The sequence below is a fragment of the Diadema antillarum genome, unplaced genomic scaffold, assembly GCF_040938485.1.
Source record: "Diadema antillarum isolate AM-2024a unplaced genomic scaffold, OU_Dant_1.0 seq00000442_RagTag, whole genome shotgun sequence".
Lineage (NCBI taxonomy): Eukaryota > Metazoa > Echinodermata > Echinoidea > Diadematoida > Diadematidae > Diadema > Diadema antillarum.
In genome coordinates, this window is record NW_027271417.1 from 215,390 (window position 1) to 359,568 (window position 144,179).

Genomic DNA, 144,179 nt, shown 5'->3' on the forward strand with positions numbered 1-144,179 from the left:
CACCCAAAAAAAAAAAAAAATGTCTAGCCACGAAATTTCCGAAAAGCCTATTTTTTGATGGCCCGATTGATGTTTCCTATTATTTCGGGCCACTGCAATTTTCTTTGTTTGTTTGTTTGTTTAATTGTGTGTGGTTTTTTTTTTTGGGGGGGGGCACGAAATTTTTAGATTGAAAGATTTTAATGGCCCCAAAAGTCCACCAAAGAGAGAGGGAAAATAAAGATGGTGTGTGACCAAAGTGCGCACAGTGATTATGTATGATGTTTATAATACTTGCCCTTTTACCATCTAGATCTACACCAATTTTACCAGATGCCAGTTGATGTTGATGAAGCAGAACAAAATTCATCGACTTGAGAGTCACTAGCTAGAATACACATTATGACCTATAAGATGAAATTGCTATGAATACATATATGAAAAAACGCTGTTCATGGACCTTAGACTCCGGGACATGAATATATTATTTCTTTAACTCTGCCCCCACCCCCCTCCCCTTATACAAAGGTTCGTATATAATTGTATGTTTGTACATGGAAATGGCTGTGTATATTTGTGCGTATTGTGTATACCTGTATATCATGTATTGTATACACACACCTACTTATTCCTATCTTTATCTCTCCTTCTCCCTCTATCCCTCTCGTATCTCTACTCCGCATCTCTTCCGTATTGATACTTACCTTGAGAATCATTCTCATAATGTTATTTTTCCTTATATTTCTGCAATTCTGAATGGAGAAATATGATTTTCTAATGTATATTTTTGGACAGTTAGAGGAACTATTCTGTGAATTTGATGTTGTTATTTGGATGATGTTTAAAGAAGAATGTGGGTCACGGGGTTTTGTAGGGGTCGGGTGAGAGTGCTAGGGTATATGTTTCATGTGATAGTCATTAGAATGAAATTTGGGTTATGAAATATAAAAACAGTTGATATAATTATATTGGGGGTTGTGCAATCATATTTCTAAATATCTTATTTTTGGTTATTATAAGTCATGCAAACCTGACGTCTTGTGTATGATGTTTTGTAGTTTTATTGGAGTAGAGGAAAACCAGTCGTCACAGTATTTTTTTATATGGTTCTGCTTGTTTTGACAAATGTGGAATATGTTTTTATCTTGCATGATATATATCGGATAATGCTCAACTTATTAATTTGTGTAAATACGATATTTTTCCACTCATTTCTATCACACGTGTAAACGTTTTATTCTGTAACTGTCTGAATGTTTGAATTTGTATGTATATATTTTATGTAATATTATACGCAATTTTTTGTAGCCCGTGGGCTACGAGATGTGATATGAACAAATAAACCTTTCAATAAAATTCTAGCACGGTATACAGTCTGCTAGCATGCGATGATGACAGAGAAAGCTCCCGGTTCAGAAATAGGAGAGCACAATCTGGTCAGCCCAGCCAGGCCACTGATCTGCAAAGAGAATGATTATTTCCTATAGTACAGAGAGATAGGGCCTACTATACAGAGATCAGTGAGCTAGGCATGCTTCTCGCTTCAATAGTGAGACCACTCAGTCGCCACACGAGGGCGCTCTGCCCAACACAGATTCTCGATATTGCAAACACCATGCAGAACCATAATTATATTTGTTATTCCTTAATTCTTAGGCAAGAATTATTCATAATGAACACCACTAAACAAGAATGATAATTTCTGTTTTCCTCAGACATAATACCATCTTGTCTCCAAAAATGACAGGAATGTGCAATAATGTTAGTTTTAAAATGTTTCAGGCTCAGCTGGAAGTGTCTGTTAGAGCTATAAATATAATTATGCAGTATGTATGTATGTATATAATATTATATTATCTATATATCTATATCTATCTATCTATATAAGTATAAAACATCGGGGTGCCTATGGATCCACTAGAATTGCCTGTGTCATTCTACCGATTATGTAGGCCTTATATATTGGTTAAAGACACACCATTATTTACTACGTATAGTGTCCTATAAAGTATTGGGTAAATATACGAACACATCTTAAGCTGTAGCCGGAGTGTCGATCATTCATGACTGTCTTATAAGATTCTGCGATTGCTCGCACGATAGTGGCGCGCTAGGAAATTGTTGACACTACTCAGTTACTATGGTACTATGATAATGCAAATAATGGATATTCATTAAAACATTTTGCAACTCAATCATGCTGGGCCTATAACATTCTCATATCTCAACAATTAGAAATAATGTATTATAGGACTTTTTTCTCAAAATTGTGTTTAGTGAACCTCGGTCTTTCTTATACGCAGGTATTCAATTATGTTTGATTGATATTTATGCAATTAAAAAGACACCTCAACCATGATCTCCTTGTACTGATTATTATGTTACTCTTCTACTACTACGACCTCGGGCAGTCCTATCTGCGTGTATGGGCAGGGCTCGACATTAGCCCTATAGCCTGCATTGCCCGACACCACCCAAAAAAAAAAAAAAAAAATGTCTAGCCACGAAATTTCCGAAAAGCCTATTTTTTGATGGCCCGATTGATGTTTCCTATTATTTCGGGCCACTGCAATTTTCTTTGTTTGTTTGTTTGTTTAATTGTGTGTGGGTTTTTTTTTTTTTGGGGGGGGGGCACGAAATTTTTAGATTGAAAGATTTTAATGGCCCCAAAAGTCCACCAAAGAGAGAGGGAAAATAAAGATGGTGTGTGACCAAAGTGCGCACAGTGATTATGTATGATGTTTATAATACTTGCCCTTTTACCATCTAGATCTACACCAATTTTACCAGATGCCAGTTGATGTTGATGAAGCAGAACAAAATTCATCGACTTGAGAGTCACTAGCTAGAATACACATTATGACCTATAAGATGAAATTGCTATGAATACATATATGAAAAAACGCTGTTCATGGACCTTAGACTCCGGGACATGAATATATTATTTCTTTAACTCTGCCCCCACCCCCCTCCCCTTATACAAAGGTTCGTATATAATTGTATGTTTGTACATGGAAATGGCTGTGTATATTTGTGCGTATTGTGTATACCTGTATATCATGTATTGTATACACACACCTACTTATTCCTATCTTTATCTCTCCTTCTCCCTCTATCCCTCTCGTATCTCTACTCCGCATCTCTTCCGTATTGATACTTACCTTGAGAATCATTCTCATAATGTTATTTTTCCTTATATTTCTGCAATTCTGAATGGAGAAATATGATTTTCTAATGTATATTTTTGGACAGTTAGAGGAACTATTCTGTGAATTTGATGTTGTTATTTGGATGATGTTTAAAGAAGAATGTGGGTCACGGGGTTTTGTAGGGGTCGGGTGAGAGTGCTATTTATAGGGTATATGTTTCATGTGATAGTCATTAGAATGAAATTTGGGTTATGAAATATAAAAACAGTTGATATAATTATATTGGGGGTTGTGCAATCATATTTCTAAATATCTTATTTTTGGTTATTATAAGTCATGCAAACCTGATGTCTTGTGTATGATGTTTTGTAGTTTTATTGGAGTAGAGGAAAACCAGTCGTCACAGTATTTTTTATATGGTTCTGCTTGTTTTGACAAATGTGGAATATGTTTTTATCTTGCATGATATATATCGGATAATGCTCAACTTATTAATTTGTGTAAATACGATATTTTTCCACTCATTTCTATCACACGTGTAAATGTTTTACTCTGTAACTGTCTGAATGTTTGAATTTGTATGTATATATTTTATGTAATATTATACGCAATTTTTTTATAGCCCGTGGGCTACGAGATGTGATATGAACAAATAAACCTTTCGATAAAATTCTAGCACGGTATACAGTCTGCTAGCATGCGATGATGACAGAGAAAGCTCCCGGTTCAGAAATAGGAGAGCACAATCTGGTCAGCCCAGCCAGGCCACTGATCTGCAAAGAGAATGATTGTTTCCTATAGTACAGAGAGATAGGGCCTACTATACAGAGATCAGTGAGCTAGGCATGCTTCTCGCTTCAATAGTGAGACCACTCAGTCGCCACACGAGGGCGCTCTGCCCAACACAGATTCTCGATATTGCAAACACCATGCAGAACCATAATTATATTTGTTATTCCTTAATTCTTAGGCAAGAATTATTCATAATGAACACCACTAAACAAGAATGATAATTTCTGTTTTCCTCAGACATAATACCATCTTGTCTCCAAAAATGACAGGAATGTGCAATAATGTTAGTTTTAAAATGTTTCAGGCTCAGCTGGAAGTGTCTGTTAGAGCTATAAATATAATTATGCAGTATGTATGTATGTATATAATATTATATTATCTATATATCTATATCTATCTATCTATATAAGTATAAAACATCGGGGTGCCTATGGATCTACTAGAATTGCCTGTGTCATTCTACCGATTATGTAGGCCCTATATATTGGTTAAAGACACACCATTATTTACTACGTATAGTGTCCTATAAAGTATTGGGTAAATATACGAACACATCTTAAGCTGTAGCCGGAGTGTCGATCATTCATGACTGTCTTATAAGATTCTGCGATTGCTCGCACGATAGTGGCGCGCTAGGAAATTGTTGACACTACTCGGTTACTATGGTAACAAAAAGACATTGTCGTAGGCCTATGTCACTGATTGACATCATGACATTGTCGTAACTTCTCCTCGACAAACAGGTGTTAACGTGCCAAAACTGGCGAACTTAATATCCTGTCAATGCACGTACTAAGCAGGGCCTTAATCGAAAAAAAAAAGATCAAAGTCCTAGTATCAGCACCCCCCCCCCCCAACTTACAATGCAACATCTGACATTGGACTATAACATAGGGCTATTATTATTAGGTCTATAGGCCCTATTAGCGGTACAGCAATCAGCAGGTCATACTTCACACTGTTGTCACTCTGCTACAGGTCTCATCAAGGAGGGCTCATACCTCCTTGGTCTCATACCTGACCTAGTTTTTTGTACAGCAGACAAAATAACTGTCCACAACAAAGCCCCTTAGGCCACAGGGTAAAAGCTAATCATCTAGTACGTCTGACAGCCCTTTGTCATCAATCGTGATACTACCTATCGATCCACTGGAAGACAATCAAGCGGCCTTGGTATTTCACAGAGGAGGCCTCCACAGGCGCGTTTCCTTTACAGGTTGCGGTGCAGAAAAAACATGGTGTATACAGCAGGTGACAACATTGGTTACGACTTCTTTTTGAGTATTCACGTACAAGCCACCAATACTTTTGTACTTTTGTACGAGGGATAACGAGGCATCGATCTCCATGTAAATGACCGAGACGGTCAAGGAAAACAGCATAACGAATGTTTTTATTTGTTAGTTTTTGTTGTTTGTTTTTTTAATCAATAATTTTGATATATTATTATGCACTCAGATTCATGCAGGTCACTAACTTGTTAACAATGTAGGCTATATGGAATGCGTTCTTCATAAACACCATCAACCCTTATGCCGTGAAAAGAGATCGTCGGGCACCTATTAATACATAGATAGCTTGTATTTGTTTTCACAAACAACGCGGATGTACTACATTCTAAATAAGAAAAAAAAAACTTATTGTATTCATATAAAGGTTGAAGTGTGACTAACCAGAGTGTCACAGTGGGGGCATCTTTACAGGTGCAGCATGATGCTTTGCACCTTTCACGTGTCACATGGGGAGCGCCCACATTAAATTTAAAGGTGCACCCAGGGTGATGAAAAGGTGCATGAGTTGAACTACCTATTTTCTCAAAGTGCATTAATTGTAGAGAGTTCTTCAACAACCAAATAGCACCTTAATGTGCCTGAATGATTAGAATGAGACCTTTTTTTTTCCTTTCAATATTTCAAAGTAGGGCCTACTGAGAAAAATTCCTGATCGACCTAAAGATCCTCCTGCATGCGACCCGAGCACAATTTCGAAGACATCACACTACGATGTGAAGGCTAGACCCATAATTATTTATTCGATGTTCCTTGTACCGCCCCAAAAGGAAACAACGTAACAATGATGACTTCTACGGTATAGTTTCCAACATTCGCAGTCCATTATAGCTACACAGTGAATACAATCGTGTCTATTTATACAGTAAGGGAGCTTTTGTATTGTTGGACACGCGTGATTACACCTCCCCTCAATAGATTCCAAACAATATGCCTATAATCCCACCGTATTAAAAAAAAAAGACTGAGATGAGTAGACAAACAAGAAAAAGACCCTTATCGCAAATACATGAGACACATAGCCTCCAAACGCACTGGCTTCTCAAACTGTGTATACAGCAACTAAGACTCGACAGGAATTTCCGTATAATCCCTTTTTGATATCAGTTAGTTTCGGGATATATCCGTTTTGATTATACAACTTATTGGAAAGGACACAAAGGAAGCTGATGATCACTTGACAGCACTGCCCATCCATATAAAGTGTATGAAACGCGGCTGATAATGAACAGGAAGATGAAGCTATCCTCGATCCTGATAATGTCTATCGTCTGATTATTCGCTCATGTTTGTAAAACAACACGAACAATAACGATAACAATTTAATGTTACTCTCGAAAGAGATAATTCCACCCTCTATACCTGGTGCATTTCTTCCTTGCATGTAGGGCCTGATCGAGGAATTTGTATATTGGGCCGTGATAGGCCTGTAAGAATTATAATAGGGCATCTATCATGTATCACAGAGGCGATTAAAATAAAATTTGCTCGATCTCCAGTATCTTTCTGTTGCCATGCAGGGTCGCGGAACTCTCTAAAAAAGTCGAGTGAAAAATGTTCACTCTTGAAGGAGTGAATAACAGAAAAGAGTGAATTTTGAGTGAAATTTGAATGGATTTTGAGTGAACTAAGAGTGACCTCAGGGATCACTCGAAAATTTGAGTGATCCCTGAGGTCACTCTAAAATGAGTGAAAATGAACATTTTCACTCAAAATTCACTCCAATTTCACTCTAAACGAGTGATCCCTGAGGTCACTCTCAAAATTCACTCCAATTCACTCTAAATTCACTCCTTTCTGCTCTTCACTCCTTCAAGAGTGAATACGTTTTCACTCGATTTTTTTTTTTAGAGAGAACCGTCTCCACCCCCGTCCCCCTGCCCGAAGTCCCTAGTTTGTGAAGCGTTACAAAATATACGATACTTCAATCCTTTTATATTGCATGCCTTGCAATTCAATTAGGCCCTACTTATTGTCATATCAGGGGAATAGATGTGCGCTGCATAGCAATGATACTAATAATGATGAAAAACTTTATTCTATAAACATTGTACATGTATATAGAACTTATTCTTGTCTCACGATCATCATCAAGATCTGTATACTGTAAACATGGTCGAAGTCTGCCCAAAAGTCAATTGCAATTGATTGAAAAGATGGAACTATAAACAAAGGCCTTGTACGCCTTTCCTTCAGATAAGGTATTAATAAAAGTGTTATTGTTGCAGTCTATTTAATGATAGACGAAAAAAGAATTTAATTGAACCATTTATTCTTTATTTGAATAAGTTTTGTTCACCTTATTATAATAGTACCGGCGGCGGTCTCTCTCAGACCTGCTCAGACTCCCTGTCTGAGCTGTGTATAGCGATCATACGTTTTCACTTGTTACCAAATAGGCCTATACTAATAAGCACATGAACATTCTACGCCTAATAGTAATACTTGGGTGATTTATATATTGCTTCCTTGGTTTGTGTTGCAGGGTGGGACTGCAAGTTCAACTGCATGTTCCATTGCTATTAGGTCCACAGTACATGTATTACTACTACGGCCCCCATCCCACCACCACCCCCACCCTCACCCCCTCCACTTTTTTTTTTCTTGTTGCATCATACAAAGGAATACAAGGAAGGTGTCACCACTTTGAAACCCGGAAGTGGCACCAGGGGTGGTATTCTGAGGTCGTAATTAAAACGCTTGTTGCTATGGTAGTTAATATACCCCCTACTTAATCATGCTCTCAGAATACCAATTCGGTAATTAAGTGCTAGCTAATCAGACACTTAATTACCCCTCAGAATACGGCCCCAGAAGTCTGAAGTGCCCCCCCCCCCCCCACACACACACACACACACTTTTGGCGCCTTCCATGCGATCAGAATACTGTGCAAGGTGTAATCTATCTCTTTCTTCTTTTTCAACCTTCTTATGTACAACTATGACTATAATGTATGTTATTCTTTTGACCCTCTGCTCCTCAGAATAGGCTACTAGATCGAAGGCGCATTACAAATACTGTACTATTATTATCATTAACCTCACTATAGAAAGAATCCAAGTAAGAGCTATTTCTGCTTCTGTTTTTGTGAATAAAAATCTTTGTTGGGACGAGATTTAATTGAAAATGGGAGTATCTTTCTAATGACTATAGCTTGTGTGTTTTTATGTTATACGTTTCCGATTACTAGTACATTCTGCAGTCACTCTCTCTGATGAATATACGCCATAATATTTAGCAAGTCTAAATTTTCGCGAATTGGAAGTTCCCGACGATTTCGCGAGTGGTAAATTCGCGATCGTGTAGTCTGGTACCTGTCACATTCATAGCGTGATCAGAGTTAATATTTTCGCGTGTCTTTAATTTCGGGAATAGCTGCGCCTGACTCGCGAAATTCGCGAGAGAAAAAAAAAAAAAAAAAATGTGCTCGCAAAATATTCGGGGGAAACATGACCCGACCATCTGAATTGACGTCATAATGTGCCTGTAACCAGATTTTGATATAGTCTAAGTCAGGACACAATATATTTCTAAATATTCCTGGTGAACTTAGATGTATTCACATAATTATTGAAACATGAAAGAGGCCAATGAAAAAAAAAAAGTTCTTCAATTTCATGGTATCGACTTATCTTTGACATTGTAATGTTGTTAGGATAAAAGCAGAGTGCGTGACCTATTTACCGATATGTGTCTGATCTTTTGAGACTACGAAGGCTGCTGCTGTGCATGTGAACGGCATGTGAATAGGGAATCCACACAAGCCTGCTGTCAACAGGAGAGAACTACAGCTGATTGTGCTGCCCATGGAGCTAACATGCCGGCGAGTTTGGCTCTCCAGCGAGTGTTCATGTTCGTAACCGCGGAAGCACCGGCCCGCGGCGCTGTGATAACCATACGTGCAACATCACATTACGCATTCTCACTAATCTCAGTACAGCTGTGCGGACAGACACTACCTCACATTCCCGTTTCAGAAGTGCAGTTTCATCGGAACATCGAGTTGATGTGTGCTTTGCCTCAAGTTTCTTGCAGCCGAAGTCTACCTCTGAGTTAATTGTCTTCTCTTGAATTCCGTTTGTTTTGTGTATACCATCACCTGTCTAAGTAAAGTTTACCGCTACACGGTAACCATCGCCCTTGAAGGCATCGGCCATCATCATCTACCGCACGTTGACTACACAAGGCCGTAACTGCCAGTAAAACAGTGAGAATTCATCTTTAATGACATCTGATCAGCTGTCAGTTGTGTAAGTATATCTACTTGTTTGCTTGTTTTTCGTGTCTCATTCAATTCATCGAACTTGTCGAGTGACAGTGCAAGTGACAGTGTTTTTCTCACATGCCCACTCGTGTACCTGCTCTGTGTACCTGTGTGGCCTAGTCCGGGAAGCCGCGTCCGGGAAACCAGCTCATGAGGGCCGCTCCCGCGTACGAGGACTGCCTCGCCTCATGAGGACCGCCCCCACGCCTCATGAGGACCGCCCCCACGCCTCATGAGGACCGCCCCCATGCCTCATGAGGCCAGGGGGGAACGCCTCATGAGGCCCCCTATTCATTTCTATTCATCTCACATCTGACGTATAAATTGTCGCAACTTTGCGCGGTGATTTTTTTGTTACACACACTTGTCCACTATCCATGATGAAAAGAAGAAAAAATCCTATCTGTTTTTTTTTTTAAATCGAGTTTTAATCAACCGATGCAGAGCGCCCATTAAAACACTGTTTTGTTTTGTTTTCGCAAAAATCGAGTTTTAATCAACCGATGCAGAGCGCCCATTAAAACAGATAGGATTTTTTCTTCTTTTCATCATGGATAGTGGACATGTGTGTGTAACAAAAAATCACCGTGCAAACAGGGAAGTGGAAGAACTTCCACCTCCCTGGTGCAAAGTTGCAACAATTTATATGTCAGATGTGAGATGAATAGAAGTGAATAGGGGGCCCCATGAGGCGTTCCCCCCCCCCCCCCCCCCCCCCGATTTGATCTGCTGTTGACGTGTTAAACAATGGAAAAACCTAAGGTTAGTTGGACCTACAACTCTATTTATTTTTATAATTGACGGCAGGACTATCTTAATAATAAGAATAAGATTCCTCAGTTTCACCTTAATCAGCCAAATTTTCTTTTGTACATCAATAGAAATCTGACAACTGTTTGAATAATTACAGCCAGTACTTGGAACTCCATGTATAAAACCTCCTTGGAAGGACTGGAGCTGTGTCTGTTGATTGCATATTGTGGATTACATGTAGTTTGGAAGTTTGGAACAAAAAACTATAAATGATACAAAATACTGTATTTTAAGCTGTTATTTTCGCGTACAGATATTTTTGCAAATTAGAGGGTTACAGACATTTTCGCGAGATGTTGTATTTGCGAATTGACACCAACGGTATCTTACATGCATTGTTACCCTAGTGCATGGCGACATTTTTGCGTGTTGTTAAATTCGCGATCCGACTGTGATTCGCGAAGTTCGCAAAAATAACTGCTTATAAAGTAGGATGGGATAGAACTCTTTGTGAATAAATCAAGAAATTCTGCTTGTATATACCCTAAATTAATAATTAAGCCCACTTCTCATCTCTCTTCAGATGCCTGAAGTACAAACTTGTAGCCATACGCACACTCTAAAGCCTGGGAAATGGACTGTAAAAACATCATGAACATCTACAACTGCAACTACAACAACAACGATGTCTCCCTTCATGAGGGTCCGGAAGGTGGCCATATTTGACAAGGATGGAACGTTAACCTGCATGCATTCATTATGGGGGCCCTGGCTTAGTCAGGTGGCTGAAAGGTAACACAAGAGTTTCTTTCTTTCTTTCTTTCTTTAATTCTAATCTCTCACAATAGTTAGCATATCATATGAAAATCAGATGTGCACCAAGTCATAAAATGAAATCAATTATATGTAGATGGTTACGTAATATAGACATGAATAGTATAGATCAGCCAATTTTTTTTTTTGTTTTCTTGAAAATATCTTGCATTTTGATAACTTTTCGCATTCATGATTTTCCAATTGTAGTGGCAGCTTTGATTCTCCCATCGTCGTAAGCAAAGAACGCGCTAGCGCTGAGCCAGCACGCGCCGTCCGCATGCGCGGAATGGCAGTCGTAAATTACACAACATCCATAGCGACTCCCGCGGCAGCAAACGCGGCAGCAACCCACGTACAGGAAGGCAAAAGTAGTTCAGGTTTGTGATTTGAACACGTTGTTTGCCATGCAGCCATATTACTTTTGAAAAGAATGATATCAATGCACCCCTGTCATAACTGATACAGCTAGCGATCATCGCGAATGGGCTCAGAAGTGTAGCACTGCGTGCGTAGAAAATGATGTACATGCGCGAGAGCACAAATCTAGTGCTGAATGACAAACGCTACAACAGCGCATCTTCTGGACTAAAGATAAAAAAGAAATAAGTGTGTAACATGCTTTGAAGTTCTTCACCGTAGCTAGGGAATGACTTTTCATTCAACTGAATGTAGAATTGGCAAAACTTATAAGCTGTCCAGATGATTCATAAGTTCTTCATAGTCACACAACAGAAAAATTATTTTAAGATTGTTGTCATAGATACAGAGTACTTATCATATAACATGATACACTGAACATAGAAAACTCACAATTGTCCTTTTTGCACTTGATTGCCTATGAAATGTTTTATCTGTTGTGATGTGGTAAAGCTTAGGCCTATGTTGTGATAGTTATCACTCCATGTCATTAAGCCAGATTCTGAGGCTGAAATGCCCAAGAAATTATTGATTGATACCAGGTAACGTAAGTAATCATGTTAAATTCAAATCTGTGCTAATGGATATTACTTTCAGATAAAATCTTGTCACTGGAGGCTTTCATCATATCGTTACGATGCTTTAACGTTGATGGAAGATGTGACCTGGTTTAATTCTCCTGATGTTTTTTGCAACAGACTGGAAAATGTTACTGGCACGAGGCTTCAGGAGGAGATCTTCAAGGCCATGGGATTTGACAGCGCCTCCAAGACCTTCGGGCCAGGCATCCTCATGGAACAGCCCAACCGCGCCTGCTTTGAGTATCTTCATGCTCTTCTCCAGAAGAAAGGGGTCCCAAAGGATCGCGCCCATCGCATCGTGACGAGTTGCTATGACAATGCAAATGCTCTGCTCTCTGGGGAGCTTGTGGAGTTTGGGGACGTGCAAGGCATCTTCACAAGACTTAAAGGTACTGTTTCTAGGGATTTTGTACTAGCTTGAAGTGTGAATGAATGTCTCACATTTTCTTTCCTCAGCGGATCAGGGAAAGAGTGTGCTCATCTTGCCTGTTGAAGACTAGTCCCGAATGTATTCAGGCAGATGTCTTTAGGAAATGTATGTTACAGCAAAATCAGCTTGTCCTCAACGGGCTAACGTATGTAATGTAATATGATAGTAAAATACACATGTGATGTGATGTAGAAAGAGGACTCCTTTGCATTAAAAAAATATTTTAAAAAAGTTTTCTTTTTTTCTAGATATCATAACTTTTTTTTTGATAACTTGTAAAATGTAGTATATGTGACCAATGTACAATTTTGAATTTTTTTTTTTTTGCAACACTAAGATTTACTGTAGGAGAGTATGGATTACTGCAAATTGCTTTCCTCGAGACTGAGCATCATATCCTAAAAATGCTTAGATAACAGTTATACAGACACAATAATTATATGTCACCTTTGCAACATCATTCCAAATTTTGTTCCAACATTTTTGTCTTGTCTGTCTGATTAGATGAGGGATATTACATCGCTGTGGACACAGCCGACTCCCGCATCGTAACAGAGGGGACACTGGACCGCCTTGGTGTGGCCCACCTGGTCGACGTCATTGTCTGCGGCAATGATCCGGGGGTGGTGCCCAAACCCCACGCCTTCACCGCTCTCAAGATCTGCGCCAAGCTCGGGGTGGAGCCAAAGAATGCGGTCTTCATCGGGGACACACCCACAGACGCTATGTGTGGCAGGAATTCAAATTGTGGACTCGTCATCAGTAAGTGAATGGTCATTTTTCAATCCAATCCTCTTTTTCATTTTTGTCATTATCCACTTGACATTGTGGCACACAGGGAGTTTACACCATGGCACATAAAGAGTTAAAATTATGTGAGAGCTTGCTTTTATCTGTGCTGCAAACCATTCGTAAGGAGAGTTGAAAGTGTGCATAAGTAAAACGGGGGAAACTCATTGAAATGAGAACCTAAAAATGATAACAATTACCCTGCTACATCAGGTTTTTCACTATATCAGGGTACAACAAAAAAAAGAAGCACAAACGTTATGAATAGGGATGTGCCAAATCACCTTGTTGTATGAGGGCTTTGCTATATTATCCAACCTTTTTATGACAAGGTTCCCCTATATTTGACCAAAACCATCTTTCACCTGACACTACCATGGGCTTGCATCCTTCCAGTGTACTTGACTACTTCCTGTCATTCGTCCCAACAATGGCAGGAAAGATGACATTAGGCAAATTACCATTCCTTTTCTTCTTTACTTTCTCTCTCCATTAATATTGCGACATTGTACTTGAATAGCAAAATATTATGAATGTTTACTTCCTTTGTACCTGTAGCTAATAGATACCTGTGCCTTGATGGTTTGGTAAAAACAATACATAGTTAGTCCTCAGGGGAAGAATTTATGGGAAATAAGGTGGAAAGACAACAGTCTCATATGAGGCTCATATGCCAGTCACATGTCACTTGTTTTCCTTCAACTTTTCTTTTCTTTTTTTTTCGGGGGGGGGGGGGGGGGGGGGGGTGGGGGAGGGAGGAGTGCTGAGGAAGACATCATAAAATAAAATGAGGTTTACTTAAAAAGACTGTTTGCCCCAAAAGAGGATCTTGTCCAGGCATTGTTTAAATAGAATGGCAACTAGGCATATAACAGTAGGTATTTGTTTATGATTACACAGGAACATCATCACTGTACAAAGTGATTTGATGCTTCTGACGTGTGTGGCTTTTTTCTGTTTGTTGTTGTTGTTGTTGTTGTTGTTTTTTTGCAATTGGTTCCCAGATTTCAAAGCATTTTGTCTGATGCGGCACTGGCATCTCAGAAGTTTGCCCAGACCATGCTGGACTCGCATAATTGACAACTTATTATTTCTTTTCTTTTCTTCTTCTTCTTCTTCTGCCCCCAGGTGTCCTGACCGGTGGTGTTGATAGGAGACTGCTGGAGGACAAAGCTGACTTTGTGGTTGAAAGCATTGAAGAGGCTGCCGATCTCATCCTCAGCAGGGTATGCTGATTGCTCAGGCAGACAGCATCCTCCTTATGTATTCTGATTTCTGTGAAATCAATGATTCCGAGTGCTTTCATCATATCTGCAAGTCGGACATTGCGTCACCATTTCAGTCCATGATTTCATTCTGCAAGTGGAGGTCTGATTTTTCACAGACTTCAGTATTACCTGCGATCAGGTGTAAGATTGAATGTCCTTTTGACCTGAAGAAAAAGAGAAAAAGATATTTTGTCCTATTTGAATTTCAAATCATGAAAAGGTAAAAGTGGTTTATGCAGGTGTGTAAATTTTAAGTGATACATTGTATATTCAGGTGCTATTTGACTCGGTTATAAACTGTAGAGATTATGGATATACAACATGGGTACTTCACATGGCATTTACAAGTAATGTGTTCAATGTCAAACCTAGACATGAAGTATGTGTGTTTGTGTGTATGTTCGTTAGTTTGTGAATGTGCACTATGTGCATGCTTTTGTATACTATGAGTGTGTGCTTTTAGATGAGGCATGTATATATGATAGATTATTTATACTTGTGCAATTAGCCCAGTAAAGTGTAGGTGCATTTGAGAATGCATTGTTTTTTATCCATGTGTGAGAAAGAAAAGAAAAGAAAAAAAGAATCAAATGGATTTTTCCAATATAATCGAGCCTCAATATGCTTAATTCAGATTGAGATTTCCAGAAGTATATTAAAGCATTAGTCATTATCAGAAATAGAGAAAGAAAGATCAGCTATTCAACAGTGGTCAGTGCTGAATTTGTAATACTTGCTATCATGTAAATGTAATTTGTCTGTCAGTTGACAAAGTCTTTTAAAACTCTTCTTGTTCAGAAAACATACAAATTATTCCCAGAATTCAAAGCAAACCTGTTATGGTTTTTGGTCAATTCGGTTTTCAGTGAAAATGACTAGTTTTCACCAGGAAGTTGCATTTGGAAAATGGTGCATTCTAGGTTGATAGCAGTATTGATAAATTTTATGTGTACCTTATCAAGATATGATATAAAAGTGGTAAAGCTATGTATCAACGCAAATCAACATATCAATTTGTGGACTTAAGAATCAACTGGCAGATGTACTTTAATATTTCAGTTAGTGTCTGTGTTTGTAGTTTGTGTAACCATATGTGTGTGTTTCTGTCTGTCTGTATCTGTGTTGGAGAGGGGTGTGGTATTACATTTATAGCTTGTGCTTTTGATATTTTATACACTAAGATCTTCAGCAGTTTACAGTTTCCTTTTTACACTGCTGTGTCACAGGAGGTAGAAAGCAAAGAATTATTTAAAAAGTCACATTGAGAACAAATCTAGGCAGTAGCTGTTCAAATGATACTGTAAGAATGGATCATGGAAATGGGAATCATTGGCAGAGTGACTTCATTCAGTCAAGACAACACAACTTGAACACTGCTATTCCTCTAAGTTGTCCTTTCCATGCTTTGTGACATAGGTTGGCTGACAGCCAACAGCATAAACAGTGATGAAACAAGTGCACAAGACAAGTTATAAGCTATGCAGGGAGATGTTACTATTGGATGTACTGCTAAGTATTGGTTAATGAATCAAGAGTAATGAAAAAGAGAGATATCTTTATACTGCTGTATCAGCATTTGTAAAAGCGTATTCATTATGTATCACAGATGATCTATAATGATTTATATAAGACTGTAAAATCTAGCCATGATAAGTGTTTTATAAACCCATTGCAGACGGGCTGATTTTGCTACAACGCCCATTTCCCATAGACCCCTGCCCGAGTATACTTGTGACTCGTCTTCAACAGGTTAACAATTCCCTTCTGCACCTCGTCTTCAACAGGTTAACAATTCCCTTCTGCACTTTATGTACACACAAGAGTGTACAGTACTTGTCAGATTTTGTCTGTCTTATTAACCCCTGATGAATTTCTGTGAAATTTTATCAGTTGATTTTCAACTGAGCACAAAATACATCTTAAAATTTAAACTAGCATCCTTGTGTTCTGTACATTACCTCCCTTTCCCATGAGGGCTTAGACAATTTCCATTTTCATAATCCAGATTTTACAATTTTCCCCCAAACATGCTGTGCACACTGAGTCCGACTTGTGCAATTACTGCCATCAAGTGAATGGTCCGTCTGTATTGGTAGCATGGGGCTAGTTTTACAGGTGTAGACCCAGCTCCATAAATTGTGGGCCTTGGGTCAAAGAGCACAAATCTCCAGCACAAAATGTTCCTTAGTGCTGTCATTTTGTGTTTTCTTTTGTTTTAAAAGAACAGCCCAGATTTTTCTACATGTTGTGGATATGATGTACTATTTAAGTGAAGAATTTTCCTTAATACTGTGTATGTTTGTCTACTTATTTCCTTATTCTGTCTTTTGCTTGTCTGCTTGTATTTTTCTGTTCAGCAGTTGTGCGAGAACCATGGGGAAGTAATGACTAAATCAATAGAAGACAAATGCATTCTGGAATATATCAATTCTGTGCTATATACACCATTGTATGTCGTATGCATGGGTTTGGTTTTGCCAATTGCTAAGAAAAATGAATGGTAGGATGAAGAATACATTGTGCTGTATTATGTTGCTGGGTCATTGAGGCTGTATTTATTGTGTGTCCCCTTTTCATAAGTTTGTGAGCACTTTCAAACAAGTTTATGAAAATGCAGAGAAACTTTGAAATGCTGTGTTGTACATGTATACCTGTATACATGCTGTATAATATGCTTTCATTTTCGAAAGATATTTGTCCATGCTTGCAGTGATATGCTATCTGTGTTCATATTACAGAAGCAAGGACTTCCAGTAATTGTACATAATGAGATGATATTTTATATAGTGTACCGTTCTGTTCACTATGTTAGTGAACAGCCATTAAACTTACTGCAGAGACCAACAGATGTTGAGACAAACATGTTGATCTTTCTGAGTACAAGTACACTGTACCAGTAGTCTGTTCACACTGGAGCTTGATAGACAGTTCCATGTCACGTTTGTTTGCGTGCGTGTGTGTATGTGTTTCAGGGTTGCTCCTAGAATACAGCAGAAAATACAGCACAATGCAGTGGCCGCAGAATGTTTTTGTAGTGTGGGTGTGTGTGTGTGTGTGTGAGTTTGGGGGGGGGGGGGGGATGTGGCGGCTCCAGCCCTAGGGAGGGTAAAGTGTTTGTGGCTTCTTGGGTCAAGGGTTAACCCCCCCCCCCCACAAGTCTCTCTCTCTCTCTGGCTGGGTGCAAATCTCCAAAGTTATAAGATTTCTTAAAGTGTATACTGGTGGGAGAGGAGGGGTGCAAGATATTATTTCATTCAATTTAGAAAAATGCCTGATTATGGACAGACATTAATTAATGCGCACACGCTTTTCAGATAAGAGCACCAAACACTTACTAGTAAATACACTTGTATTTGAATGAAGCTAATTTACATATGCATAATTTCATGGAGAGAACATTCTTTAAGCGTTATGCAGAAATGCTGTGGGTTTCATTTTGAACACACACGCACACACCCACAAACACACGAAAACAAAATCTGGTCAGTTATTTTAAGTGATATTGATTTATTGTACAACATGTATGAATTCACATGTCTATAGAGGAATCACCCAGTTCAAAGAATGTTGATTGGCTGATGATGAATTTGCAATGTACCGCAAAGTTTCATACTGTGAGGAACGATAACACGACACACACAGGTTAAGTTTGTGGGCATGGTAGGAATATTATTTCCCTGTTGACGCCGAATGAATTATATCTCGTAACGTGTTATAGAATACAGACTGAAAAATTCCAAGCAACAATTTTCGTGCTTTCTTAATCTAAAGCAGGGGCTTTGTTAAATCGTATTCCTTGATCAATCAAGCAGGAACTTCGTCAAAGTTCGATGAGTTGCTGTTTCTCATTTAGCCATTCACGTATCAGGGGCGGATCCAGGAATTCTGTAAAGAGGGGGCGCGTTTACAAAATTAAAGGGGGGCGCACGCACCCCTCCCCCATTTTTTTCTTTTTATTTCTTTTGTTTCAACAAAAAATAAAGGGGGGGGGGGGCGTGCGCCGGTTGCGGTCCTCCCTGGATCTGCCCCTGCGTATGGCCACAGCATACAGATACATGTACGCTGTTCAAAGAGGTGTTCTCAGTAGGCATATAAGAAGTATATCATCCCCGAGGGGCACACAGTCAGTAACCAAGAAAAAGAAGGTTAAAAAACAGAAAGAAACAGTCACGCCCTCGTTCGATCCCCACAAAGGAAGAACTGCCAGTGTATTTATTCAGCACTCTGTCGTTATAATTCGTCGACTCAGTCATCATTGTGTTCGAAAGCAGTGGCCTTGGACATACATGTACAATGTATTATGTTTACCTTTTTTCCCCGTAAAATCCTGCAGCATAGCTCTAAACAGCAGCAATCATGATAGACAATACAGTCGATGCCGTTTTTATGGTTTTTCATACCTTTTCAAACAAACACAAACAAACAATATATGCATAATGTTGATTAGTACTGTTCAAAGTATTCACCCATGAATAACCTATACAATACTATAACCACGATATAGATCTATGAACATTGTAAAACAAAATACAACTAAGGTTTAGTATACTTTTTAGAAAATGAAAAGACCAGCTATAAATACATAATATAGCAGAGCTTGTGCATCGACATCGTAAAATACAGATCATAGAGTTGTCAGGTAGTTGGCCACGCTCTGTGATAGCATATCATAGAAAATGCTAGAAAGTAAATAAGTTCCTGAGTCATTTACGCCCTGTCTTGACCTTGTCTTCGATAGGATGATGCTTCAAACCACATTGACAATATTGATCGACTTGACAAAATGTCATTAGACTGTCATGAAGAGGGAATAGGGACAACGACGTGACGTATGTTATTGTCTGTAGATGTTATAGTCAGCTGAGGGTAATACGACATTTGCTCTGATCTTATTTTCTGTTCAGTTGTTCAGTTGCTCTGGTCTTTCTCCAATTAAAGGACAAGTTCACCTTCATAGACATGTGGGTTGAGTGAATGCAGCAATATTAGTAGAACACAATAAGTGAGAGTTTGAGGAAAATCGGACAATCCGTTCAAAAGTTATAATTTTTTGAAGTTTCTGCTCAGTCACGGCTGGATGAAAAGACTAAGTAAGCTTGTGATGTCACATGAGTACAACGATATAAAGAATGAATAAAGAAAATTCAAAATATTCCCATTTTTTTCGCATAAGAAAACGAACACGCGACTTCTCTCTTTCAGAAGGCAGGGGGAATAATACCCTTAACATACGTCAGTAGCAAGTCGAAGAAAATTAAAATGTGCACTTTATTCAAAAAGTAAAGTTTTTTGAAATTCTCTTTTTATTTTCCTTATATAGGGTACATGCAGGTAATATGAGACTATTAAGCTCATTTGCATAAATGGCATGAAGATGCATACAGAGAAACCCATCAAACTTTGTTTTTGGGAATTAGCAACTATTCATCCTTCCTTTTATATAGCATTTGCACCAATCAAATATTTTCGTTGACAATTAATATGCAAATTATGACATCATCGCAGAAGTCTCATATTACCTGCATGCGCAGGTAATATGAGACTGTGCATGGTAGACATTGTGTCAATGTTAAAATGACAATCTTATGTCTTAAATTCATGAGTTTTTTTCTGTTGGTGTTGTTTGACTATTTGATTTTAATAGATATCATATGAATATTATCTAAAACTGAGACAAATAACACAATTTTAAGCCAAAAATTGATTTTAAGCATGAAACGCCATTTTCCGTGTGTTTGTAAACAAATCTCAGAAATTCTCAAATTTGACGCCGACATGAGATTTCATTACCGACATGAGATTATTACGTAAAGGTCTTTTACTTTTATTTTTACAAAATAGGTATCAAATGTTGCACAAAAGTTCAAAGAAAAATAGATAATCCTGATGGGCATTTTATCATATTTTATTTTTTTTTTTTTTTGCAACTGAGCTAGGCCTGGCCTAGCTCAGTTGCAAAAAGAAAATTGATAAAAAATGATAAAAACCGCGGAAATATCATACAAAACGTTGAGACCCCAGTCTTTTATAGTTAAAACTATGAAAATTGTGAATTCAAATGTTTGAAGTAATCGTGTACAGTATCTAACACATATAAAATAACACTTAAACTGAAGATTATAGCACACCAAATTAATTGTGGCATTAATTTGGAAGCACCCTATCTAAAGTGCACAAATATTAATTTACATACATGTTCATATAGCTGTGTGTTGTACTTTGTGATACATTTTTTATATACTTTGAATATAAAAAACTGTCAGAGAAGAAAATGAGGTATTTTGATGTTGGCTTCTATCTAATTAGGCAAGTCACTTGAAATCAGAGATGTCAATAAAACCTGTCCGCCATATTGACGTCTCATATTACCTGCAGCTTGTTGGGTCTTGTTGGTCCCCTTTGAAGCCATATAACACATATTTAGTACAGTACATAGACCAAAACACACTTTCTTTGGTTAAACCAATCAATGAGCTTATGTAAAATGCAAAGAATTGATTTCATACACAATAACTTTACTTACACCAGTGTAATTGGTGAAATGTCAAATCTTATATCAAGGCTTAAAAATGCTGTAATTTTTACATATCTTTTCAGTATTTGGTGATATTCTCACCAAACTTTCAGTCAGCGAGCAGGAAAATCATCAAGAACTAAGCACAGTGATGATATAAAACTATAGATGGCGCTATATGCATTTTGGAAGTGGTTCAGGTGGAGTAATAAGGGTTTTTAAGTCACGCGTGCCATATTACCTGCAGTCTCACATTACCTGCATGTACCCTAGTTGTACACATGTGACATCATACACTGTAGTAGTCTTTTCATCCAGTAGTGACTGCGCAGATACTTAAAATATTCATAACTTTTGAACGGATTGTCCGATTTTCCTCAAACTTTCACTGATGTGTTCTACTGATATTGCTTCATTCTCTCAATCCTAATGTATATGAAGGTGGACTTGTCCTTTAAGGACTTAGGGTTAAACGGCTGTGATAGAATTTGAAGTCAAATTTGATGTGAGGATTAGGATAAGGGTTAGGGTTGTGGGTAGAATTCATGTTTGGCATATAGCGTGCAGATATTTCATTAGGAGCAACTGTTGCAGGAGCAAATTCAATGTCATGGAACCGAGTCAGATAACTACTATATAGTAGGCCTAATCCGGAAGGAAAACACCCACAGCAGAGCTCACTGTAAGGGTTTTGTCCTCTTCCCATCCCCAAATGCTTTACATATAAGCAAACATGATCATAATATAACGAAGCGATCATAATTATTCTTCAGAGACCTAAAGATGTGGCATCATATTCACTGAACCTCAATCACAAGCAAACATTTACTTTAACATTGATTTTAGAATATAGCATCAACAGATAGATAAGGTGCACGGATATCCACTGAATATCCTTCTCATGATTATACAGATATATTATACCTGTAAATAGCATGATATCGGTGTTTTTCATAGAGTGCAGTAATCACAGCACGCATCATATAAAGCGTGATTAAAAGATGTAATACAAAAATAAATCTGCATATAGTATGTGTAAACATTATACGTACTGTATATCAAATGGAGACGAAACAGCAACAGCATAAAAGCGACATTTTATACGAAAGAGATTAGACAAACATAATTATCTCGCAAAAACCTTCGGTATATAATTATTGTAAAACAGTTTAGGAATAAGCACAAACAAAGAGTACTAAATCACGGACATTGTATTATTTTATTTTGTGCTACCTATGCAAAGTATATACTCTCCAGTACATTATATAAAAATGCTTTGCAAGAGAATTATCAACGGTTTGATATATAACAGTTGAAAACTTGGACCGATTTGATGGAAGTACTGAATAAAGATCGATAACAATATTTTGGTTCATATACCAGAGAAAGACAAAAAGACAATTGGATTTGAGAAACATTCTTCTCAAATCCATTTGTCTAATTGTCTGATATGCTTTTACTGCTGATTGGCGTAGAAAACTCATCCAAAGCGTTATACACCAGGGGCGTCACCAGCTTTTTTTCAAGGGGGGGGGGGGGGGGGGGGTGCGTTTTTACAGTATAATGTAAACTGTGAGATTTTTTTTTAATTGATTTATTGGCTCCTGTGTCATCATGTACATTTACACATACTCTATATATTGTACATATCATACATGTGATTGTATACATACACGAATCTTTCGCTATGAAGGACTATACGGGGGTACATTACTGTATGTGACGGTGTGAGATCCTCGGCGATGATCCATTCCGCTCCTTCAGTGCGGAGGGTGTGGGAGGGGGATACCCCCTCCCACGGTAGGAACTTTTTGTAAAAACAAGAGTGTAAAAGTCGCGTTTACAGAGCATAGTGAAAATAAAAATACTATGAAGGACTATGTACATTATGTGACGGTGCGAGATCCTCGGCGAGGGAGCGAAGCAACCGAGCGGGAGAGGGTGTAGGAGGGGGATACCCCTCCCACGGAGGGACTTTTCGTTAAAAAAAAGGAGAATTGCATAACAATTAAATGCGAGCGAGCGGAGCGAGCGAGCTTGAAAATTTTGATATTTTACAATACCAAACTGCGGTTTGTAGCTATATATTTTCGCTTTGGAAATGAAGGGGGGCGCACCAGGCGCAACTGCTTACAATACTGGCAGCAACATGAGGATAATGGCATAAATGCGAGCAAGCGGAGCGAGCGAGATTGAAAATTTGACATTTTACAGTCCAAAAACTGCCGTTTTTAGCACTATCTTTTCGCTTTGGAGATTAAAGGAGGGGGGGGGGGGGGTGGCGCACCGGGCGCAACTGCTCGCAATTATTGGCAGCAACGTCAGGAGAATGGCACAACGATTAAATGCGAGCGAGCTCGAAAATTTTGGCATTTCACAGTTTAAAAAATGCCGTTTTTAGCTACATTTTTTCGCTTTGAAATTTTAAGGTGGGGGGGGGGCGCACCGGGCGCAACTGTTGGCAATTACTGGCAGTAACATCAGGAAAATGGCAAAGTGATTAAATGCGAGCGAGCTTGAAAATGTTGACATTTTACATTAAAAAAAAATTACCGTTTGTACCTATATTTTTTCGCTTTGGAAATTTAGCAGGGCGCACCGGGCACAACTGCTGGCAATTACTGGCAACAACATCAGGAGAATGGGATAAAGATTCAAATGCGAGCGAGCGGAGCGAGCGACCTTGAAAAATTTGACATTTTACAGTCAAAAAGACTTCCGTTTGTAGCTATATTTCTTCGCTTTGGAAATTAAGGGGGGCGCACAGGGCGCAACTGCTGGCAATTACTGGCAGTAACATGAGGAGAATGGCATAAAATTAAATGCGAGCGAGCAGAACGAGTGAGCTTGAAAATTTTGACACAGTCAAAAAACTGCCGTTTGTAGCTTTATTTTTTCGTTTTCGAAATTAAGGGGGGGGGGGGCGGCGCACCGGGCACCATGCTGGCAATTTATACTGGCAGCAACATCAGGAGAATGGCATAACGATTATATCGTCTGTATCACGTTCAGTCAATCAATTTTCCTTACAACGTTTTTGTTACCCCAAGATTCCGCAATTATGTTTTTTTCAATTTACTTTGTTTTGATTAAATGCAACCTTATTCTATGTTACCAAAGAAAGTGAAATGCTTATGTTCTTTTCGAAAAATGAAATAAAGTTTGAATCGAATTGAATTGATTAAAATGCGAGCGAGCAGAGTGAGCGAGCTTGAAAATGTTGACATTTTACAGTCTAAAAACTGCCGTTTGTAGCTATTCCTTTTCGCTTTGGAAATTAAGGAGGGGTGGCGCACCGGGCGCAACTTCTGGCAATTGAATACTGGCAGCAACAGTTGGGGCCCGCTGCATAAAACTCCAACCGGATTTTTTTTTCCGGTTGAAATCACAAAATTCCGATTGGAAGCTCCCAACCAGAGTTTTTATGCAACAGATTTTACATTCTTAGGTTAGCAACCTTAAAATATTCAGGTTGGGCAAATCCCAACCTGAATTTTTTAAGGTTGCTAAAAAAGTTTTATACAACGGTACCCAGGAGAATGGCATAGCGTTAAAATACGAGCGAGCGGAGCGAGCGAGCGTGAAAATTTTGACATTTCACAGTCCAAAAACTGCCGTTTGTAGCTATGTTTTTTTTTCGCTTTGGAAATTAAGGGGGGGGGGTGCGCCACTGGTAGTCAAAGATGTCGGTTTATGTTCATGATTGGGGGAGGTATGACCAGCGAGGGGGCGTCGAAGTGACCAAGCGGGGGAAGGATGTCCAAAATCTGCACTTTAGAGCATCCCCTAATTCTTTGTGTTTGTGTGTGTGTGTTTATACATGGAAAAGTTGGGAAATGGCCCAGGTCAAGTCTTATTATTGGCAATGCAGGCATTTTTGTATAGACTATAGTATGTAAAGCAACACTCATGTGATCTAGCTTTGATATAACAAAGTGTATAAGGTATACAGAGGTGTACATTCTACATCACATTGCGCAACATTGCAGTGACTCTTTGCCGTTCGGATGTTCTGAGTACACTGCTCCATCCTGCTTATCATTCAGAATGCCAACCAGGAATCACGCTTAATCACAATCTTTTTTTTTTTTTTTCGGCTCCGGGCTTTTTGAACAATGTTTCACACTAATGATGCCTCATTATGGTTAAAAGAAATCTTAGAGAAAAAAAATAATTCTTGCTCACCCTTTCATGTCAATTTCAAAAGCAGTTTACCAACCCTTGAATTACAATTTTGATTTGATTTGATGGTGACGCCCATGTACACACTGTCCAGAGCCCCTAACACACAAAGGGTTACAGGCCTCTGATGTAACTTTAGTATATCCCTGTGATGTATAATGTTTTGTAACAATAACCGAATTGCGGTTTCTGAACTGAAATATTTCCTTCATTCCGAAGTAAAAACAGTAAAACAGTCAACGTATTACAGATAAGAATCTAATAAATTGTATACTGTTGAGAGATTTATGCCTTGTTTCAATAAGATTGTTTTTGTATACGCAATGCAAGTTCATTTCACATCATGGGTGAATTTCTAAGGAATTAATAGCCATAGATGTGAAGACTGTGCCAGCACAAGGTCTTCACACTTTTCACCAACGCTATAACCACAATAACAACCCGTTCCAAACCAGTAACACAACAATACGTGTACTTGATGAAGACCTTGCATCCAAAAGGCGCTAAACCCGTTATTTTCAATGGATAAAGCGCCTTTTGGTTGAAAGCTCTACATTATATAAAACATGCTTATTATAATCATCCGATATGAAAATAAAGCGAGATAATGCGCATATATCGTGATAGAACAATGTTGTCGAAGGCCAGAGGTCTCGACTTGTCGAGACCAAAATAAACGAACAAAAGGCAAAACAAATACGAATAAGGCAATTTAAAAAGAAAGATATAAACAGACCAAACCACCAACTTGTTATGTTGTTGGTTTATCGTTCACACCGACGGGAAAAGAGTCTGCCTGAATACCCCGAGTGATTTTGTCAATTTCGCGCTTGCCCCTGCTATTGTGTGGCGGGACGTGCACGTGGCGTGAGGAATCCCTAAACAGTGAACGAAATTCCAAATACCTTGTAGTTAGCTTTGTTATAAACGAAGAAAAATGAAGTCTGCATGGGTTGCGAGTATGATAATCAGGATAAGCAAGTTTGATCGTAGTTCAAGCGACTTGTAACCTCAGTTCAAACTCTGATTGGTCAGGGGCCCGTTGCATAAAACTTACCATTGAATTCCAATGGTAACTACCGTCAAAATTAGGCGTCACGGCCAATCAGCATCAAGGATTACAAAATTTACCGCTAATTTGAAGACTTACTGCTAGAAAGGAGTGGTAAGTCCAGCGGTAAGGGTTTTATGCAACAGGGCCCTGATACGTAGGGTAAGTATAAATAAATTGATACAGGTATAAGGATCAACTGCACCTCTTCCAGCATGTCTAGTACTGTTCCATCTTTGTCTAACTTGGGTAATTTCATAGTAAGTTTTCATTGTAATCAACTTGTTTTACATACTATGAAATGGTCATAAAACGACGAAGGCGTGTAATTTCACCAATAATGACATCCACATCATCAATTCAAATCAGCACTCGTTAATCACATCCCAAATAATTCTTTCAATTTCTTTAGATGGAAGTATGCATTTAGCTAATATGAATTGGAGGAAATAAGAATGTGTACCATCAAAATTCAAAATCCTTCTAGCCAATGGGGGTATACCATGCAATGTCAAAGACCCGATATAGCGAGATAAGACAATTTTTGGATCCCGATTTGGGCTGAAACCGGAAATTTCCGTAAGCCGCTGGAAAATAATTCGCACCCAAAATACATAACACACGCGAGGTCGAACATCTACGATGTCTGTGAATCTTAGAAAAAAAATATAATAACATACTATTTATAACAGTATTCTTCGCTGACTCACTCCTCAGATTTATCACACAGGCAATAAACGTGCTTTACATAAACGATTGTGGTATATAGGCCTACAGCGGACAGGTATCGACTGTATCACCGAGCCACAATTTCTTACGTATGTGGCCGTCCTCAAACCTTTCTGTGCCAACGGGCCAAAATGCATAACAATTTCACACACAGACATTCTTGACAGGAAATGAACGTGACAAACAAAGGCTTAATGCTACAATATTCAGGGATAGATATTCTTCGGTCTCAACCAAGACTACCAGCTTCGCTCTGATGTCATCTCTTATCGAGTTCATCATCTTGATCGAAGTGTGCTCACACCGGACACCCTCTTTAGGAGGGGTGTGGCCGTCCCCCTCTGACTCGTCTCAAGATCATCATCTCGAAGTGTGCCCCTCCGCCACCGGTGACCGGACACCATCTTTGGGAGGAGTGTGGCCGTCACCCACTGGCTCCTCATTATCAAGATCATCATCTCGACATTCTCTTTGTAGTTCTGAGCATAGATTCTCCTGGATTTTCTCCGTTTCCCTCCTATTCAATGCATAGGAACAAATGATAACAAATCAAAGTGAAAGTGAAAGTGAAAGTGAAATTGAAATAAAAAATTCAATTTAATTCAGTTCAATTCAATTCAATTACACGTTATTTCCACCAATAAAAGGAAGTACATAATACAATATGACACATTATGTAAAACAAAATCAAACTGCAAAATAATTTAAAAAGACAAGTTATTAAGTATGATACAATATAAATGCAGGAATGATAATGTAACCAAAAAAAAAAAAACACTCCACATTTCGAAAAATTATAATTTTTCAAACTGAAATAAAAAATGAATTTAACAATAGACTTAATGATACTGACCACGGGGTGATCAAAGAGGAACTTACATAAAAGTCGTTATTCGTTCAGAGAACGCATCAAGTTGGTTTCTCATGCATTTTTCCTTGTTTTGGTGATTTTTCAGCTCCTCCTCCACGCAATCCTTGACTTGCCTTTGGTAGAACTCACTTGAATTGTTACAGAATCTGATTGCAATATGCGGGGAAAAAGGTCAAATATCTATTAAGAAATCAGTAGAACTGTGCTGTCTACCATTTATGTTTTGATTGTTTTGTATGTTGGGACGTTTATTAAAAAAAAATAAAAGAAATAACTGGAGATTCTGCTTTGTATCACCAGCACCGAAGAGTTGTGGTTCTATAATTGCACGGCCAGAAGTTGTCATCATTATCATCGCGTAGTCTGATGGACAAAGTTCCACTTTGCACTGTGTCCATCTCGAAGCAGGTGTGGTAACAATCATCGGTATATGAATTTGTTGATTTTCATGTTTTTTCACAGAACTGCAAACTTACGCCGCCACAGATTTAGAACAGCTCTTCCTGATCTTGTCAGGACAAATGAAAGCGTCCGTCTGGTTCTGTGTCATCCTTTGCAACTGACTCTCCACCGAAGAGCGCAGCCACTGCCGTACGTGGATAAAGAAGACGGCTGCTGCAGCTGCCAGCGTACGAACCAAGGCGTTCCTCTCCTCATCCGTCTCCACTGAAGTCAAAAATTTAGATTTCAAGATTTCACGATTCAAATTTATTTTCATTTCCATCAAATAAACAGAGAAATTAAAGCAGAAGATATTTGTAATAATGAAAAAAAAACCGTGATTTAACAAAGTACATGTGAAAATGAGTAACAGATAAAGGAAACACTTGTTTAAACATACACATATCCATATAATACAAGTTAATCAAGAATGGGGATGGGAATGGAGGGTCCCAAAAGAAGCAAAGCTTGTACGATATATGGGACCCTCAAAAAATACACAAGACAGCGAAACAAGACAGCGAAAAATTTAGAAATATCCCAATCTCATTTAGCCACTAATTCGGCTTATTTCCTCAAGTCGTGCAAAGACACTATCACTTCAAGTAGATTTGATGATCGACCCTCCGCTCTTATAGATTAATCAATATTCGGAAAGGCAACTGATCAGCAATGATTTCCAAATTACGTCCATCACCAGTTCTCTTTGTACAGTTTACCTAAGAACGACATTTCCTCATGAAGACATATGAAATATGGAACGTCTTAAAAACAATTATTTCTTCTGATAATGTTTGTTAATCGCTAAGAAATATGAAAAGAAAAAAAACAGTGCGCTGTCGAATACACTGTATATTATAAAGTCTTATGAAAATTAATGTTGGAATACCACCGTTGGGGCACTCACTACTACCACTGCTCTCCCAGACTGCAACTTATTCTCCATATCAGTCAGATTGAATACACCGACTATGAGCATAATGAGCAAATCAAATGAAGTACATAGCAGTTTCCCAAGTATTATTTCAAAACCAGAGGACTGTCTCATTCTTACAAATCTAAAGTACAAGAAATCTACTGAGGCATCTACAATGTCTGCTAATGTTCTTGAGAAGCAAAATGCGTTGAAAGCAATGAGGAAGCAACAGACAGGAGCGAAGAACAAAACAAAACAAAAACAAAAAACAACAACAATAGATAGACAAAAGCCAATCAGTGCAGTGAAGTTGTCGTATGACTAAAGAAATTACCCATATTCAGTCGTCGCCTTGTCGATGCAAATGAAGCCCAGAGTGAGCGTTCGCTGATACCAGTCATCAAACACCGAAGGGCGCTGTCTGGTAACGTGCTGCTGTATGACGGCTCTTGGATTTCAAATGGCAGTAAGTATGCCGACGGGATTTCATGCTTGAATGCCTTGAAGTGCTTCTTGTAAGAATCTTACGATTAATGCAAACAAAGGGAAATTGAGCAGAAATGTATAGAGTATACACAAACATAATGAGGAAAGGAAATGACATTCCATCGGGATTCGAACCCCAGACCTCTGGATTGCTGGACCGTGCTCTAGCCGACTGAGCTTTGAAAGACATCTTGCTCTTGCTGTAAAACTTTCCACGCTGTGGAGTTGGTATGACCACCGGTCTTTTTGAGCAATCCGGAGGTCTCTGGATCGAATCCAGTAAGAATCTTGTGAAAAGAGGGAAAACAGTAAAAAAACATTTTTCTTTTTTCATCGCATTTGAATTCCTCGTGGGGGGGGGGGGGGAGTGACATCAATGCTTTATATTTACAGTAAGTCATCCTGTAGCATTTGCCACATTCACACTTCGCATCTTAATTTAATACAATAGTGGTCAAACAGAATTAAAGAGACTTTCTTCTCCTTATTTGAGAATTTTGATAGATAATACATGTAAAAATATATTTTAAGAGCTCTTCCAAATAAAAAACTGTGTTCATGCCATGAGAAGGTGGTCAATAGTTTGTTAAAACGCATTCTCATTGTCGTAAAGGGTATAGACAGTGGTCATGTTTTCTCAAGACTCGTAACCTACCGAGGACGCTGAAAGAGTAGTTTTCGCAAACTTGCTGCGTGGCGCGGTTCAACTCTCCCAGTATCCTCTGATACCACTTTTTGATTGCTTTCTACAAGGAGATGAAGGAGATTGAGAGAGAAATTTGGATAAGTACTGGGCATCACTAATGTTTAAAAAACAAACAATATCTCTGTCAGCTGGAATCACACCCGTTTATGTTTAATCAAACATCATATGTACAGTGTACTCCCGTTAAAAGAAAGTCCTCGGGTCAGGCGGTCTTAAACTTTAATGTTATAACGAAATTTCGTTATGACCGAACAGTATAGTGTATAGGCACCTACATTATACAATGTCGGGCCTACATGGTAATTTGGGGAAGGTAATCAATTTTTGATCGCGATCGTTTGTAACAAAAATTTTATTATAACCGTGTTCGTCCTTACGGGAGTGCACTGTATTGACTTCAAAATAGATTTTGAATGAACATTTTTGTTTTGTATACTTGTTCTGTTCTAGTTGTCATTCTTATCGTATAGTGATTTGGCACTTTGTACAAACACGCGATGATTTTATCTAAACCTTGGGTATGATAGTCACAAGTCACTCGAATTTCCTAGCTCTTTGAACATCGCGCTGACCACAAAATATCTTTATGTCAGAATGAATAAATTTTCATGTAATACCTCTTGCCCGCTTTCCAGGGGACAAAATAAGCAACAGCAACAACGACGACAACAACAACACACTTTCGACATTACAATTTTGACATTACGTTATACATGTATAAACAATCACGGAGCCTATGTACTTCCTTCCTCAATTTTCGCAAGGAAGGGGTGAATATGCCTTCATTTTTGTTGCTATACGAGGCCTCATCTCGCTCTATTGTATGTCTGTTTGTTTGATCGTTTGTTCTCATTTTTCACCCGACAAAATGACTAGATAGCCCAGAGTCAGCTACACTGTTAGTAGCTGGTCTTCCACGCGGTCTAGTTGTGTATCCTTGTCATAAACCATTAATTCGCCGAGTTATGCACCCAGATCTGCGATGAATGAAATCAATGAAGTCTTTTACGTGTGTGGGTTGTGGCCTTTCACACACGGGACCTCCATTTTATGTGCTATCCGAGGGACGGAGTGTTCTGCCACTATGAAAAAAAAAAGATATAATAGACACAATTATATATCAACAGATGGCCCGGCATTGCTCGCCATAAGACTCTCTCGGGTTCGAAACAGCGCCCGAACCCGAGCCATTCGATTCACGTCGAAAGGCAGATACGCTGCCCAGTGAGCTTCCAGGCTCTAAGCCGTAACCCCATCCAATTAAGGAAGTGTTTAAATCTAATAAATTAATGCCCCTTCAATCGAGCATCTCACCTCTGCGAACATATGAATTCGATCTTCTTCAAAATCGTCAATCAGCGATGACCTTTTCAAAGTCCGGCCCATTGTATTACAGACCTCCTCCAAGCATCGACATACCTGCACCAGGGACGGAAAGATCATGTATCCGATGATTATAGTTATTTATGATACGATGCAATTGAATCTAAGTCAACATCTTAAATGCCTTAAACTACAATTGCACAAATTGTTCAAGTTGCTTGTTCGAGTAAAATGTAGAAGAACATGACTAAAAAGTGATGAACGTTTTGTCAAAATCGGACAAAGACTGTTGAAGCTCACGTAATTTTCACTGAATCTGTCAACACTGGTCAATAATTATTTAATGATATGATGTCGAAAATAAGTATACAAAATAGGGGCTTCGTTTTACACGATAATTCAAAGTTCTTGAAAGCGAATTTGAGCCAAGATAAAAAAGGTGAGGAGAATCGTTCGAAAGTGACAGCTTGTTTTAATTTATTTCTGTTACTTTTTATCAAATAGGCGGCAAAATTTTATAATATAAAGCGACGGGGTGGAGAGAGGTATTATCAACATCCGGGCACTAGCATTGGTATTCTATATTTTTTTCCCAACCAGTGTATCTCAAAATAGTTACATGTATATTGCTATAGAATAGTATATAATTTACTCATTATTTATCTAGCGATCCACGTCCGACAAGCTTTGCTTTTTAGTGGATCACTATTTTCCATAATCGAATATATTTTCCGCTCTCCCACGAAATATTTATATTTAAGTGTTTTTTCCTAAATATTGTACATGTTATATGTTGTTCTATAATTTGTCTCATATATAATATATTACATGAATCTTTTGCAAACGTTTGAACAGTATTTCATCACATGTATACTCTGTACTATGTTTTTTTGATTTTCGATGATTGGAAATAAACTATGATTGAATTGAATTGAACATCAACATGATGTCGATATAACAAGTCGGCAGAATGTGGACCTTCCAATAAAAAAAAAAAATGTGGAATTACCTCACGGTTTTTTTCTATTCTCTTGTGTATTCTTCTCCTATACAGTGACAGCACCTATTGTCATAGTCTTCTTATCATGCAGTGACGTCATAATATGGATTTAATATGTTTAACCGAAACAACACAATATAGCTTTTGAATGGATTACCTATAATTTTCTCAAACTCCGCTGAGTTGCACTGCTACATTTACTGGAAATAAATATGTCACATGCAAATGTGAATTCATCGTCACCTCTTTCTCGATGTCTTCGAATGCCTTGATCTTCAGCTTTTCACCCTCTTGGACAAACTCATTGTACTCCTGTGAAAAGGCAGACAGTTTTTCCTCCACGTCACATATGTTGTCCGTGGTCTGCTTCCTGCAATCAGGTTTATTGACAAATTTTAAAAAAAAATCAAGCAAATGAATTAAACAATTCAAAGCAACACCACCTACTCCCTGGGATAGTTTATATCAATTCATTTTGATTTCACTTGCTCTAATTGCTTATCACATTTATCGTACATGATTATATATAGACATGTCATGTTTACACGCAGATAGCTTACATAAAAACAAACGCGGACAGAGAAAAGTAAGTAGGGCCTACATGAGCTAAAAAAAAAAGATATATTCTTGGGGATGGCACAAGAGTTAAATATAGTATACACGGTACACTTAAGAATATGATAGTTATAATGTGTTGATATCCGATAAGTTTAATCGTATGTGTGATTGGGTTAATCTAAACTGATCCAAAGTGTTAACTTCGATAGGTGGAGGAGAAGTAAGATATAAATTTTTGTTCAAACAATAGGAGTTTTGAATCTCAATACTGCAGAAATAGATCGACTTTTCATATCTGGAAAATATCGTATTTAAAGGACAAGTCCACCTTCATATGCATGTGGATTGAGTGAATGCAGCAATATTTGTAGAACGCATCAGTGAAAGTTTGGGAAAAATCGGACAATCCGTTCAAAAGTTATGATTTTTTAAAGTATCTGCACAGTCACAGCTGGATGAGAAGACTACGAGAGTGTATGATGTCACATGCGTACAACGTTATAAGGAAAATATAAAGAGAATTTCATAAAATGTTACTTTTTGAAAAAAAAATGCACATTTCCTCGACTCGTCACATACGTATGTTAAGGGTAATATTATCCCCCTTGCCTTCTGAAAGAGGGAAGTCAAGTGTTCTTTTAAAAGTGAAAATATCTTGAATTTTCCTTATACTTTCTTTATATAGTTGTACACATGTGACATCACATGCTGTAGTAGTTTCCTCATCCAGCAGTGTTCGACTAAGCAGAAACTTCAAAAATTCATAACTTTTACACAAATTGTCCAATTTTCCTCAAACTCTTGCTGGTGTGTTATCAATATTGCTGCATTCACTCAATCCACATGTCTATGATGGTGAACTTGTCCTTTAATACAGAGCAGTGTGAAATGAATGGTCTATGTTAATTTTCATACAAACATATTGGGCATACTGTTGATTTGCATAATTATATAGACCATCTACAAAAAGGAAGAAGCAGTTCTTGATGGATTACTTGTATTGATAGTCAGGTTAGAAAAAAATAACAGCCAGAAAGCAAGGAACAGAGCCTGAAAGGAATATTTTACTGATAGTATTTTTTTTTTTTTTTTTGCGATCTTGGGATCAAAGATTCGAAGAAATCTGAATTGGATGGGGATGTTCTAATTGGACATTACAGAAACTTCACAAAAAGGATGTGAGATTATTTAAAGTTCAAGTGACCAGAAATGTTATGGTTCTATTGTGTCTGACTACAGAATCTAGTATTAATGGCAACACCACTTACGTCTTGTGCTTCACTTCTTCATCGAGACTGTGCAGGAGGCGTGCACATTCCGACAAAACCTCACCACACGTTCGGCGACCGTTCGCGAGCTTCGCCCGCATTCCTGTCAGTGTTACCTGCTCCTATGCGTCAAAGAGTAGGTTTAGAAGAGTGCATATTATATACAATATATAGATAGACGTCTAACTCCATCCCTCATTTTCAATCTTAAGTCTTTAAATTAATACGTTCTCGTGCCGTCAAAAACCGTACACTGCGATGAGGGCCCACTATCACATTGTCAAATGTCATGTACATATTAGCATTATATAATTTGCTGATCATACTTTATCATACATGGTGATTGTCATCGTCATATCAGTATTCATACAGTAAAAGTCTGATTGTCGTTCGTCATTGCATCTTTTCAATACTTCCTATATACTTATATCCATTCATTCTACTCATCAATATCTGTGAGTACCGGAAAAACCATGCCAGACTGCCTATACCCCTCTCTTACAAACAACATCACCACCACCATCACCAACAACAACAACAACAACAACAAACGAAGAATATGTTATTTCGTGATTGTTTCAAAAAATAAAGATTATAAGGAGATATAACAGATACTGCCCAAAATATATTTTATTCATCTCTGATAGACGTAGACTGAAATGATAATTTTTGCGTGCCCCCGCCCCACCCTTTAAAAAAAATCAGATAATCATATAGTCAAACCTATTGGTTGGTGATAAATGAGCTTCACAGACCTGCTCTTTGATGAGAATTTGAGATGTATACGTGATTCTTATACAGTTATTCATAATCTAAATACTACATTGGCAACTCATTCTGTAAACTGAAGCAGGTCGAAATTACATATAATATGATAGTGACCTTTTCCCAGATTCCATTTTAAGTTTCGAGGTTGTCATGCATGTAAACGTTTCAAGATGGAATTGTCAAACTCATAAACTCATAAGCTCAAAGCTCCTTAAATATGTACTCATGTAAGCTTTATGTATATAACTTTGTATTACTTTATATGGAAATAAAGTCATTTTGAATTGAATTGAATTATCTCTATACGTTTACCTTGATTTTGAATACGAAGTTCTGGAACGCAGCATGTCTACCTTCCCATCCTCTCAGAAGATAATCTAAGTATGACAATCACAAGGATATTATCACGAATTCAGGACAATAACAATGGAAATAATGATGAGGGCAGGCATGCGAATTGGATTCATCTCATAATTGAAGAGCTTGCTTCCAAAAGGTGCTAAACCCATCATTTTTCAATGGATTTAGCGCCTTTTGGAAGCAAGCTCTTCAATTATCTAATGAGCAAGTGATAAGGGCGGTGAGTTGGCTCAGTCGGTAGCGCGTCTGCCTCACGATCCTATAAGGGCCCGGGTTCGAACCCGAGTCTGGACTGAGCAATGTTGTGTGTAATCATACCGTCCCCTCTAGCAAGAGGTAAAACACTCTGTCCCTCAGATAGGGCATAAAATGGAGGTACCGTTTATGAGAGAGTCAAAACTCATGCATGTAAAAGATCCCGCTTCATTCATTCATCGCAAAGAGCAGGGTATTTAACCCGGTGAAGTGTTCCCACCTCACATCCAATTGGACCCCATGGAAGACCTGCTTAGCGTAGGTGAATATGGGCTATCCAGCCATCTTGGAAATGAACAAACAAACAAAATAAACAAACAATAAATTGATTTGTCTGGCTATGATATCGACACATTGTTGTACAATAATTATGGACAATTAACATGTTCAGGTGCGAGTTTCTTCAAATTGCAAGTTAATCTGTAAATTTACAAATTGAAGAAACTCACACCGTCCAGAACCTTCATCCCTCTGAATGATATCTTTCTTCCAATAGTCCAATACTTATTAACATAGTAATTTATCGTACAGAATGACAATGTGTTATTAAACAAAAAGAAAAGTAGTTGTACATCCGAACATTGGAAATTCGCTAATTCGCAGGGATAAACTTATTTGAAATATAACTCTCTGAAAAAAAATCGAGTGAAAATTTTCACTCTAAAAAGAGTGAATACAAAAAAGAGTGAATTTCGAGTGAAATTGGAGTGAATTTTGAGTGAAAATGCTCATTTTCACTCATTTTGGAGTGACGTCAGGGATCACTCGAAGATTTTGGAGTGATCCATGACGTCACTCCAAAATGAGTGAAAATGAGCATTATCACTCAAAATTCACTCCAATTTCACTCGAAATTCACTCTTTTTTGTATTCACTCTTTTTAGAGTGAAAATTTTCACTCGATTTTTTTTAGAGAGTACATTCCAACAGTTCCGTAAAACTATCTGTATCAAGTGCCATCTAACAGAAACGTTTTCAATTATTAATGTAAAAATGCTTATGACGGTAAAGATAACACAGTCAATAAAACTTTAGTTTCACGAACACCACGGCAAAATACTACCAATGAATGCGCTTGATGTCACGCATGAATCTAATAAACAAGGCAATAGCTGACATTGTTAATATTAATAGTACTAAAACATAATAAAAAGAAACAACCATCATCGCTGTGTCCCACCTCTCTCTCCCGATGCGATATCCAGGGCTTCTGAACCAGAGAAAAAGAAACATCTTTCCTCCGCCTCCTCTCGTGTCGTGACCGTGCCCAAGTCGACCAGGAGTCCGTATACGGCATCGATGTGGCGTGCTTTCACCTGTCTCAGATATTATGATAGAAAGCAGTAGATTCGATGATACTAGTATTCGATGATAGCAAAGTACACTCCTTTCCTACTCGTCATTGCAATGGTACTTATCTAAATAACCCGAAGCTACTTGTCGCTCATAGATCTATCCGACACCATGGACCGGATATGTGGAATTCTCTGCCCGAACAAATTAAAGCATGCACATCACTTTTTCCTTTTAAAGCAACATGAAAAAGTACATTATATCAAGTTATGGGAATTAGTTGATATCTGACCTTTGTAAACAAAAACTAAATAGATAAATTTTTAATGCTTTGATACCTTCCCCCCTGTCTCCTCTAACAGCAAACTATTCAATAAATATTTTAAAGATTTCCTATCTTAAAAGTCACCTAGTATCACACGCCTGCTGGGCTCTTTCACTTGCACCAGCACTCACCTCACTCACCTCATTCTCTGTATATATAGTGTCTATGCAATTTTTGTTGTCGCAATGTGATGGCAGAATGTCTCTGTTTGTTTTCTTTCTTTTTCTTTTCTTGTCGATAAGTATACAAGATGTATTGCCCATTTTTTTCTTCTCTTTCAAGGCTGTTGTATCTTCAAGCTATAGACTTTATGCTTATTTTGACGACAGTCTTCTGCATTCACACTCTCACTACATGTGCCATAATCAAGTCAGATCATTATTGATTCACTTTATCAGTATACCCTGAGTGGTTCCCAATTGACGTGTTCTCTTATTCTTTTCTTTAATCTATACACGTATATCTCAGTTTTATATTTGGATGTACACACTGTATGTTCCATTGTCTTGAAAACAAAAAGAAATGACTATTCGATGTAGAAAATTCCTAATAAATTCATTTGAATTGTATATTGTGGCTCATTGACAATTCATGAATAACGATATATACTTTCTTTCTGTCTGTGGTTTTTTTCTTTTGCCATCCTTTATATTCTTCTTATAAGTTTTTATGTCGAATAAGATGTATGACGTCATCCTATTACCCTTTCTGGGTGTCTTTCTCGAGCTGATAAATCCCATTGGCTGAAACCAACGATGACGTCAGGTCGGGGTAGGCGTCGCCCAACCTCAAGAAAGTGGTACTTCTCCTATGCAACACATTAAAAAAGAAAAGAAAATGAAAACCCCCAATGCATAGGCCTACGGGACGTAAAAAGCACTAGATCTGCCTGTTGAGACTGTTGTCGAAAGGAGCATGTAATTTACACGAAAGAATTCTTACAACAGGAGGTACTATTTTTATTCTAATATAATTGTTGTTCACATTTTCTATATTTAACAATGCTTAACATTGATTATGCTGATTGGCAATTTGACATTGGTTTTTCTATCCCTAACTCACACTTTAGAATCATTTTGAAGCCCTAAAGCTGAGTTTTTTTGTTTCATCTGCAAATGGTAAATATTGCCTTTGAATACCCTAATTCATAGTGTCCATGAATCATTTGTATTTTTCATCCTTCAGTGTGATAATAGCCCCTTCGATAAACGTGTATTCCTCATCGTCGCAGCAAGGACAAAGGAAAAATAATTTGAACCGCCCAGCAGGTATCAGGGTACGGCTATGCGGACTCAATACTAAACAGAACAAAGTACAATGCTTTACCATGAGTTGAAATGATTTACTGGAGGGGTTAGAAACTTTTTTTTTTTAATGTAGTCATACCTCCGGAGAAATGATGGTCTTCGGATTGATGATGAACACGTGGACATCTGAATCTTCACAAAAGCTGCTAACTTGTTCCTTCAGTTCTCGGCACTTCGTTATTCCTGGGCTGAGGATGTAACAAAAAAAAAAAGAGAAAAATATCAACAACAACAACAACAGCAACCGCACACACACACACACTCACACTTTATATATCTAATTACTATTTCAAGCACAGACGCCGCAGTTGCTCTTATTATAGTAATACAGATCAAAAGAATTACTCTTGATAGAGATGAGGGACCAAGAGGTTTTTTGTTTGTTTGTTTTATTTTCAGGTTTGCTTCCAAGCAATGCCAAGACGAACGCCAGGATACAAAATAAATTCGTCAGGTGCGCTTGCTAAGATTTGAAGTAACAGGTAGGTTGTACTGACAGAAAACGACCTCTGCATGTTAACAAAATACAGTTGTTGTTGTTGTTGTTGTCGTTGTTGTTGTTGTTGTTGTTGTTGTTGTTGTTGATGATGTTGTTGTTCAGCTTCGCGATGAAACAAACTGTCCTTTATTTGACTATACAGTAAAATCAATCGTTCATAGGTACAAACTGGCAAACCATTCATCGAGTACAGTACATTATACATACACGTGTACATAATTTTTGTTCATCCGAAAGCAACAACAAACATGCAACAGGTTACATTATTATGTAACTCAGTTATTTTTGCTTTTTTGTGTGTGAATACAAAGTGGAAATAAATTCAAATCAGCCAACCAATCAATTAATCAACTAATCAATAATCATGCATTCATTCAGTGCCTTTTGGAACAGTACAGCGCCATCAAGAAATCTACAACAGGACCATTTATGATGTAACTGCAAAAAATTTTGTGTTCTACACGGTTTTGTACAGTGTTTTCGACAATCTCTTTCTTAGTATACCAATGAATCGCTCAAGAGTCATAATTTTGGCCAGCTTTGCAATGAGTGCTGCATAGAATTTTTGAAGCAAGACAATCGAAAATCGATTAGGATTGATTGATTTAATACCTGATTGATTGATTGATTGATTGATTGAGTGATTGATTGATTGATTATTGATGGATTGACTGATTTTGACTGATTTCTACTTTGTGTTCTATAAAACAAAGGAACTAACGACAACTGAATTGCAATGATTATTACAATACATTAATGAATAAAATTATGTTTTTCAGGAGGTCAAAGGTTATGTTGTCAAGAGGAGAAAAGAAACTGACCAGTCCATGAGTTGCAGGTCATGCTGGAGTAGAGTACAGGTGGTTTCATTATCATGGAGGTAGATCTTTAGGATGTAACTGGGATCCAGAGATGTTCTTGAGCTCACATCTACCAACCTGTTCAAGCTCTGAAGAGCGATAGATAGGGAGAGAATAAGGAAGGAAACACAGAATGACAATTTTCATCAGTCACTATCTATTTCTTTCGAGTGCCACTTACGCACTTCCGGAGTAAAAAAAAAAAGTGGAGTGGGGGGGGGGGGGCAAAGTGGTGACACCTTATGTATTCCTTTGTATGTTGCAAAAAGAGTGGGGGCCCCGAGGGCCCCCCCCCCCCCCGAGTATACATCTATATCTAAGAATAATCAACGAAGCTACGAATTCACGGTTACTGCAAAATAATGTCGTTTAAAATTTAAATTGCATGATCGCTCCCTCTTTTAAGTAAAAGGATAAAATGATTGGGCATATGAATCATCGACATGTCTGGGAATAATTCCAGATTTATGATAGTCATAGACACCTTTTTATTTACTCTTTTTTATTTAAAAGGTAGAAGAAATACATGATTATAGTCGTTATATCTCGATGTTATATCAATGCAACATGCAGGTAGAACAGCAAAGTGAAAGTTAAGAAAAAAAAGCATTGCAAATTCGTCATCAATATCACCAACCTCCTCATCTAAAGGTTGCTTCTGGTCCTCATGCAACCCTAATCTCGCTTCTGGTTCTCCCCGCTCTATTTTCTGGAAGCAAAAATACGATTTCACTTTCGTCTCATCTCCGTCACATCCTGTCTCTTTCTGTTGCACCTTGGAGTCTTTCACACCCGTCGATTTGCTCTGACTTAGCCCGCCCTCTACGTTGACTGTCGGCCCAATATGTTCATGCAGCCTCTCCACCTGCACAAAGCAGCCCGTGGTATCACCCATGCCGGACGGAAGGAGCTCCCGGCCCAATAAGGCGTTGACGGTGGTTGTTTTACCGCTACTTGTCCTGCAGAAAATCGGTCCAAGAAGGAGCTCTTTTGTTTTTTCTTTCTTCTTTTTTTGTGTCTTCTACAATATCATTGTTATCTGTTTACACGTTTTCAGGAAATGATACTCTTCTTTTAAGCTACATAATGAATTCTTGTTTAATCTTCTATAGTGTGTGTGAAATTTGTGTGCAATATTTTGACCCATTAGCACAGAAAGGGCTTACCAGAATTTATAATGCAATACCCTTATACTACAACACTTGACATCATTTCCAATGTCATCATGGGGAAAAAAAAAGAAAAAAAAATGAGAACGCGGAGAAGATCCATCTATCATATTCGATCCAACTTTTCAATAGGTGTGCAATATTTATAATATCCTGAATTCCAAGGACTCGTTAACACAGTCTCAGTAACGTATTCTCATTGCAAAATTCGATCTCAAGCATATCCTGCAATCGGAAATAAACCTGATACAGTCAACAATGTAAGTTAAAGTTCCATATTATCTAGAAACACACACGAGCACATACAAAGACGTCAAAATCTTAATGATTGAAATGTCGCCTATTATTGCTTGTATATGGTGCATGGATAGTTGTGTAGAATACCTTTTTAAGACGGAAAAATGTCATTCTGCTATCTCCTCATCGGACTTGAATTGTCATACGATTCAATTTGATTTGATATAATTTGTTTCTGCAATATCTTCATCCTATTTTAACATGTGTTTAACAATCAAACTACACATTCTCATCACAATGTGATCACAAGAAAAAAAAAGTATTCAGTTTACTCAAATTAATGATCGTTTCATAAGTCAACTTTTTACACCCAATTACACAGAAGCTTGTATACCGTACATTTTTTTATCATGCCAATTTCTTTAAGTATTGAATAATTGGTGTCCATTTACGTCGAAGAGTGGCAAATTGTCTATCACTTACAATAACATTAGATTTGTAATCAAAACAAATGGTATCACGATACGTAATACAATAAGTTTAATAAAGAGTAAGCAGGGTTCATTGTTCCTGTACATCCCCCAAACAAAACCAAAACACAAAACCAGATTTAAATAAAAAAAACATGGTTGTTTGTGGCTGGCTTGCCAAATAGAAGATGAAAAGAGAAAATTTGTGAAGCCCAAGGGGACAAGAAAAAGGAAAAAGCATTAATCGCTTCTATGATTTTTATTATCACCTGACATTTGGTCATGATGGTCGGTGTACGAGTTTGATGACTCCTGACCAAGCAGCTGAAGGACTGACAATTAGTTACACGTTTACTCACTATTTGAATTGTATAACACCGGAACTTCGATTGATTCGCGTTTGTATCAAGGATGACCGGATATAGGACATTTTTCCCAGCAGTATCCTTTTCACCACCTTCTTGATAATTCAAAGTTTACCACAGATGAGTTGTCATCAGTTGCGTGTGTGTGTGTATGTGTGTGTGTGTATGTGTGTGTGTGTATGGGTGTGTGTAGGTGTGTGTGTGTGTGTATGTGTGTGTGTGTATGGGTGTGTGTATGTGTGTGTGTGTGTGTGTGTGTGTGTGTGTGTGTGTGTGTGTGTGTGGAAGGAGGGGGATATACTATAGTGGAGTGTATGGGCCGGTGAATGGGAAAAACAGGTTTATGAGCCTATGAGCCAAGACCACAAAAAACAAACAAACAAACAAACAAACAAACAAACAAAGATATAATCCTATTTTTACGGCAGTCAATTCAAGATAAATCATTACGAAAATTGCATATAATCCCTGGATCCCCCCTCCCCAAACCTTTACGTGTAGGCCTATCAATACAGGATGAAAGTGTAGAATACCGGGACATTTCTTGCGCGAGCTGATCTCTCGTTTTACAGTATTAAGCTTGATTATCACCGAATAAAACAAGTGAGCAAAGTGTTGCCATAATATCTTTTCAATACCTTTAAATACTTCTCATAGCAACCTTATCAAATACTTTATCTATCAGCAGCGGCCGTTTGCTTGATCCCAAACTCAAGGAAAATAAATCGAACCAGTTATACTGCGGGAGCTTCGCGTTCGGGCTGGTCGCAGTTAGGTACAAGGTAGGCTACACTCTTTGTATATCTCTCTGTGTTATTCTTCCTCTATTCACCGTTGTATTTTAGCTGATGTGTACTAATGCACGGTTTTTATGCATCTGACATAAAGTCCCTACCTTCACAAGGTCAACATCTGATAAGTTTGCACTGTAGGTATAATTCCTTTACAATTGAGATACTAGCTGGCAAACATTCGCCCCTGCTTTCATTTTTTTTTTTTCATTTTGTGCCGCTTCTTGGAAGATTAGGTGATGTGTGAAATTTATCAGTCAGAGAAAATTCCCTACTGCTTAGATATTGCGAAATGGCATACCATGCGGGGAGGGGGGGGGGTGTTTAACCAATATTCTTTTACGTGGTCCTCTATTTTTCAGTAACACGATAATTTTGTTCAAACAGCTTATGAATACGGGTTACGCAATTACCTTTTTTTTTCTTTTCGCTTTTAATGCCTGCCAATATTTTTGTATTACATCGACGTCTTTTCATCATTAAATTTGAAAGAATTAATGTGCTATTGGAAATAACATTTGAATTCAATCTGAATCTGGGAAGTGAATTCTTTGTAAAGCGCTGCTCATGTATAAGGGATAATACCGGTTCTACGGCGATTACCCCCTGGACAATTATTATACTGTATTACCCCAGACCCTTCCCCTGACCTTAACCATTATACGGATGATAGGTGAAGTGTGAAATACTTAATATTTTCAGGACTATCATGACTATCTCAAACGCCATCAGTAGATTACGCCACTGGAAGGGTTGTAATCCCCCCCCCCCCCTCTCTCTCTCTCTCTCACTCTTCCTCTCTACCTGTGTGTGTGTGTGTGTGTGTGTGTGTGTGTGTGTGTGTGTGTGTGTGTGTGTGCCTGTATGTGTTTTTTATTATAGATATTATTTACACATACTTGTCATTAGTATTATCCTGCATTCTGGGGAATGGCGCTGAAACGGTTTTCATACATCCCAACTATCTTATGCAAGGCTGAATGAGGAACTGACTACCATTAATGTTTATGGCCACTTATATTCTTGAGTTATTGTTTTGTTCTTTGAAAGAGTATAATATTCTTATGATACGCTATAGCTATACGCTTGTTCAGGAACATAGTATTGTATGTCTGACGTTTCATTAAAAGAAAAAACAAACAAAACAAAACATGTTAACCATCTCGGTTGCATGGAACTGGATACTGCCCTATGAAATGCGATTTTGTTAAAGACATTTTGCAAGAGTCAGTATACCCCCGGAAAAGTGATCAATGCCATAGAGTGTCAGCTTTTTGTTTTCGTTTTCATTTTACGTCAAATTTCGACAAGACTTCGACTATTTTGATTGTGCATGATCCACCTCACTCTATCGAAGCCAAGTGGAGAATAGAAGCGCACTTCAACAAGACTCCATGTCGGACTGAACCCCATTTGCTTATGCACTGTCACCGTCTAGTGTATATATTTTGTGGACAGATTACTGATTCAAATCATGATGATACAAATACCATGTCGGATGTGTTCAGAGAAAAAATGAGTGATAAGTCACTACAGCTATATAAAAGGCATTGCATATGCATTTTGTGTCACGTGGATCTGAATATTTTATAGCTATGAATCTACAAAGGGTAATTGTCAAAATAATTACAATCGTTATTTGCATTACTTGCCACTGATATCAGAATCCTTTTTTAACCATATTATAGAACTTTTCTTTTGCATGATGACGGCTATAGATCAGAATACACTGTTATTTGGATCGCTAATTTCAAATTATTCGATGTCAACTTCATGATATTATAGAGAGTGACAAGTCAGTTTAAAACGTCAGTCAGAAATATTGCTCCACGTTTAAACAAAAACTCACCCATAACAGAAAGGAAAATATCAAAAGCCAATCGAGAATACATTATGGTCTCTATTTAACTTGCCTTTTGAAAGAAGCTTTAATTACGTCTTTCGTTGCGCTTAATCAATGTTAATGAAGTCATGCGTATCAGTGATTCCATTGTTTAAAGAATTAAAAGAATTATTACGGTTACAGAAACGTATTCACAAATTATTACACTTAATTATCACAGTTACACTGAAATCATATAACAACGTCTCTCATTCCCATAGCAATACGCCATAAGATGATTTCTATGGTTGCTGTTGTGTCTTAACCCCCTATACATCGATATTGTCAAACGAACATTCGGCATGATATGATCGTTATTATATCTGTTACTGGAAATATGACATACCCTCCAAAAAATGAAACTTTCATTTTCTTTCGCATGTTGTCCAGCTTCAGCGATTCGATGATTCCTCTTTGCAAGGCGATGTTCTCATCAAAAGATTCCTTCTTGATACCTTGTGAAAATAGGCAATAGATGACAAAAATTATTATTACAACAAAACATAAAAAACAGCATTTACTGACGTGGTTGCCAAAGAGTAAAGGCCGTCTTTCTCTCTCTCTCTCTCTCTCTCTCTCTCTCTCTCACACACACACACACACACACACACACACATGCACACCCCCACACACATAAACTTGTAAAGAAAGGTGTACTGTAATGTTCATATATGATTACGAAATCTCAAATACCTGTTCCTGACCACCAAAAGCGTACTAAATAAGGATACTATATGTATACCTCCTTGCATATGGCAAAAAGGTGATAACAAGCACCATTTGAAAAGGTTCCCACTAGCACCAAAAAAAGGTGTCGCTTTTGTGACACACAGTGCAGAAAACAGACACTCGTCCGAGCGTTGCACCGAGGCATTAATGCAATTAAGTGCTACACTCTAAGAAAAACAAATTAAGTGCCGTTAAATGGTTCTCTGCACTTGTCACATAATAAGCGATACCTTTTTTGGTGCTCGTGGGAACCTTTTCAAATGGTGCCTGTCATCAGCTTTTTACCATAGGTGCTCATTAGAATCTATTCCAACGAAATGGTGCTCAGGAGCACTGTTCGAATGGTGCGGATTAGAACCATTTATTGCAAGACACTGGTAAGAGGTGGTCGGGAGTACACTTTAAAACACAGGATGTGAGCATCTTTTTTTTTTCAGTCAAAAAGGTACCTACAGGCACCTTTCCAATGGTACACACGAGCACCATTATTGGAAAAGGTATTCATGGGCACCTTTTGCAAAAGGTGCTTACGTATATGACTAGCTAACAGGCACTTTTTGCGAAAGGTTTTCACGAGCCCCAAAAATGTGTCGCCATTGTGACAGTATCAATACTGAGAATCATTTCATGGTGCTCAAACGAACTGTTTTTTTTCCTTCTAATGCTGCGTTTACACCATGTTCTCGGCGGCCACGGCAGTCCCGTTTCAGGCCATCCCCCTTGGACAAAACGTAATGGACGTGAGAAAACGTGGTTGGACGGGATGGGGCAAACGTGACGGACTATGATTGTCGTGAATGCCCTGTCAGATTAGTTTATAAACTGTCAAAAAAAAATCCACGGCAGTATCGGTGCTATTTAAAAGCAATTTATTGCAATTAATAGGCCGTAACAATATTTGGCTGCGGTTCGTAGTGGGTCACGACGGCAGAATTCCATCTGCCTTTAACTAGAACTATGTTTACACAATCTATATTTACATTTGCTGGACCTAAATATTGGAACAACCTTTCTAACAGTTTAAGGACATCTCCAAGTTTAAGTTCTTTTAAGGGTAATCTGAAGAAAAATATTTTGAATAGTTATAAGAATTGTTGATTCTTTATTGGTTGCAAAGAAGTGTAAAATCCAACCTTATATTCTATTGAAATTACAGCTAAGCGGCTCCATCCATCCACTACCTCTCGTGTCCTTATTTTTTTTTTGTCTTTTATCTTCACTCCACGCATTAAGCTGCTTTCTCCCCCCCCCCCCTCTCTCTCTCTCATACACACACACACACACACACACACACTCACACTCACACACACATACTACTTTGTTTCTCTCCTCTCTTTTCCGGCATGACAGCGACTTAGTGTAGGGATTTGTTCAGGGTTTTTGTTTCGGATAAGTTAGGTTATAGGTCTTTTTGTCTTAGTTTCTTTGTTTCATCCATTTTCAATGTTTATCAGCCTATCGATCATATAATTTCTTGTATTACGTGTGGGGGGAATGCAGCCTACAAGCTCAGCTTTTTAGCATTCCTCCCCATTTCCAACATTTTCCTATACCTACAAGTTTTCTGTAAATCTATCCTTTACTTTGTATGATGAAATTTATGCACTGTATTCAATTTTTGTAATATATTATATGTTTCTGTTGGAAATGAAAAATAAATGAATGAATGAAAATAATTGTGTTGTCTATCCTGACCAGACGCCGTGAGAACGGCGTCTGATAGCTCACATGTTCATCGGAGAGAGGATTGGAACGAACAAGACAAGAATATTGAGGGGGAAGAAACGGAAGGATGTCCTATCTACCCCAGCACATTACGTTTTTGGGCAAACGGGGATGCCGAGGCCGCCGGAAACATGATGTAAACGAAGCATTTGATGTTTGATCTTCCCGCCTTGGGGTCACTGCAAACACGTTTCAGGACAAAAGGGATGGGCGCGCCATCACAGCGCGGGGAAGATTATAGGCAAACTAACGTGACAAGCCGTGCTGATCTTCTTGGCACGACGACTTACCGTGCAGGTGAGAAACTATATGCAAGGAGGATACACCTCGCAGGCCGTAGGAAAACGGGGTGAACGCAGCAAAACGTGATAGTATTCTATCATGGTTATTGGTCGTAACAAAATTTTAGTGGCGGTCTTTTGATAGGAACAAAAAGCATATGCATTTACTAGCACAACTCACATTCCTTTCCCCTTTTGTCACTTTTTCTCTTATCCGGGCAGTAAAGAAACATTTAGCATTTTTAAACAGAGTTGAGCAATCTGGTGCATGCTAAAATAATGTAATATATTGGTTTATACAGTAAAAAAAAAGTGTTGTCTCCAAACATGACTTTGCACATACACAATATGTTGACATGTTGAATTCAGAACCAAAGGAATTTTTTGTTAAGAATGAATAATTGAGAAAATTCGCGGAAGTTTCGCGTAATTTTGATGTATTGCAAAAAAAAGTTACATGATTCGATTTCTACATTTTTAAAACAAACAAAATGATCATATTTTGAACATGGCATCATACGAAGTACAAACAGTAGACCAGTATGATTTTGAGACACACTATTTCATGGTAATACATAGAGGGTCCTTATATGCAAAAAAGAGAAAGAAATGTATACCATGCAGATCTCCAGCTTCAGCTTTTGCTATATAGATCAGGGGCGGAGATCACATTATTATAATCCTTGCAGTGTTGTCAGGTTTAATGTCGGATCCTTGTTGTGTCATGTTGGTAGGTTGGACATGAATGTGTCCTCTGAATATTTTCAAAGTAATTGACTAATATTGATTGATGTGAATTCTATAGCGTTGAATGTTTGAACGACTTTCGAGAGGTGTTGTAACAAGGTTTCTTCGATTCATTTCGCCCCTCTCAGACAATATACGTACAATGTAGTATTGTCTGACCCACTTTCCTTCGATTTACAATTCATCTATACGAGACAACTAGCGTGGCTGATATGCAAGTTGATAATTGCCAAGAGGAGGCAAACTGTGGTTTGGCCTACCGCCATGCTTTTGTGTGTTGGGGTAAACAGGAAGTGAACTTCAGACTGTCTTATACGAAACTCGCTATGGGCAGGAACATTGTTCTTTCAATGCGTGTATATGTTTCCAACATGATGGTCAGAATAGCTTTTAAACGTGAACATAAAATATAAGTAACATAGCACATTTATTAACGAACATGTCATTAAAGTTAATCATGTTTGTATCTTGAATGGTATTCAAGATGTGGTGCGATTTGGTTTCAAATGGATATACTAACTAGTAACCACACACACACACAAAAACCCAACTTATATGGGGTATGATTTGGATTCAAATGGATATAGCCACAAAAGTTATGTCGTCATGCACCATTATTTGATAAGATAGTAAATCAGGATTAATCAGTGGTTGCCTATTTTATTCTGTTGAAAGAATGTACAACTTTCATTATACAGGCTTTTGTCCTTTTAAGCTTGTATTCCAAGGCCTTGCCTGACTTAGCAAGCATCGAAAATACCAATAGGGAAAATTGTTTACAAATTACGGCAGCTTTTAATAAGCTTTTGTCCTTATGTGTTATGTGTGAGCTTGTGATTCAAAGACTTGCCTGACATGGCAGGCATCACATAAGCACTGAATAGGGCAAACATGGCGTGTCCTAGGTTACCCACACCAGCAATCTTTCTCTAGGGGCAGAAAGTGAACGGGGTGTCAAGGCGACTTGACAGAGATCTTGAGATATCTCCGATGATGACATTCAAAAGACGTCATTTTCCCCGGTAGGCGGACTGTTTATCATAACAAGCTTGGTAAGTAAGCATATATGCCGCCGAACGGCGCGAATGGAAACAAGCTGGGCCCCATTTCATAAAAGTTGATATGACAGCAACTCTGGCTAGAATGACAATTGTCATGGTAACAACAAGAATCCAGCTTCCTGGTGAGTTGCTATCCTTAACATCTAAAACATCTAACATTATGAAATGGGGCCCTGATCAGCTATAGGAGTGAGCGTACTTTAGTATATGGTGTATATATATATATATATATATACAACTGTGTATATATATATATATATATATATATATATATATATATGTGTGTGTGTGTGTGTGTGTGTGTGTGTGTGTGTGTGTGTATGTATTCAAAGAGAGAGTCTTACTGACTGAGACTGTGCATGTTTGATATGCGTGGCATGATTAATTTTGTTAGGGATGTTGTGTGGATCTGTACAAACCAAAACTAATACCGAAAGAGATATCCCAACTGCTTTATACAAACATCAACATGAGTACACCATACAAACGGTGCATACACAGGGAAATTTTTGCTCGCTCTTCAAAAATGACATGAATGACGTGAGGTGAGTGTGTATCTGCCTGTATAGTGTGTGTGAGTCTTACGCGTGTGTGTGTGTGTGTGTGTGTGTGTGTGTGTGTGTGTGTGTGTGCGTGTGTGTGTGTGTGTTAGCGCATGTGAGCCTTTTGTGCATGTACACGACTTTGCTTTGCAATGCAACTCTTGCTTTGCAATGCAACTCATATACATAATATTATTATTCATTCTCTCACATTTGCGGAAGTCGATTTTTGCATTCTCACAAACAATGCCTATCACAGTGCTCATCCAAGCGCGAACACATACCGCCCGCCCCCCCCCCACACACACACAATAAAATAAATCAACAACAACAACACACCCAAAACAAACAAACAAAAATGTGATACCGAGTGATTCGGGATAAAACACTCTTTTAGACCATGTACCGTATGATAATTTATGATATAGAGAAAGAATAAAGGTACCAATTAATGAAGAGAGAACCTGATGGCAGTACGTCAGATTGATTCAAAGAAAATGTGCACAGTCATTCAAAGTGGCATACTATAATACAATCCAAGCTTGTGCCTCACCGTTAGGTATATTAGTCACGTAGTCCCTGACCCCGGGTCACGGAATAACTCCCTTTAAGGTCTTCCACGTCTCTCTTGTAGATTGAGAAATATTTGATGGCAAGGGAATTCCCCTTTTAAACATAAGGGCTTTTTACACTTGTGTTTCTTAACCCCGGACTTTCTCTGACCCAGGACTATCGTTAGTCCCGTACCAATTTTTTCAGCTTTTTACACTCGCCAATTAGTCCCGTACTATCTCTTGTCCGGGGCTAAGGAGAAAACTGACCTTTTTACACTCGTATTTCTTAGCCCCGGACTTTCCAAACCACATGAATATTCATAATTACGCTGTGTACTGTACACGTACACGCACGCACCGGCAGCACTTGATTACCTCGTTTCTGATTGGCCAGTGAGGGTCGGACTTCGTCTCCGTCGCTTAGCCCAGGATTATTTTTTCGTTCTGTTTACACTCACTTGCTTGGCACCGCAATTGCGGTGCTAACCCCTGCTTTTTTGCAGGGCCAGATAGTACCGTACTATCGGTGGGGCTAGCCCACTTTGGCAAAAACGAGTGTAAACAGAAAGTGGGCTAAGGATAGTCCCGTACCAACGGTGGGGCTAAGGCCCCCCCCTTAGCCCCACCGTTGGTCCGGGGCTAAGCAAAATTTTACAAGTGTAAAAAGCCCTATAGATTGGTCAGAATCATTGTATCTGTCTGACAAATAGGGTCTTCTGGTTGGGAAATACAACCCGAAAAAACAAACAAACAAACAAAACAAAACATGCACTATGGAATGGGAGATCAACACATGACATTGCCTTATACATGTTTCTTGTAATTTCTTGCATTACGTGTGGGGGGGGGGGAATGCAGCCTACAAGCTCAGCTTTTTAGCATTCCTCCCAATTTCCAACATTTTCCTATACCTACAAGTTTTCTGTAAATTTATCCTTTACTTTGTATGATGAAATTTATGCACTGTATTCAATTTTTGTAATATATTTATATGTTTTCGTTGGAAATGAAAAATAAATGAATGAAAATGAATGAATGTTAGAGGAGGATTATTCCTCTGAAGTGGCTCTTTACATAGCTATCGTTTATCGGAAATGTACCTTTCCCATTAATTGGTACTAGGGACTATATCGAATACAATTACAACTTTTGTAAAATGATTTATCAAAGACATCGAAAAAGTTATATAGGCCTAATCCTTACTTTCTGAAGGCCTACACAATGAGCTCATAAGATACCCGGAGAGAATTTTGAACAAAGAAATCAAAACAGGAGGTTCTAACTACGATTGTCTGTAATTTGCTTCACTGGTAGATGAGAAGCAAAGAGCAATAAAAAAAAACCTTCCTGATGCTGACAATGAAACTTTACAATTCTCTTTGTCTCTTCAAGAAATGATCACGTTAATTCTTTATTTATCTCCATCATGCAGGTTGCCTCATCGGGACCCTGTTGCACTTTTTTTTTCGAAGTCAAACATAAGAATAAAACCTCGTTTTGCATGTTTGATTTATTATAAACACGCACACACACACCCACACACACACACACACACACACACACATATATATATATATATATATATATATATATAGGCCTATATAGGCGTATACTATAATACTGTCTTACGCCTATAAAGTCTCCTCGACCTGGAAGTTTAAACGTTGGCACAATATTTCCTGTATCTATAGTTATATATTCATTTTACATATTATTACATTGTAACAGCTAGTAATGATCGAGGCACATTATATAACCCCACATTATACATGTACACTGCTGCTCTCAAAAGTTGTACTTCTACCATGTACAGTACTACCAGTACACGTACAATATTTATTCCCCTTTAGTGTACTGTTACTATACAGGGCCTTGTGTATACAATGTCTCACCCTTCCCTAGTATACTCACAGGGAAGGGCAGAACGTTTTATAGTTCTTTGTTAGATGTAATCCTTACCCTTCCCTATATATTCATTGCAAGGCAGGGCAGGTAGTTTATAGGTGCAAACTTGACCGTGAAACAAAAGGGTGAGTCATGACTCAGATGGCCAGCCTTGGCTTGGACCGTGAGAAACATTCTCATTCTTAAAAATTGCTGCTATGAAGAGAAGTTGGTAGTGGACAAGCCTGCCGGTGACGTCTTCGTCACGCAGCTTGTCATACGACTTGGTAGGAGTCTGGCGCATCTTGTTACTTGTTATAATGGTACCATGCTCACCTTCTAGGGGTAAGTCTATTCTGTTACGCTTTGGTAACATTCCTCAAGTAGAAAACGATAAGTTACTGTCTAGGTAAAGTTCAGGAGAGTTTTATGAAAGTTCACAAGTTAAGGTAAGTCTCTGTTTCCATAAAGAATGTCCTATCATGACTGTGTACGCCTGATTGTAATTCAACCATGTGGTTGATAGATGTTTTATTTGATAATATGTATAATGTAAGTGTTCGATGTACAGGAGTTGATGTGATCCGACAGGCTTGTGTAATTGATTAAGCTGATGTTTGGTGATATTTTACCTGGTGTAGAGCTGATGACCATGCATCAATACATTTTCCTTTGTTGAGATCAGTGAAAGCCCTCATGGTCGATGTTTACATAAATCCGCCGGTTTTATGTTGAAGGTAGTGTTGTTATACCTGTTGCCAGAACTAAGGTAGAATAGTAAATGTATGATGTTGGTTTTGTAGTGTGAATGCAAGGAGTACCTTGCAATGATGTATCTGTATGATTCTATTCTATTCTATTCTATTCTATTTTATTCTATTCTATTTTATTCTATTTTATTCTGTTCTATTCTATGTCATTTCTACTCTATTCTGAGCTAGTATGTTTCTCTATTTTATCGCAACCTCTGTTGGTGTGATACATACCAAGTGCTCTGTTGTGTTAGGCATATCATGCTAATGTAAATTATAGGTATGGTCATACCCGACAAGCGTTCGGTCATTACGTGTACTTTGTAGCTTAAAACTAGTTTATTGGACATTGCGTTTTGTGAAGGGGATTGATGGTTTACCCTTGAAGCAGATGTACAACGCACTGCTTGTCATGAGCGCCATGATTATTTATCAAGGAAACAATAAGACTGTTCGTTGGGCAACAGTTAGTAATGCAACTATGTAGTGACGGGTTGTCTGAGCTACTTGCTCGATACTTACATTCAGTGCTGTATTGCTTGGAGGTTGACAAGTTGTATGATGATTATTGTATTTGATAATTCATGGAATGTGTGTTTTTCTGTCTGTTTGTATTTCAGGGTTTTGGGTATTTTTGGTTTTTGTTCGAGATTTGCTTTCGCAAATAAAGGTCTAATGCATAATAGCAATCAAAACAACTTGAGTTTCGTGCAGTTTGTCACGTTACAACATATTTATATGTTTTATGTTAAAGTTCTATTCAACAGGGCCCAGATAGATGCAGTCCAAAAAAAAAGCAGCAAAGTTTTAGTATACCAGCTTTTTTTTTTTTTTTTACATATCATTGAATCATGCAGAAACACTGAAAATATATAATATATATTTTTTTCGTACAAGGTCATGCTATACATTATCCGTAGCTCGCACAATGTCAAAAAGGGAAAACAAAGATTGTATAAAGTGCTCACCTGTCTTTGAATAGCTGCTTAGTGCATCGCTGATGCGTTCGAGCAATCGACCAGTACTGTCGTAGATCAATTGCTGTTCTTCCTTGGCCTGGCCAAAGCGTATCAGATGCTCGCTGGCGCCGTCCATTTCAAGTCGAGAGGAACTTTGTGGTACTGATTATAGAGCAAAGAACAAATCAGTGAAGTTTTAATAGCAATTTGAATAACTGGTTGCTAATCGCAGGCTTCGCCACTCCATGGTATCGCTGTCAACTGCTAAAGTGGTGTATGACTCTGCCATGGGTAGTAGACAGTAGTTTGTGAAGTGATTTCTTTTTGTTTGTCCCATGATCAGCAAAACATAGAATCAGCAGACCGATGTAAATTTTGACAATGCTATGACAACTGTTATTGGTTAAAGGAGGTCGTTGCGTTGCTATTATAATACCACGTCCATACGAATCACAAGCTCGCGGGAATTTCCTTTCGTTTTTTGTATACAAAGAAACGGGAATTCCCCTTGCCATCCCTGCGCGCTGCGGTGCGCGGTGGCTCGCGCTCTCGCTCGTCTCACCTCCCTGATCCGAGTGTGCATGTTCTGCCGCGTACCCTTCAATAAACGCACTATAGTATCTCTAGCTAGCTTGCTGGGAAAAACTAAATGTGCACGTCTTGCGCTGGTGGATGGTGTAGCGGTGCGTGGCGCCGGTGGCATTTATCTATCTGACCATGGACCTGATTGAACACTATAATATACTAGATAGTAGTAGTACAATCACTAGCATCAGTGCAAGAAAAAAAGTACATGTGGCCTATAATGTTTGTTTTGTAAGGGTTACGGGCTACGTCAGGTATTGTTCATGGTGGTATACAAGTGTTTATGTGAACTAATTTATATAGAAGTACATCATCACGCCCCAGCCAGCCATCGATGTCTTGCAGCAGAATACGCACACTTAACTACATTGTACAAAGACTTCCTTGACGCAGGACGGTGCTTGTGAAATTGTGTTGTCGCGTTTGGTGGTAGGTACAACCATCCTTCTAAACTCCGTCTAGATTCTAGCTCATAAAGCCAATTAGAATTCACCTAAGTTTCATACTCAGCACAGCGTAGCCCGACCAGACGCCGTGCGATTGTCGCTTATTACTTTGGCATGATTAGCATGGCGTCTGGGATCTACTTTTACTTCTACTAGCTTCGATACTCGACAGGATCCATCACTCTGAATGTAGCTTCTTCTTTTGTTGACTCCCTCTAGTCTAGTCCTGGAAAACTGCATTGGATTCGCAGAAATTTTAGCGATACACTATTGTACTAATCCTGTGGCCAGGGGTCAAGCCAGAGACAACAGATAAAACAACATCGACACTCAACAAACAACAACAAAGAGCAGAAGAGCAGGAGAGATGAGGAAGACAAGATCAAAGAAACAGATCAAGCAGCAGATATGAAGAGGTTACAATGTCATAGATAAGCGAATCACATGCATATCAGCAAGGAATCAAAGGGAGTTGATGTGGAGAAATGCAGATTCTTCTTGGGAAATAGTATGTAGGCTGGCAGTGCATAGTGTATTAGTGAGTGTGGCTTGCTTGTCTAAGAAGGGCATCTGGGAGAGCAGTTCCTGACTTCTTTCTGGCAGGTGTGAGAATCTGAGATGTATGTCTTTGTGTAGACAGAAAGATCCGTCTGTCCGGAGGACTCTTTTGTATTTTGCCATTAACGCCGTCCTCCGTAGACAGACGGAAGGTTGTAGTACCCATTGCTGTGTGGATGTTCTTAACCACTGTCTCTATGGAAAATTGGGTGAGGTACCTTACCCTTCTCGATTGCGTCTAATTCACGGCCCTAGGTCGGCAAATTTAAGCTTGAATAGTTAAATCAACTATTCAAGAATAGACTACACTCACCAGATTAATGAATAATCGAATATTTCGGTCGAATTTTCAACGCAAAACACACATCAACCAGCCCGTCGCGTCGTCACGTTCAAACTGCAGAAACATACAGTATGAATCTATTAGCCAATCACATGCGAGGTAGTTTCTACGTGTTTTTTTTACTTGATAAATTACCTCGCATGCGATTGGTTTACAGATTCAAAATGGCGACCTACAGCTAGCGAACGGCGATGTTGCGATATGGATAAAATTTCTGCATTATAACCGCGTTACTGTGAGTATTTCGATTGCAAAATGTGAGAAATTAACCCCAAATATTGCTGCATAATGTGTCATGTCATGTCTAACTTGTTTGAATGTAAAAAAGCTGTCTGAAATTTGGTTTATCGTAACGTTTGATCTGTGCGCTACTGCCACACAGGAGCTGGCATCATTGACTTCGGTCTGTATACGGAGGGGATCCGTGAAGCCAGACGCAGTCTCCGCGGAACATTCCCCGACGGACAGATACAGACCGATCTTTCGGTCAAGTCTTTGTGTGGCTTGCTTGTCTAAGGGCATCTGGGAGAGCAGTTCCTGAATTCTTTCTGGCAGGTGTGAGAATCTGAGATGTATGTCTTCCTCTCGGCCTCTCCTAGGCATACAGCACACATTCCCCAAGGAGATGTGTGATGGCAGAGACTCCAACCCAAAGCACCTTCTGATCTGGAGATTCTCCGCCTGAAACCCCTAGCAAACGGGAGACTCCAACTTGATGTGTGCGAAGCGCGAAGTTCCTATAGGGTTCTAGATGCTCTCTTGTGCTATCTAAGGCTTATTTTTTCAACACACGATAGAAATAAGTAAGAAATCCTTTCCAACGGGAGACAAAGAGCCAGGGCGGGAGAAATTAAATCTCAAACGGGAGAACGGGAGATTTTGCAAAAATGAGTTTTTGGCGGGAGATCTCCCGTCGAAAACGGGAGAGTTGGAGTCTCTGTGATGGTCTCATCTTTGGAATGACACTGGCATCTGGTATTCTGTTAGTGGTTCTTCCCAGCCAAGGTTAGACGGATGTGTTTAGTGGGATAGACTCCACAGAGCAGCTGACGCCTGTTGAAGTGAATATGAGTCAAGTCGGGCGGGGAGGAGGATGATCGAGGGGGGTCCGAGGAACTGAGGAGGTGAAATGTGGACTTGGTGGCCATTGCCTCTTTGGATTTGTCTTCTCTGTGACCCAGGAATGCTGCGCTGGTGATCCTCTTCCATTGCTAAGTGGTGGGCATATTCGTGACATCTTCTAAGGGTGGAAGATTGTACTGGTGAAGAAAGGTCTTGAAGGCTTTGGCTGTTTTGGAGTCTGGATGATGACACAGCATGTGCTGGAACAGATGGTACTCAACCCTGTTGGGTGTATACTGTTATGAGTGTTAGTGTGATCAGTTTCCCGAGCAGCCTGAGCCGAAGTATGGGCATCGAATTAGCATTGAGGGGACCTGTGAGTGTCCTGTGCAGTGCAGGCAGATGGTGCTTATTATAGTACAAGGTGCAAGTAAAAAAACAGCCATGTTCATCATTTAGTGGTTGAGTGATGTTGAGCAGTGCACTCTTAAAGGCTACTATTGATGTGGAAGCCAGGATGCTGACTGGTAGCGCATTCAATGCCAGTATAGTCCTCGGGGGGAAAAATAAAAAAGAGTTCTGGTATGGTAGAGCCGGGTCCGTGCAGGTATAGATTTGAACTTGTTTGGATGATAATTTCTAACACGTTAGTGAACAAGTGTTTGTGTAGAGCATGGGTGTAAAGAGATTGTCTGCGTTGACGGCTACCTTGTTGTCCTTTATTTTGTAGAGAAGAATGAGGCAGTAGTGAAGCCTGCAGGGCTCTAGTGTGTCCCAATTAAGTTGTTGCTAGATCATATCGGACACACTGTCCCTGTGGTGGTACCTCTGCTGGACAAATCGAGCAGCTCGTCGCTGTACTTCCTCAATTCTGGATACATCCTTGTTGGCAAATGGATTCCAGACGGTGGCACAGTATTCCAGTCATGGCCTCACGAGAGAGAAGTAGGCCTTCTGTCGTATCTTCTGCGAAGAACTTCTTAAATTCCTGTTTATTAAACCTAGCATTTGATTGGATTAGGAGACAATGTCATTGACATGGGTTTGCCACGGTGAAAGATTGTGGGCGAGGGTACAATTGTAAGTCCTAGGTATTTATAACTGCACGGCTGTGAGTTGGGAGTTACCCAGTGAGTAATTTCCTTCTAGGATGTTATGACGCAGGGTGAATCGGAGGAGATAATACTTCTCTGTGTTGAATTTCATCTGCCATATGCTTGACCAGTGGTGGAAGCGGTCTAGGTCTTGTTGAAAGGCATGGTCAGACTACATTGTAGAGCCCTTTAACGTTAGGTTGTAGGTGGTGAGCGTGAGATCAATCTGTATTCTGTCGTCGGGTATACATGTAAACCCATGGCCCATGCTTATATTGTATGGGATGAATATCTAGGTGGGTCCTAGCCTGGATGATGCTCATTCCGGTGTAGTAGGGTGATGAGGACCTTGTTTCTGTTTCTGTTCCGGTTCCATTGGTATACTCAGAATTAACTGTACTCCACCAACGTTGTAACGTTGTAATTAGTATGGTCGTGTATGGGCAGGGCAGGAGGGGTGTTTCACATTTGGAGTCTCTGTTCGAAGATTGTATTGGATGTAGATGTGACTGTTTCCTCGTCAAGTAGATTCCAATCCACTGCTGTCCAGTGGAAGAATGAGTACAAGGTTGTGTACGTCTTTCTTGGTCAGTGTCCTTTGGATTCTTTTGCTGTTCCCTCTGGTTGTTCTTCCGCCTCTGTTATTAACTTTAATGTAGGCATCGGCCTCAATTCCCACTTCCCCATTCATGATTTTGTACAGTAGTTGAAGCCTCAAAATTCTCTTGTTCTCCTGAGTGTCCCATTCCAGATCCTTTAACATTTGGTAGACACTGCTCTGTTGTTTACCCTATTAAAGTATAGTCATTCATACAGAATCTAGCCGCCTTACATTGACCAGATTCTATGAGGTGAATATCCCCTTTACGATATGGATCCCAGTGTGCTTTTGTTGTCCTAGTCCTAGTGCATTCTTTAGAATGTCCCCCCCCCCCCAAAGAAAAATAAATAAATAAATAAATAGATAAATAAATAAATAAATAAATAAGAAATATAAAAGTAAAAAAAAATAAAAAAAATGAAATAAAATAAAAAATAAGATAAAATTAAAAAAACCACCCTCGAGTACAGTATGTATGTTGGCTAGAGGAGAGCTAATGGATATCAATTCTATGTCATAGGTGGCTGTTGCAAAAAGGAGTCTTTCCCAAATTTTGCTGCACTATCAGTTATCACCTATGTTGCACTGAGCACAGGTCAAATTTACTCTTAAAGGGGAAGGCTAGTAACTGATCAGTGGGAATCAGTGGAAATGCTGGGAGATGACTGTTCCAATCCTTATGGGATTCATTCAAGAGTTCATTGTATATCTATTGTTGTGTGAAAATGATTTGCTTCTGAACGGTCTGATGTTCAAGTAATGTGCAGATTAATGCTCCGTCACTGACCAGGGACGCTAACCTGGAAGCATTAAACTGCACATTACTTGAATATGAGACCATTCTGAAGCAAATCATTTTCACACAACAATAGATATACAATGAACTCTTGAATGAATCCCATAAGGATTGGAACAATCATCTCCCAGCATTTCCACTGGTTTAGCCTTCCCCTTTAAGTCTCAGTCTCGCATGTTAAGCTTATCTCTACATCATTGTGCTGTAAGTTGTGTTTAATTTAGTGATGTGATTGACCAAAAGATTGGATGAGTGCACTGACCTGTATTTTATCGTCTGGGATATTTTCTGCAGAGACTATGTCTGGCTTCATGGAATTCCCTCCTATGTCTGAGCACCATAAAAGTTTAAGAAAGAAAAAAAAAATGTTATAAAAATCCTCCAGACAGACAGATTTTTCTGTATATTTGTATGACTGCCATTGCTCATTAACTTAGCTACACGTACATGATCCTGAAGTGAAATTGTAACAAACTAACATGTGCATCACAGGTTTCTCTCGTACCAGTTGCCCAATACGGCAATGACAGATTGACAATTTCTGCGGATAGAAGTTAGACGCCAATAAAAATAGCAAACTCCCTCATTCGAGATGCTAGTAGTAGTAATCTCCATTATGATGTGCATTTTGCTGTCATTGACAGAATGGATCGATGTATGCTTGGTCACCTGCTGCCCTGTGATCTGTGGCTCAGCCGAAATGAAGCAACATGCTTTGTCTATCCTGTTCATTAAGGTATGGTATAATCCTATTTAAATTAAATGCTTTTTTAGAATACTCTTTAGAGTATTATATTAGACCGATAAATCTACCTCTTGTTGGGTAACAACTTGTTACCATTATGCATTGCCACAAAACATACAGTGTAAGTCTTCTCATCCAGCATTAGCTGCACCAAACCTGGAAAAAAAACCTTTTAAACAGATTGTTCCAATTTTCTCCAAACTTTCACTGGTATGTTCTTCTGATATTAAATTGCTGCATTCCTATATTTTGGTTTTTATTCCCCTTTGTTACTCCTTAAATTGTTGTTACAGGTTTTGGCGTGAATTTGCAGGGCAGTATTGAACTAAAATGTTATTATCTAAAGGCTCCATTTTTTTTTTAAAGCTTGTTTGCAAGCACAAATTCACTGATGCCATTCCTAATGCTGCACAGGTCAGTTGTAGATAAAAATGTAGTGCATATTTCCTTTAATGATAGCAAGTTCTCATGATGGTAACTTACAAATTGTAATAGTTTTACTGCCTGTCATGGCCGCCCTCGCAATCATAATGTATGCAATGGGGGGGGGGGGGGATACCTTAGGACATACATAAATTCTTGGACTTACTCTCGAAATTATTAATTTGTATTCACTACATGTGTATGGATTTAAAAAAATAGAAAAAAAAAATCTTCAAATGAATTTCAAATTGTCATTAAGAAAACATGTGCACATACACAAAAGGCAAAAAAACCCAAACACAAACAAAAACAAAAACAAAAACTGGAACAATTATCTTGATGAAAGAATGCTAATATTCTGGCAAACTTTTGTGAACAAAATGCTGATGGCCGGTCCAACATGTTTTGTTTGGCATAAGAAATTATTGTATTCCTTCGTGTGTGTGTGTGTGTGTGTGTGTGTGTGTGTGTGTATTGTTTGTCTATTTGATTTGATACATAATGTATATAATGTAAAAAAAAAAATTGAGATTCTCTCAATGTGAGCCTTAATCATTCAAAGAAGTATAAAAAAAAGGACATGAAGATGAACGAATAAATGTTCTAGTCACGAGTGCTACTGTAAGATATTCTGTTCTCATCTTCCATGCTTTGTGTATCTCTGTGTTTGCAGATTGTGTTGGGTTACCTGTGCCAAGCTGTTCAACCATACTGCACAAAAAATGAAAACTGCCAGTCAGAGTAAGCCACATCTTTGAAAAGCTAACCATGAAATATCGTTGAGTTAGAAGGAGGGTATAAACTTTTCTATATTTATGTATACTTTATTAACTCTTTATGTGCAACGTTCGCATGCCCGACTCAGTAGACAGTGTGCCAACTTCGCATAGTCTGCTCAAATGCACAAAGCCGCCCAAACCGATAAATCGCCAAATGCATCAGTACAGTACAATAAAAGTGTTCTCACGATTCCGTTCCCCCAATGTTTAGCTTGCATTTTATGTGGTGCTTTACAGTAATGTAGCTATGGGTCATTTGAAAGAAAAAAAACAATCCTAGATTTGACAGACAATTTACATCAAAGCAAAGCTTGGTATTTTCTCCACAACCTTATTCAATATGAATATGCAAAAGTTATGTAGATTTGAAAAACAATTATACCTCATTGGTATGATTACGTTGGTGTCTCAGAATAATGTGGCACACAGGGGTTTCTACAATGGGTATACATACCTGCACACTGTCATATATTAATAGACTTTCTTGAGATGCACTGACTTTAAGTTTTGCAAGTAATCATACATTGTAGATACTAATGTATTCCTTTCTGAATTTGTCAATTTCTTTAAATGCATTGTACCCATCCATTAGTGCTTTGCATTTTTATCTCTTTGAAAACAGAACAAACCAAACACTAATTTCAACAGTACGTGACAAATCCTTCTTTACTTTTAATAGGCGAGACAAAGTTGTCCAATTGGTCAAATGGCCCCTGTATTTGGGGGGGGGGGGGGATTAAACTCAAAGGGCCAATTTTGAAGTTACAATATATTTTTAATTTTGTTTTGATTATTCTCGGTATGACATTTCTTTACAATTATGTGTACACCATTTTTCAGCAATTTCGACTTTTTGCATTACACTGTACATATAGGGGCTACATCTAATAAACACAATCATGCATTACATCTTCATTTTCATACATATTGATTACCAAGGATAAGCACGTGTATAGCTTTACTATTTGGCGACAGATAACGCATAACATTAATTAAATGATAAAACAAGGGGTTCCAGATACACTGAAAGAAGGGTGCAGATGTGCAAATAAATGAATAATAAGAATGTGCACGATAGCAGTAATGGATAGATTTGGTACATATCACAGTTTTGTAAGATAGTTGTAATTACAAATAATGTAGTATGACATCTAATGTAAAGAATCCTTGATCAATTTCATTATCCTCTTCAAAACACAGTTTTCATCGAACTCCTCAGGAATTATACTTATCTACAGCTGGCTAGGGTTACTTCAAGGCCCGATTATACGAAGGTGGTACAGTTGAAACTGTGGTTTAACCAAGGACAATTTGTATGGAACACCAAGTGTCGCATCAGTCATCATTCATTTCATCAATGAAATATTGTCATTTTGTTATGAAATGACCATGTCATCAAAGAAATGACTGATTTGGTAACAAAATAGGCCATGCGACACTTGGCGCTCCATACAAATTGCCCATGGTTCAAACCATGGTCTCAATTGTGCCACCTTCATGAATGTGGGCCATTATGTTTGCATTTTCACCAGTGATTCTAATGAGATCCAGGAAAAGGGCCACAGACCCAAACTTTGTGAATTTCCACTTGATGTCATCCTTTCCAGATCCAAAAGTTAATTGGTATATGTACATTGAAGGTACACAATATTTCTATTCTTTTGGAGTCACCGAAAAACAAACAAACAAACAAACAAACAAACAAACAAACAAACAAACACAGAAACAAACATCACAACGTGGACCAGTTGAAGAGCAGCCATTTGCTGACACAGGTCCTGTGCAGAACTGAACTGAATTGGACATTCTACCTACCCAAGGACTGAATGGGGAGGGCATTAGATGTTCACTCTGGGATGAAAGTTGTGTGCTATGATCAAAACTACCAGTACTTCACACTTTTGATCTTAAGACACATTTTGAAAGGACTCTAAATTGTGATTATCCTGGCAATTCAAGTCAGTCAGGCAAATTTCCTGGTAGATCCTTTCGATATAGTGCAAGCAAGTTCCAAATGGTGGATGGTGAATTTTGAGCCCTCCACCTTTAAACTTTAAACTTTAAGTCTCAATTATGAAACGAGACTGAAATCTTATGTTTATTCATAATGCCTTTTGTCTTGTCATCGTGTTCCTGTCCCTGCAGCGAGTACTGCGAAGGAGGGATATGTGAGAAGTGTGCGAAGTGTCCACGAGATGTCATAGACGGAATTCCTAATAGCTTCGGTTCCTACTACCTCGTTACTTGCGCCAGAAGAAACACGGGTCATTGTCCCTTCTGGTGTGGTCGTCGATCAGGTGCAACACCTCCATCAGGTGAAACACCAAGAAGTAGACACCAAGCATGTCGCAGGTATTGGTCAGAGCTTACACCGCCCTACTCCAGTCCAAGTAAGTATGCATATTAACAGGTGCCATAAGCCATGAAGCAGAACAAAGAATATGTCAGTAGTGTTAGTTAGCAATGTTGCTAGGCATTGAGATAAGTCAGTGCACAGTTAAGTGTTTTTCTTTTCATACATCCTCCAGGAAATTGTAATCTCCCCCCCAACCCAGATATACACATCAGGGGCAGATCCAGAGAAGGGGGGGGGGGGGGGGGGGGGGGGGCGCACCGGGCACATGGCCCCCCTATTTTTTTGTTAAAACAAAAGAAATAACAAGAAAAATGGGGATGTATAGCACCCCCTTAATTTTGTAAAGGTACCTCCATTTACAGAATTCCTGGATCGGCTCCTGTACAGAGAGTATCTTGGCTGCAGAGTGTGTTACTGAATTTTTTGTGGTTTCCATAGTTTCTTATTCAGATGTGTAAAGGGTAACAAGTGTTTTATATGTGAAATAGTGCAGTTGACAGATATATTGCAAACTCAAAGCAGAAGTCTTGCTCTCTGACTTTCCCCATTTTTTTCTCGTCTTTCTCACAACCCTGAATATTTACCTATGATCCGACGAATCATCTCCACAGACTTCTCCTTAAGTCTCATTTGTGACGATTTCTTCTCTCTTTTCCCCATGTTTGTGATTTAGTTGTGAATATAGCAGCAGATTTCATAGAGTCCACAAAGACATACAACCTTACCTGCTCTGTTCAGTCTGTGCCGCTCATCCCCTATATAAAGTGGTACGATCCAAGTGGAGCTGTCGTCAAGGAGTTTGCCGTAGAAGAGGTGGCAACGGATACTTTGAAAATCACCAACTTTGTTGAAGAGGAGGAAGGGATTTATAGGTGTGAAGCAGTCTGGGAAGAGGGTATCTCTGCTGGGAATGCATCTGTTCAATTAAACTACACATATGGTACGTGCAGTGTGCAAGCACGACATACAACTGTTGCTGAAGTGTGAGGATTTTATCGAGATCATTATTATGTTTGTATTGTTTGAAGCGTTTGCATGTTAAAGGGATCATATAGTTTTGGTTGAGACCTAATCCCTCAGGTTTCTAACATTTTGTGGCTTGATAATGAGAAAGCTCTTATGAAATATGAAAGAGCATGTAATTCCATGAGGAATTCAATGTTTTATTTGATGAAAATTGGTTTTGAAATGGCTGAGATATCCAAAACAGAGCGATCCTAATAAAGTGTGGGACCAACCTTTTATTACTATCGCTTTGTTTTACTCTGTTTTTGGATGTTTCAGTCATTCCAAACCTGATTTTCATCAAATTAACTTTAATTCCTCCTAAAATGGTATGCTCTGTACTATTTCATAAGTGTTTTCTTGGTATCTCGGAAAAAGTTAAAAGCCCATTTCTCATCTCCACCAATACTGTACCATCCCTTTAAAGTAAATGAGGAAGAGAGGCTTGTAGTAACACCATGTGTTTGTAGTCCTTGCAGGGACCGTTGCTTGGTAGAAGAAGACCCTCGAAAGAGGACAGCTTAGTAGGGAAGCTACCCAGAGGTAGTGTAAGGAGGGCATAGAATGAAGCAGTCAAAGGGCAGCGGTGAGCTGGAAGTTGAAGTTTCACTATTAGAGATAGAGAATAGGGGACAGAGAGAGTTGTAAGGGAGAATAGAGTGAAAATCAGGTCAAGGGTTCAGAAATCATTAGGAGGAGAAAGGTAAGTTTTCTTCCATTGATTCCCAAACCCATAACCTGATTAACCCGCTGAGGATGGGCCGATTTTGCTACAACATGCATTTCCCATAATCATCTGCTTGAGTATACTCAGGACTAATCTTCAATGGGTTTTTTCACTTCAGAAGAGCAACCAAGGAATATCAGAAATTTCACTATTGCAGACACATCTGAACATGTTTTATAACTTACAAATGGGGTTTTATGGGATATGAATCAGTGAAAGATAATTTGGGTTTGTTTGAATTTATTGGTAAGATGCAGTTTAATATAAAGTGAAAGGAATTAATGCAGTAATATGATATGATCCTTGACAAGCTAACCATGTGTCTTGTTTATTTCATTGCAATGTCCTGTTTTTCACCAGTTCCCCCAGTGACCACTCTCCAGCCTGCTCAGACTTCATCAGAATGGTCAGTAACGTCCAAGGAAAGTGGTGCAAGCCCTTCACCAGGGAAGACCCCTTCTTCCCCTGACAGTTCAAAGGTCTCTCAGCCACGTGAGTGAATTAAGGCCACTGTTTACCACTGGGAGCAGTGATTAAAAAAAAAAAGAAGATGTTTGATTTATCACATTTGATGCATATGTATCATAGGTCCATTGTATCACAAAAAATCCTACCATATAAGAATTTCACAATAAAGCCTAAAATGTTGTGAGATATCCTTATTTTTGTTAATAAACCATTACCGTAAATTATTTATTTTAGAAACAATTTTTACGAACGCAAACAGAAGAAAACTGACCAGAAATTCTTTGCTCATTTTTCCATTCAAAACAATTTTAGTAAAATTATTGTTCACATTTTCTGTATTTAACAATATGTAACGTCATTGAACGAGATGCTTTTACCCATGATGTCCATCTAGACCCAGTTATATTAGAATGGGTACCTGGTAATGCTAGGGTAACCCTAAAAAGACTGGGGGGCTTTTTGGGCCCCCTTCGACATTTTCACGATAAATCTGTAACATAAAAATCTCGCACCACAACGTTTTATGACTTTTTTCTTTTATTAAAAGTCTTGCGCAACTTTTGAGACTGAATTCGTGATGCCCGGGTATGCGGTTCTGAAGTTATGCAATATTTTGTAAGTGCATGTCAGACCCGAAATTGCTCAAAAACGTGATTTCATGTACAAATCCAATGCAAATTCCGTTTCTGACCAAAATTCATATATGTATCATTGTTTTTACTTTTACTGATCAAAATCAATTAATTTCATGTTGTTTATGATCAGAAAAGTGTCGCCAACGATTTCCATAAAAAATAATGATAAACAACAAAAAGTTAAAAAAAATGAAATACATACGAAAAAAAAAATTGATACCGTTTTTTGATGTACATTCAATAAGAATGCTACAAAGAGTACCTAGACCAAAAATTAGCAGTATTGGACCTTTAATTACAGATTTACAGCCATTTTTTTTTTTATTTCATGCATAAATTAGCATAATTGATTAATTGAAAAATAAAGATCTGGGGGGGGGGGCAATGAGCACCCCCCCCCCCCCCCCCCCCCCCCCCAGTCCTGGGAGGCATCAAAATAGCCCAGTCTTTTTAGGGTTAATGGGAATAACAGCAGGTGCAGCACTGGAAGAACAGTGCTAATGCTCTAATACTAAGACCATAGTAAATAAGGCTACATTATTATCAGGTTTTGCCATCATTATATTGTGTCACCTTGTGTCATCAGAAAGGTGTTCTATGATTTAATGTCCAGACAAATGTGTATGTTGATGCCAATAAGTGGAGACTAATAACTATTGTTGCTTCTTGTGATATACTATAATTGCTTTTGATACTATAGAAGCACACTTTGTGTGTGTGTGTGTGTTTCACTAATTCCCATGGTTTGATGTAGTGGAAAAAGTGACCTACATATAGTCATCATATCTTTTGAATAAAGAAATGTCTATTCTGACCTGTTCATTAGGCAGTTAGAGAACATCCATCAAAAATTGACTGTAAGGTAGGTTTTAATAGACTAACTCAGTCAGATGGAAACATTCTATTTAAAAAGTTTACAAAAGACCACAATAAAGTAGGTTACTTTTTCCCAATGTATCAGCACAGTTTTGAATATTTGTGCTGGTGAGCAAAGAAAGCATGCAAAGGGGTTTGCAGAGTGTCCCCCCCCCCCCCCCAATAAAAAGAAAAAAGGAATGGTGATAATTATAATAAGGGCTAAGGGGGTAGTGCAGAGATACATGACCTCTTGCTGTTATAGAATTGTTGCCAGAATTTTCTTGGAACAAAAATCGCCTGATTTCATTCTGATGTAACTTTGGAATGTGCTCTGAGGCCATGCTTTTCAATCGTGGGCCTCAAAGCTTTCGCAGGTGGACCATGATGTCAGCCAAAAATTTAAAAAGAAAAGAAGAAAGATTACTATTATGTGATCTAACTGGGCCTCAAAAACAAACAAACAACAAAGCAAAATAAAACAAAACAAAATTATGGGAGCCAAAATGGTCCTCAGTTTGAAAAAGAATGAGTAGCAAGGCTCTAAGGAGTCTCAGATGTCTTATGATTGGTATTTTGGAAAGCATCCATGTCAGTGATTGGTTCTGTTCCTTCTTACCATTTGCAGTTCAACCTGTGGTCATAGCTGTTCTGGTCCTTGCTCCACTTCCTGTTGTGTTTGGTATCATACTGGGCATATGTTGGATCTGCAGAAAGCGTTGTAAGGACAGATACCAACATGCCCAGCATGCAGAAGAGAAGATTGGTTTGTATGGTATGTTTGCATGTTCATTGGAGTAACTGGAATAACATTTTATTTTTTATACCTAATTGTCCAATGAATGCTTACAATACATGTAAATAGGATCGCTTCAAAATATTGAGTGACCCACCATGCATTTGTGACCATGACAGGATTCTATTCCCATGGTAATGAAGATGTTAGATACGACAGAATGAGGGAAAAGCATTATGTGATGTCCCTTTGATGTCATAATGTCATCATGATATCATGTAGAAGGCAGATATGTGTACATGTAGCACAATGCATTATACTTTAAGAACAAGAATTCTGCAATTGAGAAAGAGGAAGACAGCAGAGAATACAATGTAGTAACATGTAAGATCATACAGCACACAAGGGCATTGACCACTAGAACATAATTCATCTCAAGATTACAAAAAGTGTTCCTTAAATATTTAAAGCCTTTCATGAGAGATCACATATAATAGATGTAGACAGTGAGTGATTATTATTAATTGTACATGTTTATAAAGCTGTACTATCAAAGGTGTATGATGTTTAATACCAGCTAGCATGTTATCTATTTGATGAGCCGAGGGATATACTGCAATGATATCTACATGTTATAATGTTGCAAGAGCAGTTGCTATGAAAAAATTGCTTTTCTTCTTTCCTTTATTTTTTTTTTTTCAGCAGATTCCATCCATTTGGAAACCTCAGATTTTGAAAGTGGGGTTATTCACGGCCTGAGCTCCTTGTGGAATAGCAACTGTGAGGCAGTTATCGTGGAGAGGGTACCAGCAGTGAAAAAATGTAGAGTGGGAAGATGCTGGGGAAATTCAAACAAGAGATGGAAGGGTGAGTAGTGAGTACTGTATACGCCGAATATTTTGCAAGGTTTTTATTTTTGGGAATTTCGTGAGTCGGATGCTATTCGCAAAATTAAAGACATGCAAAAATATTGACTCTGTACGTGTGTGCATTTTTCCGTTCAGCGTAGGACTCCGCAATCGCGAAATTAACCACTCTTGAAATCGTCGGGAATTCCCGATTCGCAAAAATTTAGACTCGCTAAATATATAGCGTAAATAGTATTAGACCCCTACAGCAGGCAGCAGAGGCACGCTGTATAGGATTGAGCTGTACAGCACGTGCGTTCCCACTATATAAATAGATGTGATAATAACGAAATTCTCATTACAAAAGGAGGAAAAAACTTAGATCCCAGAATTTATATCTTTACACACTGTATTTCAGTGTTATAAAAATAAAGTGCCGGTCCTGAGGACTTTGTTATAATGGAAATTGCGGGTACTTGTCATGAGGTCCTGGTACTATACAGGTAAAGACCTGGGGCCCGTTTCATAGTACTTGTCATCAGTGACAATTTGTCATAGATGTGACAAGCTACAGAAATCCTTGCATCTGATTGGCTGAGAGCAAATTTGTCATAGAAGTGTGGCAGTTGTCACTGATGACAAATTTGATGAAACGGGCCCCTGGTAGTGTGGGGGATATCATGCAATGAGAGGTTTGGCCAGAATCGGATATATTCAGGAATCCTGAAACATTATCACTGATCTCTACGGTTATATGTACAAAGTAAGTAGGCACACAGCCAAAGAAACTCAACCTGGGTCAAATGATACTGACAAGTGCGGGCTTTGATGCACGTACTGAAGTGTATTCCTATCTTAGCAGGACTGTGCTCTTTGTTGTTTTAGAGTGAGCCTTGGAAGGCAGTGCATGTAGATTGATTCAACTGGGCCACCATCCTCTTCCCATGTCACTGTGTCTTTGATATGTGACCCGCTACATCAAAAGGATCTAAAAGTTGGGGGTAGTCAATTTTTTCGGAAATGTCATGATTGTAATTCCCTTACTCGTCCACTTTAACCGGTTCCGTACGGGAACCTGGTATACCAGTTTCCCAAGATGAAGACAAGAGCGCCTGCTTTCGTGGCCTAAATTCATGCTTCTTTGCGTTATAAAGTCCCCCAATATGGGTTTGATAGGAAGATTAGAGATTATTCTATCAGCACTTGTTTTCTTTCTGTTGGAAGAATTCGTATATCATAGTGTTTTTATGCCTCCGCCACGAAGTGGTGCCAGAGGCATTATGTTTTCGGGTTGTCCGTCCGACCGTCCTTCCATCCGTCCGTCCGTCTGTTCGTCCTTCCATCCGTCCTTCCGTCCTTCCGTCCGTCTGTAATGAATTTTGTGGACAGCGTAACTAAAAAACCTTTTTAGGTATCCTAATGAAACTTGGCATGTATGTATATTAGGGGGTAAAGTTGTGCCTATCAACTCTTGGGTGCACATGCTCAAGGTCAAAGGTCAAAAGGTCAAGGTCAAATACATAAAATTTCACTATTTCCACCATATCTATGCAATGCCTGAAGATATTTTCTTGAAACTAAGTGTATGTACACGTATCACCCAATTAAAATTCTGGTGAAAGTTTAGGGTCATGAGGTCAAAGGTCAAAGGTCAAAAGGTCAAGTAAAAATATTAAAACTTCACTTTTTTCTCTGTACCTTCGAAATTGTTCAAGTTATCTTCATGGAATGTAGTATACATGAACTGACTGGCAGTGATTATCGAGATAATTTTGATAGGGTTCATGGGATCAAAGGTCAGGGGTCAAAGGTCAAATGCAACACTTCAAAATTTTACTATTTCCCTCATGTTTATGCAATGCCAGCCAGATTATTTTTATTTACACTTGATGTATGCATGTATAACCTCATAGAGATTTTCTGGAAAGTTTTTTTTTTTTGTTCATTGAGGTTGAGGGGGTCAATATCCTGAATAGCGAAATAGTATGGGCAGAGGGTTTGGAAGCCAGACTAAAATTGACCACGCGTTTGGCCCAGTTTGCGTTTACACCGAGAAAAGGCCGGGCTTGGCCATGGCCCGGCTGCCGTCTAGACCACCTCCAGAGCGTGGCCAAATGCGCGGCCAATTTTGGCCCCGCATTTGGCCTTTTGCGCGTTTACACTGAAATGAAGGCGAGCTTGGGTGCTGCCGAGCCTCGCACTGTAGACGGGTTGTAAATGGAGGAAGGCTGTAAATTGATCACCACCTTCTTTGTTGAACCAAATTTATTTGTATTTCTTGTTGCTTACAAAAACATGTGTGAGTGCACTATGATTGGGTTTATGTTTATCACTACCAGGTACTCATGGAATAATTCCAATATTGTGCTCAACTAACAGTGCAGAATTCTTGTTGTATTCAACAATGTGCCTTTTAAACAATAAGAAACAACAAGAAGTTGTATATACTGTATAAGTTTATATTTTTACATGCTTGGCCAGGTAAGAAGAGTTTTGGGTGTTTTTGATTCCGCAGAATCAAGATATTTGGCATGCCAAGATATCATGTGCTTTTATTTTCTTGCTAGCTTCTGGTCTTCAACACTGTGAAAATTTTCACTTTTACAGTATGATATAAAGATTACATTGCAATCACAATGTTGTGCAATTTCTGTTGTCAAGGCATCAGGGAAATGTAATAATAAATTAATATCAAAAGAAATCAATCACTTGTAATGTCTTGCAGTCCCCAGAGATGTTAATGAGTGGGAGATCGCACAGCTGTACTGGAGTGATGTCATCGAGATTTGGAGGAAGCTATCTTCCCCAGGACTGAAAAAGGATCAGCTGGTCAAGACACTGACCATGGACTGTAAGTTGACCAGTGATGACTAATGATCAAAGTACAAATGTGACCCTGCATCACAATACCAGCAAAAAGTAGCCAGTCTTGGATTTTTAGTTAAAGGCAGATTCTGAAAGAGCAGACTTTAAGCTTTAAAATGATGTATAACTCAATTGAAATGGACTCTCCTATTAACCTATCTAAATATTGGAAAGAAGGCACACAGTTCTGAAAAGTGTGAACTGAGAAAAAAGTCTTTGAAGTATATAGGGTCTACACACACTAATCTATACCAAGCTGTGTAATGAATGGACCCCCCCCCAAAAAAAAAACAAAAAAAACAAAAAAAAAAACACAAACACAAACACAAACATAAACAAACAAACAAACAAAAACAAAACAAAACAAAACAAAAAACAAAAAAACAGGATGGAAACCACAGGAGCTACAACAATAAAGGGATTTTTAGATTGAGCTGAAATTAAAGATGCTCTATTGACACATTCTGTCCATGATTAATGCCAAGTTTCAAAGCAGTCGCATCATCCTTTCTATCTGAGTTATTAGAGTTGAAAATGAAGAGTGTTGACAGGGTAAAAGGGGATTTTATATTAAGACACTCCTAATCACACTGTAGGGTTTGAGAAAAACTGCCAAAAACACAACTTCCTGCTTGTTTATGATTTCAAACCATATCATAATGTAGAAGAAGACATTTCTTTTAGAAAATATAAAAAACTCAAGATTGGCTTAGGCTGATCCATTTCACCTATTTTCAGTTGTCATACAAAATCAGCACGTGCAACTTTTTTGTTGGTTTTGTGGTGCATGGTTACTAATGATGCGCATGCAGGTCTGAATTTATCAGTAGGAATTGTGTGTGCGTATATAGGTACATGATTGTGTACCTATGAAATTATCATGGATTCCATACTTTGCTGCATGCACAATTCATGTATTTCTTCTGATGCATGCAAGACATGTGCATCATCTGTTTGATAGAACATTAAAACTTTTAGCTCTCTGCGAGGTGCATTTATGTTTCACGTTTGGTGTGATCAGCGTACCTCTTTTCAGGCAAAACTGTTGGGTGGTGCATGCTCTTGTGTCATAGCCAAAGTGAGTGATGATCATGGAAAAAGCTTTTGATAGCAGAAACAAATGGAGTGTATTTGGTATTGCCATCTTGTGTCTGCTTGTGTAATTCTTTGATTTGATCATAAAAATGGTAAAATTCCAGTTGATGCTAGTGGAGAACAATTTTGGCTAGTAAAGCATTATAATACATGTATATGACTAAAATGCTATGACACACAAGAGGGCATACACTCACACAACACACACTTTAATATATTATGGGCTCATTTGTTCTAGCTTTTTTGTGTGAAATATATACAATGTACAATATATCTTCATTGATTTGCCATCAATATAGCAAAAGTGGAAGTGTATTAAGAATTCACTGACCAATTCCATGCTTAGCATTAATGTACAGTAGGCACTGTTAACATGCAAATAAAGAAATATTACCTCAGCATGAGCAAGTCAAAAATTGACTGCCACAAGATAGAAATGATTAAAGATATTGCACAGGAGAAATTAAAACCTTCCTATATACAGACAATGTTCACGCAACCCCACAGTGGCACGTGTCATACAGGTTGTGACTTCTGTGGTGACGTAGAGCATTACCCTTGCCAAGAGAGAACGATTGTTTATCTTTTCCAAACTTTACACAATAATGTTTTTTTTTTTTGTTTACATAATGTTTTGTGCGCTTTTGTTAATTTTAGCTCTCATCAGTTGTTCTAGATGAGTGCCTTTGAGTTGCATCTCATATGCCGAGAGATTGCATGGGAATCATTATACTGTAAAATGAGGAATGAGCAGATTTCGTGAGCACCAAGATTCGCAAAATTTTAATGCATGCAAAAGTTCTTGTCTACACTATATGCATTGAATGCCACTGGCAATTCGCGAAAAATTTAATGCTGCAAAAAAGTTTGTCAGCTCCTATTCACAAAAATTTCATTACGTGAATATACCATGTTTTACAGTACCTTGTAGAGGAGCACTGGAGGAATGTCGACATAACAAATGAGTTGATAGTGACGTTTATCACAGATCTCATGGGAAAGAGTAGGCTGGAGTGGTATGGTCATTTATGCAGCTGATGAGAGAGTGATGAAAATATCAGAAGTGGTCTGACACTATAAACTCTGACCTATGCTGGCTTGATCTGGACAGGAGAGCTGTAAATTATAGATTAACCCGTTTAGGATGAGTCCCGAGTATACTGGGACAGGTGTCCATGGGAAATGCGTATTGTAGCAAAATCAAACCATCCTAAAGCAGATGGCATAGTCTGATAAAACTGGGAATCAGTTAAAAACCTGCCACCCGGACAGGACCACATGGTTAAAGGTGTGTAGTCGTTGAAGATGTAATCTGTCCTGATGAAGGAGTTATTTAAATAACCGTTTAACACACACTTAATTTTTCCATTAATTCCATCAGGCTTGCAGGTTTCTAGGTCCTCCACATCTCTTACAGTGCGGTGCCCAATGGTCCCGAATACGTTTTACGTAAGGATTGGTGAGTGGAAGGATGAAAAAACTCATTGGCTCAGACCAGCAGAACTCATGATGTCCGGTAAAAAGGAGTTCTTTGACCTACGGCCCCAAGTCACATATAAGATCATCCTTGGCACAAGATGTGACAGTGCTAACCAAGGGACCGACTGGCAATGGTCAACTACCGTGCAGACAGAGTGTGAGTTGGAAAAAAGTTACCTACATTGCAATCAGTTTGAAATATCGTTTGCAAGTCTCTTGATATTTTTCCATCTTTATGGAAAGTTATCCTTTTTGAGTGCTGTGAGTGCTGATTGGTTCATAAATCCTGTATAATTGTACACAGTGACCAAAGTCCCTGACAGTGAAAGGGTTAAATCTGGATGCAGACTGAGAGAAGAGCCTTCAAAGGTTTATATCCATTGCATGCTAAGGAGAGTCTCTTACCCCAATGTATTTGTGTGTTTGATATCTTGCGCCTGGACAGGCCACATCTCACCATGCCTACTTTCATAGGGCTAAAGCTTTGAAATGAAAGTATTATTGTGTGACATAAAAAGCTGGTGTAAAAGTTTAAGATTTGTAAAGCCTTATGTTTTAATCATTCATACAAGAGGACAAAATGTCTGCCAAATATTTCTGGAAGTAATTACTTAACTGAGGGCTGTATGGAGATACATATTTATGAATGAATTCATTTCAAATATATTTGTTTGTGCAATGTTTAGTTCATAGTTCAGAATAAAAAAAAAAAGTCAGTTTGTAGCAGCGCAGTGTATATAGGCAGATAATCTCTCGTTCATTCATGTACCAGATGAGAGGGAGGGGATGCAGTGGAGTGTTGCTAATGTCATTGATACGAATTTCAAAACAGAGTTTGAAGTACATGTATGCACTAGGTGGGTAATTTGTCTGAATGGTTGATGAAGGTTCCCTTCCCATTTTGGAAAATAATTGAAAAAACTAAAAACAAACATTTGATATCTAGTTCACAGTTGTTCTTGTTTCTACATTGAGCTACCGATTCTGCTTTAAGTTGCCTGACCCTGGGACTGTCTTTTTTTTTTCATACATTTCCAGAGTTTTTGTGAATAATGTCAAGATTAACCCGTTGAGGACGAGTCCCGAGTATACTCGGGCAGGTGTCTATGGGAAATGCTTGTTGTTGATAGCAAAATCAGTCCGTCCTCAATGGGTTAAAGAAGTCATCTGCAATTACAAGTGTATCAGTCACTCTTTCGGAATTCCCTGTCTGTATTTTTCTTTCTTTATTTCTTCAGCACCATCGTTTCTTCCAATTGAACCTGGAGAAACAACAGCAACACTTCAGCTCAAACACCGCGTGCCAGAATCTTACCATCTCTTCATCACTGTCAATAATTCATCGATCAAGGAGGAGCTCCAAGGTGGCAGGTACACATGTCAGAAACTCATCCCAGGCATGTTACAGGTTGTCCAGCTGAAGATCCAAGAAGAGGACACCTTCAGGCTCCTTCAAGAGGTGACCTTTGATACCACAGGTGAGGTTCAGGCAAGAAGCTGTGATCAAATGATAATTTGAAGTGTGGGCAGGTGGGAGCAGGCTGATTCAGAATCCTTTAACCCATTGACGATGGACTGATTTTTACTACAATACGCATTTCCCATAGATGCTTGCCTGAGTATACTTGGGACTAGTCCTCAATGGTTAAAGTACAGGCTGCTCACAGTTAAAGAATATATCAGCAGGCCCAGACAATAGTACAGTGCACTAGTCCTTGGAACCAGCAGGTTAATTGAAATTTCAACAAAGCTGAACAGTATAGTGTATTCAAAAATATATGGATGATAATTGGTGGACCTAAATTTCGATTTTATTGTAATGAGAATGTCGTTGTAACCATTTTCATTATGTATGAAATGAAGTGCCTTTATTGCATGTGAACAAAGAGCACAATATTGATGTGATGTAAACACATTAGGCGTTTTCACATCAGTCCGATGTTTCGAAGTAGCGTGCTATTTTCTGACTTGGGAAATTTTCCCGATAGCGAAATAGCGCGCTATTTGATAATGTGAACACAAACTGACACGCTGATTGTATCGATCTGATCGAGAAAATTTCTCTAGTCCAACTCGGGAAATTTCGGAAATAGCGGGATAGTAGCGCGCTATTTGATAATGTGAAAACGACTCGAGAAATTAGCACGATGCATCCGATTATGCCTAGCGTGTGTGACCCGATCGATCAAGGCAAACTGCACACAAATCACGAGGAATTTTTGAGAAGGCACACACATTACTTATGCTGTCTGCACACACTCAGCTGTCGAATTAGCTCGAAAAAAATTTGGGCTAGTTCTCTTCGGGCTGATGTGAATAAGAAATGAAATAGCACGCTAATTCGCAATCGCGAAAAATATTTCGAGCTTGGATTTTTATCGGGCTGATGTAAAAACGCCTACTATGAGATGGTGCGTGGGTCTAGCATGTGATTATAGCAGTTTGATTCAGTTTCAGCAGGTTACAATGGAATCCTGTTATAACGAAGTCCTCAGGGCCGACACTTTTATTTCGTTATACAATGTGTTAAAATGTTGTTTAACCACACGAATAAACAATAAAAATACATAGAGGGGATAATGTTGCGGCCTGAATTTTTACTTCATTGTAATCGGAATTTTGTTATAGCCGTGTTCGTTGTGACAGGAGTGAACTGTATGTTCGTCTCCTCCCAACGTGTGTTATGGAATGATTAAAGGTGAGATGCAGAGAACCTATAATGCAGTCTTTAAGGCATTATCTAGATGATTCTGTTGCAGTTCAGAAAACCTCAACATAATTGTGTCAATGTTGACCTGGTACATGCAGATTTTTTAACAAAGATGACTACACAATTATGTCCGTAGGCTTTGACATTTTCTCATTTTGAAACAATCCTTTGTGTGCTAATACTTCTTCATTGTAAGATATAAAAAGAATGCTGTAGAATTTGATGATGAAAATGAGATACTCAGAAAATACTGAAGATAATGACAATTAATATCAAAGTATTAAGACCTTATTGTTATTAGTTACATTCTGATTATGAAAAGCAATGAATGATTATCACAACTTTTTTCCTCATTGCTTGTAGTATAATCATCATTCCTCTTGTAGCTATCGTTATCAGTTTGGAATAGTCTTTTAGTCTGCAGAGTAATTGATGCGCAATGTCATCACTATTAACTTCTCTCTCTATCATCTTCACAAGGCTCTATACCTGATGGTGGTGATTATGAGGGAGATGTTACTACTGCCTTGGAGGACTATGATTGTCGGCCGACCAGGAAAAGGAGAAATAAAGCAAGGGTCACACCTCCTGACAGATGCTCTACTTCGCTGCAAGAAGGCCTGAATAGTATTGCAGGCGGAGGACCAATGTCAGGATCTGTAAATGAAACTACATTTCAAACAATCGTCACATGTTTGCAACATTTGTTTAAGCTGGCTCACGAAGATGATCCGCCTGCTGTACAAATGCGTGCACCCAGAAAATGGACAACAGTGTCAGAGCTGTTAGTTGCGTGGGACCTGCAAAGACTGTGCAGCATTTTTGATGTCATGCGCAGACTTGCCGCTGATACAAACTTCAGCTCTCTAAGGCAGATTGAGGATGCCCGGGAGCTCCATGGAGGTCACAGCGTGAACTGCCGGCTGTGTAACCATGCCTTGTTCCTCATAGAGAGGCGAGAGAGTTCTCAAAGATAGTCCTCAGGTTCCTACCTCTGGAATTGCTTCCATTGAGATATGCATAATATGTATATTCTGCTTCCATTGAGATCTCTGCACTATATGCATATTCTTACTAGTTACATTGACATGACATTTGTGAACTTAAAGAGTAGCCCAAACTTTCAGTCTTCAATGATTAGCTTGTAGTAAAGCCCAGTGCAGACACACTCAAAAGTAAAAGGACAAGTTCACCTTCATAGACATGTGGGTTGAGTGAAAGCAGCAATATTAGTAGAACATATCAGAGTTTGAGGAATTCGGACAATCCGTTCAAAAGTTATGAATTTTTGAAGTTTCTGCTCAATCACGGCTAGATGAGAAGACTACTATAGCTTGTGATGTCACATGTGTACCATGATGTAAAGAAAGTATAAAGAAAATTCAATATATTTTCACTTTTCTTGCATAACAAAAGAACACTCAATTCCTCTCTTTCAGAAGGCAAGGGGAATAGTTTATCCCTTAACATACGTCAGTAACAAGTCGAAGAAATGTGCACTTTATTCAAAAAGTAAAGTTTTGTGGAATTCTCCTTTTATTTTCCTGATATTGTTCTACGCATGTGACATCATATACTGTAGTAGTCTTCTCATCCAGCAGTTATTCGAGGATACTTTAAAATTTCATAACTTTTGAATGGATTGTTAGATTTTCCTCAAACTTTCACTGATGTGTTATACTAATATTGTTGCATTCACTCAATGCACATGTCAATGCTTCAAGTCCAAACTCAATGATCACTGGAAGCAGAAGCATAACAAATTTCATCCAGATTGCATTAACTGATAATTCCGTGGATACAGTACAACACATGGATCTCCTCAGGCTCAGGATTAAATCCTTTGAATGGCCCTCTACAAGTTTTCAACTTACTGGGCATCATCATAGGTAATTCAGGTAATGTCTATGAAGGTGAACTTGTCTTTTAAGATTCTTATAGTTGATTTGATCTGAGTTTTTTTATTCCATTTTATTTATTTATTCTCTGTATGGCATCATTTACAATTCTTTTTTCTAAGCGATATAATCAAACATAATACATACACGTATACGATACTCACAGTTTCTACAATAGTGAATTTCTTATCTGGGTTTATATTCCCACCAGACATGATAGAGTTCTATAGCTTTTGTACGATCAAACGAGATGTCAAGTCCTATATAAAGTTTGACTTTGTATGATTGGAAATGGTCATGTGATGTCTACTATAGGGCCAAAGCAAATCCATTATGTATATTTCAAAAAGTTTTTCTTGAATAACGGTTATGGAATTTTAAAAAAAAAAAAAAAGATTCTTATAGATGAGTCGATGATATGAACCACAAAAAGGTTTCTGTCCTATGTATGAGCCATGGGGGATCCCCACTTGTGGTGTGGCGTCATGTGGACATGATAATCAAAGAACTTGAAAATTAGTAGGACATCTCCGTGAACCCTATTCCGCCTCAGCTTCCGGATCAACCTCTATTGCATGTTGTACACTACTGTATCGTCATATATGGTATTACGAAGTTTATCACCAATGCTGCATGTATACATTGTATATTTCTTCTGTGGCTTTGTGGTTTAATCGTTAGGTGGGACTTGCTCAAAAATGAAATCTTTGAATTTAGATGTTGTGTTCACGGATGTCATATTGTTGTTTAAAACTACAAGCTACTCATCAAGTCAATCAGGTATCAAACATTGTGTGAATGTAACTACTCTCTCGGGTGTAAGCTTGTGAAATGACTATTTGCCTTATAAATTACCTTTCTACTGCAGGAAATGGGAAACTTCTTGTTGCCGTGGTAATTATAATATATTGTCTCAAAGCTGCAGCTGGAGCCTACAACTGTGTGATGATCTACAATCTCATGCCTTGTTTGCACAAACTTTTGAGATGTGTGTTTAAATTACTACTTTATAGATCTATGGTATTTTTAAAAGAACTGTGCAACTCCTTTACCTACTGGGTGTCTTAGAATACATGTTATTGGGAAATGAGGGTTTAGAATGGTCTAAATTGTTCTGTGTTTGTGGAGATTTTGTGTTTTGTCTTTTAGTGTGTTTATTTCTAAAGGATTATTTGTTCACACCCCTTTGACTGGCATCAACTCTTTAGCCCATTCTCTGTCAGTGAGTCAACTGTGCACAAATTTCTAACACATACCTGGGGACAAGAAATTAATCTGGCTCACAGAGGGTTTCAATACCAACTTTTGTCCCCTTTTGAGAATTAGAACCAAAACCTGTGTGTGTGTGTGTGTGTGTGTGTGTGTGTGTGTGTGTGTATGTGTGTGTGTGTGTATGTGTGTGACAGTGTATTTATATGTGTGGTTGTTCAATTTTGATTATATCCAAGAGCAATTTTAAGGGATTGTATAGTTTTGGTTGAGACCTAATTTCAGGTTTCTAAAATTTTTTGGTGAGATAATGAGAAACCTCTTCTGAAATATGAAAGAGCATGTAATTCCATGAGGAATTTAACGTTTATTTGATGAAAATTGGTTTTGAAATGGCTGAGATATCCAAAGCAGAGCGATTCTAATAAAGTGTGGGACCCACATTTTATTACGATCGCTTTGTTTTACTTTGTTTTTGAATGTTTCAGTTATTCTAAACCCAATTTTCATCAAACAAACTTTGAATTCCTCTTGAAATGGTATGCTCTGTACTATTTCATAAGTGTTTTCTTGGTATCTCACAAAAAGTTAAAAGCCCAATTCTCATCTCCACCAATACTGTACCATCCCTTTAATGTATGGTAACCTATTTTACCAATGTACATATTGAGCAAAGAAAGGATTTTCGTGATGTATAAAGTTGACCGAAGAATAATTGACAAAAATAGGATGTGGACCTCTCTTCTGCATCAAAATGGAAGCAGTCATTGCGAGAATCATGCAGGACATGTTGCATGAGAGCTTGTCACTTTTGGTCGAGGAAGACAGAGGAATACAAGTACATGTAGAAGAAAGAAGGGAATCGTGAAGGAAAAGGAAAGAAGAAAATGAGAACTGTGAAAGAAAAGGAAGTAGAAGTGTAAGAGGAGAAAAACAAGGTGAATTTATAAAAAATGTAGCAAATAAAGAGAAGATGACAAAGGAAAGAAGAAGAAAAAGTGAAAGGTGGAAGGGGAGATGGAAGTTTTCAACACATAGTTATATCAGTTTCCCCCACCTGATGCTGAGAAGGGTAATGTAATACATTGTACACTCTACCTTTCTCTACAAAGACAAATACCATTAGTGTTTTAAAGACCTTCATGCTGTATTCTGTTTTGGTATGAAAGATGGAGTCTGTAGATAGCATCATTTCCCTGAAATGTCAGTACTTACAATTTCCTATTACGTGTATATTGTATAAATATGTGTACTAGAATGTCTTTCATAACTTGTAAGAAGAGTAAAAATAGAAATGAATAATTTAGTATGTTGGCAAGACAGAAAATACATTCCACACACGAGTCTCCCATGGAAATTACCAAATGCAGTGCACCAAAGCTGAAAACACTCTTGCACAAGATTAACTTTAACTTCTCAGACCACAATCATAAGTCCAAATTGTCACACCCTAGCTAATTCCCCACACAACAAACTGAATGAACAAACACAGGAGACCCAAAACCGTATGTTCACTCCTTCCCATTTGTTTTTTTATTTACTTTTATGAATCTAGAGTTACCCTTTATTTTGAGCTGATATCTTTATGTACATTACAGTTGTCTGTGTGTTTTCATTATGACTTAAATCATAATGATACTTTTCAGATCTACATGTATTTGGCTTATTGTGCCATATGTATCATTTTAATCTGTTAGTACAGTACAGTGTATATGTAGAGTTCCATCCCAATATTAGTTAGTTGCATTCTTTTCAGTTTTTGATATGTGCGATAAGATGTTAGAAATAGAGAAAACTAGAGAAGCTCTCCGAGAGCGTAAAACTCTGCCAAGAAAATAACTTCTACCAATGATCATGTTCTTCCACAGAGATCAGTGATTTTCATATATAATTATGCATGGTGAAAATCGCCCAATTTCCTAATATAGAGGCCTAATGTTACGTCATCAACTTCCAGTTGTGCGGGGTGCCTTAACCTAGCAAAAAAACTAGAGCATGCATTATATAAGAGCGCATATGAAAGCCTCAAAAATGTGCAGATTGAACTCCCAAGTTCATTGACCCTACCTGCCAAAATATTGAAAACAGAGACTCCAACTCTCCCGTTTTCGACGGGAGATCTCCCGCTGAAAGCCCATTTTTGCAAAATCTCCCGTTCTCCCGTTTGAGATTTGATTTCTCCCGCCCTGGCTCTGTGTCTCCCGGTGGAAAGGATTTCCTACTTAATGCTATCGTATGTTGAAAAAATAAGCCTTTATAGATAGCACCAGAGAACATCTAGAACCCTAGGAACTTCGCGCTTCTCACACATCAACTTGGAGTCTCCCGTTTGCTAGGGGTTTCGGGCGGGAGAATCTCCAGATCAGAAGGTGCTTGGGGTTGGAGCCTCTGTGAAAATCCTTCATAAAATCCACGAAAATTTCCGAATCACTACCAAAATTTAATCATCTGTTCCTTGTGTCATGCTCAACCTTTCCTGCAACTTTTTTGAGTTATTTTGCACACAGACAAACAAACAAACCAACCGTAATGAAAATTGGCTGATGTAATAATAGAATATAGGATATATTAGTCTTAACTTCAGGAATACAGTCTTCCTTGTTATGCCACAAATAGGTATCATTGGGGAGGTTTTATTTTGCTTTTATGATGCTAAACTTCAAAGTGTTTCAAATGGCACTCCACCTATTTTGTGATCAAACTCTTCATATTAGAAATTATGCATTTTGCCTGTTCATTCCTGTTTGTAATGTAAATAATTTTGATGATTGTACATTCTACCTGTGCAATCTCTTTATACTGTATGTAAGTGTATGTTAGTTAAGAGAGATTGTATTCACCAGTACAAATATGTGTAGTACACAGATATCTTGGCAAATGCCAAGGTGACCAAGAGCTTTACAGAAAAATAAAAGATCAAAAGATCATAATCAGAACCTTTCAATTTCTTCTATGTAGCCTTACATGATGTTGCCATCTACTGGAGCTATCAATTGCAAACAGTATATATATATATATATATATATATATATATATATATATATATATATATATATATATCTATATATTACACGCAAACATGACATACTTAATGGCATAATTAAATAGACATCGCCCTGACCTAATCAATACCATATTTGGAATTTGAAGATAAGTTCTATTTGAAACTTTGATAATGTTTTTTATTGTTATGTGTGTGTATTTTTGTTTGTTTGTCTGTTTGTGTGGGTGTGTGTGTGTGTGTAAGTATGTGATTAGTACCTGGTCTGCACATTACAGAGCTACACACCCAAAGCACACACACCCAGGAACCGACATCACTGACAGCACCCAACCCCCACAACACCAGCGCACCACCACGATGAAAAATATCATATTTACGATAAAACACTGATAATGTAGGCAAACATACATGAATATAAACAAACACAAAGATACGTATAGCCACATACCCGACCCCTGCACACGCAGTTTTCACAAACCTAAGTGAATACACAAACATCCAACACAATGTTAAATTTGTAACCAGTAATAATGTCATTCTTCCTATTTCGGTAACACCAAGAAAGGAATATTTATACAGTATATAAAATAAAATTTATTCAAAGTTATCTGATGATTTTAAAACATTTCCATTTCAAAATAATTCTGTAACATGCAAGATATACATACTTTATCATAATCCTTTGGCATAAAAATATTTCATTCCAGAAACAGGCACAACCGAAAGACTAAAAAGCAGGTACATGTAGTGTAAATTCTGTGTATTACACACATGCAGTACACTCTGACATAACACATACATTTACTACATTTTACACCATGATCAATGTACTGTCAGTGTAAACTTTGTAAGATATCAAGAGCACACTACTTGCTACAAAATATTTCAGTAAACTCTGTACAGCTGTACTACATAAAAACATGTTAATATTACACACATTACAGCTGTACATTATACATTTTGACCAACAAACTGTAAAACCAGAAACATTTGTAGCATGAAAATTTTGTGAGTTGGAGCCAACATACCTTTTTGCGGCATGAAACTTTCGCAAGAATCACTACTCAACTGGCATTCAGTGCGTTGTGTAGTCAAACGCATTTGCATGCATTGTAATTTAGCGAATCTTGGGTCTAGCATAATTTGCAGAAGTTTCATGCACGCAAAAATTTCTGGTGTTACAGTTGTGTAAACTTTGTAACTTTGATATATTTTTGTTATGGACATGTAATGCGCAAAATTGTAGAGAAACTGCCAAGTTTTTCTTAGATGTGTAATGTGTGACAAATCTATGATTCTTTTTTTTTCTTTCAAGTGACCAATAGCTACATATTGTAGCACCATGACTTTTGTGCACAAAACAGTGAAAGAAACTTAGAATTTGCAAGCAAATCCACAAGGGAATACTGCTTGACAGTCAATCACCACAAAAAAAAAAATGCAAGCTACATGTGACAGGATTGGAATCGCGAGAAACGCTCTCATTGTACTGTGGCATTTGGCGATTTATTGATCAATTTGGGCGGGTTTGTGCGTTTGAGCAGAATATGCAAATTTGACACGCAGTTAACTGAGCTGGGCGTGCGAACATGGCACATAAAGACTTAATCTGTTCACATCATTGGCAAATGATAAGGAGGGTACAGTACAAAACATACAGGCCGATATTAACCAAGTCAATACCCACTTGCCCAAGGCTAATAAAATGCATTGTTGGAAAAGTAAAATGAATAGGCACTGGACTGCCAAAGTTTTATGCTGGCAAGGACAAATATCATTACTTTGTAATACCCTGAGTATACACTTTTACATGAACATACTGAAAACTGAAAACTAAAAACTGAAAACTAAAAACTACTTGAAAACTACACACATCTTGAACAACAGTAGTACTATTATCAGTGAAGTAATGCCTACAAGTCGCAGGAGGAGGTAATGTGATCTTGAGCATAATATCAGTGGTCATCACATGTTGAACTAAACTTCAGCCTGAGAGTCTTATGTTTCTATTACACCAGAGTTAAATGGCATAGAGGCTGTCTGGGTAGAATTATGACAGCAGCGCCCAAGTCATATCTGGCCACATCAAATTTCACACGCAAAATAAATGCAACTCATTTCGTTGATAGGTCGAGTTTTACTTCATGTCAGTGAGATTTCCTTCTTCCTTTATATTGTATTAATGATTACCCCAAAAATTATGGCAAAAAATCGTCTGATGGGCATAACATTGAATTCCATCAGTTCATTTTAAACACAGTTCTAATCATCATCTCCACTACTGGTACTTTTACATATTTCTTAAAGAAAAAAACAAACAAACAAACAAACAAACAAGAGTCATCATATTGAACTCGATAACACAATTCATCCCATTTGTTTGTGCCTATGATAATAATGACATACTGCAGTCATTTCACATTTTCCCTAAAAACCGTTTTATCCATCTGCCTCTCTTTATCGATCACTCTATTTTTCTCTCTGTCTCTCTCCCTCTCTCCATAAGATTGTTCTAATGTAGATATTTGCATGCGTCTATACAGAGTTTATATACATATTTAATTTCAGCAACTTTATAATATAGATTGCCTAAGCATTTCAGCCTACATTTATCATTACAATTTTGTATTCAAAAACAGAAAGTATTTGTATATATTACATACATAATATGTAAAAAAATAAATCCACATGGTAAGAACTCTAAATCTACACACACTTTGACATTGCAAGACATAGGCAGGAAAGTCTACATAAGTTTTCTTAACCCTGATATGAAAAGGCAGACCTAAAGCTAGACATTTTTTCCCTAAAGCAATATTCTTTTGATTGATCTTCTAAGCTTGACCTTACAAAAGATCAGACAGCCTGTTCAGCACAGCGATGTGTCAGTCCAACAGAAATATCATGGTGACACAAGAGGGAAAAAAATCTGTTTTTAGTCTCAATTCACTGACAAAATACAGTTTGCAGATATCTGTGTTACCTCGTGAAGAAAACACTAGTATGGATGTGCCAATCAGCAAGTGAAGCATGGTAAGGTATAAAAAAATACAGTTTTATCTGCTAATCCTCTCATATGTGGTATTATTACCTCTTTCCGGAAGGTTATGTCTTTTGCTGGCATTGGTTTGTTTGTCTGTCTGTCTGATGGTTTGCAAATAACTCAAAAAAGTTGTGAATAAAGTTGGTTGAAACTTACAGGAAAAGTTGATAATGACACAAGAAACTGATTATCAAAAGTTTGGTAGGCACAGCAGCAGGAAGCTGAGGTAGGCCCTGAGACACTAAAAAGGCTTCTTTGTTACTGGGAAATATGCAGGGCAAATTTCAGCATGTGTGTATGGGTAAAACTGAGTTGCTTTGGAAGAGATCTGTGCTCTCTGAGTGCTTTTCTAGTTATTTCAGTCATATAATATAAAAATTAAAAAAATGAGGAAGTGATGGAGTGGTAGAGTTGTTTTTAGGATGAGCCTGTCTCTTCATACTTCTGCCTGGATATGCTCATACCTAGGAAGGCATCGTTGCAGGCGAAGATTGATCCCCCAATCCAGGCCGAGGTGGCTCTGTGCTCAGGAGCTCTGATCTTGAACGTCACTGAAGTTATCTGCTTGATCTCCTTCTCCAGTCTCTCTTTGATCCCCGGGAACAGGGTGGATCCTCCCGCAAGCACGACGCTAGAGAAGACGGCACTCCGGATGCTCTCATCGCACCTCAGAACGGTGTCCCAGATCGCCTGGTGGAGTCCCGGATGCTCCTTCTTAATCAAAGATGGCTGGAAGAGTGGCTCAGCAGCTCGGAATCGCTCCTTGCCAACAGTGACTGTTTTCCCATCGGGTAGCTCGTAGATCTTCTCAACCTCGGCCTCATCAGACTGCAGTTCTCTGTCATAGTCCAAAGCGACATAGCCTAGCTGCTCCTTGATTGCACGAGTAGTTTTCCAGTCACCTATGAAGTTAGGAAAGAAGGTATTCCATATAGTCATGTAGACATAAATCATTTACCAACTGGCTCATCAGCTGGCACTTTTCATCTGTATTACAAAGTGTATTTTATAACCATGCACCACAAATCACAAAGCTCTGCAAATAGTTCCCATAAGATCTATTTATCCTGGAAATTTTGGGTGAACAAGATTGCTTGTGGTTTTGTTATGATCTGCAAGAGGCAATTATCTAAGAACTGGAAATCAAGAAATCAAAAGCTAAGTAGAGAAAGTGTTTCAGCATTTTGGTTGTGAAGTTGTGTTGTTATTTATCTTTTTTTATATTCAAGTTGGTTTCTTTATTTTCCCTCAATGACGCAGGTAAAGGTGTGAGAGAGAAACCTACAACATTGTACATAAACAGAGAAAGAAACACAGAAACACAAACACAAAACATTATCATTAATTCCTTCAAATGATCACAATTACAATGTGCACACAAAGCATGTCCAGGTTCTGGCTAACCTTACAATCCCTTCAAAGCATGTTACTACTGCACATGATTTTAAATTCTCATGTATTCCATACAGAATAGGGAGTAAGTCAGGATGCTTTTAGAGACAGTTTAACATATTTTTTTCCCCTCTCTCAAAGGTAATCTTCCTCTATGCTGAATTCTCCATTAGATTTTTGTTGTTGTTGCTGTTGGGTAGATACAGCCATTCTTGACAGCTAATAGGCACGGTCAGCCTGGCAAAAGATCGAGAAGTTTAAGGTCGCGATCTTTAAGATCTCGAAGTTTTGCTAATGTGACGGCAAACTTCCCACGAAACCCCCACAAAACTTCTCGCGAAACTTCCCACATCAACTAGGGATTTTTCCCCCACCCCCTCCAAAATTCTTGATCTTTTACCAGTGTGACTGCGAGAAACTGAACCTTTGCGATCTTTGTCACGTGACCAGTCCATCATCTGCTTGCAGGAAGTGTCATGTACAGGCGTGCATTGTTACGTCACAATCACAAGCCATCAGAAAGCGTGCTCTTTCTTCTTTCTTGCACGTGCGTACTGACGACCCAAACTTCTCGATCCAGGATAGAGAAGTTTGGCTGCCATTGTGACAGCACAACAAAAGATTGCAAAGACCTCGCGATATTAAACTTCTCAATCTTTTGCCAGTCTGACCGCGCCTTATACATATGAAAATTTCAGGCTGTTTAACTGCCCTTTCTAAATCTCAACTGAATTCAAAACCTGATCTGGTGACTATCATGGGTTCTGTGACGATGTGAATGGTTGAGAAAGGGCCAGACAGGAAGAGGGCCAAAAATCCCAATTTTCATCCGGATCTACAATATTCTTTCAGCCAAAATGTACATTTGAGAATATCTCAACATAAATAGCTCTAGATATAATGGGAAAACTTCAGTCAAACAATGCAACATGTAGGTTGGCAAGATATGTTTTGTTTGCATATGAAGAAAGGAAGCACACCTGCAACATAAAACTGGAAGTCCCCTCGATCTGTAAGTATTTTCATCATGTAGTCTGTGAGATCCCTGCCACACACATCAAAACGCTGAGTAGCATCTGACACTGCATATCCTTTATGGACTGGTACGATGTGAGCTGCACCCGCGCCGATATCAACAACGAGACCACTGGTTTGGCCGGAGGCATACAGGGACATAACAGCAGGATTTGCCATGAAGACTGATGGTATGTTAAACTTTTCAAACATGATCTGGATAAAGAGAGAATAACAAATAGCATGTACCAAGGATTCATTAATTTGTAAGTAAAATAAATCATTTAAATCATTGAGGCTATCTGTCATGCACACATGACTTCCATTATAGAGAAGTCTTTGGGACTAGCAATTTTCTCATACATATTGAAATTTTGTTTTAACTGAAAGAAAATTTTGCATCACAGACTATAATGAAAATAAATTTGGGACCTGAATCTTTACTTTGTTGTGTCAGAATTTTGCTATAATCCTGTTCTTAAAGTCCTGCAAGAAGACAAACTATAGACCCCTAATCATTAATTTTGCTGTTATCATGCATTTGTTGTGGGATGTTAAAAAAAAATCCAAGCTGCTGAGCATTCACAAACATTACTACTTTTTACATTCAGACTTCTTGAAAAAAAAGGCAGAAACTTCATATCAGTTAGTCCAAATTAAATTAAAGACATTTAACTCAAATTAAATTAAAGACATTTAACTCAAATTAAATTGACATTTAACTTGTTAAAAGGCTACTTCACATCTAACTGCATCCATTGGGAGACCAGCTAGTGTAGCTGAGTTTGGACTCTCAAGCCACCTTCTCGCATGGAAATGAAACAAAATGATGACAACCACCTCGTCCAGGCATAACACTCATAACAATCAAGCTTTATGAGTCAATGCTACAAATAATGGAGGGATTAATTGCACCTCTAAGATCTTGGTCCTATTTTCCTTGGTGTTCATTGGAGACTCCGTGAGCAGGATGGGGTGTTCCTCAGGCTTGACTTGCAGCTCATTGTCAAAGACATGCTGCCACAGCGCCTCCATTTCTTCCCACTGATTGATAACACCGCCCTCTATGGGGTACCTCAGGTAGAGAACTCCCCTCTTCTGCACTGCTTCATGGCCAACATAGTTCTTCTTCATGTTGGCAAGCATCTCCTGAAAGGCCATACATAACACACATTGGTTAAAGTGAATTCTGAATAAACCATTGTGGATGATAACTAGCAGCCATTTTACTTAATGTACTCATCAGATTAGCCATCAATCAATTCACACAATTCTTATCACCAAACCTGACCTTATAAATGCAGGGAAAATTCACAAATATATGATGGGTCTGCATGGAAACATGATACCAAGAGATCAGATGGAAGAAACTTTTCCTTCAGGTACATGAAATAGATGTCTTTGTAACTTTTCTTTATGTGTGTGGTTACTAATGTTCCAAAAAAAAAAATGAATGAAATTCAGTGGTCTCATAGATAAATTTAAAGTGAGTTATCACATCAATCATTTTTCAAACTGAATAGAACAGAACAGATTACATTTCTGCACTTCTTTCTTTTTTCACTTATTTTTGCAAATTTTGTGAGTCCAGTGCAACTAAAAAAGAATCTAATAAACAACACATGAAACTATTAACTCTGATCCAAACATAAATGTGACATTCACGTTTTTCCATTCATTACTGTACTATATATACATAACTGCAAATTTAACCATTGACAAAATTGTTGGGAAGTCCAGATTTGAAAAAAAAAAATGAATAAATAAATAAAATATAATGAAATAAAATAAACTTGCTAAATGTATGGCATATACAGTAATCATGCCACCTGCATAGAAGGGCTTTGGAGATCTGTCTGGAATTCTCAACTCAGGTCTTTGTTTGCTTGCTTGATCGATTGTTTTCGTTGTTGGGGGGGGGGGGTGGGGGTGGTTACCAGCATTGCCATTTGGTAGCAAAAATTAATCACAACCAAGCAGTAAAGCTCTGCCCAAAGTAGCTTGAATGCAGTTAAAATTTTATAATTACAGCTCAATGGAGAATCTAGCAATTTCATTGGTCCAAGTGACTACAAAAACTATGGACAAATTGGTGTTAGTCGATTTCACATGAAAGTCATATAATCGGCCAAGTCCTTGAAAATAAAAAGTCCCAATTTTACATTCATAGACTCATATGAGTTATTCTTCTGTACACTGTACACGCACAAGTTAAATTAAATCCCCAAAGTCAATGCGTTTTCTCATTCTGATCAATATCCACTAAAACAGAGCTGACTGTATTCTGTGCTCACTAGATTCTTCAGGAGTGGTGTGCAGGCTAGGATTTCTATCTTGAAGTACATGGATCCTAGCAACATTTGTATTTCACAATGCCCTGTATTGCTGTGCTCAGCTTTTGATCTCTTTGCTCAGGACTGTCAGTACAATATTAAATGAGTGAAGGCCTTTGACAGAGGCTAACAAGGTACAAATTTGGTTGCAGCAATTATTATCATTCTTTTTTTTTTTCACCTCAAATGCATGGCGGAGTTTTCCCACGATGGATGGAAAGATGATCTTTGGCTTCTCCTCACCAGCGAAGCCTGCCTTGAACAGTGCACTGCCATTGTCAAACACTAGAGGAATTTAAGTTTCTGGTTTTGGGCAGCCATTGTCATCCCTTGTAGATTACTGCAATAGAAGAAAGGTTGAGTTTGCTACAGCTACATAATGCAACATTTGGTATAATATTAAAGTTCAACATTCATTCTTTTTACTTGCAGCCCGGGAAAGCCAAGTTTATGTTTCGTACCATAGAGTAAAAGTGCAGAAGGCTAACTCTCTTTCAAGATGGACTACAACCTTTATCCAGATGCTATTGATAACAGCAGACTAGACCTATAGATCCATATTCTAGACCTATATTGGCCATGAATGACTGTGATGGCCGCTATAGGTGGCCACTGTAGAAGTATTTCATTGAATCATTGACATTTTTCACTTGTTTGTCTATAGATTTAAATGGCTAGGCTAACTAGCCTAGCTTAAGTCAGTTTTGCTGTTCATAAATTAGAAACTAAATTTACAGTACTAGGTTTCATAATAAATTTGGTACTTTGGTACTGGACAAATAGGAGTATGGGCACTGGCTGAAAAGGGCAGGGGAGAGGGGTCTACTGTAGCAATGTCGAATGCAGCGTCTGTAGGTGAAGATTTTTCGAATTCATTGATGTGTAATCTTCCGAAAAAAGATGCCACAAAACTTCAATGGTTGCAAAATTCTGCTGCCCAATTGTTGACTTTTACTAATATAAGTTTGATTTCATATCACAAGTTCTCCGTTCCTTACATTGGTTACCTGTAGAAAAAAGGATTATTTCCACATTTCTGTTTTCACTGGTACATCATTCAGTTCATTCTTTTTCCACCGTTTACGCAATTCTGTTCAAAAATACAATCTGACACAAAGTCTACATTCATCATCAGATGTATTGTTATCCAAACACCCAAAGTAATTAAAACATGGATGGGGTGATCATGCTTTCTCTGTTATGCCATGGGACCAAAATTGTGGAATCAGGTTACAGCGACATTCAAATCCGAACTTAAAACTTATCTGTTCCTCTCACACTGAGGACTGTAATTGCTGTATGTCATTAATGTTCGGAACAATATTGTATTTTTAATTGTATTCTTTATTGGTAATGGTATAATATAGTCTATTTGGTTTTTGTTTGCCATTTTCTTCTCTGTTGACATGTTTGAAAATGTAAATTATAACAATGTAATTTTATATTGCTGATATCGGCTAAATTTATCATCTTTTCATTTTTGAAGCGCCATGGCTTGAGCACTAAAAAGTGGACCTACCTGTGCGCTATACAAGTAGCCACTATCATTATTACCTCCGCCAAGGGAGGAGGTTATGTTTTCGTTGCCGTTGGTTTGTTCGTTAGTTCGTTTGTTAGTTTGTTTGTCTGTGTGCAAAATAACTCAAAAAGTAGTGAACGGATTGGGATGAAACTTGCAGGAAAGGTTGAGAATGACACAAGTACCAAACGATTAACTTTTGGCAGTGATCCAAGAATTTGGGGGAATTTATGAAGGATTTTTGACATTTTGGCAGGTAGGGTCAATGAACTTGGGAGTTCAGGCTGCGCGTATTTGAGGTTTGACTGCACGCACTAAAGACCAAAGTGCGTGCTCTAGTTTCTGCTGGGGTGAGGCGCGCCGTGCAGCTGAGGGTTTATGACGTAAAAAAGGCTTCTATATTGGGAAATCTGGCAACTTTTAGCACACAATGCTATAAGTCCGTACCAATGGGTATGGGTGGAAATCACTGATATCTCTACGGGGTGACACGACATTTGCTCCCGCGACAATTGCTCCAATCTTATATTCTCCAGAGACTTAGGGTTAGGGTTAGAGTTGTGATAGGGATTTAAGTTTAGTTTGATGAGATGATTAGGATTAAGGTAAGGATTATGCTTGGGGGTAGAATTTATGTTTGGCTTAGTGTATAAATATTTCATGGGAGCAATTGGTCGCAGGAGCAAATGTCATGGAACCCTCTACTACGTAAGAACAAGATCAGTGGTGAAACTGATTTGCATGCTTGGCGGAGGTCTGCGCGCTCTCAGGCAGAGTGCTTTTCTAGTTATTATTATTAATATTATTATTATTATTATTCTTATTACTTGAGTACCGGTATGTACCAGGTACTAAGTTTACTGAAGACAGAAAGATCCGTCTGTCCGGAGAAGTCTTTTATTTTTTTGACGTTATCGCTCTCCTCCCGTGAAGCCAGACGCAGCCTCCGCGGAACATTTCCCCGACGACCAGATACAGACCGATCTTTCGGTGAAGTAAATTTACTACTAACGCCTAGCACTCTAACGTTACACTGAGTACTAGACTCGAGTCTAGTACTAGGGTCTAGTCTAGTAGATCTCTAGTAAATCTTAGCACTCGGCAGTTATTAGACTAGGTATAAAAACCACACTGGAAATTGAATATACGGGACTGTATTTCTCCTGTCGGTCATTCATTGCTCAGATGAATTCTGGATAGCCCCGGAGACCGCGCCGCCAGGCGCGGTCCTGGCGGCTTCCCCGCAGTTTCGCTTATGTTAGTTCCTAAGTATTCTGTGCGCTTGTGCAAGTGATTGTGAATTCTGTGAACATCGGTGAGCTGCATATAAGACATCATTTTGTGCATCACAAGCAATGAAATGCATCAAACAGTCGCCGATGATAGTCATTTAGGTTTCATCGACCCATGTAAGTATTCCTAGTAGTTTCTGTTGAAAAATTAAGGAAATATAGCGCCGCAAAGGCACCCGTTTGTTCAACATGAAGATCTTTTATGGGAGCACGGCGCAGCCGCCACACGCAGTGGCGGCTGTCGCAGTTAAATTCTGGAGTGATTGACCTATGTTAAATGGCAGAAACGGTATCATTGTAAGGCTAATAACGAAAAGTCAAAAGTACTGTACATTTCACCTGCTTCTCAGGAAAATCAGATGGATTACATGGAATTAAAGAAAAAAAACCTTTGATGTCCCCTTCAATCACGCCCATATCCGCCGAAGTGACAGCAGACTCTAGCTGTATGACGTCATAGGTCTATTTATAGACTTTGATGATGGATGATCCGCGCCGCTGGATGAGAGGGGTACACTTACGGACTTGATTATTGAAGAGTACACAATTCTAAGAGGAATTCAAAGTTTGTTTGCCGAGAATCGGTTTTTAAATGGCTGAGATATCATCAGTAAATCAAAACTACAATATTTGTAGCTGTTACGGTACACACACACACACACACACACACACACACAAATCACTTGTAAAGTTGCCAATGTATTATCATAATCCAAACATCCATCGACAGTAACTGCGACCAGCCCCAACACGCACAGTGTGTAACTGTGTATACGGAGCGTCCCGGGGTTACATCGACAGTAACAATTAAGACCAAAACTTTTACACAAAATGAATTACATGACTGCCATTGTTATGAATCTTAAACGTATTATCAACTATTTGCAGGTGAAACAAAAACCCAGTTTTAATTTTCAAAATAGTTCTAAAATTTGAGTTAGGGATAGAAACAACCAGTGTAAAAATTGTAATCATTATAATCAATGTAGTATTGATAAAAATACAAAATGTGAACAATAGGTATGATGAAATTATTTATAGACTAAACCATCTTCAGTTATGATTCAGTGGGAAAAATCGTGATATCTCCTTATATTTTAGGCTTTATTGCAAATGTTTATACAGTATGTAACGGTATAATGTTTTGTGCTACAACTGACCTACACATAATAATGATAATAATGATAATGATAATAATAACAACAATAATAATAATAATGATAATGATAATGATAATAATAATAATAATAATAATAATAATAATATTAATCAATCAATCAATTAATTTTAAAAAATGATTTAATGCTATCAGAGCAACTCGTTGCTGCAATGGCGAGTGTCATGGCAATGATCGGCAAGAGTACCTGATTGGCTGTTGCTACAAGAAGATGCCATTCTAGCAACACTTGCTATCTGAACATCTTTCATGAATGAAATGAGACTCAGGACCCTTTGAAGGAAAAGGCAAGGGCATAATAAAATTGTGCATTAAGAAACTCCCTTCTTCAGCCATTACCTGCTGTGCACTTCTTTTTATCAACAGTGTATACATTGTAGGCCTACTAAGATGTGCTGAGTGCAGAGATCCCTAGTATGGGAAATGGAAAAAAAAAGTCTTGACTTGGATGAAAACTTTGCATTTTAACACTCCCTGCGGACTGGGCAACACTGGAAAACAAAAGAGAGAATACACCCGATTTACCCTATGCCGTGCTCAGATACTCCTATCTATTATTTCTTGCTGAGTAGTGAAATATTATGTAGCATAAGTTCTACAAATAAACATGAACTAATGGCTCACACACCACAGCAGGGCTCATAGAAACAGCATGAGATGCATATGACAAGTCAATATCTTAGAAACAAATGAGGTGTTGTTCATTGTTCAACAATGACGAAAGATGAAGTTTGCACATCTTCGTGCTATAACGGTCACATGTGCCAAATGTTGAAATTCGAAGCCAAGTGCTCAAAGACTGACTGAGTTACCTGAATCTATAGTATTTTTGTATGATTTTCATTCAAAATATACTGTTACCATGGCAACACATTGTTCAACAATGACAAAAGATTAAGTTTGCACATCTACGTACCATAGCCGTCACATTGCATTTGCCAAATTTCAAGCCAAGTGCTCAAAGACTGACGAAGTTAACTGAATCGATAGTATTTTTGTATTCTTCTTAGTGAAAAAATGTTGTTACCATGGCAACAGAATGTTCAACAAGGATGAAAGGTTAAGCTTGCACATCTATGTATAGTGGTCACTTGTATCAAATTTCAAGCCAAGTGCTCAAAGAGCAACATTTTGTAATATTTCTTAAGAATTTGCCGTTGCCATGGCAACGCATTATGCAATACTAACGAAAAAGGTGTCATGCAAATCAATCAGTCAGAAAGATGAATGAAATCCAATGAACCATAATGTTTATGTATTGTACCATATACAGAATAGGAAATGAATCAGTTAGAAAGATGAAATCTAATACATATATGCACCATGTGTTGCTATACTCTTTTACAAATCCCACTGAAAAATAAAGATATAACAAACTTAATGCATATGTATTCACAGTTAGAGCGGGAAATACCATTTTTACAAATCATATTGGAAAACATGTTAACGGGATGGTACAGTATTGGTGGAGATGAGAATTGGACTTTTAACTTTTTGCGAGATACCAAGAAAACACTTTACAGAACGTACCATTTTAAGAGGAATTCAAAGTTTATTTGAAGAAAATCAGGTTTGGAATGACAAAAACATCCAAAAACAGAGTAAAACAAAGCGATCGTAACCAAGTGTGGGTCCCACACTTTTTTAGAATCGTCTTTTTTGGATATCTCAGCCATTTCAAAACCAATTTTCATCCAATGAACGTTGAATTCCCCATAGAATTACATGCTCTTTCATATTTCATAAGAAGTTTCTCATTATCTCACCAAAAATGTTAGAAACCTGAAATCAGGTCTCAACCAAAACACCACTCATAATGTCCAACATCATTATGAAATGAAAAAAAAAACCTGAAATAAAAAAAGAGAAAGCTGAAAAAAATCCCTGCCTCCTCATAATCATCGAGATATGAAGATTTTCTTTCTTTTTTTAATAGAAAAGTGTCCAAATATTTCACCATGTCATGAGGAATAGAGCTGTAACCAAATTATCAAAATATATGTATGAAAATAATACGAGAAACTTCATAGAATTGCAAGCCTAAGCAAGAAAACTGAATTGAAAGAGTGGATATAATAGAAAGCTGTTGAAAAAGCTATAAAAAAAAAGAATATGGAGAAAATTAAAGGGAGGCAGAATTCACTCACAGGTCACGTATGCATAATTTTATGCTCGCGATAATCCAGCGGTTTGCTTCCTAAAATGGCCGCTGCTGGGCTCCATGGCTTTAGACCCTCTTGGCACACTACTACGCTCTTTGGTCGTCGCAGTGGACCCACAGAACTCTGCACTGTGAGTGGAACGCACTCGCGCGGGCGCGTTACACGGCACGGCGCGTACGCGTGATATACTTATCACACGTAGGTAGACGTAGACGTACAATGTTGAATGTACTGTACTAGTATACTCAGATCTTTGGTACATTGTACATGTACGTCGAGCCATTGATGGGAAAGAGATCCTGACCAAGGCCAAGATGGGTGTCGAAGTTCAAACAATTAAGCCTGGTGACGGTGAGTATCTTAAGACATGTGTCTGTAAAATTTGTAAGGCCGTCTTTTGTGACAAGTACCGTCCATTATCGTCCACTTTCTTGAGGGAAACTGCCCTATAATATAATAGAATACAAAAAAACCTCCCCATCGTGTATGGGGATGAGCTCAGTCCTACACACGCACTTTCCTGTAAGTACAGGTCGCTATCAGTCATTACGCACTGATTGGTCTATCTAACGTTTGTAATAATAATAATAATAATAATAATAATACATACAATTTCTATAGCGCCGTTCTCCACTTTGATTAAATGCTCAAGGCGCTTTACAATTGTACATCAAAGCAAACAGATTGAAAATACAAGTAGAGTAACTGCGTCAGTAAGCGGCCGTGCAGCCGTTCGCGGCAGGTACAACATACACAGTAATATACAGCTAAACACAGCATTGCACTGTTACATGCACACTACACATATACTAACACACTAGCAATCAACAAAAATCAACCGATAAAATGGGCACGATCTCTGACGAAAGTGAAATTTTCTCACCTACAGTAAATGACAACATATCGCATCCAAATTGAAATTTTCGGTACTTCTTAACATAACAGTTAAGAAACAATGGTCCAAGAAACTGGATTTTTTGTCGTTTTCTCGATGTTCATGGATTTTGAAAACATATCCTCACGTAAAATAGAACTTTCGCGAGCCGATGTGGGCCGCCATTTTTTTCGGAAAGTGGATGTTACCATCGAAAAAAGATGAGAAAAACACGAGAAAGACAACAACACCGCCAGAATTGCGAACTTGTTTGCGGCCAATGCATGTGCGCACGCTATTTTCACGTGCTTTCGCAATGGGAATTGGCGCTTACGCAATGTTCGCGAGACATGTGAAGGCGTTCAGCTAAAGATCGCGGAGCACGCACGTATTGCATAAGGATTGTACATCGTGCCGCAAGCAGAAATATTACGTCGCATATCGCCCTTATCGGCGAAAATTGTGCCGGGTTTTGCCCTGGTAAATCATGAAAACTGCATTGGTCAATGGTAAATTTCTTTCATGAAAACAATTGCGTTAATGAATAATCTTGTCTATGATATATGAAATGGTTGAAAATAATTTGCCTGATTTGTTTACAAGTTGGAAAAACCCTGAACAATGCTTAAACTGCCGCAAACGGGATATTTTACTCTACATCACAGTAATAGAAGAAGGATGAAGAAGCAGAAAAAAAAGACATGAAAGTCTGTCTTCAAAAGACACTGGTCTTCAAAATGCACTGCTAAACAGATAGGATTTTAAATTACTCCTGAAAGATGTTATAGAGCTCGAGTCTTTCAGCTCACGAGGAAGTGAATTCCACAGTGTTGGTCCAGCGTGAGCGAAAGCTCGTTCCCCCCAAGATTTCCTAGAAAACGGAATATGTAAGAGACCTGAAGTTGAGGATCGAAGAGTTCGTGAAGGTTGGTATTGACGAAACAAACAAACATTGTAATCAGGAGCTGTTCCCTCAATAACATGATAAACCAAAAGAAGTATCTTAAACCGAATACGCTCCTGTACAGGCAACCAATGAAGACTCTTCAGGATAGGTGTGATATGACTGCGTTTACTTGACAAAGAAACAATACGTGCAGCGGCATTTTAATAGACCTAGGTCTAGTCTATCTACCGTAGGTTTCTACAGTGATAATCATTGAGTGTGCGAAAAGTGCAGTGTTATTAAATAAGGCTGTAAATACCTGTAGCATTTCGCCAATGCCCAAAGACAAAGTGCCACGCCACGCAAATAAAGGTCGCATCAAAAGAGAAAGAATGAACGGGAGGTATGGAGATGAATTCAAACTAAAGAAAAACATCTTTTCAAGACCATGGTTCAATTTGAAAATTAGCAAGTCCACAAATGGTACAAATACATGAATTAGATATCTTGGTACAGAATGCATACTAGGTCTAGTATGTGTACTTTAAAAGTAAGACATTTGCCGGTAAAATAGGACACTTTTAGAGGTGCTTGAATTTGTGTTTCTTTTTTCCTCGTAGAGTCGTACACGCATACCACTCTAGCTCTGTTGACTCAGGGCGCTCCCATGACAGTGTAACTATAGACATAGTGTAAAGGAGCACCCCCGGGTGAGGTTAGGGGCTGTGCTGAAGTTAAAGGGATCGTATAGTTTTGGTTGAGACCTAATTTAGGTTTCTAACATTTTTTGGTGAGATAATGAGAAACCTCTTATGAAATATGAAAGGGCATGTAATTTTATGAGGAATTCAACGTTTATTTGATGAAAATTGGTTTTGAAATGGCTGAGATATCCCAAAACGAGTGATTCTAGTATTTAAGTGTGGGACCCACACTTTATTACGATCGCTTTATTTTACTTTGTTTTTGGACGTTTCAGCCATTCCAAACCCGATTTTCATCAAATAAACTTTAAATTCCTCTTAAAACGGTATGCTCTGTACTATATCATATATGTGTTTTCTTGGTATCTCGCAAAAAGTTAAAAGCCCCAATTCTCATCTCCACCAATACTGTACCATCCCTTTAAGCCTATAAAATAATTTAGTCCCCTAAAACCCAGGATAGCCACATATTGACACAGTTTTGTATTTATGTAATTATATCTGTGTTTGTGCATTTACAGGGGACAGACATCCAAAGAAGGGGCAGTTATGTGTTGTTCATTATGTTGGTAAGTTGTAATATGTCAATTTTTTAATAATAAACATCATTTTTCAAGTGCTCTTGAGTTTCCAAAGGATTGAGTGGATGCAGCAACCCCTCATTAGTCATGTTAGTAGAACACATCAATGAAGTTTGAAGAAAATCTGACCATAGCAGTGTATAGAAAAGTTATCAATTATTAAAGTTTCAATGCTGCCAACATTGTACGAGAAGACAACTACAGTTCTTAATGTCACTGAAAAAAAAAAGAACAAGTCATACAACATCTACAATGTACATGTATAACTAGAGAGGATAGTGGGATATACATTGTACATGCAGTTAATTTTAAATCTGACTTTCCACAAATAGTATTGTTACGGTTGTTGATTCCAAAGGTTTACATGCATCATACACTCAAACCAATTCAGTTTCTTATAAAATGAAATGCATGTGATGTTATTGTATGTAGAACATGCATATTCAACCAAATTTTGTCTGACATGTGCATTCACAGATTGTGGAAGAGATGTGTTTTCATCCTGCAAAGGTCAAAGAGAATATTACAATATTTGCAATAATAAGATGATCATATTCACATAAATTTACTGTTTACATACTTTTAGTTGAAATCATTTATCCCCCCCCCCCCCCCCACCAACTTTGCCATACCCCTCTGCGCTACCCTATCCTTTGCTATTAAACTTATGCAGGGATGCATGCATCAAATGTGGGTACAATGTATGCATGATGCATGCACATGCACATTTGGCAAGTGGTGCCAGGGAACTATTCCATGCATTAGCCAACAGGGGCGTGGTAAGTGTAGAGTGGTGTGACAAAATTGGAGGGGGGGGGGGACATACAGAAATCTTTCCAAACACTCTACCTCAAAGCACAGTCAAGCTTGCCTTAGCTGCCACCTGTCTATTATGGCCACCTGTCATATGTGGCCACTGAAAATTCCCCCTGAAAAACTATTAAAGACTGGGTGATAATGGCCACCTGTCTAACATGGCTAGCAGTACAGATGAAACATTAATTCAACCACTTATATCAGATCTATTAATACTGGTCTTGCCAATTGCTTTGCTTTTCTGTGATGTTACAATGTTTTCTTTTGTACTCAAATCACTATGATATGGCTTGTTTCGAAAATTCAGGAAAACTTAAATCTGGCAAGGTTTTTGATTCCTCAAGAGATCGTCAGCCACTGAAGTTCACTCTAGGATCAGAGGAGGTTGTCAAAGGAATGGACGAAGGCATTGCAAAGGTAATGTAGTCTGTGTGGCTGCAAAACTCTCTCCATCAACCATACACATGTCAGATTGTACATGTACAACACTTCAAAAGATTATAGCTGTCTGATTGTTTGATTGCTCATAAAAAAATGATAATGATAGTAATGATAAATAACATGTTGATAGGGCCCAATACTGACATTTCTTAGCACATTATTGCAGAAAAAATTGATTAGAATACAGCATATAGTTACCAATAATTCTATTGTTCATATATAACAACAAAAACAACGGAATTAAGATTGAGTTGATAGATAAGTTTTAAGCAATGATTTAAACTTATCTTCATTAATTATGTGATATGGAGATAAAAATACTTTGGCACGATGTCGCTTTGAAATGTGCAATTTTTGTGTTGAGGAATTTGGAATATTGCATTACTGACTTCACCAATTTACGGCAACTCCCATGCTAGGATTATGGTCAATTCATACTTTTGCACCATTGCATCCGTCTGACGGTTACAATACACACAACTTTGCTGTGTGCACTTTATCCAGATAACAAGTGTGCATTCAGTCACTCATTTACTGTCAACAACTTCAACTGATCACTTTCAGTATGACTGGCTGGCTGTACTGTGCCCATGTACTTGTAACCATTTGCTATTCATGAAAAAAAAAGGAATGGTTGGCATTTCTGTACTATATTACATTCATGCTGACAGAGCTATCGGAATGAAGAATAATATTTTTGCTTTTTGCGTGATGAAACATCACATCTCAAAAATGTATGTTGAGGAGAGCAAAAAATGAAAAAAAAAGGCAGCCTCGTACATATGCATCATAACTTTGTTGTACATCTGGCATGATCTTTAAAGCAAAGAAGGGAAGGGGCTGATTTGGCCTGCACAGTCCCTAATCTACTAGAAAATTGTTACATTTTTTTTTTTCACTTTTCAATTTCTAATTGTCTTTGTGTGAAATTCTGCAACTTTAGCCTGTGATCTTATTTTAATCTACTGAACACTGATTCAAAGCACTGGGAGTCTATATTTGGCTTGAATTATCCTGTTTTGACATATAAGATGTATTCAACAATATTGTTCATCATAAACACTTCCAAAAGTAATTTCAATTCATATGTATATTGTCCTGCGTTATATGTATTTTCTTGTTTTTTTTTCGTCACTTTCGTTTGTTTTCTTTTTCATCGAAAATTGTGCTCACCACTTTTCTACCATGATTAGCATAAAATTAATCAATCAATAGATATTGGGGAAAATAAGGTTTCTATGACTTTCATGACAGAGCACTGTTTTCTATAGGAAATGTATACAAAGTTACAAATTGGGCCCATATTTGGTGGAAGGCATGTAGGAGAATGGGTGTGGCTTCTTCATAGCAGTAGGCATGGATGTTGCAAATTTGGTCTTAAAAGTTGCTTGAGTATTGGAAAAAGAAAAGAGTCAAGAAGCTTCATGATGAGGTGTTCCCGCATTGCCGCATTGCTGAATTATTGGGAGGGGGCAGATTCTCCCCCATCCCCCCGCCCTTTAAGGATTAAAATGCATCTCACAGTAGAACAAAACGATACAAAACAAAGAAAATCAATACTGTGTTACCAAAGTCATTACTTCATTGTCAATTGCCATTGTTGGAATAGATAGCTCTGGTGCTATACAAAATTGTGAGCTCTTGTATTTCTCTTTTTTTTCTGTCATGAAGGAACACTGTTCAGAAATCATTTCAAGAATGCATTTGAGAATATACTGGAAAATACTTTTTCTGCAGGAAATACAAAATTTGTCACATTACATGCCTAAATCGATCAAGCAGTGCCATAGTTACTGACTGCTAAACCTTCAGTTAAATTTTAATGGACTGCATGCACTCCAGACATTTGTGTCTACATAGAATATTAGTCATCCTCGTGGAGTAAATGCTTTTTTTGTGTGTGTGATGACACAAGTTACAACGTATATTATGTTGTGTTCTTCCATTATCACATGCAGATGACAGTCGGAGAAAAGGCAATCCTTACGTGTTCACCTGACTTTGGTTATGGTACAATGGGCTATCCAGGAGTATATCCTTTCAAAAGATATGCTTTGTACAGTTACATTTTATATCACATTCTTTGCTTGTTCTTAAATGTAGCTATTGTCTTGCCCTCCGAAAGTGGAGGGGGAACCCAGAAATTTGAAATTGTCCATCCATTGACTGGACTGAAGTTATTGTACAATAGTGTAATGCAATATATCATATAGCAGGGCTCGACACTAATGACACCAAATTTGAAAAAAGGGCAAATTTGGTGGCCCGCCTCGGGCCACCAAATTTTTTTGAAAAGTGTCATTTATTTATGTTAAGATGTTGCAACCCATATGCCTGTCAATGAATATTCATACTTAGTCTTGACATAATTCAGCAGTCAAATCTGTTTAAAAGATGGATGAAAAGGACTGAATGAGTGCCTGAGAGTGAGTGTTGTGAGTGTTGCGAGTTTGTTAAGGTTTATTTATGAATAGATATGTCCAGCTTCCAATTGTTACTATGATAAAACTTAAATATTTGACTTATCAAAAAAAAAAACACCCAGGAATTTTAATGTATTTTATTGTTTTTGGGGGGCCACCAAATTTTTCTCTTGGGCCACCAAAATTTGAAATTGATGATTTTGGTGGCCCCATCGGGCCACCAAATAAAACAGTTAGTGTGGAACCCTGCATATAGGATGGTTATATTTGATGTGAATATAGTGGAATGTCATCATAATGAGGCCCTAAAAACCAAAACAATACCCTGTTGTATCAGTTCTCCTACTACATGTATGCTACAGTACAAAAACAAGGAAATACAAACAGTTGGGACCTGCAAAATCACCTTGTTATATGAAGAGGGTTTTGTAATATTTTACCTCTCTCAATAAAGAGGTTCAACTGTACAGTAATATATTCTCCTCCTCTTCAGGGCCACTTATTGCATTTTTCTTTGAGGCGTGTATTATGTATCCATAGCTCATGAAATGTATTCCAGTAACACATTCAGTGCTGTCCAATATGATGTAAATGCCACATGTGAACATGAGATTGTATTCCTTGACGTCAGCTTACTATCCCGCCCAATTCAGAACTCATCTTTGAAGTCGAGCTTCTCAGGATAGAGCACAAGTAGGCCTGGACAGGGTGGAACACAATTTTTGACTGCACAACGTTTGGCCAGTGTGCTGTTTGCCAACCAGCGTGTCCTCTTGTGGATCAAGCTCACATGTGCCAATGAGAGTGCAAACTTATCACAGTTGATCGCAACTGAGTCTTCACATATATGCAAATGAGGTCATGGATCTGACCATCCACATATCTGTGCATACTGCCCAGGTTGTTCGTTCCAGCAGTCGTTTTCAAGAGTATAATGAATTAGCGACGGAGCAAAAGCATTTGTTTTCTCTCCAGTTTATATGTTCATGGATACAGTAGACCTGGCACCTACACATATTGGATTGACCATTGCTTGCTGTCATGAAGTGTGTACAGAACAGGGAGGTGGAAGAGCTTATCCACCCCCCTGTACAGAAGTACATGTATCTTTGAGCAGATTGAAGCTCATGTGAAAATGTTTCTAATATTATTTAATCTACTACTGGTAATACTTCTACCTTTGCTATCATTACTGCAACTCTCAATAGATTTGTGGAGGCACAAGCAACATCAAAATGAAAAAAAGGAAATAGCTGAACAATATACCCTCTATAGGAGTGGTCTCTTTTTACTTGTTCTCTGTCTGTATGGGCAGGTGTCTATGGGACAATAATACAGTAAAATCAGCTAGCTAGTCCTCAATATGTTAATGAATGAAAGGAGTGCAATATAAACAATATCTGTGTAAGCTTTGGCAAGACCTGTTATTATTTTACAATTGGTAGTTTAAATGTAGGAATGTAAGAAAGCCATCTGAGTTGGCATCCCTGTGATGTATCACATGTGTTTTCTTGGCATCATCTTCTTTTGATAGAATCCTCACTCATTTGCTCTTGATGTGCACCTTCATTATATTTCCCGTTTCCTTTGAGCCTACATTTCTGGTATGACTGTGCTCAAGGTGTATCCATCTGCTTTTATTCACCCTGTGGGATAGACAGGATATTTGCAATGTCTCGCATACGTCAAGAATGTGCTGATGAGTTTTAATGCCTCCACCATGAAGCATTGCCTGAGACATGTTTTGGGGTTGTCCGTCTGTCCATTTGTCCTTGAGTATGTCTGCCTGTCTGTGTGTAGTCAATTTTGTGGACAGCAACTTAGGAACTGCATGAGATATCCGAATGAAACTTGTCATTATGTGGACATGAATGTTCATTCATATCTTTTCTTTTTTTTCCCCCATCATGTGAAACTGTTTTCTCACACTGACAAGATGTACAACAGAGCTATGGGAGAATAATGCAATATGGCCGAGGCATACCAGTTGCCATAGCAACATGCCTAGTATGTCATCGCTTTCATTTTTTTTTAAGTCATTAAAAAAAAATCACATCTCTTGGGACAAAAAAAAAAATCCTTGTACAGACATCAACTGTCTCACTACATAGTATAACACTGCAATGTCTGCAATTTTTTTTTTTTTTTTTACTTTATTGTGGTTTGGTGGTGGCCATAAAGTTAGCAGCTGTTGGCAAATCTGAGGAATTCAGTGATGAATAAAAACATGTGCTGCATGGATAGTGCCTGTCATATATTATTGCTGCACTTAAGGGGTGAGAAGCCACCCCCAAATTAAACAACAGCAACAACCAGTTTTTCTTTTACAACTTAGCAATTGTTTTAGATAAGATGTCATTTATTTTGTCAAACAATTTAGTGCTGGAGCAGAGAAGATTTGCTCTATAACTAAACAGTTTTATTATCTATGTATTAAACTGAAATACTGTAATTCCTGTTTTTGTAAACAGCAGCAAGCAAGATCTTTCTTGATGCTTGTCTGGCATACATTCATACGTCACATGTAGTCTTGTGCAAATTTTTGTCTGTTCCTCTGAGATTTAGTGTTTTATTTTGTTTGAGGATTAGATTAAAAAGCTGGGAGAAGAGACATGGGTTTGAGAGTAAAATATGAGACTAATTTTGAGGGATTTTAGTTGTATCTTGTCTTTGTAAAAAACGGCAAGATTGCTTGGATTTATTTCTCCTGCTTATACACAAAAGCCTCATATTGATGGCCTAATGAGCCAAATATGTAGGCCATAATTCATGGTAAGTCACTGCTAATCTTGTATGATGTACAATATGCAGGGGTGGTATGAATAAGAATTAGAACACATGGAAAATCAGTGGTGTTATCAAACTAAATGTGTACCAAAAACAGGGGGACCCAAAAGGTACAATTTTTATCTGTAATCTTGTCTGTTCAGCCAAACCGTAAAATGGCCTGTTTATGGTATTGTGTTTTGTGCATGCTAGTAAGTGAAGAATTTTGTATGTACATACATGTACCACAACAATCATGTGGAAAATGAAAATGTTATGATGACTTTGCCTCTTAAGGGGTGAAAATGTAATCTACCTCTTTCATTGGCAGGCATCATTTACAATCTTTTGCTCTTTTGCAAAAGAGCATAGTACAGGTGATTTCATGCATCAAAAGTATTCATCAATATGTAAACAATGGCTCATTGGTTTTGTGAAATCATCTGGCTAGATAACAGCAGGTTTTGTGCCAAACATATCTTATTTTTGATCTGTTGTTTCTTCTTCCATTTAAGTTTTTGTCTGACATATTCTTTTTTAAATTGATTTAATTTATTAGTATGATATTATAAAACAAACTGGGGGAATTGTTCTACCCAATCTCATTTGAGTTTGCCTCAATTCTCAATTCTGTAATGTCAGTTTCAGTAATTCAAACATGTTGGTGAGCTAGTTTTACTCTGATATTGATTTTCGCTCACATGGCCTAAAAATATTTTCTTGGCATAGTCTAATTGTCATAATCTGATTATCATGACTGTGAAAGCAGGCTTTGTCGGGACACAACATAAAAGTAGATTTTTCTTCATGTATTACCAAAACAAATTATAAACACTCCCTCCCCCCCCCCCCCCCCCAGCTTTCAGACTCATCATCATCTACTGAGATGCATAGAAATACACACACATCTCCCAGAAAGCTCCTTCCATTCCATTGATTGTGATGTGTGAATGTTGGGGGCCTTGTGTTAGTATGAAATAATCCTTACTTTTTAATGTTCATTCGCAGGTCCAATGAGGGGAAAAAGAAAGATCTACATAGTGGTAATAAGATGAAACTAGATTACGTATTAAAGTTGAAAATACTGCATACATGTATACTCCTTAAAATATATCTGTCAATTCTAGAAGGCATTTTTCCATCACTTCAACAGGGATACTTAATTTCTCATAAAAGAGACTTTGTGATTGCATTTGGATTATGAACAGATTATAGTGGGGGCCTTCCTTCCTGCTAATTGTGTCCTTATAAGCTGTAATGAAGCACAAATGTTTTAGAGTCCAATTGATGCTCTGCAAGGGAGTGACACCTCGAATTAGGAATAACCGTCTAATTTTGTTGAGTTTTCCAGAGTTTGGTGTGGAAAATATGAAGATTTATTGTCAGAGATTTCAAATCAAAATTTGAATTTGCCAACCTAATTGTGAGGTTGTGTGATGTATAACACGTAGGGGCCTACAGTGTTTCCTGTAGGCTGTATGTAGGCCTACCATGATTTTATATAGTCTTTGTGTATGTTTCTTCTTACATTTTGCTGCAGTGTGATGATATATCAAATGCTGATTTGTACCATTTGGGGTCTAGTGGTATCGGGATAAAAAGTGTGCTCTGGATGGGGAAATACAAAATACTGGTAAGGCAAAAGTACATACTGAGAGTCTTGTCAATTTCATTCATGCAGAGTCTCAGAAAGGTAAAGATGTATGTAGATTATGTTTTCCATTGCACCTCTCTTATCATACTTGCATTGCATAACAACTCTTGATTTTGTATTTTCATTTCAAAATATGTTGTATATAGGAGTGGAAGGAATTACGCAACTACATTTTGTCATTATCATACATGTGTGGCAAGATGTTATAGAATATTATGTGTCATTCTAAAGATTTTACCCATGCTCTACTATGTACATATCTATAAGCATAAAATAGGGTGTGGTGTGAGCAAATTGCATTTCTTAAAAGGATTTGTGGAGATCTAGAGTGTTTATCAATTTGTATCAATTTAGTTCTTTAATCTTTTTATCGTGATTTATATGGAGTCATCAAATGGTAATTTTTTCCCTTTTATCAGATAACATTAGGATGTTTCCTCATATTTTTGTACCAATTTGTTGCAGCCATGATTGCATGGAAATGGCGGGGGTAGTTATTTTGCCCTTGTACTATGTATCATTCTTTTTAAACACTATCAAGAATCAATATATGCAACTGAGAGAATGCAAAGTTGTGATTGACACACAATATTGATATCTTGTTGAAAGTATGCATCTTCTTGTGTTTTAATAGTGCTCAGTCTTTGCTCACAGAGGGATAGGATCTAATCAAGTACTTCCTAATGCTGCAAAAAAAAAAAAAAAATTCAGCCCCTGCCCTCTCTATCGTTGTGTGCCGGGCAGAATGGCGCGAGCACACACAAGGCGCGCATTATACATATGTACTTGAGCGCCTCTCATGCATTTGTGTTGTTCAGTCAGGTACATCTTCCTTGAAGTGTGTGCTTTAGTGTTCTGGTGTCGGGCACACAACGAGTTTAGGTATGGGACATTGGGGAAAATGGCATGTAAGAGGCAGCAGTAGCTCCTGGATCTTGCAAGAGACCCAAAAGTATTCCTTGTCTTTACAGTTTGTAGTCTGTAGAGGAATGCTGGAGGTGTCCTCCAGTTTGATATAGATGTACCCAAAATAAATACCAGGTAAAATTACAGCACAACTTAAACACACCAAGGTGTCATATGCAGACCATATTTTATGAGTTATAGAAAAAAAAACCACTGATGTTATGTTACAAAGGAACAGAGATTATGATTGTGAAAATACAGAAATCATCAGAAATGTACTCATGCAATGATCAGTAATGAACTTTAAAGACACTCAAGGTTGTAGTCAAATTTTGGTGCCAGAATTGAGTGCATGGGGGAAAAGTTAAAAATTAGAAGAGGAGAAAGTGCCCTTAGCCAAAAAAAGATACTATTAAAGCATAAACCAGAAACCAGAAATAATGAGTCATAGAAAAGTCACTTTCTGGTTGGATTTGAACTGTAAACATGAAGCAGTTGAAACAAAGAGGCCACAATTCTGGTCAGTTTTAAGGAAATTTAATCCCACAAATATCGTTTTGTGGGATATCTTAAGCCAGAGGATGCAACAAACATGGACATTAAAAAATACATATATGTATGGAATAACTTCTAAAACTTAAACCCTCTATTAGTTTGTGTTGTCAAAATTTATGTACAGATTTCACTTTCAATAAATGGATAGATTATGCCACAGGAGTACATTTGAAAGCAAGCATATGACATCACAAGGACAGTAGTGAAAGAAACTTGTAATGTGCATAAAACATATATGAATTAATGATTATACATAAGTAAATAAAATTGGCAGACTTCATGTAAAATATACAGGATTAAATCATTTGTATTCATTGCACTTTTTCACTAAAGTGGAAAGCTTTGGGGTTCATATGACAGTTTTTTTGATGATATTTCTCAAACTCTTGCAACACCAATTTTAAGATTACTAATCTATTTCATACTTTTAAAATAACAGTTTTTTTTTAACGAAAGGGGGAGGGCAGTATTGCTGCAGACCACACAGACCTGTAATCTTTCCCCATTGGTTCCACTCTAATAGTAAAATGACTTGTTTAGAGAAATATTCCCATGCTCTTTGTTCAAATGATTTTTGTATTGATATAGCAGTAATGCAATTTGCCACATAATTTCTTTATGTGAAAAGTTGATAGGAAATTTATCCTCCTGTGCTATGTTAAACTGAAATGTTCAACTTCTACAGACATACAAATATGATAAAATCTACACTGTAAGATTTTTGCATAGATTACACAGTTTGCATAAAATGTCTTGAATGATTATTTTCAGCCAAGTGTGGGAACTTTCTGTGTTCATTTCTTTTCTAATTGATCATCATGTCTAAACTTTCTTGTGCAGTTTATGTCTTGTGTTAACATGTGAAATGCATTTTAGGGTCATTATATCTTGCTGTGATTAATTGAACCATGCCTCACGATGTTCAGGAGTACTCTACTGATCTACTACATGTTTGTGTGATTTAACGAGCAAACACCAAAGCACTGAGTCAATTCATTCTTCCAGCAGTTGAATTATTCCTGTACATATCACACCTGAGAGGTATTTGATGTTGTTTCTTTTTTTTCTTTGCTGTCTTTCCTGCCCTGTCTTGATAATAGGGAGCTTTCGATTTTTGTGACGCGGACGTTCTGAGGGAAAAAAAGGAGAAAAAAACCAACCTGTTCTGAGCATGCGCAAAATCGCCTATCAAACTCAATCTATAATATACAGTAGCTCATGTCATCTGAGTTTTCACTATGCCTCCTGGGTAATTTTCATGTCTGCTCAATTCACGACGCAGAGAGCTACTTGATGCACTGATCATATGGAGGTGCTATTTTATATTTTATGGGATGCGTCCTCCTGTAATGTAAAGCTATACTTTCAACACAACACAAGGAGAGAGGAGAACAGCATCCAATGCAATTGTCGTCTCAAAGTCTGTGTCACAAATCTAATGATCCCTGATATATCCATTATATATTTTGGAAGAGGGGCGTGTAGACAGGTCAAACTGAAGGGTGGTATAGGCCCTCTTCAGCAGGAATGATGGAGACTGAGAAAAATGGAATGGCTCAGGAATGGTTTGCTGGAGGAGATATGATTCTCAGCAAACAGATCATAATTGGTTTTCAGATTGTCCTTTTCGGTAATTGAGATTGTCTTCTCAATCTGTTGTGCATGTTACCTTCAAGGAGAGGAAAGGTCTTTGTCATAGCTACTGTGCTTTCCTTTTTCAACGATTGGCAGAAAGGTCTGGAAAGTAATTGTCGATGAATAGAGATTACCTAATCTCCCTAATCCCTGTTGTGTCAGTGTTAGTGGCCTTCTGCTTGGATTGAGGCACATTGCTGCATCTCATGAGAGGACTCGCTGATCTATGCCTTGGTAAAGTTTTGATGGATCACTGAATGCAGATGAAAAACCTGAAATGCTATCATGCTTTAACAGAAATTACCCTGATAAATGAAATAAGATGGTAATTATTATTTCAATCCTCCATGGCCCATAGATTTTCATAAGTTATCTGTCAAATAGAAAGTAGAAATCACTTTGGCAGTCCACCCCAGCGGCAGCACTCATATCAAAGTATGAAATCCAGGAGTTCATACCTGCCAACACTTGTGTGGGATATGTAGCAACTACAGAAGTGTGTATTTTACACCATAATGTTATATTAAGGAGTTTAAAAGTTGGATGATATTTGAATATCCAGGTCATAGTTATAAGAATTTTGACTGTTATTGTCAGAGGCTTACACACTGTAATCAAATGTTTCATTGCAACATTAACTTGGTAATTAGCATCATGAACCCTCAATATTGCATAAGACATGTGTCATTTTCAGAGTGTATAGAAAGATTCCCAGGTGCACAGTATAAGCTAGGCCCCCATCCTTTGATGGTTGCAAGATTTAGATTGATTCCTATAAATATACCTGTGATATCATGGTTTCTCTCTCCCATGAAAGTGCATACCAATGCTAAAACAGAATTGATTGCTCAAAAATGTTTAATGATTATTTGCGCTGTCAGTAGAGGATTACATTTAAAAATAATTGCCCTGGCAGCAGTTGCACCATGTGTACAACTTTGATTGTATACCTGATAACCTGCATGAGTTGTTTACAACTCAATGATGAAAAGGAGGTTGATGAAAAGCAAGTTCAAAATAGTATGTTTCTGCTCGTCTTTTTAGGTATTTTTATCGGGATATTATGTGAAAATCTCACCTCATTTGTTTTTTATATATTGACTTGTCACATGCATCTCATGCTGTTTCTGTGAAGCTGTTTCGTGCCCTGCTGTGGTGTGTGAGCCATTGGTTCATGTATATTTGTAGAATATATTTCACAACTCAAACTACGATAACATTGTATTGTCTGAGCACAGCATATCTTAGGGAAAAATCAGGTATATTTCTCTCTTACGTTTTCCAGTGTTGTCCAGTCCCAGGGAGTGTTAAAATGCAAAGTTTTCATCAAAGTCAAGACTTTCTTTCCTTTTCATATTTACTATCTCTGCTGTTGAACAGCACATCGTAGAGTACAATGTTTATTGTCTTTACTGTTGATAAAACAAGTACACAGCATGAACTGGCTGAAGAAGGGAGTTTCTTAATGCACAATCATCTGTTATGCCTTTGCCTTTTTCCTTCAAAGGGTCCCGAGTCTCATTCATTATTTTTTTAATATCTTTTTAATGACAGATGTTTGGATAGCAAGCTTTGCTAGAATGGCACCTTCTTGTAGCAACTGCCTATCAGGAACTCTTGTCATTACCAATCACACTTGCCATTGCAGTGAGAGTTGCTCTGATAACATTATAATAATTATTTTATTATTATTGTTATTATTTTCATTGTTATTATAATAATGATAATAATAATAATAATAATAATAATAATAATAATAATAATTATTATTATTATTATTATTATTATTATTATTATTATTATTATCATTATTATTATTTGTGACATGGAGCTCGTTTGTACACCTGTCATTTGACCCATCCATTAGTCCCATTGCCACCATAGAAGCAAAACCTTGACATTTGTGGGTATATTCTAGGTGACCTTTATTAAAACAGGTTTACTATGATGAAGTATAGATAGGATGAATAAATTGGTGTAGGCCGAAATCCCCAAGGTCAGGGTAGAAGGTCAACGTACTTGTTAAATGTCATTTCAAGCCACAAATTCTGTAAGGAATGCCCAATGGTGTTGTAGAAGTGACTCCAATTCTAAGGAAGTCCTCAGGACTGGCAGTTTTGTTTTGTTTGGGGTTTTTTTTAATCAAAATTTTGTAATATAGATGAGTGAATAAAATGTATATAAATTATTACAGAGATTGTAATTTTGGGATCTTAGTTTTACTGCATTGTATCCGAAATTTTGATATAACCCTGTTCAACAAGAGTACATTGCATGGTAGGAAAAGTAGACATAACTTGGCAACTTGGGGAATGGAGATTCAAATCTGAATATGCAAGCTTAAACTGTATTTTGCAGCCATAATTACAGCTAAGAAAATTGAACTTGGAATGCAGTATGCTGTGATTGATACAAATGTATTGGGAACATTATTCTTTGCAGTGGGGGTCAATGGTTATTCCTTAAGGTAAATGGTTAAGACTAATGAATGTCAAACATGAAATACAAGCCATGCTTGTTTTCTTTGTATTTGTGGAATGTATAGATTTAATACGAAGATGGTGGCATCCCAATGAATTTATGTTGCAGTCAAGATGCTCTGGTTTGATGATGAACTGCCCTTTATTTCTGTTTTCTCACAGGTAGACCAATGCACAAAGGAAGCTACATTATATTGTATTCTGTATACCTTCCCCCTGCCCCCTCAAAAACTGTCCTCACCTTGAACATCTCAGCCATAGCCAATGGTCTCCTTTCCATGCTAATTATAATTGTCTGTGACACCAGTGTACAATAATGTAATGTAGTGATTATACATTGATCATGTTAGTTTAAATTGTTCTGTATTTACACAATGTTTATGTCTTTGTCCTCCGTGTATTTTAAATCATCTTATGTCCATGCCCTGTAAATAGTTTACACAAGTACATAATACAGTGAGAACAACTTTACTGTATAAAATGTGTTTATTTTAATAATTGGTAGTGTACAATGACAGTCATGCACTGTCATATGGCTGTTGTGCATGTTTTAAATGGGAAAATTTCCTTTTCTATGTAAAGAGAATAGAAATAATGTAATATGAAAAAAACAAGAGAAAAGATATTGTTTTCTGTGTGAATTGTAATCAGTTGTCTGTATGGGGTGTGCAGTGTGATGTGATGCATTGTTAGTGACAGGTAAAGGTATAGATTCATATACCATTATTTGTCTTATATGCATCTTCCATTCCTGTTGTGAATGTTTATATCACATTGTTCTATAATAATAATAATAAATAATACAATTCAACTACATTTTTAATTGAATTCAACTACGGTAACATTGATTTCTTTCCATACCAAATCATCAGTATGAACATAATCAAATGCCAATGTCCTGTATGCATTTTGAAGAAGAAATGACGCCAAAAAGCACGGCTAGTTACATAGGGCACGCCTTGCAATACAACTCATGTCCAGATTTTGAGTTACACTGTACCCACGCTGTTTCTGGTCGTTTTGGTTTCATGTAAATAGTTGAATGAGTATAGTATACATGTATTCATTTCGCACAGATTCGGGTATATGTCAATTTCATATTTACAATAACATTATATTATCACTAAGAACATATAGACCAGCAAATTGAAATTCAGGTATTAAAGGGGAAATCTAGTCCAAATATGAGTTACAGTCAACCTCGCGTAAGTCGACATAATCGGGACTGAGCAAAACACGTCGACTTACGCGATTGTCGACTTACGCGTAAGTCGACATTTTGTCGACTTATAAATGAAAACTAATTTCCCCTGTACAGAGTATAGATTTGGATCACGATGGGGATCGCTACCCAAATCTTACTCCTTTTGCCGCCAAAACATGCCTACTGACATCAGCAACAATAATGTTTTAGTTCATGCATAAATCTCGCGCGCGTTAGTAACGACAACGCACAATTTCCAAATCTCTAGAGAAATTTGAGACAGCGGGATCGGAAACCTAGGCCCGTTTCTAGACACTTTATTTTTTAAACTTGATTTGAAATATCAAACGCAAATTCCCCAAAAGTGCATTAAACTTTGCGATTTAAATTCAAGTGCGTTGCTGCGAAGATATGCGTGTGATTTCGCATGATTCTGTCGAGATAATTTTTCAGTGCCGACTGAGTTGAAATATGTGTGATTTTCCTTCCCTAAGTCGCCATATTTGTTCTGTTTAAAATTGGTATTGCCATACTCTGAAAATGAATTGTTCTCGCGCTCCGATTCGTAACATTACCGCTCTGTACGGCGCGGGCCCGTCTGAAATAAAAAGAAGAAGAAAAGTTTGTTTGAAAACGACATCTTTCGGACTACTATAACCTTCGTAAAAACAAACCTCTTTCCATTGTCGGACTAATTTAACTTTGGACTGAGATTTAAACCATCGGCATAGCGAACTTTAACAATAATTCGTTGCCATTTTTCATTGACATTTTGTGAAGCAGCATGCGTTTCGGCGGTTTGAAACGTGTGAATGTTGCGATGTCTTTCCCCTACAAGTGCAGACTAAGTTCGGTCACGACGAAAGTTCCGTTACGAAATAAAAAATAATGCGAGCCTTTTCAACCATAACTCACTTCCGTAAATTTTTATGCGTTTAAACGCAGTTTCTAGTTTCGGACAAAACCTGCAAGTCTTTTCTGCAACGCTTTTGCTTTTTGAATACAGCGTTGCTTGTGATTTGACGGACTTGCATTTGATGTTTAGAGTTGCATTTAAACGCAATTGAGTTTAAATTTCATACAATTTTCTAGTTTCGTATGATTATCAAACGCAAGTCTTTTCAGCGTTCCGTGTGATTTGATGGACTTGCATTTGATTTTCAGAATTGCGTTTAATTTTCAATTTTGCTTACGAAATGAAAAATAATGCAAATCTTTTAAATAACACACTTCCGGAGATGTTTAGAGATGCGTTTAAACGCAGTTTCTTTTAGTTTCGTACAAAAACCGCAAGTCTTTTCTGCAAGGCTCTTGCGTTTAAATACAAGGTTATGTGTGATTTGATGGACTTGCATTTGATTTTTAGAGTTGCGTTTAAACGCAATTGAGTTTTAAAAAGTTCCCTACAATTTTCTAGTTTCGTATGATTATCAAACGCAAGTCTTTTCAGCGTTCCATGTGATTTGATGGACTGCATTTGATTTTCAGAGTTGCGTTTGATTTCTTATTTTGCTTACGAAATGAAAAAAAAAGCAAGTCTTTTAAACAATAACACACGGATGTTTAGAGTTGCGTTTAAATGCAGTTTCGTGTAGTTCCGTACAAAAACCGCAAGTCTTCTCTGCACCGCTCTCACGTTTAAATACAGCGTTACGTGTGATTTGATGGACTTGCATTTGATTTTTAGAGTTGCGTTTAAACGCGATTGAGTTCAAAAAAAGTTCCATACAATTTTTTAGGTTCGTGTGATTATCAAACGCACGTCTTTCAGCTTTCCGTGTGATTTGATGGACTTCCACTTGATTTTTAGAGTTGCGTTTAAACGCGATTGAGTTCAAAAAAAGTTCCCTACAATTTTCTAGTTTCGTATGATTATCAAACGCACGTCTTTCAGCTTTCCGTATGATTTGATGGACTTGCATTGGATTTTCAGAGTTGCGTTTAATTTTTGATTTTGCTTACGAAATAAAAAAAGTAATGCAAGTCTTTTCAACAATAACGCACTTCCGTAGATGTATAGAGATGTTTTTTAACGCAGTTTCTAGTTTTGTACAAAACCGCAAGTCTTCTCTGCAACGCTCTTGCGTTTAAATACATCGTTGTGTGTGATTTGATGAACTTGCATTTGATTTTTAGAGTTGCGTCTAAACGCAATTGAGTTTCAGGTTCGTACAATTATTTTCTGGTTTCATATGATTATCAGACGCAAGTCTTTTCAGCAACGCACTTGCGTCTAAATGCAAAAGTTGCGTGTGATTTGATACACCTGCATTTGATTTTTTTTAGTTGCATCATTAGTTGCATTGTAATAAATTTTCTAGAAAGGGCCCAGGTTTTAATACCGCTTCAGAATAATTAACGTCAGAATATTCGGATTTACAAAAACATTTCATGTTCGGATAATGAATACCTACTGGGACATAGTTAAGTGTACAAATTTTTTGCGTTTTTAGAAAAACGAGAGGGAGGAAAGGGGCAAAGTGAACTGCCTTGGGTACTACATGTAATACTCCAGGTGTAAATGAGTGTACTATTCTGGCATACAAGACAATGGACGCATGGCGCGAACGCTACCGCGACGTACACTAGCGAATTACCGAGTAGAAATGCAGCGAATCGGAGCGGGAAAACAATTCTTTTTCAGAGAATGGCGATAAGATTTTGAGCGAAAAATCATGTCGACTTAGACGAAGGAATTAACACGTATTTCAGCTCAGTTGGCACTGAAAAATCACGTCGACTTACGCGAGTTGTCGACTTAGAAATGTCGACTAAGACGAGGAAATTTTCAAGGAATAACAAAGGCAAAAATCGGGACTTTTATATTGTGTCGACTTAAGCGAGTTGTCGACTTATGCGATGTCGACTTAGGCGAGGTCTACTGTAGTTTGATAGGAAAGAGCAAAATATTACGAGTTCAACGGTATAAATTTGATCACAATCGGTTGAAAAACAAGGAATTTATGAAATTTTGAAGTTTCACTATTTTGAGGGGAAACAGCTCTTGAATAGTCAATATGAATGTGCAAATCGCAAAGTGAGCATGTCATTCCCTCACAACTTACGATATAGTTTGTACAAGAAATTTTGAAATTTCCAGTTTTTCATTCAAACGCAATTATGCCTGAGGCTCAAATCCTCAAATACTCTAACTGATTACTATTCTGAAGTTATTCAACCAGGAATAATGTCATGTTTCAGACTTCAATGGCAGAAACATTGAACTTTCGTCTTTTTTTTTTTGTACACGATCAGTGGAAAATTGTGAGGGTATGACATGGTTAGCTCACTCATTTGCATACAACTTGTATTCGTACCCACTGTACAAGAAGTGTTTTGGAGAAATTATCAAATCTTTAAAATTTCATAACTTCCTTATTTTTCATCTGATTTCAGTCAAATTTTTACCGTTGAAGTTGTAAAATTGTACTCTTTTTTTATCAGACTAACTTATATTTAGACTGGATTTCCTCTTTAAGACCAGGCGTCCACTAGGGCGCGGACAAGACCCGGAATGCAAATTTGGTATTCCGCACTCCTTCGGCAACCTGTCCGCACGTTCCTGAACGTGTCCGCTCACTGTCCTAAACATGTCCGGGCGTTTCCGCACCTTCGGGAGAGAGAAAAATTTCCGCGTCCAAATTTTGATCGAGACCAAAATTTGGACGCGGAAATGAACTTCCTGACACCTTCGGCGACTTGTCCTGACGATGTCCTGAGGATGTCCCGCTTGTCCGGAACCCTTCCGCTTCTTCCGCACACGCTCCAGAAAGAATCCCGCGGTGTGTGGAAGCTTCGCGAATGAAAGCGGAAGACACCAGGAATGTTTTAGGACAGCACGGAGCCGATGCGGATCTGTATATGCAAGTGTCCGGAACCGATGCGGAAATTTTGTGATCCAGACACGAAAATGTCGACACTTTCCGCAAGCGTCATGCCAATGAAACGCAAAATAAGCAAGAAGGGAGGCGAGGCCCCCATGCAAATATCCCCATCACAGGCACACATTTCGTCTAGTGATGAAGAACAGGTAAATCTAAGGAATTTCCGGTCCCAGAAGGCAAAGAAGAAGGTAGTAGAGACTGTGCCAAAAGCAACCAGAAAGAAGTGAAATCAGCCCCCTAACTTCCTAGTAAGTTTACGTTGATTTGATCTTTTCAGAAATTATTTTTCATCTGAGTGACTTTCCTGGTTCCTATTACTTACTATAGTACATTTTCCTTTATGTTGTTTTCGTATTTTATTTGCAAACAAACTAGGTTGTCCCATGTGACAGCCCAGCTGAAAAATCACAAAAGTAGGTGGAAGTACACTCAGAAAAAAAAGCATAGAATTTTTGGCTAAATGTTAATGTATTATATAAACATGAACAAGTTGTTATTCATACGTAAATGCTTTCTAATGATACAACATAGTAGAACAAAAGACAAATTCATCACAATAAAAAGCATGAATTCAATTGCAAAGATATACCTGTGGTCTCATTACAATGTAATATCTTTGAAGCCCAAAATAACAATGAAAGCTAAAGATGATGGAGGTTAAATGAAGAATTTTCTGTCAATACAAAATTCAAGTGAAACGAGAGAAAAAGCAATGAATCATGAACTCGAAAAAGAGTCAAATTTCTGTCTTTGCTGAGTGTATATATTTAAGTACACATTAAGCATCACAAATCATTTCAGAAATATTCTTTACCTGAATGATTTTCGTAGTTGTTATTACCTTATTTTATCTTATCTTTTTGTTTTAGTTGCAAATAAACTCGATTGTCCAATTTGACAGCCCAGCTGAACCCCCCCCCCCAAACAAAAAGGAAATTAAAGTAGGTTAAAAATATTTCCCCATTTTTATACTTCATTGACAATAGGCTAGTAAGCTCTATGCATGAAAAAAAAACTTCTAGGACTTGAATCATTGCAAAATGTTCAAAAGTGATCAAAATAAGAGAGAGTTAGAGATGCACAAGGGTAAAAATGAGAGAAATAAAAACAAATTTAATGATTAGGATCATTTTGGCATGCTCTGCAGAAGTATCAGACAAAACATGTATATACTTCACGATGGATAAAGCACAGGTCTAAAAAAAGGGAATAAAGAATTATATGTAATAAGTAACAAGACTGCAACAAAGTTCATGCTGTATTCACCAACGGTTTATTTCTTGTGAAGAAATAAACCGTTGGTGAATACAGCATGAACTTTGTTGCAGTTTTGTTACTTATCTTTTTATCTTGCCAACACGTGGACTACCTTATTATATATATATATATATATATATATATATATATATATATGGTTCAAAAAGTTTGCGAATATCATCCATGTGACTGTAGGCAGAGAAAAGATTGTTCTCCCAGATGAGACAAATAAAAAAAAAATGAGCCGTCAGCCGACATGCAGACAATCCTATTCTTCGACTTTTGGTGGTCACATTTATAAAATAATATTGACCAATCATATCAATATGATATCAGCAGCTACTGCGGAAGCACAACAAGGAGCATCAATGACTGCTAGCAGTCAAATGAGGAAAAGTCAAAGTCAGCCCCAAATTTACACCTTTCCATTTTCCTGGTATTGTCCGCAGTTTGTCCGCACGCCTAACTTGTGTTGTCCGGAAGGCATCCTGATTGTCCGCGTTCATTCCTGGTGTAATCCTAGATGTTTCCGCGCTGCCCGGCTACGATTAGCATATTCCGAGGTATTTCGCGCTCTTCCGGAGTGATTCCTAGGAATGTCCGCAGTCAGTCCGCGGACAGTCCGCGGACAGTCCGCGGACAGTCCTAGGAATGTCCCCGGACAAGCCGATTCACAAAGTTATTCCGCGTCTGTCGCGGACAGGATGCCGAAATGACAAAATTTGCTTCCGCAACCCTTCCGGGGCTTGTCCGCGCCCAAGTGGACGTCCGCCCAAAGTGTGACACAGTCAACGAAATAAATTGACAAAATGACAGAATGAGATAAGAATAATAGTTTATGAACCCAATTAAGAAACACTGGCAGCATTCCCATATCCAAGGAAATTAATAGCAGAAATCAAATCAATTTGATTTAAAGGGCATGTCAAGCAAATAATTTTCACACAACAATAGATAATTTTATATAGTGTACTCTTAAATGAATCTCACAACGATTGGAACAATCATCCCCAGCATTCCCACTGATTCCCACTGATCAGTTTTGTTGTTGTTGTTGTTGTGTTGAGTTTTTTGGCGTTTTTTCAGTCAGACTTGACTATTTACGCCACACAGTTACTAGCCATCTCCTTTAAATGAAATCAGATAGAAGATGAACATAAAGACAAACATGTGGAGAAGTCAAAGCATTGCATGTGTAATATCGTATTGCATATCACAAAACACTTTTAAACCTGCAGGATTCAGAATGAACATAATGGTTGGAATCGTAATATGCCAACCAAGTGACCTTAATCATTACTTCCATGAAAATTTATAAAATGGAAGCGAAAGGAAATGATCTGATATTCAAGATATGTTTGTGATATTCATATCGAAGAAGCATTTTACACCATAATGTACGACATTACATATCAATTCACCTGAAGCAAAACCATATCACAATCGAAAATGTGCCTTACAGTATCCTTAGAATGCGTAAATAATACACGTGATCAACCAAAATTTGCCACTGATTAGAAGTTTTTTTTTTTTTATGCCTCCGCCACGAAGTGGTGCTGGAGGCATTATGTTTTCGGGTTGTCCGTCCGTCCGTACGTCCGTCCGTACGTCCGTCCGTCCGTACGTCCGTCCGCTTTCGTTTACGCGATAACTTGAGTAATATTGACTGGAATTTTTGCCAAACTTGGTCTAAGTATAAAGTATGATGGGGCAATTATTTGATTAGATTTTGGGTGAAATCGGCCTAAGGTCAAAGGTCAAGGTCAAATCATGAAATTGTATCCGTTTACGCGATAACTCAAGACTGGATCGAGCAAATTTCACCAAACTTTATCGGAGGATGATGTATGATGGGGCAATTACTTGAATAGTTTTTTAGTGAAATCAGACAGAGGTCAAAGGTCAAAGATCAAGGTCAAATCCTAAAATTTATCTGTTTACGTGATAACTCAAAACTGGATGAAGCAGCTTTCACCAAACTTGGTCCAAGGATGATGTATGATGGGAAAATTAGTTGAGTAGATTTTAGTGACATTGACAAGAGGTCAAAGGTCAAAAGGTCAAGGTCAAATGCAAAAAATGTTGCTATTTCCCCCATATCTATGCAATGCCCATGGGTATTTTCTTGAAACTTAGTGTAGACATGTATTACTGCGTAAAGATTCTCCAGAGAGAGTTTCATGTCAGAAGGTCAAAGGTCAAAAGGTCAAAGGTTAGGTGAAAATGTTGCAATATCACTTTTCTCGCAAATGGTTCAATGTATCTTCATGGAACTTGGTACATACGCATGTACTGACTGGCAGGGATTATCTAGGGAATTTAGGGGTCATGGGTCAATAGTCAGGGGGTCAAAGGTCAAGGTCAACCCCTCAAAATTTTACTATTTCCCTCATATACTAGTATATGCAATGCTAGCATTATTAGATTTAAAACTTAATATATACATGCATTACCTAATGGAGATTCTCCGGGAAATTTCTGGTCAGAAGGTCAAAGGTCAAAGGTCAAAGGTTAAGGGTCAAAGGCCAGGTTTCAATGCCCCCGAAAAATCTATTTTGTACTGTAATTACACCCTTTCTTCATACCTTGGAAATTACTCAATTCATAAACTTATAAAAGGGTCCGTCAGACGTAAAGTAAAAATTCTCAATCCCCTAAATATGTGTACCTGCACTCTTAGACAATTATAACAAACCCAGTTCAAGGAAAGTGAACATTCAAGATATTTCTGACAAACCTGTCATTTCAGTATTTTGCCAGTTATGTGAAACTGTCATCACACATTGTGAAGACATTGTACTATACACCTATTGGGAGAATCATGCATTATGGCGGAGGCATCAGTCGCCATAGCGACATTTCTAGTTTAAGATTTGAAACAAAATCAAAATTACGAGAATTGCACCAAAACTTTGGTTTGAATAGGGAGTAGGCCCTATGGCCATACCAATTCAGGTATCCTATTCAGTTAAGGCAGCTGTCAGCTACAGAGACATCCAAATCCAAACTTAAAACGTTGCTGTACCTCTCACACAGAGAACTGTAATTGTTGTCATTAATGGTCGGAATATTGTATTCTTTTTGGTAAATGTTTGTTTTTTGTTTGCCATTTTTTTCTTTGTCTACATGTTTGAACATGTATATGCATGTATATCTTTCTTTTCATTTTTGAAGCGCCATGAGCACTAGAATGTGGACCTGTGCGCTATACAAATAGCCACTATTATTGTTATTATTATTATATTATATTATTATTATTATTATCATCATTATCATTATTACTGTTATTATTATTATTATCAGCATTATCATTCTTATTGTTATTATTATTATTATCAGCATTATCATTCTTATTGTTATTATTATTATTATTATCATTATCATTATTATTGTTATTATTATCATTATTATTATCATCATTATCATTATTATTGTTATTATTATTATTATAACTATAGTATGATAATAGTTTATACCTGAAAACTGAAAGCAACAATACCGAAGAGGGCTTAATATTAAATCAGGCTAAATGACACTTGAAATGATATGGCTGTTGATACATCATTAATTGTACCTCTTGTGTCCTTGTATTTTGCACATTTGCGGGATTCGTGTACAGTCCTCAAATCTTTAGAGTTTATAGAACAACATGTATCTGACAGACTGAAAATCTAAAATCAATAACGTTATGAAAAATTTCCCTTGACTAGCCGATCAACACATGGGGAGTAGGCGTAATCCTAAATGTAAAGGTAAGCATGGTTAGTCTATACTCCAGTTGAGATATGCAGGGGATGAGGTAGTATCATTGTATGAAACAAATGACATATTATTTGAAAGCGTATGAAGCAAATGAAAAATGTATGGCGCCAAACCGTGGCCTAATATACCGTAAAGGCCATTGTATTTTTTTTTTTCATACAAGCGACTGACGAATTTTCTCTGTGTAATAATATATTATCATAATAACAAACATACATAAAGTAGCGACTTCTACCATTGGGAAAGGCCCAATCAACATTTCATGAAGAAAGCATGTAAATTCTATGATACATTTCTACTAAAAGAATAAACAGATTTTTGGATGGAAGTGTACACACATGTGTTGATACAAGAGTCGAAGGTGACAAATTTACAAAATGACAAAAAAAGTGACACCATAAGTTAATACAGTAGTTTATAAAAAAAAAACAACGAAGAAAGACAAGTGATAATCAGTCTCATTGCCAGGGAGAACAGAAACATCAGTCAAATTAGGTCAATTCTTATGAAATAATAAAGAAGGCAAAAATGAAGCCAAACTTGTGTAAAGAGTACAGTACAAAAAAAAAAAGTTCATTATGTACAATAAGGAATCCCTTATCATAGTCCACTTCTAAAATCTGAAAGATGAACATCATGCACTTGATTCATCAATCAAAGTCTCAAATGCTTCAAATGCGTTTATATTATTCTCATGCAGCAAATGTTTACAACACATTGATTATGTCAACATGAAAATCGTATTTAATATCATCCTTATACCATGATAACAGTTATATACAAAATAGACGAAAAAAATGTAAAATCTGCAATTAATTATCAGAGAAAATATACGAAAAAAGGAGAATTTTCGGGTTGAACACTGCTGGCAAAAGTGCCTGGTGTTACAAAATTGATTACGAAAGCAATGGAAAAAAAGCTCATTTCGTAATAAACACCTCTTTGACATCTAGAATATATATTCTGAAGATTTAAAGGTCCACTTTTGCAAAACAGTGTAATGACGAAGACTGTAGTGAGAATTAATCCAGCGATTGTGGCGACAAAAAAAAAGAATGTAAATTAAAACATTGTATCGATACATACATATCAATAATGTATGGAAACTGTGCAAAGTAATGTATAAGCGAGACTCGTTTAATTTGAAACAAAATCGCATTTACAAGAATTTCCCCCAAACTTGGAATCGAGGAGGGATCAACAGTGTAATAATCTATATGTGCATATCAAACATTCGAAAGCGGAAGAATATTATGAATATGGTCTCGTACTCTATAAAATACGTTTGTATCGGTTGTTTGTAGCAGTTTCTTCTATTTCAACTTGATAATCGCGAATCAAAACACGCCTAATTACAATAACATAGAATATGCAAAACATGAAATATAGGGCCTACGTACATTCTACAATGTACATTATCAACAACATAAGAACACAATGATATGGTGGTACTAGTAATACTTACCCCGCCAAAAAAACAAACAAACAATCAAACGAGTTTTGGTCACAACAGAGGTATGAGGAATGAAAAGCTAAAGGCGCAGAGAGATAGAGAGGAAAGGGGGAGAATTTAGGCAAGCATTGTGAGAAAACACAAGGTATAGGAGGAAGGTATACATTATCACTACTCAAAGTCTCCCATTTAGATGACAGTGCCAGGGATGCCACCTTTGCAAACAGCATCAAAGTATTCTTAGGCCTGAAAACGCATATTTATTTATTTATTTATTTATTCATTTATTTATCTATTTATTTATCTTTTCCTTATTTATTCATTTATTCCTTATTTATTCATTCATTTGTGGTGGATGGTTTGTCTGTTTATTCGTTTGTTTGTTTGTTTGCTTGTTTTTGTTTTGTTTTGTTTTGTTTTGTTTTGTTTTGTTTTTGTTTTGTTTTTTTGGAGGGGGGGCAATGTTATACTGTTTTTACCTTTCCTGCAGTACTTTTTTTTTCGGGGGGGGGGGGGCATCCGGTAATAAATATGGAAAGAAAGTAACTGTTGACATCTCTGCAATGAGAAACACTAACATAAACAATGACACGGAAACAACGAATTTAATTCATTCACATCTCTATCTACGCTAAACATATATAGGAGAGACAATAACCACATTAACTTTGTATACTGTGAGCTCGGAAGAGTGAGGAATAAAGATTTGTGAGAATATCTTTCAGCTGCAGAACAAAATCAAAGAATAGTTGGAAACACAGTAAAACTCGACTGTAACGAATTGCACATCCATGATCTACTTCCGTTGCTTCAGTCGAAAAGTCTGTCCAGCACTTGGCGTTGTCTGCTAACAGTAGGCCTTCAGGGTGCTGTCTGGGTAAACATGTGCAGCATGATGAACGTGAGCTAATTATGGGAAACGGTTACGCTATGGATTTTCCACGTCGGGTTCTGTAGCTGCTCCAACCGGATGAGGATGACCGAGATGCCTTTGAGCTAAGTTTGACAATTCCACAGCACTCAAAATATTCTTTAGAGACTCAATGGTTGCTTTCCGACCCCTTGAATTCTTCCATCCACTTAGTACTTCCATGCTAGCAGCTTTGCAACATCCTTGACTTCTGTAGCGAATTTGATCCAGCTCATTCAATGAAAAACCCATTTTAACGCCCAGGTCAGGGAACTTGGCGGGCGGTATTTCGTTGGCGATCTTTAACAGCAGATCATCTGACAGATTGCTGGACCTTTGAATAAAATGATGGATGTACATTTGTGACCTTGCATCAAACCAACAAAAACTCGCCAGATATGGATTTTTAGTTTAGAGCAGATTCTGAAAGAGCAGACTCTAAGGTTTAAAATGATGTATAACTCAACTCAAATGGACTCTCCTAACCTATCTGAATATTATCTGAGAAAGTCCACACTCCGGAAAAGTGTGAACTGAGAAAAGAGGCTCTGAAATAAGCAGGGTCTATTCATGCACTTAATCTCTACCAAGCCGTGCTAGCTGCGCGATGAATACTACAAAAAACAGGATGTAAACCACCGGAGCAACAGCAATGACGGGATTATCAGAATAAGCTAAAATTAAGCGTGCTTTATTAACACATTCTGTCCATGATTAAAGTCAACTTTCAAAGAAATAGCATCATCCTTTCTAAAGTTATTAGAGTTGAAAGTGAAGAGTGTTTATAATCTTTAAGAAATGAAAAGGGAGCTCTATAAGACACACCTATAATCACACGCATTATTCTACAAAAAAAAAATGCGTTCAAGAAAAACTGCTAAAAACACAATTTTCCATTCGTTTTATGATCCTAACCTTTAGTACAATGTAAAGGAAGGCTTGCTCTTTCAGAATGTAATTATTAAAAAAAAACCCTCAAGATTGGCTAGGTTGACTCATTTCACCTATTTTCTATCCTCACACAAAATCAGTGCATGCGACTTTTTGTTGGTATATTGTGATGCATGGTCACATCTAATTTCATAATTATTTTACGTATATCCGCACACACTATTGACTCTGTAAACCATTTCTCTATGTCTTGGTATCGAAGTGAAATATTCTGGTGTCAAGTGAAAGGGTATACGAGTACTCTTCCTGCCACACATACAAGTATTTGGAAGAAAAAATGCTATTACTTGCACGATACAGTGAGAAGTGTTAAAACAGCTACACACTTTGTAAGAAAGTTTTACTTGAAAGCTCGAGTGGTTACTGTGGATTGTACGTGATTAATTTTCCTTGGTAAGAATCTTACAATACGAAACAAGTCATATGCAAACAATTATTTTACACTTTATATTTTTCGTTACCTATTTTTAAGTTTGTGATCTCCACCCGTAAAACTTGGCAGTGGGTCAGATAAGTTTAACGATTGATTGTGGTCGGTTAATTGGCAGATGAACATTATAGACGCCCTTTAGATTACATAAAGTTATATAGTGTATAATGTCTATTTTGCTCTGCACTCACCCATTGTCTTCGTGATCGCTGGGTTCTAGAGTGAGAAACGAAAATGTTAGACATGGATTCAGAATAGGGCGATGCAAAAAGGTAAAAAGTGACATAAAAGTGACGTCCGTCATTGTGTATCGATCACAGCATCCCTGTCAGTATCAGTGTCAGTGTCAGTATACTACATGTGATTCTCTAATCTGTTATGCATATAATGTACAATATAAGTTGATCTAAAAACTGAACAAGTTGATCTAATAGATTGTAGGAGGTACTAGTACTACGCGACACATTGAACCTCCTTGACCTAATTAAACATTTTATTTCACTCCCTTCGCACTTTCTTTCATCACCAATCAACTTAGGCCTATTTTTAGCAACAGCAATCACGCTGCTATACGATCATACCTCTTTTGTCACATTTGCCTATACCAACTCATTTGCAACTGTCAAGATTATTTTACCCTTTTCTTCTAGCGTACAGAGAATGAAATATGACAGATATTGTTAACTCACTGAAACATTGTATTAACGTTTTATCATCAACATGATATTCAACCTCCATCTGATGTTAATGAATGGAAATAGATTGAGCAAAAGGAAATTGTCGTATCGCTTACCCAACAATAAAAACAAGTGCATTGCGCCAAAAAAAAGGGGGGGCATTGGGCATGATAGAGGACAGAGGAATAAATATCATCAAATATTTAGGACAGGTACGACGTGTCCAGTATACTTTACATCAGACGAATGAGAAAATAACATTTACAAGTGGAAGGTTCCTCAGTTGTACATGGGCCGAATATCTGTTTTAAAAATTTCCTGTCGGAATTGGCTCAGTGGTGACATTTCAAAAGACATTGATAATACACCCTGTTAAAAATGCGTTTACCTTCTTTTTGAAAAAAAAAACAACCAAACACCCACATAATACACTTTCACTCTATCTTACAACTTGGGTTGTAGATGATTACCATGCCCACAAGTGGCTATACTTATTGCAAGTTTCATAGAAAAATACCTATTATAATGTGTATGAATTAAATTGTATTCTTAAAGCAGTCATTGTTTTTGCCATTTTCAAAGATAATCTCTCGTAGATACAAAATACAAAGGTGTGAGAGTACTTGCAGAATAAAAAGGTCCAAAAAGTGTGTAACAAAAAGAAATGACAAAAAATAGGGCTTTCAAAGGGAGTGGTATACACTTTCTGTCATACCTTTAACTACCATGATCTCCATAGTTTTTGCTTCGTTTTCCAGGCTGAAATGCAAAGCGATGAATTTCTGTTGATCATCGAAGTTCAACTTGAACGAGACTGTATATCTGTTACTGTGGAATATCTCCTTATACGGAATAATCTGTGAGGAAGAGAGTGCGACATGTGCATACAAAAAATCTAAATGGAATTACATGTCTCAAGGAAATGCTTAACTTCGCAATCAACTCTCAGAGTATTGTATAAATGAATAAATCATTGATAAACTATAAAATTTGAATTTCTCATGCGGTATGAATGTCAAAATCTCAATTTAAAAACGCTACATTTAGATATGTATAATGTAAATTAACATAAAATAAGCGTGGTCATAGGTTACTGATGAATGTATAAATTAGCTTGCATTCGGCGCATTCGGCCTTGTATTACCATGAAAATGGCTGCGCAACTATACTTCTCACTGGTATTGCCAAACATCGACTACTGTTGTACTGTTTGGGGCACATGCACCAAGACTAACTTGGTCAAATTACAAAGGGTACAAAACAAAGCTGCCCGACTCGTAATGCAGGCAGACTATTATTCTCCCGTTCACAACTTGTTGAACAGATTGAGGTGGCAAAGTGTACAAGAACGCATTGAGTATCAGTACTGCGTAGCTGTAAAGTCTTGAACGGATTAGCCCCATCATACTTATGTCCTATGGCTACAAGGGCAGCGTCAAGTAACGTACGAAATTTGATATGCCTTATCTTGCCCATTGTTCATCCCCATGCCTAAAACAGAATACAAAAAACGTACATTTTCCTTCTTCGCTTGCTCTCTTTTCAACAATCTTCCCAGTTTTATTCAATCATCAAACTGCCTCGAAAGGTTTAAAAGACAAATTCGATCAGCAAATATAAACTCAGCTTTTTGATATGTTAAAATGATGAGCAATTAAGAGTTTATACATATTAGTATGCATTTGTTTCTGTATCATTATGTTTCTCAATGCTCATTGTTTTTAGTACATTATATTATGATTTTTGATCTTGCCTTTGGTACTATTTCTATATGCGCTACATTCTTTTTTTATCCTTGAATCTATATCTGTGTATCACAACGCATCTCTACTTTCTTACATTTTTCTTTTACCTTTCATATGTTTGTTTCGACTACTTGTTTTCTTCTCTTTTCTTTTTGTTTGCGTTACACAGTGTAAACCTGTACCTGCAATATTTCAACATTCTGAACAAAGTGTGAAAGTGTACTTTTTACTCGTTTCCATATCACTTTTTGGCCATTATTTTGGTACATTCTGGTAACATAATTTATTTTGTTTTTGCATATGGTAATCTCCTGCTGTTTTTAATCTTAATCTGTTAATTTTGTATCTTTTTTACTTATGTAGATATCACATCTTGCTTGTTTCTATGTGTTCGTTTGCTTTCTTTTTTGTTGCTGTTGTATTATGTGATTTTTACTCGCAATATGTACTATTAGTAACAGGGCTCACTTGAAAAGCAGGCCCTTGGGCCCTGAACGTGACTACCCTGTTCTTTTTTTTTTTAATAAAACTGAATAAATGAATAAATAGATAAAATCCAAAGGGGATAATTGAATATTTAAGCTTCACAAAAGTGAGATGGTGAATGACAGCAAAGAAAGCAACGACGCTTAAATGAAGATTAAAACGTACTGAACCAGAGCGTCGAATATACCTTATGACCAGTTTTAAATGATGAATGCACGTTAATTCGGAAAAAAAAAATAGAATCTGATGTAAGGTCTTTGGTCCATAATGGGATCTACTTGCATGGCACTCTCCATTTGATTTGTGGCGAGACAAAAAAAGACAATGCGTTAATATGTTTCGAGAGATAAGAAGTTTCTTTTGTTTTTGTTTTTGTTTTGTTTTGTTTTGCTGTTGTTGTTGTTGTTGTTGTTGTTGTTATTTGTTTGGTTGGTTGTTTGTTTGTTTGTTTGTTTGTTTGTTTGGTGTTTGTTTTTTTTTGTTTTTTTTTTTGGGGGGGGGGGGGTTTCATAAGAACTTTATCGCGCCTTCCTTGTAAGATGCATATTTATCATAATCCTACATCCATTCAAAAACCCTGAGATATTCCTGAACTCCTTTTCTCCACAGTCTCTAAATAAAATTCGTTTTCCTATTCATAAGTTTTCTTGTATCACGTATAATATTCATGTATGTATGTATGCATGTACGAGTATGTACATAGACGCTTTATGCTTGTGAAGCAATGTGAGATGCCTTCTTCAATGAGTCAATGAAATGAGTCCTCAAGGTTATCGATAATGCAGTTGAATCTCAGTTGAAGGATTACTTTATTTATAAAAATAATAAAAAACGTAATATATATTTTGTAGGTATAGAGAGAGATGTATCGAAATATGTATATAACTTATATATGTATATGTATATATGAATATATATAATTATGTGTATATATATATATATATATTATGTATGTATGATATATATTTATCATAAGCGCACCACATTCGTTTGGAATGAAACAACATTCACTTACAACTAACTTACACAACTTTTTATTAAAGCAGCATGAATGATTAAGCACTTGTTACAAACAGATTGGAATAATTATGATATCCTTAAGTTTGACCAAGTCGTAATTGTACTGATACCATTAAACAAAAAAGAGTCGATCTTGAACAAAACCTGATGTACTCTGCTAAATATCAACCCTCACATCTAATTGTTATATCTCATTTGGAAAAAAAAAAGAATGTCTTCCAGATTTCTTTTCTTTATTACTTTGTTTGCTTGTTTTTGTCCGGTATTTTTGTAAGCCGTGGGACATTCGTAACTTCACAGATACGAGCGAAGCTCGGCAGATTCTAATCTTCTTTCCTCCTCAGTCTTTCCCTTTGATATGTAAAGATTTTCTTCTATTTTGCCATTGTATTCATGTGTGCATGTGTGTATATGCCTACAGAGTCAGAAAGAAGACAGATCCGTTGCTTTATTGTGTGTCAAGCAATTTGAGATGCGTTAAGTTTTGATTTCTGATATTATTTTCTAGATCTTTGCTTTAGTTCATTTCTTTTTATCTCCCTTTGCGTCAAATTTTCCGTTGTCTTTATTCTACATTGTACTAGAAAATCAAGGAAACAAACTAAACAAACAAGAAAAACCTACAATACAGAGCAGTCAATTTACTTTTTCCTGGACATTTTCGTTTTCCGAAGTACGGTCCTCGCATCGCACTTTGACGTCTTTCCCTGGCTGAACGGTGAGATCTGTGCTGGGATGCACCATCTTGTATCCGGACTCGCGTTCTTCTGACATGATTTTCTGTGGAGCAAAATCGGAGGATGAACATTCATATGATCATATCATCAACGCCTACTAGTTTCGTTTCTGCAGCTTCTGCCCGCCTCCTTGATATTTTTTCAGGGTTTTTTTTTTTTCACGGAGATATGTCTACCGTATTTGCAACTATTTAACTGTGTTAATAATGTGCAGTTTGACATGCAAGGTGAATATTTTACAGTTTTACAATAAAATCACTAAATCACCTCTTTCATGCCTATATATGTTTTCCACCAAGTCAAAGAAATGTTATACCTTGTCGTGGCCTTCCACGTCATCGTACAAGTGGATCCTCAAATGCAGTACTCGAGATTGAGGCATTGATTTTGTAGGCGTAGGCATATACGGTGTGATGAACACTCGTTTCCTTATGGTGCGCCACGACTGAATGCTTTTCCAAATTACGGAAAGCATATTCCAGGAGAAGTGATTGATGCGAAGCTCTAGACACCCTTCTCGAATTTTGCATGTTGGGACATCTCTGTCTCCCTCTTCTGGACGTCCTTCGGTCCTTGTTATGGCGTATGGTTGACCTAGACAGCAATAACCAATCAATTGCAGTTGAATCATAATTTCAAAGCCATTCGATCTGACTTTTAAATCGACATGGATAAACACAATGTCATTTATTTGTATTATCAAGTGGTCAGCATCAACAGAATTCAGTCTTCCAGAAAGAAGAACATAATTTGACTGTATCCAACTATATAAAAACGATGGACAAACTATGCAAATCTCACACTTACCATTTCTTTCTGGTGTTATGACATTCCAGGAATACAACGTCATAAATTAATGTTCGTCGTCACTCTAAAACTAAAATTTCCTCGATGGCAATGTAGTGTCATAATCCAATAATGATTCGCGGATGTGAATAACCGTATAATAACATATTTAAAAAATTTACCATCTCGATACTCTGGCCAGGAGTAGAAAGCAATATGAACTTCGTCTGGTATGATCATCTCCGCGCAGTGCGGCATTTTGATTGTGATTGTTTTCTTGAACTGTAGATGGGACGGCTCGCACCGGACTGCCCAACAGACTACCATTTCATCTGGGGAAAGATCAATCCGAGGAGTAGTAGAAAGGAGCTCCAGTGAGATGACCTCACTCCCTGTCTCAATGGCACCTGCTGGTATCAGCATCGTCACCCCGTATTCTTTCATGACAAGCTCGCCACCTGCTTCGTCGAATGTACCGTTTACTTTTGGGTTAGCCTTGTGTTTAGTCTGTTCAGAAGAGATGATGAGGATGAGATACAGCCTTTACACTAAGGCAATGAAAAGAGCAATGAAACTTTGCCGTGGTTCATATATTTTTGAAGAACTGGCGAGACAAAAGTCGTTAAGAGAAAAAATGCAAATAGTGTATGTGTTCTGAATACAAAAAGCTCCCCTTTTTACGACACTACCTTTCCTTTGTGAAATTATGACCATGAAACACGTTTTCTGCGAAAGACTACTAGGAACGTTGCTGATGTATTGGCAGCTATGTGAGAAGACCTGTCTTTATTTTGTTCGCAGGGGATTGTAGATACTAAAGGTGCTGAAATTGATGGCACACTTCCTCATGTCCCTTCAACCCCACATTAATATAATCCATGTAGACTCCACAAAAAGTTTGGAAATCCGACTTTGATCAATTATTTCTCCCTTCTCTTTAATAGAAATCAACGCATGTTTGGGACCATTATAGAGATTATTTGATTCACTTTTAAAACGATTCCCGTACTAATCCTGATTATGCCACTGGGGAAAGCGCAGTGTTTCAAAATATGGGATAAGGTCTGAATTCAAAAGATTCAAGCTCAGAGTGGTGCCATGCCAGGCAAGGTGCCATGCCAGGCAAGGTCGATAGCTCAATTTTGATTGGTTGTTTGTCATGTCACGTGTAAGCAACGTTCAAAAGGTCCGTGCAATATGGAAAACCAAAGCTGGAATGCTTCAAGAAGATGTTCCTGAGAGACTAGATGTCAGCCCTGACAGCATCACCAAAAGGAAGAAAACATTCAAAACGACAGGATATGTTAAGGTCCCACCAAGGAACGGGCGCCCGAATATCAGAATGGAACAGCAAGGCCGCATAACACCATGGTGCTTGTTCTACAGAATCGCAGGGGAACTTCATAGAGTATCCAAGGAAGTGTTGTCAGAAGGTACAATACGGTTAAGGGTTTCTGATCAGGAAAGGTGTTGCAGAAGGGACTAATCTCTTCCCAATTTGTGCAAATTATGCGTAGGCTCTATAGCATGACAACTGAATGCTTAGCTTTCCGCAGTTTTTGATGTTAGATGCTCTAAGTCCAAAGTAAATGATGAAAATTGAACATGTGAGAATGCTTCTTCTGAGAAACAAGGATGTGAAGTTAAGGGTCTATTTAATTTCCCGTCATTTTGTGTGGAAATATGAAAGGGGATTTATAACTTAGCGGCACAATTGTACAGAGATTATCAAATTAAGCAATGACTTAAGTACACTTCATTGAATATTAAAAACAATGTTATATCTAAGTTCTCACTGTTACTGCTGAAGATTCTGTAAGGGTAGCCTCTGTAACCTCATAAATGCACATTGAAGAAAAAACATTTGCGGCAGGAAAGAACATTATGTTTCCTTCCAGATTCTTAATTCAGATAGAAAGAACTCTCATTCAGAAAATACAAACAAAACTCAAAATCAGCTGAATTTATCTGAATTGCCTTTTTATCTACTGGAAAGGAGACGGTTAGAACAAATATCGAACATTCACTCCTTTAAGATTCATTCAATCAAGATGTAAATCACACATGTAAACAAATACGTACTTGCGACGTATCAAAAAGTTCCAGAAAGATTTCACTGTTGCTCCCAACTCTGGATAGGTCAAACGGTGTTTGGCCATGATGATTAGTGACATCGACATCAGCGTGATGGTCTAGTAATAACTTCACAGCTCTTGCATTTCCGCTGTCGAGAGAAAGGGCAGGAAAATTTGGCTATCGAGTTTTCATTCATAAAAAAGAGAGTCGTGTATCAAAAGCCATCCCTAAACCGAGGAGGGAGCTTGCGATACAACCTAGTCGGAGCCTACAATCCCGCAGATTCCTTTCCGAAATTCCCCGACCCTGTTACGGGTCAACAACCAATTGTCGCCAAAGATCAGTCGGCCTGATGAAGCGTCCCGGAGAGGACGTGAAACGTCGCTACTCCAAATTACAAGAAAGTCCAGTTGACTAGATTTACTGAAATTATAGTAATTATGATACTTGACCTGGATGACTGAGAACATTCACAGACATTCAAATGTATATCAATTTGTATACTTTATACGTGAGAGCTATTTTCAACATTTTTTTTTTTATTTTCCGGATGAAAACTAAAATGTCAGAGGGATGGTACAGTATTGGTGGAGATGAAAATTGGGCTTTAACTTTTTTTTTTTCGAGATAGCAAGAAAACACTCATGAAATAGTACAGAGCATACCATTTTAAGAGGAATTCAAAGTTTATTTTTAGTTTATGTTTAGTTTGATGAAAATCGGGTTTGGAATAGCTGAAACATAAAAAAAAACAAAGTAAAACAAAGCGATCGTAATAAAGCGTGGGTCCCACACTTTATTAGAATCGCTCTTTTTTGGATATCTCAGCCATTTCAAAACCAAGTTTCATCAGATAAACGTTGAATTCGTCCTAGAATTACATGCTCTTTCATATTTCCTAAGAGGTTTCTCATCAGTTCACCAAAAATGTTAGAAACCCGCAAGTAGGTCTCAACCAAAACTGTACGATCCCTTTAATCATACAGTGACATGTGTTTACATAATTGTCAGAGAAAGTTGTGATTGCCGACCATTTTGCACGCCATTTTGTATTTTATCGGTACTTGCGTGCTTAAACATCTCTTAATATGTATTTCATCGAGTTCTTCATATTTCAAAACATATTATAGACACTTAAATTTTGTAGGGGGTTGCCTGGTTAAAAGGTTATAAGAATTCCAGGAAATGACAGCCATTTTGGATGCCATCTTGGAAACGGTACTTGCGTATGTCAACATCCCTTATTATTGAGTTCTTCATCCCTAAAAACATATATTTAGATATTTAAATTTTGTATTTGGGGTACCTGGTTGAAAAGTTGTAAGAATTTCAGGAAATGGCGGCCATTTGGGACGCCATCTTGGATTGCGGAAAACTCTCAAGGAGGCTCTATGAGGTCTTGTAGTATGTTATTTCTTAACCTATTATGAAAAAAAAATAAAGGTTGTTACCAGAAAAGTCTATATTTAAGCATATTTTGACCTTATGCTCTTGTACTATTTATTTTGATATTTTGTTGTTGATAAGAATAAGGGTTATTGTTAGACATACAGAAAACTGTTAGAATAATCAAGGATTTATTTGTGTTAATCATAATAATTCAGACATTCGGGGATTTCTGATGTCAAACATAACTGAAAAAGGCGAGATTTAAAGGAATCCTAGATAAGTATATTCAACTAACTGCACTCTATTTCATACCAACTCGAAAAAAAAAACCTTACGACATTAGATACGGTATTCTAAATGTAACTCGGAAGGCAACCTATATCCCAACGAAAATTCAACACTGCAAGTTTTCTTACGCTTTCCATATTTGACTTTAATACCTGGGTCCTAAAAAGTATTCTGTAGGTTAAATAGAGTCAAAAAGGTCAATCATTTGCTACAAGTGTCTCAGTTATTAACTACAAAGATATGGAAGCTGTGTCATTATAGGCCTAGTGCTGCTACATTTGCACCAAATCCCCCCCCCCCAAAAAAAAGGGGGAAATATTACGAGGTTTAGTTGATAGATTATATCGATGCATATAAGCATGAGAACCGAACGTTGAAAATCTGTAAGCAGATACCGACTTTGATTTTTTTTTTTAAATCAGGGATTACCCAAAGGTATATCATTTCATCATTATATGTTTGGCTGTGTCAATATATTGATAGTATGCCAGGGTAGCTCAATCAGCGAGTCTGTTTGTATATCATCAGTGCGACGCTATGTGGTAGAAATCTTCGGACATAAGACGGACAACCCCTATACGATGAAAACAACAACCTGGAAACCATGTGTATGGTTTTTTGTAGACTTAGGATATCATCCTCAACTGTGATGTTACCGTTTCAAAGACGCAGATATGCTTATGGTAAATGACACGATTTATAGGTTAGCCATATCATAGTGGTAACAACTGAATCGAACGTGCTGTTTTAGATGTCTATTTTGTTACATTTATATATATATATATATATATATATAACGAAGAATAAACCGGTAATGCAATATTTCGCCAATATAGAGTTTATTGAGCAACTCAAATTTTCGGTGGCTTCCATCCACCTTCTTCAGGAGTCTCGACGCGTCGAGACTCCTGAAGAAGGTGGATGGAAGCCACCGAAAATTTGAGTTGCTCAATAAACTCTATATTGGCTATTGCATTACCGGTTTATTCTTCGTTAAATTGGAGCCAATACGTGAATTCGCAACATGTTTGGACCTAGATATATATATATATATATATATATATATATATATTTCAAATCTAATTCTATTATATAGCTGGTCATCTTCTAGGTAGTTAAATGGAGAAGACGAATGAATGAATGTAAAAGTTTAAGACAAAGGGATACACCAACCTTTGAACCGCGGTGTGAAGAGGAGTCAAGCCCTCGTCAGTGTTCACGTCAACTTTGGCCCCAGCTTTCAAAAGATCATACACGCAGTTCACATGCCCATTCTGGCAAGCAAGGTGAAGGGGAGAAGTGCCGTCTCTAGACTAAACAAAAGTATCAAGATAATATTAAGTAGGATATTTCTCGTTCAAAGTGGCTGTAATGAAGTGATAAGATACAAAAAGCTAATTTTATTAATAGATAAAATAAACAGAGTTAAAATGTGACTTACCCCCACATATTTTACGAAATAAAATATCCTGAAATAATGTAAGAGTGCACTGATTCATAGATAAACACAAGCACACACACCCACACACATATACAAACATAGTGATCATGAAATTATGGATTTTTTTATTAACCATGCATTCTTGTAGGATGGGTCATAAACTATAGATGTATGACGAATATGGCGACAATTGGACATTCCATGGCCGAGACGTGGGGGGCGGGGGGGGGGGGGGACATCATGCACCACCCCCACCCCCCCCCCCCCCCTTCCTTCTCCAGTCCTAAAAACCTCCAAAACAGCCCAGTCTCTTTAGGGTTAACTCTAAAAACATCAGCTTCTCCATACTGTCATGTGGATTTCTTTCAATTCTTTTGTGTTTAATCTTGTGGTTTGAGGGTACTGTATTTCTACCACTTAATCTCAGATTTTAGGGGAGTTTTGTCAGTTTGTTGGTTGGTTGGTTGTTGTTGTTGCTGTTGTGCTGTGGGTTTTTTTTTTACCTTTGGTTTGTTGTGGGATTGAATTAAACATTGCGGACTCTCGTGATCCCAGATTTCAGTGGATTCCTTGTTACCTGAATTACATGCCAGATACTAACCTGCAGATCTACGTCTGTATGTGCGTCAATCAAGCAACGCACAATACCCTCTGAGCCATTCCGAGCAGCATAATGGAGAGGCGTTTGTCCGGCCATATCCCGCACGTTTACATCGGCCTTGTACTTCAGAAGGATTTCAGCTATGTCACCTCGATTACTGCGAATTGGTGAACGTAGACGGGAGAAAAGCGAGACTAGATGAGCAAGCCTAGGACTGTTCGGTATTGGTATCTACATCAGGTATGAAATTTGACAGTGGTATCTAGAGAAATTATTACATATGGCTCAATGGAATCAAGCTAATTCAGTCATAGACAGTGAAAAGAATTCAATGTTATGCATAATGATGAAACTAGAGTATTCTATACATAATTACATAATCATGTCCACAATTGTATTGCACAACCACAACAAGGCTGCATCTTCTACAAATTAAATAGAAATAAACATGAAGGTATTTAGTTATCAAAATAATAATCATCTTTTCAATCATCTATTTAGTTGTCACATTGATAATCATCCTAGAAAAGTCGCCACGCCTAATATTGCAGTCTATGTTATTAGGCCGGGATTCAACATTTCGTCGTGGTCAATTTCTGCTATGAATTTAAAAAAAACTAAAACTAAAACAAATTAATGAATATATATATATATATATATATATATATATATATATATATATATATAATCATCTCTTCATGTGAGTGGCACAAAAAGAATGAAGCAAACTCTTTGGCGAGATTCTCGCAAGATCATGATGATATCCATAGAAATGTCTTTTTGATTTTGTGCTTGATATTGATATTGATATTGATATTTTTTCAAACACCAAGGTGAATGTAACGCCTCCATATGCATTGGATTTCTAGTCCAGATAGACTACGTGCCAAATGTATCTTGTGACAGGAAGACGATGAATGAGGCACATCTATATATAATTCAATGTCGATTAAGTACTATTCGCAAAGACTTCCCCTCAGCAATCATTCATATCTATCATATCTATCATATGCCGTTTGTAGCAGCTTCTTTAAAGTATCTTGCATGCATAAACAAACATCGGGTAAATCGTTAAAAACAGTATAATTGAAGCAAAGGAGCAAAACACAATATCTCGTTTATGTTTATCTATAATGCATCACAGCATATACATAATCAATAAACACTATTGAGGATACATGTTACAAGCTCCTCATGTGCACCATCATCCCGATTGAATGGCAAACTTTACAGAAGCCGAGTGTGTTGACCCAGCAAACGTAGTGGCAACACGGCGAAATAATGTTTTTATTCGAATTTCAGACCACGCAAGATGTATTTCAAATGATGAATACTATTTGTGACAAATGTCCCTATTTCATAAGTTCCATAATACTTGGGCTTGTCCTAGACTTGCGATTGCATTTATGAAAAAAATAAAGCCAAGGGGGAGCCCTATCAATGTGTCTGCTGGTACACTATAATGTGACGTTATGTAGTAAATTATCTTGGGACACGATGAAACATAACTTGACATCACGTACAGCTTTTTCAAGAGCTAAAGGATATCACCCTCACCTGTGGTGTTAGAAAAAAAAATGCGTCCTTAAACACAAGGTCTATAGGTTTCATTCGGTAAGGCTACACAGATCTGCAATAATAAAAAAGGGTGCACACTGTGTAGAGCGTTGATTTGGCTCTGTCGGCACAGCGCGCCTGCCTTACAATCCATATGACCCGTAAAAGTTTGTTAATTATCACAAGACAAAATAGTAAAAGACAAAAAAAAAAATGTAATGATTAGGCTAATCAAATTAATCAAAATGGTAAAGAAGACTAAAGTGAAGCATAATCGTGAATCAAATAGCTATCTTCAAGTTAAAAGAAAAACGAATGAATGAGAAGTTGAAGATGTTTTGCCATTTTCCATTTGCTATGTAAGGAGTATACAGAGATACTAACTGCAAGGCGAAGGGATACCTTTTAATCACGGAGTGAAGAGGAGTCAAACCGTTTTCAGTCCTTCCGTCAGTTTCGGCTCCAGCCTTCAAAAGTTCATGCACACAGTTCACATGCCTATTTTTGCATGCAAGGTAAAGGGGTGTAGAACCGTTTGCAGACTACACAGGACCATGAAGACAACAGAAAATAAGATATTTACTGTTCAAAAAAGCTGTGATGAACTCGCAGAAGATAATTTCACCAACAAAAGACAAACGCGGAACAGAATAAAAAGTTCATCCTATACAATAATAATATAGTCCATGGGCCAAGACCGAAAAATGTGTTATTGGTACCACCTGAGGTGGCAAAACCTTTTAGTGTCATTTTGTTTGTCGGGCATAGATATGCTTATCAAGCTATGATAGCATTTCCAAATGAGTAGCTTAGTCGTAATAAATGAATTTTTAACCAATTTTTAATTGGTCTGGTTTTTATATCCCTATACTTCTGAATCGAAACTAACCGCTATACAAAGAAGAGCACTGTCTTCTGTATGTCCCACCGAACTAGAAACACAGACGGTGGTATGTCCACAGGTGTTCTGTTGTTGTTGTTGTTGTTGTTGTTGTTGTTGTTGTTGTTGTTGTTGTTGTTTTGTGTTTAGTGGCGTTTTCCATTCTCTTTAGAATATTTACGCCAAACACTTATCCATAAATTTCTTTTCCTTTTATCATTTTTTTTCTTCAAAAAAGAATATTGTAATGAGTATCCTTGGTCAGCTGTCGGTACGTCTATTTGCCTGCTTAAAATATCATATCTTCTGGCCAATCCGGCTCATTGTCTCGAGCAGACTTCTCAGCCGTTAAAACGGCCTAGGCCCCTCCGATATGCAGGCAGTAGAGTCCGATGCTTACCAGCACAGGAACCTCAATTGGTCCGATACAGAGCCAAACAAAACAAACAAGCAATATTAATAAATTACAAATATATATAATAATCACATATACATTCTTTAATAAAGTAAGCAATCTCTGGGCTGTGGTGCGCATGAAAAGCCTCTTCAGGGTACCTCGAGGCAGAGTTAGTGCAAACTATGTACACTCATAACATGCATGAAAGTTTATCTATCAGAAAAATCGTTGTGATCTTTTAACATAACACAAGAGCTTTTTGGTATACTGGGTTAGTTGAAATTAGTAAGCTTTGAATGCTGTTCTCATGAATTTTTGTTTCAACTAACATCATAGCTCTGGGTATGATATATCTGGGGCAGAACATAAGAAAATGATCAACTGTTTCTGGGACGTTACAATATTCACACATACCCGACACATGTTGGTTTATTTGAAACAAATTGTCATTTAAACCTAAGTTCCCCATCCTGAGGCGATGTAGGATTGTCTCAGCTCTTCTGTCATTCAAAGTGCATAAATAGGTCTGAGAAACATTTCGTTGAACATATTTCAGGGGGGAGTTTGTCTCCTCCCATTTAATTTGCCATTTTGTCATATAACACCTTTTCAGTTTTTTATTAAATTCATATTTATTCAACTTGTTATTCACTTGTATGGAAACATTTTGTAAAGCCTTTTTTGCTGCTTTATCTGCCACTTCATTTACTGTTATTCCACAGTGTCCAGGAATCCATTCCAAACTCACTAATATTCCCTTAAAGTATAGATTAGTACAGAAACTTAGAATTTCTGTAACAAAACTTTCTTCTCTTTGAGATCAAATGGCTTCAAGGGCACTGAGTGAGTCACTAAAAATAACTACTCCTGTTTGAAGTGGTGGTAGTTGATCAATCCAATACAAAGCTAACGTGATAGCCGCCAATTCGGCTCTATAAACAGATGTTTGGTTCTGCATTCTTTTACTCTGAACACATTTATACACTGGCACATAAAATGAAGAGGCTACCTTGCCTTCAAGTGATTTGGAGCCATCTGTATATACATGTAAATAATTTTGCCATTTGTTATACATCACTTCTAAGGAGGCCTGTTTTTGGAAGGCTGTGTTGTCAGTCTTTGATACACACTCTTTTAATTGTGTCGATACACACGGAGGCTTCCACATCCAGAAAGGCAGGAGGTTTTACACACAATTCAACATGAAATGGATCTAAAAATTCAAATGAGTTTTGAGTCCTTTGTCCGAAAGGTTCTTTTGAAGCAGTGTTTTTACAAAATTCAAAGTGCCAACAATTCTTAAGCCCTTCTTTCATAGGATGATTGGGAGTATTCTCAATACGTGCTTTCAGTCTAGCCGAGAGCATCTCTCGACGTAACTCTAGGGGCATTTCTCCGAATTCCACTTGGAGGGTTCTTAGGGCTGTCCCTTTTTTTGCGTTTGCACAAATAGTTAAAGCCTGATATTGTATGGAGTTTAAAACATTCTTGACACTCATAGTAGCAGAATCATAAGCCTCACAAGCATAATCTATTATCTTTATGGAGCGTATTAAAGATCTATACGCCTAACAATTCTTGTATGCTTTGACAAAAATTTGTATGAGCTAAAATTTTCAGTATATTCAACCTTTTCTTACATCGCAGAACTACGTCTTGCAAGTGTGGTCTCCAAGTCATCCTCCTATCAAATATCACTCCTAAATATCTATACTGAGGAGCAAATTTCATCTCATTTTTCTCCAACAATAGATGAACGCGCTCATCTTTGTTTCCACGAGAGAAAAGAACAGAAGTGGTCTTCAACGGTGATATTTTCAGTCCCCGTGAAGTGAACCATTCATTCAAAACGTCTAAGTATGTTTGAATTTGAACAGTCATTTCT

The 144,179-nt window shown here is 37.7% G+C and overlaps 5 protein-coding genes and 1 long non-coding RNA gene across 7 annotated transcripts; 3 read left to right on the top strand and 3 right to left on the bottom strand.

Annotated features, from left to right (window-relative positions):
• Nucleotides 1-10,912: 10,912 nt before the first annotated feature.
• Nucleotides 10,913-15,136, top strand: LOC139732677 (putative pyrophosphatase PpaX). The gene is made up of 4 exons (XM_071643532.1): nt 10,913-11,019; nt 12,159-12,430; nt 12,976-13,233; nt 14,389-15,136. Exons 1-4 carry the CDS (start codon nt 10,913-10,915, stop codon nt 14,493-14,495), a joined length of 744 nt encoding a protein of 247 aa, XP_071499633.1. The 3' UTR covers nt 14,496-15,136.
• Nucleotides 15,137-27,282: 12,146 nt separating this feature from the next.
• On the bottom strand, nt 27,283-54,805 carry LOC139732678 (transmembrane GTPase fzo-like). The gene is made up of 16 exons (XM_071643533.1): nt 54,398-54,805; nt 45,501-45,609; nt 40,878-41,199; nt 40,202-40,329; nt 38,961-39,069; nt 38,278-38,382; nt 37,137-37,272; nt 35,654-35,718; nt 34,574-34,695; nt 32,991-33,117; nt 31,739-31,843; nt 30,374-30,464; nt 29,567-29,755; nt 28,352-28,541; nt 28,005-28,021; nt 27,283-27,521 (listed from the first exon to the last, which is right to left on the bottom strand). The coding sequence occupies exons 1-16, from the start codon at nt 54,522-54,524 to the stop codon at nt 27,283-27,285; spliced, it is 2,181 nt and encodes a 726-aa protein (XP_071499634.1). The 5' UTR covers nt 54,525-54,805.
• A 516-nt stretch (nt 54,806-55,321) lies between these two features.
• On the top strand, nt 55,322-79,031 carry LOC139732643 (uncharacterized). 2 transcript variants are annotated; one of them, XM_071643500.1, is made up of 12 exons: nt 55,322-55,402; nt 60,518-60,609; nt 61,715-61,782; nt 63,966-64,210; nt 64,850-65,116; nt 66,269-66,400; nt 68,495-68,641; nt 69,305-69,469; nt 72,176-72,301; nt 74,792-75,046; nt 76,128-76,367; nt 78,080-79,031. In XM_071643500.1, exons 2-12 carry the CDS (start codon nt 60,574-60,576, stop codon nt 78,574-78,576), a joined length of 2,178 nt encoding a protein of 725 aa, XP_071499601.1. In that variant the 5' UTR covers nt 55,322-55,402; nt 60,518-60,573; the 3' UTR covers nt 78,577-79,031. The 2 variants fall into 2 exon arrangements, with proteins under 2 accessions (XP_071499601.1, XP_071499602.1); XM_071643501.1 differs by having other exon boundaries at nt 69,308-69,469.
• A 7,400-nt stretch (nt 79,032-86,431) lies between these two features.
• Nucleotides 86,432-91,818, bottom strand: LOC139732644 (uncharacterized). The gene is made up of 4 exons (XM_071643502.1): nt 91,674-91,818; nt 90,075-90,308; nt 89,126-89,375; nt 86,432-87,655 (listed from the first exon to the last, which is right to left on the bottom strand). The coding sequence occupies exons 2-4, from the start codon at nt 90,303-90,305 to the stop codon at nt 87,171-87,173; spliced, it is 966 nt and encodes a 321-aa protein (XP_071499603.1). The 5' UTR covers nt 90,306-90,308; nt 91,674-91,818; the 3' UTR covers nt 86,432-87,170.
• Nucleotides 91,819-97,938: 6,120 nt separating this feature from the next.
• On the top strand, nt 97,939-105,064 carry LOC139732646 (peptidyl-prolyl cis-trans isomerase FKBP1B-like). The gene is made up of 5 exons (XM_071643503.1): nt 97,939-97,993; nt 100,628-100,675; nt 101,811-101,920; nt 103,903-103,976; nt 105,004-105,064. The coding sequence occupies exons 1-5, from the start codon at nt 97,957-97,959 to the stop codon at nt 105,062-105,064; spliced, it is 330 nt and encodes a 109-aa protein (XP_071499604.1). The 5' UTR covers nt 97,939-97,956.
• Nucleotides 105,065-129,622: 24,558 nt separating this feature from the next.
• On the bottom strand, nt 129,623-133,330 carry LOC139732647 (uncharacterized). The gene is made up of 3 exons (XR_011711034.1): nt 133,196-133,330; nt 132,788-132,922; nt 129,623-129,748 (listed from the first exon to the last, which is right to left on the bottom strand). It is a non-coding gene; the product is annotated as an uncharacterized lncRNA (long non-coding RNA).
• Nucleotides 133,331-144,179: the final 10,849 nt, after the last annotated feature.

Excerpts from the sequence above, each read along its gene's own strand:
- LOC139732677 (XM_071643532.1), top strand. The coding sequence starts at position 10,913 with ATGTCTCCCTTCATGAGGGTCCGGAAGGTGGCCATATTTGACAAGGAT. Across the intron at positions 12,431-12,975 it reads CATCTTCACAAGACTTAAAG|ATGAGGGATATTACATCGCT; the intron begins GTACTGTTTCTA and ends CTGTCTGATTAG. Across the intron at positions 13,234-14,388 it reads AAATTGTGGACTCGTCATCA|GTGTCCTGACCGGTGGTGTT; the intron begins GTAAGTGAATGG and ends TTCTGCCCCCAG.
- LOC139732678 (XM_071643533.1), bottom strand. The coding sequence starts at position 54,524 with ATGGACGGCGCCAGCGAGCATCTGATACGCTTTGGCCAGGCCAAGGAA. Across the intron at positions 45,610-54,397 it reads AAGCAGCTATTCAAAGACAG|GTATCAAGAAGGAATCTTTT; the intron begins GTGAGCACTTTA and ends TATTTTCACAAG. Across the intron at positions 34,696-35,653 it reads ACTTCGTATTCAAAATCAAG|GAGCAGGTAACACTGACAGG; the intron begins GTAAACGTATAG and ends TTTGACGCATAG.
- LOC139732643 (XM_071643500.1), top strand. The coding sequence starts at position 60,574 with ATGAAGCAACATGCTTTGTCTATCCTGTTCATTAAG. Across the intron at positions 69,470-72,175 it reads TTCAAACAAGAGATGGAAGG|TCCCCAGAGATGTTAATGAG; the intron begins GTGAGTAGTGAG and ends AATGTCTTGCAG. Across the intron at positions 72,302-74,791 it reads CAAGACACTGACCATGGACT|GCTTGCAGGTTTCTAGGTCC; the intron begins GTAAGTTGACCA and ends TAATTCCATCAG.
- LOC139732644 (XM_071643502.1), bottom strand. The coding sequence starts at position 90,305 with ATGCTTGCCAACATGAAGAAGAACTATGTTGGCCATGAAGCAGTGCAG. Across the intron at positions 89,376-90,074 it reads ATAGGACCAAGATCTTAGAG|ATCATGTTTGAAAAGTTTAA; the intron begins GTGCAATTAATC and ends CTCTTTATCCAG. Across the intron at positions 87,656-89,125 it reads CTTCCAGTTTTATGTTGCAG|GTGACTGGAAAACTACTCGT; the intron begins GTGTGCTTCCTT and ends CTAACTTCATAG.
- LOC139732646 (XM_071643503.1), top strand. The coding sequence starts at position 97,957 with ATGGGTGTCGAAGTTCAAACAATTAAGCCTGGTGACG. Across the intron at positions 100,676-101,810 it reads ATGTGTTGTTCATTATGTTG|GAAAACTTAAATCTGGCAAG; the intron begins GTAAGTTGTAAT and ends TCGAAAATTCAG. Across the intron at positions 103,977-105,003 it reads ACAATGGGCTATCCAGGAGT|TATCCCGCCCAATTCAGAAC; the intron begins ATATCCTTTCAA and ends ACGTCAGCTTAC.